Source organism: Lissotriton vulgaris, chromosome 6, assembly GCF_964263255.1.
Source record: "Lissotriton vulgaris chromosome 6, aLisVul1.2, whole genome shotgun sequence".
NCBI classification, from domain to species: domain Eukaryota; kingdom Metazoa; phylum Chordata; class Amphibia; order Caudata; family Salamandridae; genus Lissotriton; species Lissotriton vulgaris.
The window spans coordinates 654,535,597-654,679,775 of NC_141694.1; the positions used below are offsets into that span (position 1 = coordinate 654,535,597).

At 46.8% G+C, this 144,179-nt stretch overlaps 1 protein-coding gene across 1 annotated transcript; it reads left to right on the top strand.

The window, feature by feature from the left end:
• Positions 1-7,416: 7,416 nt before the first annotated feature.
• SRSF12 (serine and arginine rich splicing factor 12) lies at positions 7,417-102,228 on the top strand. The gene is made up of 5 exons (XM_086926661.1): positions 7,417-7,644; positions 28,011-28,115; positions 41,273-41,376; positions 41,756-41,888; positions 101,030-102,228. Exons 1-5 carry the CDS (start codon positions 7,580-7,582, stop codon positions 101,316-101,318), a joined length of 696 nt encoding a protein of 231 aa, XP_086782787.1. The 5' UTR covers positions 7,417-7,579; the 3' UTR covers positions 101,319-102,228.
• The last annotated feature ends 41,951 nt before the right edge of the window (positions 102,229-144,179 follow it).

Genomic DNA, 144,179 nt, shown 5'->3' on the forward strand with positions numbered 1-144,179 from the left:
CACGCATCCTGGGTATTTTAGGCAAGGCAGCTTCAGGCCCAGTGAGGGACACACTTGGTTACAGCCAGCATGGCCGGCAGCCTTGAGCCAGTGGGCAATTATGTGGAAGATGAATATCATGTTTAGTGGCATTACTAAGGCAGTGTCAAGTGAGCGTTTAGTCCAGCATAGAGAAATCCTGTTAAATCAGCCGGCCTGAGAAAAGTATTGTGCCATGCATGTTTTGTGTGTGTATGTGTGTGTGTGTCACTGACTAGTCGCTATGTCATAATGTGCAAGTTTGTTTGTGGCTGCAAGTGTGTGTGACTCATGTGTGGGTGGAACTTGGAATAGGTCAGAAGGCAAGCTGGGAGCACAGAGCAATTGAAACTTTATGACCAGCAAATACTCCTATTTTACGCCCCTCTCTAACATCAGCGATAGGCACACGCTTACTTGAAATTAAATTGTAGCTCGAGAGCTGCTGCATTCATGTGACACTATCTCCGTGGTGACCGGCCGCCTGCATCAGGCTCTCTACGCCAGCTCAGCTGCTCAGTGAAGGATCCCGGCAATCACACTCAGTCCCTGTGCGTTCTGAGAGATTGTACGGCTGTCCGAGCGGTGTTGGGCCCGGCTGGGCCTGTCGCTTGCCAGCCAGGGTATTTATTATTGTGCTGGAAGCGGAGCTCATCAACAGCATTGCGGCCCTTTACTAAATTCTATTACAGGACAGGAGGCTTCAGATTATGCTTCTCTTTCATTTACTGTAAACTCACAGCAGCCAATAAACATACAGTTTATTAAAGTTAAACTGCATTAACCATGATGCTTGGCCCAAGCCACGCCTCCTTAGCCCTACAAGAGCCCTGGTAACAGTCCCAGCATCCTCTTTCTTTGCTGCTCACAGCAAGAGATAAGTGCTATGCTCCTATTACTTAGATATTGCTATTACTGCTTGACAAAACGTTTATTTATATATCGTTCATGATTGCTTTGATTTTACCTTACATGGTGCTCTCTACACGGCTTTGCTGTTGATTTGCCGATATTTTCATTATATTTGCCAGGACTTGCTTTCTTCATTGCTGCGCGTGTTTTGCGCTCTGGGACCCATCTCCGGGTCGGCGGCGGCAGCCGCGTTAGGAGCGCTGCAGCGCTCGTGCTTGGAGCCTCGCTCCGCTTTCCTCGCGCTTTGCGCACATTGTACCGGCCCGCCCTGCGGGTTCTCACTCCTCTGCCGGCTCCTCCGGTGACTGTAGGAAGGCGCAGGGCTCTCCCTAATCGCCCGAACGCCCAAGTAGAGCCGCAAACCACACGGCGAACGCTTGCAGCCCAAACCACGTCCATTGGGCTATTCCTAGTAGGATTTGGACTCGGTTGGGCTGCACACGTTTTAGGCTCGTTTCCACTGATATTTTCACCGCGTTTTGTTTAGAGCTGGTGGAGAGGACGCCTAACTGGCTGTAATTAACAGTTGCCTTGACAAGGAGTGTGCACACGCTCCATATATAGGATGTATTCGGCTCTGACGCCCCTGGGGCTGCAATAATCATTATACAGCTTTGCTGAGGGGGTCTGGTACAGAACATTTGTGTGTATTTTTTGTGTGCAGTGGGGCTGACCCCCCCCCCTTTACTCCCCTTGTGTCTACCTCACTTCTTTTGTTTATCTACCCACTGTGTGTTATAAGATGGAAGACTGGGTGTATTTTGATGAGGAGGCAGGGGAAGAAACCTATGGAGAGCAGCCTGCTGCTGCAGTGGAGGATAAGATTGTGGAGGCCTTGGACGCTTCGGTGCAGGCCTCGGTCAACAAGGCTGTTGAGAGCACAGTGCCTTCTACTGTGCAACAAGCATTGGCAACAGCTCTTAAGCCTATTACGAAACAATTAGAGAACTTTGCAAAGCGACATGGCTTCACTAAAGATAGGTCCACAAAGAAAGCTCCACCAGCTACGCAGGCAGGCAGCAGTGACCAATGGCCACATTCGGACGCTTTACAATCCTTACCAGCATCAGGGCAGGATCATGGCTATTCTACAGTGGCCAAGGCCAAGAGCAAACAAAACTATGTGGACACTGACACTACTACCACAACTGGTACAGACACCACAGATACGGACGAAGAGCCTCCACCAAAGAAAAAGGCAAAAAAGGTTGCCACTTCGGCATCAGCCCCCGTTCTTAATACCCCCTTTACGTTCAACCCTACGGAAATAGTCCATCCCAGGACGTCTGATTGGGTCCCGGCCACAGCCGTGGCGGAATATCTGCAGGAAAACCTCAGGAAAGGGTTTGACAAGGAGGTGCGTAATTGCCTACGCTCGGAGTGCCCTCGTCCCGACCTTGCCCACAAGGTGGCGGAGACTCCGGAAATTGGCGTTAGCCTTCTAACCTTTTTGAAAAAGTTCGCAAAGGACCCTAAGAAGGGCATCGACCGCGCCTGGCGCGGCTGCCAGGATAAAATGCTGGACGTCGTAGGCCCTTTGGCGAAGATCCTCGAAATGGCCCTTCAGGCCAAGAAATCAAGCGTACCCGTGGACCCAGATATCCTGGCTGGATGGACCCAGCGGGCCATCTGTTTGTTAGGGAATGCCAATTGCGCGCTATCCACCGAGCGACGCAAATCGTTACTTATGAGAATGGACTCTAACCTGACTGAATTGGCATCGGCGGAACCAGGTCCCTTAGCTGAGGGTAACTTGTTTGGAGATCGCTTTGTGAAGGACGTCTCCAAATACGTGGGGACCTTCACCTCACTAGACAAAGCTCAAACAGGAATCAAGCGGGTGTTCCACCAGCAGGTTTTCAACAGGGCCGGACGAGGTCGGGGACGCTCGCCAGGCCGCTTCGCCAACCAAGGTCCCCCCAGAGGCGATTTCGGTAGAGGTCGAGGTGACCTTCTACCCCACAAGAGGCAGATTCAACAGAGGCAGATTCCGGGGAGGTGGCAAAAGAGCAGGCTTCCACGCCCAGAACTCCGCAGGTGAGCGCAATCGATTATTTTCCCTTTCCACTGGGGGGTCGCACGAGACACTTCATTCACAATTGGGCTCTTCTGACCCAGGATGCGTGGGTCTTACAAACTGTATGGGGTTTTCGACTAGAGTTCTACCAGACTCCCACACAGATGACAGGTCGGAGAACTCTCCTTTTTTCCCAACAAGAGAGAGCCTTTATAGACAACGAGATAGAAGAATTGCTTCACAAACATGCTATAGCGGTGTGCAATCACGATCCACACGGGTTTTGCAGCAATATCTTCCTAGTTCAGAAGAAGGGAGTAGGTCACAGACTTGTGTTAAATTTAAGGGAATTCAATTACTTCCTAGTGTACATTCATTTCAAGATGGAGGGCATCCATCTGTTGGCAGATCTACTCTGGCAGGGCGATTGGATGGTCCGTTTGGATCTCAAGGACGCCTACCTATCTATTCCCATCTATCCACCTCATCGCCGATTCCTACAATTTCAGTGGAACGGACGGTGGTTCGAATACTCGGCCCTTCCTTTCGGGCTTTCCTCGGCTCCTTGGTGCTTCACCAAGGTGATGAAGCCGGTGGTCTACCAACTCCGAGAACAGGGCATACGGTTGATAATCTACCTGGACGACATCCTGATCATGGCTCAAAGCCCGGATCTAGTGTCGCAGCATCTGCAGATAACGATTTCATTGCTCCAGAATCTGGGGTTTGTTATAAACCAAACAAAATCCGCTCTGATTCCATCACAAATGGCGGACTTTCTAGGGTTTGTGATCAGCTCGCAGACAGCTCAGTTGAGCCTTCCGAAATCGAACCTGAAGGATATAAGGAAGGAGATCAGATCTCTTCTCAACAATCAGATGGTCTCTCTCAGGACGGTCGCCAGGATAGTAGGCCTTTTGGCATCGTCAGTACAGGCGATATTTCCGGGACCTCTTCACTACAGGGCCCTGCAGAGACTGAAGATACAGCACCTCCAAAGAGGGCTGGCCTTTTCAGACCTAGTGCTGTGGTCACAAGAGGTAAGGGACGAAATGCAATGGTGGTTGCACCATGTAGAAGCTTGGAACGGCAGAGCCATTTTCGGTTCTCTTCCCGAAGTAGTCATAGAATCCGACGCCAGCCGTTGGGGCTGGGGAGCGCGCTGTGGCGCTGTTTCAACAGGAGGACGATGGTCTCCTCAAGAGCTAGAGTTGCACATAAATTGCTTGGAACTTCTAGCAGGATCCTTCCCTATCAAAACCCTCTCACCGCATCAGACGTCGTGCTGCATTCTTCTCAGAATGGACAACGTCTCGGCGGTTCGATATATAAACAAGTTGGGAGGGACGAGATTGTTCATGCTAGTGCAGGTAGCCAAGGAATTTTGGCAATACTGCCTCAACCGTCAGATCACAGTTATTGCAGAATACATACCGGGACAGTCCAATGTGGTAGCGGACTGGAACTCGAGACACCTGAGAAATTACAGCGATTGGCAGCTGCTTCCCGAGATGTTTCACTGGCTGCAGGACCTCTGGGGTCCTTGCCAGATCGACTTGTTTGCATCCAGGCTCAACAGCCAGCTGCCCAGATTCTTCAGCTGGAGGCCGGACCCAGCGGCGGCAGCAACGGATGCCTTTCTACAGGACTGGACGGGGGCAGTGAACTATGCGTTTCCCCCTTTCTTCTCATCCCACGAGTGGCGTCCTACATTCTCAAACAGAAAGCGGAGGTGATCCTGGTGACACCTCTGTGGAAGTCGCAACCTTGGTTCCCGACCTTGTTGGGGATGTGCTGCGACCTTCCCAGGATGTTGCCCTGGTCAGAGTCCCTTCTCCTGGGACCTCTACGGGAACAACATCCATTGATCCTGTCACAGCGTCTAATGTTGATGGCATGGAGGCTTTCAGGCAACAGTGGAGCTTGCATGGAGTTTCAGGAACAGCTAATGAGTTCATCAAGCAGGCTTGGGCCCCTTCCACGAGAAAAAGGTATTCTTCAGCCTGGAAGGGATGGTTATGTTGGTGCGTGGAACGGGACCTGGATCCCGTGGGGGCAGGCCTTTCACATGTTGTGAATTTTTTGTCTGAAAAGGCAGCCAGCGGTTTAGCCTATAGATCGGTGAACAACTTCCGGTCTGCTATATCCGCGTGTCACTCCCACATTGATGGGAAGCCTGTGTGAGTTCACCCCTTTGTTGTGCAAACTCCTCAAAGGGATTCGTGTTGCGAACCCTCCCACGCCCAAGTATTCGGGGCTGTGGGATGTTTCTCTGGTCATCAAACTTCTTGATAGTTGGCCTTCTAATGACTTGCTTTCTAGGAAGCAGTTGTCAGCCAAGTTCGCTATGCTTTTATGTTTGTCGTCATGCAGGAGATCTTCGGATGTGCGGGCACTGGATCTTGCAGGTAGAGTATTCACTCCGGAGGGAGTTTCCTTTACTATTACAGGCCGCACAAAAACTATGTCTAGAATGATTGAATATAATGCCTTTCATAGTAATGCTATACTTTGTGTAGTCCAATGCTTGAAAGCATACGAGGAGTGTACTCGTTCCTTGAGACCGACTGGGGTTACGCAACTTTTAATTGCAGTACAGAAACCATTTAAACCGGTGTCCTCTGCCACTATTGCCAGATGGCTTAAATTTATCATGAAAGAGTCGGGTGTTGATGTTCAACTGTTTGGGGCGCACTCTGTGAGGGGTGCTATGGCTTCCAAGTCATATTTGTTAGGAGCGAATATTCAGGATATTATGCATTGTGCTGATTGGTCCTCTGAGTCGACATTCAAACAAGTCTACTATAAGCCGGTGGGAGATATTACTTCTGTTGTATTTGATTCAGCGTTAAACTAGCATAATCTGAAGCCTCCGGTCCTGTAATAGAATCAAAAATTAGCTAGCATTCGCGCCAAGAATTTTCAATTCTATTAAGGACACGGAGGCGAGGATTATCCCACCCGGCTATGTCATGTTATGATCATGCTTTCCCACCCGTTGTTATGATTTATTCTGTTTATACAGGCATTACGGGTTCTTTATCTTTGTTCTAGGTTCTGACAAGAAAAAGGAGTGACGTCTCTTCTATTGAAGATTGTAGTTGGAACGCTGTTCCCCACTATCTCATGTTGGAGATATTCTGCAGTTGGAAGTGATTCCGTGTTATTCCATGTTGGAGTTTCTATAAGACTTTATATCGAACTTATGCTGCATGTTCGTGCAAAGAAAGAGGATGCTGGGACTGTTACCAGGGCTCTTGTAGGGCTAAGGAGGCGTGGCTTGGGCCAAGCATCATGGTTAATGTAGTTTAACTTTAACAAACTGTATGTTTATTGGCTGCTGTGAGTTTACAGTAAATGAAAGAGAAGCATAATCCTTGCCTCCGTGTCCTTAATAGAATTGAAAATTCTTGGCGCGAATGCTAGCTAATTTTTGATTTTTCAGCTGCTGCCCGCTCGCGCCACGGGAGGCAGCCTCGATCCTGATGAGTTGCAAAAGTGAAAGTTTGGCGCCTTGCGGCGTGCTGATTCTCAAGCCAATCACAACAGTGTTGCAAGCAGTCAGTTCAGAGCCCAGCCCCCAAGAAGTCTGCCAAGCAGCGCAAGCTGCCTTTTATCCGTGCCACTAACACTAGTGTTATTCCAATAGTGACACCACTCGGGCAACAGTGCTTGATAGTCATAGGCGCTTATATGCGTGACTTCGCATTTCAGTGCGGTGATGCGGACCACCGCACTGAAATGTGTTAGTCTAACGCCTGATTTGTGATACTTGGCAGGGCGGCAACAATACAGAAGTGGAAGGCAACATTAATGTGGGTCATTGGGCACTGAAGAGAATAGATCGCCTGGAGTGGAGGAGCTAGGCCTATTGCAGACAATGGTTCAATAATTTGAGAGACCAGCCGTGAAATGTGCACAGACCATCACGTTGGTGTCTCATCTGGAGAAACGCAGCAGTGCTCCAGACGATTAGGCTAGGGAAGCTACTGAGTACAACAGAGTATCAAATGGGTTTCTGTTTGGAGAACTAACATTTCACATGTGTAAACTTCCTCCCTTCATTCATGTAAGCTGAATCTGCAACTTGTATATATGTAACCAATAGTATCTGTAGTAAACTTTGGTACTTACTACCATTCTTATGTGAATTTAGAGTTTTTCTATTCAAATCTTTTATGTAACTCACTTACTCCGAAGTCCTTATCTAATGTAACTGGCCCTTTTGTTAAGCGCTCTGACACCTTCCGGTAAAGTTCGCGCTATATAAAATCGCATTAAATAATATAATAAAAAAATTAAAAAATACCAAAGTCGTCTGGGGGTGTGTAACGGTTGTAGGTCACGTGAAGTAAGGTGAGCCTCTCTAACACACTCCTTGCAGTCTCTATTAGCACAAGTCTATCGTCTGTTTTTAGCTCCCGTTAGCTCGACGATTGGGCGGTAGCTGCGTCTACGTCAGCGCGTCACGCAGCGTCAATGTCCGAACTGCCGCGTTCACGTTCTGCGCTCATCTACTGCTGTTAGCGGCGAGGTTTCCGGCGGTTTGAATCCGGTCGGCGCTACTGAAGCTCGAGCCGAGCGGCTGCAAGCTTTAGGCCTTTGAGAGCCCGCGTCTCTGCAGCCACCGATATGTCCCGCTATACCCGCCCCCCCAACACCTCGCTCTTCGTGCGCAACGTAGAGGACGGTACCAGGTGAGGAAGAGTTAAGGGCTGGGGGGTGGGGCGGGAGGGATGGTAGGCCTCGCAGAGGTAGACTGTCGGTCCTACGCGCGCTGGAAAATGGCGAGTCTGCGACTCCGCCCCTCTGTGGAAAGGCGGAGCATAGGTTGTTATAGCGTCTTTGGCGGCACAATGGTTTGTCAAAGATGCTCAATGTGCTAATAAATAGTTTGTTGCTAAGGCGATTTTTGAACGTACGGTTGTCTGCCTATGCCTAGCATATTCGTGTCGTGATAAGGGTTTCGCCAAATAGGTCTGCATTTTGAACTAGTGAATTTTGAGTCGGCCGTTCGGATATTTTTGTTTCACTGGAAATACTTCGTATAGCGGCCTTCGAGGCACTACCCACATTGTATGTAATGGCTGGTGTTTCCCTGGTTACTTATCGGTGCTCTTCATTATCCCTAGTCCAGTATTCCTTGTCCTATGATGTATATTTGAAATGAACTCGCTACAGGCGGGGAGGGGGTGGAAGGTAGTGAAGTTGTAAATCTACCCACCCTTTGGGAGCTATAGGTATTAACTTATCCAGTGAGCTTGCTGACCAGCCGCGGTTCGTGGTCTTCCCTCGTGGTCGTATGTCGTCGAGCCATTAGACACATCCAGCTCCTTGTCTTCCCTTACCCTCCTCCTCAGGTATATTAATTTATGCCCGGGTTTTGGGAAGTGTGATTAGGAAAGGATTCCCTGAGGTTTTGCGATTATGAAGAGCAGGAGTTAATAATTTTCAAGGATGGGAACACGTATGCAAACACTCCCAGAATTGGCGAAGTTGTAGAAGAGGAGTTGCTATTTTCTTTAAAAAATGAAAAGCAATATTTTTCAGCGAAGAGCACAACAAGTCTAGAGTTCTGGAAAGGCATCATAACATGTACGCATGTGTGATAGGTACTGAAGAACATGCTGAATCCCTTGGCGTACACACAAGAATTCATTCATCTTTTCCAGGAGCACTCTTAGGCCCTTTTTTGAATTCCTAAATTTGTGTTCCTGCAATGTGGTAAACTTGAAAATATAGATCCGCAGATGCTTTGAGAACTAGTCTTGTTTCTATAACTGTTCTTATTTTTTTAAATCGTCCAAAAGTTACCAGTACTACATAAATGACCCGAAGGCGGTTAACTTTGAATGTCAATGTATTTTAAAATAGCGTCCTCATATCCTAGACCTAGAGCCTGTTGGACACAAGCCTAGTAGATCCCTCTGCAGGGGGTGACTATTGCCCACATACTGTTTTCAGTTTTCCTGAGTCTGCTTGCCAAAACCTTCCTCTGTATCCAGTGATCTGTCCTTGCAGCACACGCCCTTGGTGCCACAGGACACTGACTTTATCCTGCAGCCTAGTCTTGCTCTGTGGACTCTGTTATTGACCTTTAGCAGCATTTTGCTGCCATCCCCTTATACCACAGGGTATGTTATTGAGCACCAAAGGGTAAATCTTTTTCTTGTGGCTTTTAAGTGTTTACAAAGCTTTTGCCACTGTTTTGTAAGTGTTTACCTGTGTTATAGTAAAATGGCAGCATTACATTTATTACATAGGCTTTTTGATACTACCATTGTTTAGTGTGAGCATGACCACGTGGATGTCTGTTTTGAGATGCCTTTGGGTAAGGTCACAGCATTATACTGGCCTTTAAGTGTTAATGATTATTCTCTGGTATCTTGTTTTGATGCTTCATAAGTGATATTTCCTGGTGCTAAAATGCAGGTATCGCCATAATTAAAAACACACTTTACACTCCTTAGTTGCTCAGGCTTCTCCGAGTAGCTTGATAGTTACTGCTATGATTAATTTCAGTAATCCCCATTACTCTTAGTCCTACTCGTCCTCGACCCAGTCATCACTCATGAGGTATCCCACAAGACAGGAAACAGTTTTAGGCTCCACCCCCTCCTGCCAGGTGCTATATCACTCCTAACCACCAGAAGCACATCCTGACACACCAAGCAACAAAGGCCTGGACAGGGGGGGGAGGGTGGGAAGTATGACTGGGTCGAGGACGAGTAGGACTGGGAGTAATGGGATTACCGAAAGTAATCATAGCATTACCTCTACGTCCCTCGTCCTTAACCCAGTCATCACTCATGAGGCATACCAAAGCAACGCCCAACAAGGCCTTTGGCACACCCAACGCAGCAAACACAGACCAGACACAAAGGAGTGCAGCAAGTGAAAGTGAGTATCTCCGTAAAGAATCCAACTTGCTACACTTTCAGAAATTACTTAAAACTCTCCTGTTTAAAGAAGCATTAAACATAGGCTAACTCCTTGATGATCCGTGCTGTCCATCTACTCAGCTAGTTGTTTCCTCTCCCCTGGTTCCAAGCGCTAAGGGACCTGTTGGCGATTTGGCGCTACATAAATCCCAGTTAACATAACCTAACATAAAACACACAGACTCAGAGCGGGGGGGGGCAACCCCCACAGCTTGCAACACCCCACGACCAAAATTGGTCCGGTCAGAAAGGGCACAATTCAACCGGTAGTGTCTCACAAAAGTGGACTCGGAGGCCCAAGTCCCCGCCCGACAGATTTCATCAAGAGAAACACCAAAGCAGCCCACGAGGCAGACACGCCCGAGTGGAACGCGCCGGAACCCCAGCCGGACAAGGCAAACCAGCACAAAGATAAGCCAGAGTGATGACCGCCTTAATCCAGCGACCCAAAGTAAGCTGGGAGGCAGCTTTACACCTACCAGCTACCAGCTAAACCAACAAGCCATCCGAAGCTTGAAAAGAATCTGGATCCCGGAAGGCACGGATAGCAGACCATTGACCCCGCAAGGTAGACAAAGCAAAGCGCTTCTGAAAGCCATCCAGAAAAAAACTGAAGAACAGAAGACGCAGGGCAAGAGGTAGGAGACAGATCAAAGGAGCAACACCACCCAGAAAAAGACCAGTGCTTCGAATAAGAAGCCACGGTAGACTGCCTACGAGAGGCCTGCATCACAGAAATAATGTGGTCGGGCAGACCACAGACCCCAAGAGACAACCGTTCAACCTCCAGACCGCCAAGGAGAGAGGAACCAGAACTGAGGGAGACGGGGATCTCCGAGGCGAGGGGTAGTGGAGTCTAAGGAGGACCCACCGCTAGACCCAGCAACCGAGGAAACAAAGACCTCCTCGGCCAGTGAAGAACAGCCAGCATCCGAGCCCCCTCCCGCTGAACCTTCAGCAAGAAGGCAGTGTTAGACCTGTCTGGCTTTTTGCGTAGTCCCTCCAATTTATTTATTTTGTCCCCTTTTTGCCCCTCATACCCTTAATAATTTTTGTCCACTGACTTTTTCTAGGTGTTGGCCATGTGGATAGGTGTTCTTTTTCCCCTCATAGTTTTTCGCCTCAGGCCTAGAGGCCTGTTCTGTCAGGAAACTGCTGTAATTCACAAAATGGAGGGCCCTAACTGTTTCCAACTGCCACATCTTAGACTGCCCCATAGGATAACCTTAGGCTTTCCAGAACCTTCTGGACCCTACTGGACTCTGTGGGGGTTGTCTATAAAAGGGCAGGGGTTGGTCAGCCATTTTGTCTTGCAGTGAGCCTGGACAGGAGCAAGGTGACTAGTGAGAAGGAGCGCGTGCTGGAGTAGGGAGAGACTGGTCAAAAGGGCAGCTTTCCCCTGCAGATCGACGGGCCCTCTTGCTGGCCTTCCTAGCCCTGTACCTATAGAGGAAGCGCTTGACCAAAGGACTGAATCCTGATTGCTTGAAGTCCTCAACACAGTGAGAAAAGGGGTGCTGAATTGGTCTCTGGCGTGTCACCGCCTTCGTGAGGAAGCAGATTCCCCCTCCCTGTGAAGAGGAACTCTCCATCTGGGTGCCGAATTGGACCCCCCCCCCCTCCTCACAGCAGCGTGGCGCTAACTCTAACTGTTAGCAAGGTGGGAGAGAGCTTACTTCGCGATTCGGAGCGCCCGTCAGGAAGGCTGCCGTGACGCGTGGAGAGAATTGCAGCGCTGGGGAAGTCCTGACATCGGAAGATCAGCTGCTGGCTGGGAGCTGGAGAATACCCCGGAAGAGGTCGGCAGGAGGCGGGGCCCAGTAGCGAAGCTCGGTGGAAGGCGGCCCCATGGGGGAGGAGCTGCTGAGAGTCGCCGAGGGACGTGAGGAGGTTTGCCGGCACCAGAGTGCGCCGTGAGGTAACGGTACCTCGCCCCTTTGTGACGAAGCGCCAGGGGCGGCCGAGCGCGCCAGCAGCGCGCCTGCTTTCCCAGACAGCGTGGGAAGAGTGGGGAATCTTCGCGAGAGCTGCCGGCCTAGTGGCTTCACAACCGGAAGGTCGGGAAGGAGTCTGACTCAGACGTCTGACTGAATTAAGTAAGCCGGGTAGGTGGGGAAGGCGGGGAATTAGTCCGGTGAGGCGGACTTCACTGATTGTGGAGGTAGAACAACATCCAACTTGGAAAAGAGACCACACCTTCATCGGGTTCAGTACAAGACTATAAAACCTACAGATAAAAGGGTTGGGTACCATATTGTGTTTTAGTTTCTCCATTGACCCCCTCACGCCCTGGGAGTAACGGGAAGAGTCCTGTGGGGATTCAACAGAAACGAGTGATCCTGGACAAGTGTGTGAGCTCAAGCTAATGTAAAGGAGGGGCTCGGGATAGTAATACTGTTTATGTTCACGTGCTCTGCACCAGGCTTAGTTGGAGTGAGACCTTCTGTCCTTGCAAACTGAGTAAGGGTTTAACGCCTGGTGGGACCAGTTAGGAGATTGCAACCCTAAGCCTCTTGTAAGTTAATGGTGCCCTCCGCTGTACTGTAATTGAAACGTATGGTATTATAAACTTAACCTGTAGCAACAGAATAATTCCTGTGAAGGGAGTGAAGGAATCTTTGAGAAGCGGAATTGTTGCACTTTATCAATTGAAAGACAAAAAGGAGTTACTTGCTAAATGTGATAAAGTAATAAGATTAAGAGTGCTGAAATGTATTGAACTGTAATTTTTTAAGACAAAAGTGCAAAGATATATTTTTATAAAGCAGTGCTTTTTTTCCACATTTTGGTGTAGCGTTATTTTTGTGTGCTATTGCGTGGTTTTACTATTGGGTGGTTTGCAACCTTCACACTTGTGCCTCTGAAATGCATGTCTTGCCCTAGGCCAGGCTACCCTAGGTGACCTGGCATTCCAGGTTCTAACAGATTGGTGCCTAGCGGTGGAATACTGACTTGGTTGCAGCTACTCAATAGTAATTCAACGTAATACACTAAACCTACACCAGGAGTTTTCTCCTTGCGGCCCTCCTAATTTGTCTTTTTATTTTTCCAAATTTGTTCCTGGTGGTGGGTGGAGGTAGCTTTAGGTTGCCCTTGCAACTCTACAATTTCTGGTGGGTGTAGTCTAGGTTTGCCTATCTCAAAATGGAGTTTGCCTTGGAAAACCTAGAGGTCTATTCTGTGGCTCAGCTGAAAGTGTTCTGCCAGCAAATGGGGGTATTTTTCAAGCCTGGTGCCAGGAAGGGGGAGCTCCAGACCAGTCTTAGGGCTTGGGTGGAGGCACACCAAGAAAGGAAGGAGGAGGATGAAGGGGTAGACCAGGACACGGTGGGGGAGATAGATGGGTTATTTCACTCTGAGGGGGAAAACTTACTCCCAGGACCAGTGTCCTACTCCAGAAGAGGCAGTAGCGCCTCTGGGGGAAGCTTAACTGAAGCCGAGCTCACTGATAGGAGCGAGAAAAGACAGTTGAGATGGGAGTTGGCTAAGTTGGAGCAGGAGAAGGAGGAGAGGAGGATGGCCCATGAGTTCAGGCTGAAGGAATTAGAACTTAGAAGCCTGCAACGGGGGTCCTCTCCTGAAATGAATGGTGGCAGCGAGACAAAGGAGACAACCAGGGAGTCCAGACCCTATTTGCCGAAAGACCTTATAGCTAGCTTCAGTCAGGGGGATGACATAGCTAAGTGGCTGGTTGCTTATGAGGTCTCCCTAAGAGCCCATGGGGTGCAGGAAAAGCACTGGGGGGGTGGTTTGTATAAATACATGCCTCCTGCTGGTCGGGACACCTTGCTGGCCCTGGAACCAGAGGAACAAACCAACTACCCCACCATGAAGCTGGCGTTGTTAAGAAAGTTTGGGCTTACCCCAGAAAGGTACCGTCAGAAATTCAGGGGGAGCCACAAATTAAGCACCCAGAACTGGGTGGACTTCCTTGACTACGCCAGAAAGGCCTTAGAGGGTTGGGTCAAGGGCAGTGAGGTGAAAGATTATGAGGGGCTGTACGACCTATTTTTGAAAGAACGCCTCCTCGAGAAATATTTTCCCGAGCTGCGCCAACACCTGGTGGATTGCAAGCTGACCAATCCCCGGAAGCTTGCAGAGGAGGCGGACATCTGGGCAAGTACTCGGGTGTCCTCAAAGGGGACTGGAGGGGATTCTCAAAAAGCCGGACAGGGCGCCCCCCAGAAGAAGGAGGGGGGAGAGAAAAAGGAGTTCTCTAAAGGTCCCCAGATAATTTCCAAGGAAAGGGAGCAGGTTTCACCCCTAGGGCAAACCCGCCCAGAAACCCTAATCCTGGCCAAAGCCAGCAGCCAAGGGTTCTCCACTGTTTTGAATGTGGTGGTGTTGGACATTATAAGGGGGGATGTCAGATGCCCAAAGAGACCACCCCCTCCCACCGGAGGAAAGTCACCAGGAGTAGCTAGTGTAGCACTCGGGGAGGAGTTGCCCTTAGATAAGGGGGGTGAGTGGGCGGGTGTCACCTTAGTGTCCCTGGGAGAGCGGGAGATGGTTCCAAAGATCCAGGTGCCCCCAAATACTACAAAGTATGGGCAATGGGTCACCATCAATGGCCAGAGAGGGGAGGCTCTGAGAGATACAGGAGCCAGTATGACTATGGTGAGAAGTCAACTGGTGTCTCCAGAGCAGGTTGTTCCTAATGTACTCCACCCCGCCGCGATGGCTGACGGCAGAATGGGCCACTATCCAGTGGCTGAGGTTCCCTTTGAGTGGGAGGGGGTTGCAGGTTCACTTCGAGTTGCCGTAAGCCCTGCCGTGCCAGACGATTGTCTGTTGGGGAATGACATGGAACACAATACTTGGAGAGAGGTGGAATACCGGACGCATTCTGCGATGCTGGGTACACCTGACTGGGCCTGTGCAAGCACACAGTCTGCGACTGCCCGGAGAGGGAGTTCGCCTGGGTTGGAGCCTGGAGCAATGGCCCAACCCGCTGCTAAAAAGGGACAGACCCGGAGACAGGGAGAGCCTGCTCCGGCTTCCACACCCCATGTGACAGATCGGCCACCTGCGGTGGTGGACCAGGAGTCCGTGGAGGGGGAAGTAGACTCCCTGGAGGATTTACCCATCCCTGCTGAGTGGCATGTGGAGGGAGGTCCTACCAGAGAGGAATTCTGTAAGGGGCAGAGGGAGTGCCCCACCCTTGAGGGACTGAGGCGACAGGCTGAAGCCCAAGCAGCAGGTGATGTTACAGGACACTACCATATTTACTGGGAGGATGGACTCCTCTACAGTGAACCCAAGGTACCCTTGCCTGGTTCATCAAGGGCCTTGGTAGTCCCGCAACAATACCGAGCCTTTCTTTTGGAACTGGCTCATGCCATACCCCTGGCAGGACACTTAGGCCAGGACAAGACCTTTGCACAGCTTGCCCTCCACTTTTACTGGCCTCAGATGAAAGTGGCGTCCAACACTTACTGTCGGACATGTGTAACCTGCCAGGCCAGTGGGAAAACAGGGGTGAAGCTAAAGGCTCCCCTGGAACCACTTCCAGTCGTTAGCACACCCTTTGAGAGGGTGGGCATCGACATTGTAGGGCCTTTAGATCCACCAACAACAGCTGGTCACAGGTTTATCCTGGTTCTGGTGGATCATGCCACACGGTACCCAGAGGCAATTCCTCTGAGGACAGTCACTGCACCTGTAGTGGCGAGAGCCCTAATGGGGATCTTTACCCGAGTGGGATTTCCCAAGGAAGTTGTGTCCGACAGGGGGACCAACTTCATGTCAGCTTACATGCGGGCAATGTGGAAGGAGTTTGGAGTGACCTACCGGTTCACCACTCCTTATTACCCCCAGTCGAATGGACTGGTTGAGAGGTTTAATAAGACCTTGAAGGGCATGATCAGAAGTCTGCCCGAAAGCCTGCGGAGGAAATGGGACGTCCTCCTACCCTGTTTGCTCTTTTCCTACAGGGAAGTGCCACAGAAGGGAGTGGGCTTCAGCCCCTTTGAACTTCTGTATGGGCACCCTGTACGCGGTCCTCTCAGCCTGGTGAAGGATGGTTGGGAGAAGTCTTCCAGGAAACCCCCCCAGGATGTGGTGAGCTATATGCTGGCCTTCAGGAGCCAAATGGCGAAGTTGTGGAAGCAAGCTTCTGACAACTTGGAGGCCAGCCAGGCAGTCATGAAGGAGTGGTATGACCACAATGCTCACCAGGTGGAATTGGAGCCTGGCCAGAAAGTGTGGGTGATGGAGCCTGGAGAGCTTAGTGCCTTCCAGGATCGCTGGACAGGCCCCTTTGAAGTGTTGGAGAAGAAGGGTAAGGCCACATACCTGGTGGACCTTAAGACCCCTCGACAGCCCCTACGGGTGCTGCATGCCAACCGTCTCAAGCCCCACCATGAGAGGCCCGATGTCATGTTGATGATGGTGACTGACGGGGAAGAGGAAGCGGAAAGCGAACCTCTCCCAGATCTATTTTCATCTCAAGAGAAGGATGGGTCAGTGGAGGGAGTGATTCTCTCTCCCACTCTAACTCCTGAGCAACGGGAGGACTGCCGCCAGATCCTGGAACAGTACTCTACGTTGTTCTCCCTTGTCCCGGGAAGGACTCACCTGTGTACCCATGATGTGGACACAGGGGACAGCCCACCAGTGAAGTCGAAGACATACCGGCTGTCCGACAAGGTGAAGGCTAGCATCCATGGAGAGGTTGCCACGGTGCTAGAGCTGGGAGTTATTGAACCTTCCAACAGCCCTTGGTCCAGTCCGGTGGTGCTCGTGCCAAAAGCCGCGCCACCAGGCACCACACCTGAACTGAGGTTCTGTGTGGATTATCAAGGACTGAACTCAGTGACAAAGACTGATGCACATCCGATCCCTAGGGCGGATGAATTAATTGACCGGCTAGGAGCTGCCCAATATCTGAGTACCTTTGACCTCACTTCAGGGTACTGGCAGATCTCCTTGACAGATGGAGCAAGGGAAAGGTCAGCCTTCTCCACGCCTGAGGGACACTTCCAGTTCTGTGTGATGCCCTTTGGGCTCAAGAACGCCCCTGCCACATTTCAGCGGCTGGTGAACCAGGTCCTCTCTGGAATGGAGAGTTTCTCTGCTGCTTACTTGGATGACATTGCCGTCTTCAGTAGCAGTTGGGAGGACCATTTGCAGCATTTGCAAGCAGTTCTCCAGGCCCTGAAACAAGCTGGATTGACAATCAAGGCCAGCAAATGCCCGATTGGACAGGGGTCGGTTGTGTACCTTGGACACTTGGTGGGTAGGGGGACTGTGCAGCCCCTGCAGGCGAAGATTGAGGCAATCATGGCCTGGGAACCCCCCAAGACACAGAATGAGGTCCGAGCTTTCCTGTGCCTCACAGGCTACTACCGTCGCTTTGTGAAGGGGTATGGCACTATTGTAGCGCCCCTCACAGAGCTCACCTCAAAGAAACAACCTCGACGGGTAGTTTGGACGGGAGCTTGTCAGCAAGCTTTTGAGAAATTGAAGCAGGCGATGTGTGCGGCACCGGTCCTGAAGGCCCCAGACTTCTCCAAGGAGTTCATTGTCCAAACAGATGCATCAGAACATGGCATTGGGGCAGTTTTATCGCAACTAAATGAAGAGGGCCTGGATCAGCCTGTAGTCTTCTTATCCAGGAGACTGCTTCCCCGGGAACAGAAGTGGAGTGCAATTGAGAGGTAAGCTTTTGCGGTGGTGTGGGCTCTGAAGAAGCTGCGGCCATACCTCTTTGGCTCGCACTTCCTGGTTCAGACTGACCACCGACCCCTTCGTTGGCTGATGCAAATGAAGGGGGAAAATCCCAAGCTGTTGAGGTGGTCCATCTCCCTACAGGGAATGGACTTCCGGGTGGAACATCGGCCTGGAGTGGACCACGCCAATGCAGACGGTCTCTCCAGATATTTCCGCCTTAGTGATGAGGACTCCCAAGGGGTTGGGTAGTTCTCCCCACTTTCAGCTGGGGGGGACGCCTGTTAGACCTGTCTGGCTTTTTGCGTAGTCCCTCCAATTTATTATTTATTTTGTCCCCTTTTTGCCCCTCATACCCTTAATAATTTTTGTCCACTGACTTTTTCTAGGTGTTGGCCATGGGGATAGGTGTTCTTTTTCACCTCAGGCCTAGAGGCCTGTTCTGTCAGGAAACTGCTGTAATTCACAAAATGGAGGGCCCTAACTGTTTCCAACTGCCACATCTTAGACTGCCCCATAGGATAACCTTAGGCTTTCCAGAACCTTCTGGACCCTACTGGACTCTGTGGGGGTTGTCTATAAAAGGGCAGGGGTTGGTCAGCCATTTTGTCTTGCAGTGAGCCTGGACAGGAGCAAGGTGACTAGTGAGAAGGAGCGCGTGCTGGAGTAGGGAGAGACTGGTCAAAAGGGCAGCTTTCCCCTGCAGATCGACGGGCCCTCTTGCTGGCCTTCCTAGCCCTGTACCTATAGTGGAAGCGCTTGACCAAAGGACTGAATCCTGATTGCTTGATGTCCTCAACACAGTGAGAAAAGGGGTGCTGAATTGGGCTCTGGCGTGTCACCGCCTTCGTGAGGAAGCAGCTTCCCCCTTCCTGTGAAGAGGAACTCTCCATCTGGGTGCCGAATTGGACCCCCGCCCCCTCCCCCCCCCTCACAGCAGCGTGGCGCTAATTCTAACGGTTAGCAAGGTGGGAGAGAGCTTACTTCGCGATTCGGAGCGCCAGTCAGGAAGGCTAATTGCAGCGCTGGGGAAGTCCTGACATCGGAAGATCAGCTGCCGGCTGGGAGCTGGAGAATACCCCGGAAGAGGTCGGCAGGAGGCGGGGCCCAGTAGCGAAGCTCGGCGGAAGGCGGCCCCCTGGGGGAGGAGCCGCTGAGAGAGTCGCTGAGGGACGTGGGGAGGTTTGCCGGCACCAGAGTGCGCCGTGAGGTAACGGTACCTCGCCCCTTTGGTGACGAAGCGCATGGGGCGGCCGAGCGAGCCAGCAGCGCGCCTGCTTTCCCAGACAGCGTGGGAAGAGTGGGGAATCTTCGCGAGAGCTGCCGGCCTAGTGGCTTCACAACCGGAAGGTCGGGAAGGAGTCTGACTCCGACGTCTGACTGAATTAAGTAAGCCGGGTAGGTGGGGAAGGCGGGGAATTAGTCCGGTGAGGCGGACTTCACTGATTGTGGAGGTAGAACAACATCCAACTTGGAAAAGAGACCACACCTTCATCGGGTTCAGTACAAGACTATAAAACCTACAGATAAAAGGGTTGGGTACCATATTGTGTTTTAGTTTCTCCATTGACCCTCTCACGCCCTGGGAGTAACGGGAAGAGTCCTGTGGGGATTCAACAGAAACGAGTGATCCTGGACAAGTGTGTGAGCTCAAGCTAATGTAAAGGAGGGGCTCGGGATAGTAATACTGTTTATGTTCACGTGCTCTGCACCAGGCTTAGTTGGAGTGAGACCTTCTGTCCTTGCAAACTGAGTAAGGGTTTAACCCCTGGTGGGACCAGTTAGGAGATTGCAACCCTAAGCCTCTTGTAAGTTAATGGTACCCTCCGCTGTACTGTAATTGAAACGTATGGTATTATAAACTTAACCTGTAGCAACAGAATAATTCCTGTGAAGGGAGTGAAGGAATCTTTGAGAAGCTGAATTGTTGCACTTTATCAATTGAAAGACAAAAAGGAGTTACTTGCTAAATGTGATAAAGTAATAAGATTAAGAGTGCTGAAATGTATTGAACTGTAATTTTTTAAGACAAAAGTGCAAAGATATATTTTTATAAAGCAGTGCTTATTTTTCCACATTTTGGTGTAGCGTTATTTTTGTGTGCTATTGCGTGGTTTTACTATTGGGTGGTTTGCAACCTTCACACTTGTGCCTCTGAAATGCATGTCTTGCCCTAGGCCAGGCTACCCTAGGTGACCTGGCATTCCAGGTTCTAACAGGCAGGAATCGGAGGAAAGGCATAAAGAAGCCAAGGAGGCCACTGGAGAGAAAGTCCGCAGGGAGCCAGACACAGGGATAGAGACAAAGGGAACCTCTGGCTCAATGAATCCGCCACCACGTTGTCCACACCCCGAATGTGCTGAGCAGAGAGGGCCAGAAGATCTCGCTCCACCCAATCCGAAATGGAGCAGGCCACCAGATTCAGGGAAGAACTGCGGGTCCCGCCCTGGTGATTGATGTAGGCCACTGTGTTGTCCGACCTCACCAGGACATGGCAACCCCTCAGATGAAGATGGAAGAAGTGAAGCGCCCTCTTCACAGCAGACAACTCCCTCCAGTTGGACGACCTGCGCGACTCCGACGGGAGCCAACAGGCCCGCACCGCCCAATGATCCAAAGTCTCACCCCAAGCGGACGCGCTGGCATCCGTGGTCCAATCCATAAGGGGGAGGCAGATGGATACACATCCCCTTGGAAAGGTGGGACGGATCCAGCCACCACTGGAGAGCAGCTACAATGTCCAGAGGCACAGGAACAGCATAGTCCAAGACAAGGAAGGGGACCCATCTCTGAACATGCCACAGCAGAGGACGCAGATGAACCCTGGCCCAGGGAACGGTGAAAACAGACGCAGCCATGTGACCCTTAACCTCCAGCCACTGCAGGAGGGGAGCTGCAGCTTGGGACAACAACTTCCTCAACAATGACTGAAGACGAAGACTCCGGGAGTCTGGCTGGAACACCTTGTCCAGCACTGAGTCGAACACGGCCCTGATGAAGGTCCTCCGGGTGGCAGGCACAAGGTGGCGCGTCGGCAAGTTGATCAAGAACCCATGATCCCTGAGCGTAGACATGGTCAAGAGAAGGTGGTGAGACATGATCTCCAGAGAAGGGGCCTGGACCATCCAGTCGTCCAGATAAGGGAACACTGACACCCCCAGGAGATGGAGCTGTGCCACAAAGGGAGCCACCACCTTTGTGAACACCCGGGGGCGGACCGAAGACCTAAAAGAAGGACCCAAAACTGCCAGTGCTGACCCTCCAGGCAGAAGTGCAGGAAACGCTGATCTCCCCCCCCCCCCCCCCCCCTTACCTCCCACCCCCCACCCTCCCACAGCCACGCGGACATGAAGATAAGCGTCCTGGAGATCGAGAGTGGAGAACACCCACCCATACTGGATCAGCGGAATCACCTTCTGTAGAGTCTCCATCTTGAACGGGATCTTCTTCACAAACCAGTTCAGACCCCGAAGGTTGATGACCGCCCGGAAACCCCCTGTGATCTTCGGCACCACAAAGATGGAGTAGACACCCATTCCCAGTTCCAACTCCGGAACAAGGACAACCGCAAGCTTGCTGACCAAAAGATGAACCCCTTCCAGCAAGGTCAGACTGTGGGAGGCATCCAGAGGAGTCTGGGTCACCACCACCCCGGTTGGGGGGGGGGGGGGGGGGGGGGCAGGAACTCTATCCGGTAACCCAGAGACAAAACATCCAGGACCCATTTGTCGGAGGTCGTCAAACGCCAAGGACGAAGAATTAGGCGAAGTCTCCCACCAACCACAGGTGGACCACCAGCGAGAACGACCCTCACGGACGGCATAGTCAGGAACGCTGCGGGCCAGATCCAGCACCCTGCTGGGACTTCTTCTGAAACTTCAGTGGAAAGAACCGGCCAGTGCCACGCTGACTCCTGAAGGAATGACCTTGCAGCGGAGAAGGAGGAACCCCCCACGGGACGGAAGCTCACGAAAAGAAATGGAGTGCTTGCGCTCCTTAAAGACCATATGCAGCTTCTCCTCAAGAGTCACCAAACAGATGGGTACCAGTGAAAGGCAGCCTCAAAGCCATTGAACGTTGAGCCGTGTCAGTCTTCCAATCCTGCAGCAACAGGTTCCGATGGGCAGCAATAGAGGAACCACAGGACATAGCAGAAGCTCTCGCTGAATCAAAGGCGATGTCCGAAAGGAATTCCGCTTGGCGCTCCATGGACTCCAGCAAGTCCGGACAGCGGCCACCCTCCTGCTTTGCAGAAAACAGGGACTTGAAATCAGACAGCAAAGACTGTGCAACATAGGCCCCATAAACACCAGATCGAATAGCAAGGTAAGAGGCAGCATAACACTTCTTTAAATCTGAATCGATCTTCTTATCCACGCCGTCCCTCAGAATGTAATCATCCGCTATGGAAGGACGCCCCACAAGACTGGCCACAACGGAGTCCACCGGGACAGAATCAGGCAAGGAGTCCACCATATCCAGCAATGGATAAAGCTTGGACATAAACCTGGGCATTGAGATGTGATCCGGGTCCTTCCATTCCTTCAGCAGGACATCCGACACAAAAGGGTGCACCGGCAGAGAAGAGGCAACAGGTTTCCTAAACTGCGGCAAGAGCGAATCTTGAGAAGTGCTGGGTGCAGAATAATCTGGAAAGCCCGTATTCACCTGAACATGGGAAAGGAGATCAGGCAAAAGATCTCTGGAAATGTATTTGCCCTGAAGCTCAACAACAGCGAGAGAAGACTCATCAGAATCATCAGAGGAGGAAATGTCCGAGTAAAAGGCAGCAGCACCAGAATGACCACCAACATCCTTCTTGCTCGCCTTCATAGCAGACAGCCTCTCCAGGATAAGGCGCTTAATCCTATCATCATCCACCTTGGCACGTTTAACAGGAGAAGCAGAGTCCCCACTGGTCTCAGGGGAAGAGGAAGGCACAGGTGAAGAATGCTTCCTCTTGTGATGTTTGCCCATAACAAACAAAGAACAGCAGCAGTAGAACAAACCAGCAGTAACAGAAAAACTCCCGCCCAGAACAGTCAAATAGCGAAGGAACCGAAGAGCACGAAAGAAATTCAAAAATGACCAATCCCTATGCCTGAAACTCTCCAGTGGCCAACCAACCAGCTGCTGAGAGTAAATTGAGCCGCCGGCCAATGACCACGGAGGCCGCAGCGAAGTGAAGCGAGAGGAAGGGGCATAACCAACAGGAAAACCCCACGGACAAACTCCAACGCATGTCGGCTGAAAAGGGCGCCGCCGCATGAATACAGCGCCCAATGCAACTACAGGCGTGCCCAGAGCCCACCCAGGCGTCCAGCGAAGGAGACCGCCGGCATCCGAGGGAAGAATACCGCCTGGGGAGAAAAACTGACAAAAGCGTGCCCAAAAACGGCCAAGCACTAAGCCATCAACAGCCAACTCCCCCCAGCACTTGCAGCAGGGCAAGAATGCATCCACATCTGCACACTCAACAGCACAACCGGCATCCACGAGACAGGAACAGAGAGACCAGCGGAGCCACGCAACACAGGTCTCTCGAGCCCAGGAGGAGACAGGGAAGCCCAGCAGCCGAACTCCACAGAATCCCACGACGGTCCACGGGAGCCCCCAAAGCCCAGCACAGGAGGAAGCCACAGGACAAAAACTAAGTGGGTAAGTGCCCAGCACTCACCCAAGCGTCACCCATCAAGTAAACCACCGACAGGATGTGCTTGTGGTGGTTAGGAGTGATATAGCACCTGGCAGGAGGGGGGTGGAGCCTAAAAGCGTTTCCTGTTTTGTTTCCTGTCTTGTGGGATACCTCATGAGTGATGACTGGGTCGAGGACGAGGGACCTATAGGTAATGGTAGCTCTCCAGCTACCATCAGTAGCTCGCCTGCGTTCATCCCAACCTTTTTAAATTTGAACTTTTTTGCTTAGTTAAAGAGATGAATCAAGAGCGAAAACTCAGTATTAATACTTTTGTGCCAGTGGCACTGGAGCTGTGGCTGGCATGTATTACTAACTTATAGGCATTCCAAACTGACAAAGCCTTTTTATTTAAATTGCTGTTGGCAACCCTCCTGATGCACTGAGGAGATCACTGCTGGTAATCTTGGGCATGGTCACACGTGTAATCTTGTATGATGTGGTCACTATTACAAAACGAATAATAGTAGTTTACAATGATATTTAACATAAGGTGCTCTTATTACACTAAAGGTTGGAGACCCTAACCGTTTTGAAGGAAGCACAGATAGTTGCTGCCTTACGCACTTCATATTGATGGAGCGTAAAGCTGCTTGAATTTTATTGCAAACTTCAGTGTTACATTTACCATACCATGAAGGTCAGGTGAGTTATTGGATACTGAAGTTTAACCTCATGCGCGCTAGCGGAATTCCGCTCCTGCGCTGAGATTTTTTAAAACGCATGTTACGTGACGAGCTGGGCTCGTCATCAGCGTGCAAGGAGGCTACGCCATGACGAGCCCAGCTCGTCATCAGCGTGGAAGGGGTTAACAGACTCTTGTTTTGAGTTTCCTGCAATTTGCCAGTGTGTGTGTATTCTGCGGGGTACTCGTACATCACGCACCAGCGACCACCACCACCTTGTTTCTGGAATTAATGGAGGAGGCCTCTTGGACACCCTTAAAGAATGTGGGGGGGGGGCACACAGACTCATGCACTTGCTTGCTGAAAGCAGAGCAAGTGTCTATTTCACTGTCCGTTCTGAAGCGAGCAGGGACACATAATGAATACTATCCTGCCTGGGGGCTACATCGATAGGAGGAAGAAAAACTTGTTTTTAAATTGCGCTAAAAAGAGTCGCACGTGAGCAAAACAGAGACTGCGTTTACTGTACGTGCAGAAATTATGAATACAGGTAATTAATTGCAATTTACACGGAGGCTGGCATTATGCATTATTCCTATAAGGCAGTCCAAGCAGCCGCCTAATTATTCCATTAGGAATAATGCATAATACAGCCTACGTTCTTGTAATTAAATCACATGAAATCCATTTATAGATCACGATAATTCAACAAAGGGCGAATACATTCTTATTTTTATTATGAGTATCAAAACTGTCGGAACTAAATACTCTATAATCAACATAAATAAAGCAGTTGATGAAAATGGCAAGACACGAAAATATATGAATCTATCTGATCCTACACTTCATACATACCGCATTCGTACCACAAACAGTTTACACATTCTAAAAACCGTAATAAAGAAATCTGTCAGGACCGTCCCACTGACCTATTTAAGGATTAATCCAGAAAAGGTGGTCTTATACAAAGATAAATCAGTGTCTTTGAGTAGTGTTTATCAAAGGGAATTTTTTTGTCACAATATCCTACTTAGAACCCCTCCAGGTATATCCTGTAAATCCTACCCAGCGGGATTCCTGAGAGCTGGTCGGATGCCAAGCCCCCTTTCTCCTCCACTCTGCAAACGCGACTACTAGTTCGGCTGGGTTTGATGCATACACAACCAGAGAAATTCATCCGTTGTAGTAGGTGAGCTAACTATAACTGGCTCCCCCGCAATGCACTGCTTATGACCCCTCCTATTACATCAGTCATGTATAGAATTTTTTTTTTTTTTTTTAAATCGTTATTGAGATTGTTTTATTTTTTGGGGTGTGTCTTTAAAAAAAAGTTTTTGAGTGCTGCCATATACTTATGCCCATCATCAAATGTGCTACAAACCTTGAAAGTGTATTTAGTACCAGTAAAGGCAGATTGTTTTGTGACATAACCATGAATAATCCGCAACATGCATTTTCAGCAGAGCCTGCATCTCATCCCTTACAGCATAAGCTTGAGTGAAGGCTTATATTCAGCTATTTCTGTACAAGAGTGAGTTGTCTACACCATCAACACAGTAAGTGAATAGTTAGCCTTTGTGTCTTTTCAGTTTCTAAGATTTCGGTTTTGCTACCCTACCCATCTCTGCTTCCTTGTAAACTAGTTGCACAAGGCAAGTCACAGGGATTCAAAGACATTAGGTTATCTATATTTGTATTTAGCTGACGAAATGATTTATATACTTTTCCTAGTGCATTTTTCGTTGTACAGCAAGAGAATAGGAGCTGTCTGGCGGACACAATCCAATATTCTCGACTGTCTCTAAAGAACCCCCACAGCCTCAATCCATCTTGATATATTCTTCAAAATAGGGGCACCTTAAGAGTAGAGCTGGCTCTGCATGTTTTCTTATTGCACTTCAGTTGACTTCAGCATTCCCAGATTAATATTAACGCCAAAATCAGTCTGGATATGAAAAAACTAAAAAGGCATTGTTCAAGTGTTTCCAAATAGAATTCTTTTTTTGAGTTTAAAAAGCTTTATTAAACAATATAGGCATAATAAAACATCATTACAGCAATCCTATAGTAATTGAAATACATGTAAATAATATTAAAATAAACATGTATGCAAATCAATCCCAAAAAGGGATATAGAAACTATACCAAGGAAAAAAATCCTTTAAAGGTATTTTGTTTTATGGGAAGAAAGAGAGAGAAAAAAGAGATAAGAAGAGCAGGGCAATTTGAAAAACCAATGAGTATACTAGGAACAAATAGAAGTGAAGCACTAATAATAAAGGCATAAGATATTGAAAAGGGGAGAAGGGAAAAATCAAGGAACATACCTAGAAAAAAAATGTTTGTTAAAGGTATCCATAACAAGTTATTTTTAAGTAATAACGGCACTGTGGTGGCAAAGGCACGATCGAGCCTATGATGGTGACATAAGTTCCACCAGGCATTGTATGAAATTTTTGAAGTATCCTTCCATCCAAATAGAATTCTTGATTGTGGATTTCCTAGGGCCCTGGCACACTTAATCAGCACTATTTCAACCCTTAGTATCCTATATGGCATTCCAAAAATCTGCTTGACCAATCACAATTGCCAACTCCACTGCTTCCAGAAAAGTCATCTTAAAATTCAAAGTTCAGGTTCTGATGCATAAAGCCATGAATAGTGAAGAATCTAAATAGTCAGCTCATCATCCCCTGCAAGAGAGCCGGGCACTTACTTTCCTCAGCCATCAGTCGGCTAGTCTTAAGCTCTTTCTGTTCTCACACCACTGTAGCGCGCTGGTTGACAGTCAAAAGTACCTCTCTTGCCCTCATTTCCACCACTTTGCTCCAACATGAAAATCATTTTCAAAAGTCCATAACTCATCTCAAATTGCAGGGACTATTGTAATAAATTAATAAGGCTGTCCTTGTGAATATTAGCTTCCCTTCTCTTTGACTATCTCTAAAGTTCGCTCCTAACAGCTAGGTTATCACAACTATTAAAAAAAAATCCTATGTAGCTGATTTATATCTTGGGGCCTGGTTAAGACTACGGTGCAGCAGTGCCGACTCCACTGGGCCAAAGCCGCGCAGGACCGCTGGCCATATTACGAGGTGAAAGTGTGCAACTCGTAATAAGGTCGGCGGTCCTTTGGCTGCTCCCATGGCAGTGCCTTGAAAACAGGCACCGTTATGGGAACAGACAAAAAGTTCCAGCACCACACGGGACACTGACGTCCCCTCCCCCACCCCAGTAGGGCCCACTTTGTTCATGCACCGCCAGCTTTTTCGTGGCGGAGCTCTGCCATGAAAAGTTTGGTGGCGTAAGAACTTTAAATATCTGAGCAGGACTGTCCCTGTACAGCATGGTGCGTTTTGGTCCTCATGTGCCACCACCAGGGAAAAACTGTTCTCTGGTGCAGCGGGCATTCCACCTCTGATATGACTTGTTAGTCGTAATCGGCAAAACGGTGGACTGCCACTCCTGTGCCACCGAGAGTCTGGCTGTCGCAAGATCGCCAGACTCTTATTCAGGCCATTAGATAGCTCAAACAATTCTCCACAAAACGGCATACACCTTCCCATCTGACATGTAATTTCCTCCTAGATGAGTGGGATGATATGTTTCCTGGTAACATCTACAATGTTGTTGAATACCTTTATCCGGTAAGTAGTGTGCTTTTTCTTTCTGTAACTTGCCATGTTCCTTTCATGAAGTGAAAGGAAGTTTTTTTTACTGTTCCATGTTGCTAAATTCCAAGTGATTGTGTTTTTTTTTGTCATTATGCATATTGCTGAAGCTTCAAGGGTTACTTTCCATTTTTCAGTGAGTGCAGCAATAGTTTAAAAACAAGTAACTTCTTTTGTAGAATTTCAATTCATGCTGTTAAATTTGGAGATGAAAGTATATTGTAACTGGTAAAATGTAAATAACCATCTTTTGGAATGTATATGTAGTGAGCTGAACTTCAGATTGAGCACAAAAATTTGTACAAGCAACTGAGGCAGTTTGCAAAACGTATTAATCAAGAACAGGCTAGATGAAATCAAGCCATGTTTTATTTTTGTTTTGTAATATTTAGAGATATTAGAGCAGATTGACATGGAATAGCGCTGTTTATACTTCTTTACCTTATTTCTGGAATGATTCAGGCCTGAGGATTTGCGCCGTGAGTTTGGTCGATATGGCCCAATAGTAGACGTATACGTTCCACTTGACTTCTACACTCGCCGCCCCAGAGGATTTGCTTATATCCAATATCCTTTATTTCTGTTTGTTATGTTTGCAAACATGTTGAAACTTCGTTTGTTCTAATTGAATGTATTTATTTCTTTGTCTCAGAAAATGTAAAGCAGCCCACAGTAGCTGGCAAGAGCCCCAAAGTTTGAATGAACCTGTTAGATAGAATCCAAGCATAAAGCAAGCAAGCAGGCAAGCCAAAAGACACCTTTAAAGTTCCAAGCTTCAAGGAACAAAGAGGGAGGGTGGCAAGAGATAAAAACACAAAGCTGGAAGAGGGGAAGCCAAAGACAAAGCCATCACCAGGTTGAGGCTTCGGCTTTCCGAAACTTACTCAGTTACAAAGTCAAAGCCAAGTCTGATTTGGTTGGTCTACGGCTCTTGTCCAGTCCATCTTGCAAGCCCTAAAGAGTAAAGGTCAAGCTTCCAAGATCAAGCCAAATTGAGGTAACTTGCAAGTCTGCTTTTTGTATCCTATTCAGTCTTATTTTATTGAGTTTAAATGTTGTGTAATAGATTTTCTTTAGTTGGGGTGGGGGGGGTGTTTTGTGTTTGTTCAGAAATGCAATAATCCTTAATAATGGTTAATGATGTCGGTTATATTGAAATATCAGTTCAGCAATGCCAGTTACGAACGTTTCTCCTTTCACCTTGGACCTACATGCCATGTTCTTCCCAGAAAAGTTATTTGTATGTAACCTGCATGCGTTTGGAATATGGTTTGAATTCGGAAATCAATACCCCTTTCCCTTTCGCAAGACTTCACTTTCTTAAAGTAATGAGTTTGCTCTTAAATTATCAGAACAGTCAATTTCAAGGCCCTAGAAAGAACAGCATGACATGTTGGAACAAACGTGTCTCACATAGAGTGCAGTAGTAGCATCTATGGTGCTTCTAGAATCCTCGTGCGCACATAAACTATACTTCTGATGTATGCTGTTACCTTAAGTTTTTCCTCAACTGTCAAGATCTGAATGAGGCTTTTTGTGGGCACATTTAGTGGGCTTGTATTCGGATTTAAACTTTTACTGATACGTCCTTTCTCTGTGGCATGCCCTCCTGCCAAGAGACCGAATGTGACTGCAATAGCAATGATGCAATCTGAAAACGCATATTCTACCCTGCCCTCTTTCTCTCTAATGGCCAGTCCGTATTTGTCCAATTGCCCGTTCCCAAATAGGTATAATCTTCCTACGGCCCTCTTTTTCTTCTTTGAAGGGATATGACACCTCGATTCCTGTAGAGAATCCAGAACAAGCAGACACATTTCTTTTATTTTTGCTTGTTGTATGCCACAGCCCTCAGTGTACATGCAGTATCTAATGTCAGCTGGATGGTACTTCACGGCCACTTTATTGAATAGCACAATTTCATTTAGGTGTGTGCTGTTCGTGGTTCTAGGTTTTGTCAGTAAATAAAAGTAGCCCTTGTGAAGGAAAACTCTTCTTTCATTTATATGGGTCTCTAAGCTAGTTTCACATATCAACCTCTGTCTTGTACCAGAGATACTTTTCGAACAATTTTGCTTAAGGAAAGAACCTTGCCACGGGGATCTTTGAATCAATGCTTCCATAAAGACATCAGAGGTGAATGAAGCACGCATCGACTTCAACCCCCACTGTATAGCTCTTTCCCCGGGCTGAAAGCGAGCTCCCAGAATGGGCTGTCAGACCTCAGCTGTACAACAGACACGGGCAAGGGTTCCACAGGTTGCAATAGCATTAATTCCTTTGCCCATTCCCATTCTTCCTGAAAGCATATCTTGTGAACACATCAGCATCCAGACAGTTGTTTCTTCCCAGGAAAAGTGTATTTCAGTACTTGTCTGGGTAGTTGGCACCTGCAGACTCCAGATTTCTTCTTTCACATTCCCATAGAGAAAGCATTGACCTTTGTCGCCGGACATCATATAGTTCACTGTTAATTCAGATTCCTTCCATTCTGGCTAAACACTATTCTTAAGCTATCTGGAAAGGTCCTCTCTGATTCCCATTTTTAACTCAAGGGAGTTCACTTGTTGCTCTTAACGCGATGACTTGCAGGTAAGAAAGTCATCTTTGGAAAAATATCTGAAAACATAAGTTCTGCGACGTACATGAGCACTTATGTTTCTTTATAAAGATCAGTAAGTCCCCTGCCAAAGATTTCAGGGCGTACGTATTCTCCAACACTTCTCAAACAGCGTATCCTTCTTCCAAGACAGTATATGCACTGTGATGTATATGACTCACTGAGACTTCCGATGCTGGCGTGGCAGCTTCAGAGACTTTGGACCTTCTGCAATAGAGGCCAACATAAATAGTGACGACAAAGATCCCACAAGTAGGGACTTCCTATTGGGACCTAAACACATGCTGATTTTTGTAGGTCCCAGTCCTGATCTCCTTGAAAAGAAACGTCGTTTTTTTCTCTTTCTGGCACTGAAGCAGATAAATCCTGGTTATCGTCGATAACACAGTAGCCATGTTTTAATCTGAAAAAAAAATTCAACGCAGTGCCAACTAATTATTCAGCTATGCAGTTGGTAATTCTGAAGACATTTCCTATTGCCTTTCATTTGTAAGGAGGAAATTAATATCCACGCTGATACTGTAAGAATGTTGTTCCATGCTCCTGGTGTAGAACAGATGAAAGTTCGGTTTATCAATCACATCTTCTCAAATGGTTTCTTCAAATTGAATGTTTTTGCAAAAAGATTGCCAATATTCTAAATTCACTTCTTGAATGGTAGTGAACCAGTCAAATCAAGATATGAAAGTCAAGATAATACCCTGGTTCCTGGTAAATTAACATAAAAAACACACATGGCTCTTGAAGAAGACTCCTTTTGGTATCGTGTATGAAGAAATAACTTTGTTTTAGTGTCTAGGCTCTTGAATATTTAAGTGGCCTTAATCGTAGGTCTCTTTTTGTATTAATGTTTATTATATGGCTAGCGTTTTTTAAAAATCGTGATTCCTGCACATCTAGGAGGGCATTGACCTTTCCAGCCTGCTTCCTGCAAAATCTTACACATGAAATTATACTGTTGTTCCTTACTGTCTTGAACTTCCAACGCCACATGCAAGGTACTTCAAGAATTGACTGTTCGCAATTGCTCTTTTAATTATCACAAATGCCAATGTTCATGCTTGACACTGACAGGCTTGGCTAGGTAGTGTTTCGGGGATCTTCAGAATGTGCCTCATTGTGACGAGTTGAACACTGGATGCAGGGAAATGTGCTTGTATTGAACATAGTTATCTGTCTTTTTGATCCTGTTTTATGTTTTGACCAGAGTTACTTGGCCCTTGTTCACCTTATGTTGTGCAAGTTCACAACCTGGGGTACTTGATCTCTTGTCCCCATGCCCCAAAGTAACTGATATTTTCAAATCCTCTTTCCCCAGTTAACATCTTCTGTACAAGCGCTATGCATGGCCGCTCGCTGGGTTAGCTTGCTACGCTGTTTGTTTCATATTACCCACCTTGAATTCTAAGGTCTGCAAAACTGAGACTATTCATTTAGCCGACCTGATGGAAGAAATGTAGTGGGCGTTCTCTCCACATGCAGGACTTACTTTGTATGTTACCTTAATGTCCAAGGTCAGACTTTAAAACGATTTTCCTATAAATTGCTTCTTCACCCAGGTTTGTTGTCAAGACTTAGGCCCTCATTACTAGTTAGCCATACTTTGCAACGTAGATGTCAAAGGGAAGAGAGAAAAAAGGGGGGAAGCTGAATTAAATGTAACGGCTGTTTCGAGTGCAAAGACCGACCGCTACAGGTTCCTGCTAAATGGTCAATAACTGCTTGCACCTATATTTACTAGGTGGTTTATCATGCAGCCTTTAAGTTTTGGGGGGGTGGGGGAGGGGACACCACCTGTTCTGAGCAGGTGAAAAGCATATGCGGGACTGACTGTGGATAGTAGGATTTGGAGTTGGAAGAGTGGGGCACAGTGGTTAAAAGGCACGGTTCTGTCTATTTGGAAGCATGAATACACGATTTCCTAATAAGATTCGCATGCTGTGCATATTCCACCATCTAGTGGTTGGAGTTGGATAGTTCTACTTGTTTTAGAGTAAGAACAGTATTGCGTTAACTATTTTAACTAACATTGGGCATTAGCAACTGTTTAATTATATACTGGAGTCATAAGTTAAGAGGGCATACCCAACTTTAAATATGGGTGAAGGTAATTTTTTGACAAGATTGCTTTACTGTAGACCATTCCAGTTTATAAATAAATAGGATGTGGTTTTAAAAAAAGTACTGTATTGTATTCCGTATGCAGTGACTTAAAAAAGGACGGGGAAAGTATGCTTTGCCTCAATGGAAAACTCTTGTCAAACACATAATCACCCCCCTTCCCCCGTGCATTTTACTTAATGGACATAACATGTAAATCCTGTTTCTCACACCACAATTCTTAAAACATAAAATTATTGAATGTGGATACATAACAAGGCGTGCTCACATCATTATGTATTTATAATGGTATTTAAAGGCAAAATCAGGTAAACTGGTTTCAAATAATTTCTGGTAAGCGGTGTTAAGGACACCTCTATAAAATAAATACAAAGTTAACATGTTGTGCTTAGGTAATCGACCATTGGCCAATTTGGGTAGTCAGAAATTCATACATTATCAGCATGTCACAATTGTAATATCCCAAATTAAGGATAATGTCCTTCTTTACTAAACATCCTCAGATAATTTCACTAGAGATCTGATTGCCAGACAGGGCCCTTACAATTCTTATCCACACAGATTTTTACATTGCTTTTCAACAAAACTGAATGAATGGCACACTTTTTTTCAAATACAAATTCAATTAAACTTTTGCATATAATTTTGCAAGAGGTGTTGACGTTAGGGCACCCTGTCTCCTGCCATTAGTGCCCTAGGGTAAAGACCAAACTCCCAGCCATGGAAATATATACTATTAACACTGTTTTATTCTCATTTTTGCTGGTACACAGCGGGGTGACAGTTTATTCCAGACACTACAGCACAGCAGAAAGGTCTTAGTGCCAGATATATCAAACAGTTTTACCCATTCTATGTCTCTGGGAAAATGTGTTCATACATCTGGCCCTTTGAGATTGCATACTTAAATTGCACACTCAAAGGCTTAAGGTTACTTAAGCTATTTATAACAAAGGGAACCACGTGTTTGAATATACCCATAATGCACAGTATTGCACCTCACCCGAGCAAAGTTGTGATGTTGAAAAAATAAACAAATAAACTGTTAACAGCTTGACTTATTAAACGAACTCCAGGCAAACCAAGGAGGCCTTTGCTTGTCTCACTGAAAGTTAGGGCTGGGTCGCACACCCATTATTAAGGTTATAATGTTTTAACATATTTTAGCCATTTTTTGCTCATTTTGTAGATATTTTGTACCACTGCATATTTTTAATATTTCTAACATTTTTCTGATTCATTTAAGATGAACAGTGTTTACTTGCTTGTTTTGTATTCTAATTGTCATGATTTTAAATAATTGAACAATAAATAAACAAATTAAACATTCAACAAAGGAGGCCCTGGGTCAAATAACCCGCACTGCATATTTTTAAAGGCCAATGTTGAAATCTCAGGAAAACGTTACTAAAAAGCTTTGGATAGGGACCCCCAGGTACCGGGTCTCACAGACTCATTTCCTTGCTGAATATATATATATATATATATATATATATATATATATATATATATATATATATATATATATATATATATACACACACAAAAAGATGTTGCTCGATATTGAACATGCGTTCTACTCGGTAGGGTGGGTGTATCGGTGGGAGGTCCTTCGTGTAATGGGAGTGGGTTCACAATTCCTGAAATTGGTGCAGTTATTATACGCGGAACACTGTGCCAGAATTAGTGGGGAAATTGGTATTGAAGACCTTTAGACAGCAATGCGGCACAAGACAAGGATGCCCATTGTCGCCACTTATATTAGCCATTGCAATGGAGCCTCTAGTATCTGGCCTCAGGAAGGACATGGAGACCTTTTGGATCCCACTGGGTGAGACTAATCATGTGGTGTCTGTGTACACGGATGACACCCTGGTGTACCTCCATAACCCTGCCCAGGCACTAACAACACTATTTGAGGTCCTTGAACAGTTTTGACACATATCTGGGCTGCAGATAAATTCAGGGAAGTACAAATTAGTTGCAGTGGGAAGACTGGCTTTGCTTCCGGACGAGAGATTGTCTGAGGTGGGGCTCACGTGGGTGAGGAATGCTCCTAGGTACGTGGGTATCAGACCTGCGGAACAGTACTTGATACTTAATATTGGGAGAATTTTTGAGGCATTGCGTGTTTTGATCTGCTTCTGGCGAGAGCTGCCTCTCTTTGATGGGGAGGATTGCCATAGCTAAAATGGTGGTATTACCAAGATGCCTCTATAAAATGCAACATTACCTTTTTAGAATCCTTTGTAACGTTTGACAGGCTTCTACTAGAGTTGCTGTGGGGGGCTAAGCGTAAAAGAGTAAGCCTGACCACACTACAAAGAACCTGGCCGGGGGGGGGGGGGGGGGGTTCTCGAGGTGCCTTGTCTGAAATTTTATTATATGGCCTCACAGCTCATTGGTTAGATGATGATGGGAATTGGGAGAAGGCCCTGCTGGCGGCGTCTTACAGGAACAGAACGCTCCCGAGCAATTAATTCTGGGCGCCCAGATACCTCAGACAAGCCAATATATTGTGTAGCATGTAGCGGAAATATGGGAACCCTTAGTCCAAAGATTGCTGCAAAGGGCCCCATATGCCCTGTACATGCACTTGTGGGTTGTTCGGCCCTTTCAACAGATCTCCGCGTCTGTCGGTGCATAAGTGGTGGGAGGGGGATGCCTGAACATGGGGGACCTGTAGAACAACAAACTGTAGCTCACACAAGAGCAAGCGACAACCGCCTTCGTGTTTGGGCCAGGGAAGTTTCTCTAGTATGGGAAAATAGCTCGGGTAGTGAGGGAACTGTGGCCTATGTTTCGAAAGAGCCTGCCGTCTCCCAGATACTACAGACTCTATCAATGGCTATGGGACGTGGGTTGGTGTTGCACCTCTACCGGGCGATTTGGGCAGACCAGGAGACCCGGGCACTGCCGGTCCAGATGAACTGGGAGACGTTGCTAGGGAACCCCATAACGGAGGGACTGGATCAAGATCCATGAAGGAGTTAAACAAGTAAGCTCGAATGCACTATTCAAACTAATAGTTTAATTTTGTACACCAAACATACCTTGCACCCAAAAGGTTGCAAAAGATCTGGACCTGCCCAGAGCTCCAATTGTACTGGACTGGCATCTTAGACGCGTTGCAGGAGGCGTCTGGATGGATAATATTAAAGGAAGTGCAGGTAATGTTGCTTCGCTTGTTGCCCCGACCCAAAAACAAGAACCTTAGTTGGAGGTTCGTCCTTTAAGGACTAAATTAGCGAAACGCCAGATAGCTATTACGTGGCTGAACTGCAACCCACCCAAAATGCTGCAATTGGTGCTGGATATGAAAGAGTGGGCGACAGCTGAGGTGTTGCGCATGCAGCGGACTAGACCTGATAAAAAGCTGGAGGATGACTTGAGGGCATGGAGGGCAATGTTAAAGGACCTGAAAAGTGAGGGAACAGACGCTAAACCACAAGATAAAACCACAGAGCATGCATTGGTGGGAGGTAACCCGGAGGGTCTGTAAGAAGGGAGAGAGCACACCCATCATAGGAATATTGGACAGCGTGTTATGACGAACGGAAGGTAGAGGAGCTGGCCTATAATACAGGGAAACCCTCCAGACATGGAGGGGGTATGTTTTAGTTGAAGGGGGAGGGGTTGGGCGTTGGGTTTATGCGATACAGGACAGTGTTTGGATATTGTGAATACATGGACTGAGGCAATAATCCTTCTGGGAATGAGATCTGAAATGCAAATTCATGCACCGGGATATTGGCTCCCACGGCGTGATCTTTTATATATGCTTAGAATGTACCTGCCCCACTCAACTTGATATCCATGAATGTCTGATGTGTCTTCATGTACAATTTTGTAATAGTCCATGCTGGTCCGGATATGTTTGTCTCAAAAGCAAATAAAAATAAATTTTAAAAAAACTGTGGGCCACCACTCAACTTTAAAAGTTGAACAGGTGCATGTGAAACAATGTTAAGTACTTGTATTATCGACTTGTATTAACAGTGGCCATAGAGGGCAGCTACTGGGTAGTTATAGTTGGGACCATGATTTCATAGGAAGTAGATTTAAATCTTCACAAGACTTAAAAAAAATAAAATGATCTCCTCCATCCAGCTCTGCTCCATCCTAGAAAATTTCTGGGTGACCTATCGAGTGGGGGCCCAAAAAAATGGGGGGCTGAAAATCGAACAGCAATACAGAAAAAAACGGCTGAACGGAATTACACCAAATTTTGCAGAAAGCTGGATGTTTACTCGGGAAACATATATAGCGTGTTGCCAGTGACACGCGAGGATGGCCCTCCTGAAAGAGTCCTGTGGACCAATGGCATTTCCCCGGACCGCCTACCACTACAAAGGGAACAGATGACATGCTGGCGAATGGCAGTCCATACCTTGATGGAGAGACGTCCTTACTGTATCGGCGCCTCCGGTCACCGATGGAACTGCGAGGCTGGGAGTGAGGGATGTGGAGATCATTAAGCCCAGCACGGTGCCACAACTTCAACCTGGCAACGCTGCAAGTCGATTTTCGAATTGGGAACATAAAGAAAATATCGACAAGTGGAATCACTTACCAGCACGATGAACAAACTGCATGCTGGTCATTGCAGTCCGGAAAGATGTTGCTCCTGTGATTCCGTGCAACGTTACCCAGGTGCGCTCGCAACTACTTCAACAAATGGGGCCATGCCAAAGACTTACTTGGGAGCGGTCAGCAACAGAAGCATTTTTAAACTAAATGGCATTTGAGAGGATAAACTCCAAAACGCGTCATGCCTGCTTAATAAATAAAATTCTCAAGCCTGCTGTGTCTCCTTATCGTCTTCAATGGAAGATGGTGTTTTTGTGTGATATATACACTCACCCCCATACCCTTCCATGGCGGAAGATCCACAAACCCGGCAGATCAAAAGTTTAGATCTAATTGGCTGCCTCAAATTCAACAAAGATGTTGCAGCAGCCATTTTAGGGCCCTGGTCCCCTGCCCCGAAAACCCCAACCCCCCAAATTCTTGAACACCCAATTCGTTTTTAAATTTGTAGAGGGATTTCATGCGGCCCTAACGGAATGGGTCTGCTTACAGGGAGGCAGCAGGGGCCCTGGGACTCCCTTGTGGCCTCCGAGACTGCATTTCATGTTGTCCCTAGTGGGACTAATAAATAGTCAGCCAGAGCTGCTAATAAATAGCCAACTGCTCATGTCAAGGAGCGCCCCATAATGCTCTTACTGGGCTAATTTACCTATATTTATCTGTATGGTGATGCCCCATAGTGGGCATGGCATCACTGGCATATTTTTCAAGTGTTAGGGAGTGGAGCAGCCCCGCAGAAATACTTTACAACAATTAACCCTCTGTTTCCTGGAGTCTACAGAACATGACCCCAGGAAAAGTTTGCAATGGTTTCAAGCATTTACAGAGCTAGAGCTTTTGCTCTTCAAATCAGAACCCCTTATGGTTGGACTTACAGCTGCATTATGTGGCCTGAAGAGTACAAAAGAGACTGACACACTTGATGTTCTTAATACAAATTATTTAAATGCTAGTGATTAGCACTGCAATGCTTGTTTTATTGAATAATATCTTTAAATGTGGTATTAGAATGTGTTGGTTTTAATAATAATTCTTAAATTATTAGTCATTTTGCTTATCTTGTATATTCACATAATCACCCCTGCACGAAGCCAGTAGGCCTTCATTTATATACTTTAGCAAAAAAGGGGCACCCTGTCTTCCAAGAGCAATGGTAATAACGTATTTATTAGTAAATGTTCTCTTAGAAATGTTTCATAACCAATACTTTTAAAATGGGTCAATCCTAACAAAAAAGGAAAAACTTACAAAAATGATGAGCAATTTAAATTCAATCCAAAATGGGTGTTAGTAGACTGATCATCCAACATGATCCGAAGTAGGTGCTCCAAGTGGCGTTGCAGTGCAAGTAAGATACAGTGTACCAGATAACCAAGAAAACATGAATTGAGTATTTACAGTATGTACATTGGGTCGCCTATAGGACACATGAATACATTTATTACAAACTCGATGGTATGGGCATTTGGGATTGAAAATCCAGCAAAAAGTTGAGTACCCATCGGATCCTGAAAATTCCACAATTATTTCATGTCTTGTTTAGACACACTTAGTCCTTCAGGAAGTCTGATTCTTCTGGAAGAACTACACCAGAACAGATAGTTGTGATCCCGGCACAAGCAGTCTGGGCAGTATGGCTGCCGAACATGCTGCCCAATTGTATCCTCTATTCCTCATATAGCAAATGTGTCTGGCAGTAGAACATATGCCCCTGATTGCTCCCCAACCCACCCCCCGCTTACTGCTGCTGCATTTCAGCCAGACATGTTGCCGGTCATAAACAAGATCTATACCACTTAGTTCTTTTTCACAGAATCTCCCCTGTCTTATAAGAATACTCCCATTGGCTACCGTTTGAAAGCCATGCTATAGACTATATTGAACCTAGGTACCACATTGCAATCCTCTTCTTCCTTCATGGTGAAAATCTTTTCATGACCGAAACCTTGCTCTCAGATGAAAATGCTACTTGTATAGATTACCTCATCCCTGCAAATTTCGGGATTTGTAAAAAGGACACCATTGAAAGAGTATGGGGCAAGATGGCAATTGCTTGTGAATCAATGACCATCTGAATCGTCCACCCTCAATATGATACAGAATAGAAAGCTATCCATCTCCCTTGCTATGAAAATCTCAGCACTAAACCTCATTTTGTATTCAGAGCCCTGAATCTGTCCGTGGTGAAACCTAAATTCTGGCAATCGATAAAGAGAATCTTGTCCTCCTTGGTGACCTAAATTAATGCCTGGAGACCTCTACGGGCTCTTTATAAGTGAATTAGCTGTTTGGGTCTGGAACTGATTAACCCTGAGCCCATCTCCGAAAGCTGAACATTTGCTCTGTCCTATTTTCTCATGCAGCTGATTACTGTGGATAAACCACTTCCTTAAATCTGAACTAATCCGTGAGGTTGTGTTTCTGTTCACAATTCCAAACCATCCTTACAGTCTCAGACTCCATATATCTTCCAGCAGGCACGAAAGGCTCTTTTTGACCGATGCTCCTCGTGCGGAGGTTAGACATTTTGGATGAATACATTTGTGGCATCTGCCTCCTGGATTCTTGCTTCATCCCAAGATGCCTTAAAGGCTCCCTGGGATAAGGATGATGCAGGGAGAAGTTGGCGGCTCGTGTCGTGGTCTACCAGCTGTAGTGACTAGGGTGTTTTCTACCTTCCCTTCAGCGCATAGTGTGACAAGGTCTGATTCTCTTTCTGCACAGTCCAGCCACTCATCCAGTTCCAAGTCGACGTCTAGACCTGTGATGCAGAGATTGGTGACACTAGGAATTTCTGGAGATTCCGGGTCTGTGTCTGGTGGTACTCTTCTGTAAGATCTGTCTGTGTAAGGGGCCCGGAGTACTGCAAGGGATCCTCCCATCCTGACGCTGATATCCAGTTAGATGGTGAGAATCCTGTAAGTGCATATTCTGTACTGTCATCTTCAAAGCCACAACCTTCAGCAGCCCCTCCATTCTTCTCAGTTCCATTGGTGAAGGATTACACTGCTACCTAGAGGTCCAGCAGATCATTCTGCACCTTCGTCTCTGCCCCTTACAGGTAACAATCCTGTGCCATCTCCCTCTGTTCACTACAAAAAGGGAATGGACACCACCGTCTGAGTATGTGATCAGCCAGTAAAGAAAAAGTAAGGTTTGCCACCCTAGGCACTTCGGAGACAGAAGCCTCAATAGGTCTTGCAGACCTCAATTTCTATCCACCGTGAAGCGTCTTATTCTCTTCCAAGTTAGCTATGTGTGGACTGTAGTAGGTCCTGAAACTCACTGTCAGTATCTTTGGTGGATGATAGATCTTTTTATTAGGTAACTAACTGGCAAATCAAACTGAGTAGTGAAGCTTCTGTTACTGTTTGCACTCATTGCCAGTATTCAAGTAAAAATATACAGCCCTTCAGAATCAGGTCCTCTCTTCTTGAGGGAAACACCATCTGAATAATTGATTTTGTCTGCTGTCGGGAAACGCATCAGTATCTCCAGTATCCCCTCCACTTGAAAGGGAAAGTAACTGAATGGACTCTGTTGAAAAGATAGTCTGAACAGCTTCATCCACAATCTTCTAAGTTCCTAGTGTATCGCGCTGCTAGGCCAATACACTAGGGAGCTGTGGAAATCTATGGTTAATTTTCTAGATCATGTTCCTGAAGATCACCCGGAGGATTTCAAAGATTTCCAATATTTAAACTGTACAAAACAAATACTTTGCACAAAGTTCTTTTGCTTGGAAGTGGCCAAATTGAACACAAAACTATGTAAGAACCTCCAACTTCATTCACCAATGTGCAATATGCCAACGTTGGATATAAGGTGTGCTTTTCACAAGCGATATTAAAATGTTAAATTGCTGTTTTCTCATGTTTGTCATGTACATTTGTAATGTCACATACTTTTTGTATTCATTTTTTCAATGTTGAATCAAGTCTTGTTTTTTAGTTAATTTTCTACTTAAAACTGTACTATGCGATTTGATTTTAATATTTTCATGTTTCTACAGTGGCTCTCTTTATTATGGTTTTGACACCTGCATACAAGCAGATTCTCTCACCTTTCCTTTATTTAACACCCTTGCATAAATTAGCACCTTAAACTAAGACATGTTGACTTTGCCAGTGCTTGTTTTATGCTGATTCTGTTCAGCATAGGCAACAAGCACAAGATCAATAATCTGCGAACGCCCTTCACATTTGAGACTTATTGGCTTTGCCAGTCTTGTTAAAATGGGGAATGGATAGCATGTGGCTGAAAATGTTTGTCATTGGTTTTTTCTTTATTTTCTTGTTGCCAATATGAATATTTTTCTTAGTTGGGTTTTATTTGCATTAAAAATATATGCTTTTGTACTGCAAGTTTCAAAGTCTCCTTAACAGCTAGCCATATTTGAGGATGTTCGCGATGCCGAAGATGCCCTTTATAACCTCAATAGAAAGTGGGTGTGTGGCCGTCAGATTGAAATACAGTTTGCACAAGGTGACCGAAAAAGTAAGTGGACGTCCGTAAGAAGTGTGTTGCTGGAAATGGTAATGCCTTAGTTGGATTTCCACTGGCAGCATGATGCTTCTGCAAGCATACACTTTTATTACCATTAAGGTGTGTAATATTGGTGGAATCCTGCAAACAATTTAAGTTTTCAGACCATTACTCCCATTGTAGTTCATTATTTTCAAACAATTGAAAATTCCTCTTAATAATCCTAATAAGCTACTTCCTCTATCCACAACAGTAGTTTGAAATACAGTATTCCAAATTAAGTTGCCTTGTAAAATACAACTTTAATTTCCTTTGTTGATGGCATTCTCAGATTCCCATGAATGTACAGTTTTTCTGTAGTATCATATTGTAACCATTATTTTTATTCTAGCACCAGGTCAAATGAAATCAAAGGAGAGTAGTTCCCCAGATTCCCACAGGCGGTCCAGAAGTCATAGTCGGAGGACACGCAGCCGGAGTTACTCATGGGACCGAAGCCGTAGAAGATCACGTAGCCCAAGAGAGTGAGTCCTTGAAATGAATATTCTGAAAAGACAAGTATAGTCCATAGTTCCACAGGGCATTCTTCTGGTATATTGTAACTGTTAGGTCTGTGGTAGGATTTATAACCCCTTCCATGCTTATGACGGAACCGTTCCGTCATGGTTCCATAGGCCCAATGGAACGTTCAGCAACGCAGCAAAATTCACAGAGCACAGAAGGGGTTAACCAGATGACCAGTTTGTACAGTGTAGCTTGGTCAGTAGTTTCTGCATGACACATGACTTGTTTTCGGGAGAGTGGGCGGGAGTTGTTTGTTTGGTTTCTTTCCTTTTCAAATCTGGGTGAAATGTGCTGTTTGTTGCACACCTTTTTGTCTTTGCTGCCTTATGTACCTTTGTGTACAGAGTACTACCTCTGAAGTAAGTTTTGGTTACTCTTTGATGTCCCTTCACTTGGCTTTTCTGTACGTTTTCTTCACTGTAACTTCATACCATAAGCAGCTATCAATTAAGTGAAGTTGAAGTAGCTACCAGTGACCTCCATTGAAAAATGAAGCCCACAAATCCATGCTAATCTTTGTTGATATAATAACCGAGACAGTGGCAGCTAAGATAATGGCGAGACTTTCCTTTGGTTTGTAAGACTGCCAAAATACAATATATTTTCGAACTGATCTAGTGCAAAGTTTTTCTGACCGAAGAAATCTTTGTGATCAAGTGTTGTGTGCTTGTTTTATTTCCTCAAATCAGAGGAGACTGGGGTGTAGGTCTAATTTCATCACAAAATAATGCTATTGGTACCAAAATGAAGCTGTTGGCTAAATCTAAAACTCCTAAGATGAGAACTTTTAGTTGCTTTGATTGCTGGTCATTGTCAAACACACCGAGCAAGGCTTGTGCCCCAGCTGTCACAGTGAAAATGACATATTACCGTAAGATTAATCATTTCCTCTTTTTAGGTCTCGCCTAGGCAGCGCGCGTGCACTGCTCTAGGAGATGACCTTTAGATACCGGTCCGCTCTTTTCAAACACTCGTGCTTGTGGTGGCATCCACCTTGCAGGGGAGTGCAGGGGCCATCTGTTTGCAATTAGTGTGGCCGCCCGCGCGTCTGCACTTTTCAAGCACTCGTGCTTCTGTTGTGATTCTTCCTGTGTCTGTTGTGATTCTTCCTGTGTCTGGCAAGCACCAAGACCACTTCACTCCTTTTTTTTACAAGTTTAACATCCTCTGCAACATGCCATCCTTCCCATTTACCTTATTTCACATGTTCCGAAAAGAAAGGCGCGTGGCCGCTTTATTTGCAATGCACCAACTGGGCTTTTTTAGGACGTGGCCCTGCACACAGATAACCTGAAAGCCAGGCAAAGATAAGTTACCAAGAAGGTATGATGGGTATCACAGGCTGAAACTTCAAACTATGCTATTTCTGCAAAGCCTCCCTCCTCCACCAACAAACAGCCATCCAGCCTTTGCATCGTTGAAAATGTTGCTTCCTGAGGTTCCCTCCACATGTCAGTCTCTAACTGGAACCTCACGAAAGCGACTAGATATGTCATCTTGCGCGGCTTCGGCCATTGTGTTACGCCGTCAGTGTTGCTACCAGTCTATTAACCCAGCCTTCAAAAAGTCCGGTATGAAGCCTTCCTCCTTACCCCTCAATAACCTAGGTCGCCCGCAGTACAATTGTTCATTGGTTAGCCACCTCTCGTTCATCAAAACCACCTCTACAATGCTGCTATCTTTTTTTTTTTCTGCTTTTTTTCTTTTTTTCTTTTTCTAGGTCCGCCATTGCAATAGGAGGAACAGGGATCCAGCTGGAATGAGGCAGGCACGTTTGTGGGCTGTGGCACTGTTGGAATTAGGTAGCCTGACCTAGGGCAAGACTAGCATAACAGAGGCACAGTGTAAAGGTTGCAGACCACCCAAAAGTAACTCCACGCAATAGCACTCAAAAGAAAACACTACACCAAAAATATGTGAAAATACGTGCTGCTTTATAAAAATAATATGCTCTTTAGTTTCAAATTATACAGTGTAATACATTTCAGTTCTTCTCAGGAATAGCGATCATACCTTTGATTTAGAGAAGTAAATAACACTCTCCTTGCTGTGGAAAAAATTACAGTTCAAAACATTCAGTTTTCATGGGTACAGAAATGCTTACTTCTGGGATTGAAACTATCTCATTAGGAGTACACTAAGCAGTAACACTTTGCATAATAATCAATGACATCAATGTATCCCAACACTTCACCCTGCCAAATAGCTGACTGCACCTCTTCTGCAGTGATAAGATCTCCCTCCCCCTATCTGCACATTAACTTAGTGCTAGATTGCACACACAGAGTGATCTGCAGGAATTCCACTGGTTTTTACCGCTCTTCCCAACAATGGCTAGGAGTTTCTGAAGGAAGCTCCCTTGTTAACAAGAACTGTCAGCGCTCTCCTGATGATAGTTTAAGCTCCCCGCTAATTTCTAGCTTAATAGCCACTTGTCAGAAGCCTGTAGAAGTGAGGTTGGGATTATGTGACTCTTCTTCCCCCTCGCCTACTCTGACACAGCTTAGATCTTAACGTTGACCGGATAACAGGACACCCTGATTTGTGATTCTAGCGCTACACCAAGGAGGGCGTAGCCCTTTTCCTTCCTCACCCCCTCTCTCTCCTTACTGTTATTCTCCTGTCCTGCTTCAGTCCACAGGAGTAGGGCCTTTCAGACGACTCCACTGTAACCACACCGGCAGCAATAGCGGTCGCCTATCCCCGCCCAGCCAGCCTCTTGATCTAGCGCTGGAATGGGGAAGATTGATGCCAGCAGCCCTTTGCTTTTTCACGCGCAGCCTCAGGCTGTTACCGGTCACGCTGTCGGCAGGCTGGTTGTGGCCCAGGGTTCCCGCCTCACTGGAAAGGCAGGGCGCTCCTCCGCCTCAGTCCTCACCAGCCGGGTTCGCCGTGGAAGCCGGAAACGCGTCGCTGCTCGGTGCTCCCTCGCTTCTCCCTGACGCAGGTCTCTGCTGCGCAGACGCGGGGAACCAGTGGCTCGGTCGGCACCGCCTCCTTCAGCCGGGAAGCACACGCCTCTGCTCTTGCGCAGGAGAACAGCGTCTCTCCTCAAAGTCCGCTACCGGCGTGTATCAGGTAGACGTGCCACTCTCCCGCCGGCTGCACTCCTTCACAGCGCCTCGCGCCTTCCCGACAGAGACACCTCGGCCACCCACGATGCCAGAACGCACCGGGTACTGCTCTTCTGATCCGGTAGGCCTGACGTTTAGCAGGAAGGTGGGGGAGCTAATTATTAGACCAATGGGGGGTCTTGAAGGTGAATGTGGGACACGGCCCAAGACCGGGAAAGTGTCCAAAGTTCCTGGATTCTTGACTGGACCAGATCGATTTTAGCCCAATGAAAGGGTTCGGTCAGCAGCACAAGGGGGAACGTCCTCTGAAAGATGTTGTCAGTTTATGAAACCAATTAGCCTCTTCTAGCGCGTCCTCCTCCTCACACTGCAGCCTCTCTCCTCTCGCACTGGACTACACAAAATGGCCTCCTGACCCCTGCCCTTTTATAGACTACCCTCACAGAGTCCAGTAGGGTCCAGAAGGTTCTGGAAGACCTAATGTTATCCTATGGGGCTGACTATGGTGTGGCAGTTGGTGACAGTTAGGGCCCTCCATTTTGTGATAACATGAGTTTTTCCTGACAGAGCAGGCTTCTGGGCCTGAGGTAAAAGATTACAAGGAGGGGAAAGAACACCTATCCCCCTGGCCAACACCTACAAAAAGTCAGTAGACACAAAAATTAACAAGGGTATGAGGGGCAAAAAGGGGACAAAATAAATAAAAATTAGGAGGGACTTCGCCAAAAAGCCAGACAGGTCTAACAGGCACTAAATGTGATTTATAAAATCCTGAATGGTCCAACCTGCAATAGGTTTGTTGTGTGTGCGCTGAGGGTGAGGGAGGGGCGAGAATGCTGGTTTGTTTTGCATTTCTCATGAGGTGTGTGGGTGTATTGCACGTCTCTATCCCCCGTTGCCGCAATTCCTCGGATGGTATGTGTTAATGCTAGGCACTATTCGGCACATATTATTATAGCACTCAGATGGGTAGTATCCAAGCACTGTTACTAGCAACTTGTGCGATTGCTCATTTGGTTTATGCGCCTGCTACAAAACTCTTACATTGCAATACAGTGACATTAATAGGAACACATTTTTTTTTTACTTTTATTTTACTCTGCGATTAATACAACTCTTTTACAGTTTCTAAGATCTGTAAATAATAGCTAGTAAAATATCTCGCGTGTAGCATGCTGAGAGCGCTGCGTGGGTTCTTGCCATTGACCTCGTTGCTTGAAGGCCTGCTCATCAAGCAGTGCATTACACACTTTGTTCTCAGAGCGAATGGAAGCCCCGCCCGCCCTTTAACGCTCCCACTCTCTACACTACCTGCTGGGAGCACGGAGCTGCCACATGCTTGGTAAGGCAATCTGTACGTCTTACAACAGTTGGATTTGTCTTGCACTTGATGAACAAACCACTCCCTAATGAGCAAAGTAGTTGAATAAGTCGCTGCAGCCTTTCACCAGCTCAGGGTTGATCAACATGTCCATGAAGTCTGCCAGCACTGCTGTTCTGTTACAAACTTTCCAGCACTGTTGGAAGAGCCAGACTAGTCAAGAAGTGCTTACAGAGTTGTTAGTGAAGCCATCACACTTGGTTGCTGGGGCAGTGTGTGCAGTGCAGGCAGGGGAAGTAGTTCATGGCAAAAAAGCGCGGCTGCCCTGCAGCCGTGGGGGGTGATTCACACCATTGAATTTTTATTTTTGTGTACAAATTTGCAGTTTATGCAGAAAATGATGGATTATGTGGCAACATACATAATTATGTGGAAAGTGCCACAGAATAAGAGTTCGCTGTTTATGCTCTGTAACGTAGCTTTAAAAAAATAGCTCTAGCTAAACACTTGTAAGGATCCAAAGGCGAGACCTATTGGCTATGCCAATGCTTGATTGAAGTAGAAACCATAACTCGCCAGACACTGCCATGTCTTTTTGTAGAAACAAAAACTTAAAATTATATGAAAGAGAATAGCTGCATTGCTGTTCACTTCGACCATTCCATCCATGCCACATGTTGACACGTATAACCTATTTTGTTCCCTACTCCAATAGTCTTTTTAGGTAATTAGCGATTATTTGCTATTTGCTGATCCACTGACATATTCACATTAAAAAGATGAGTGACATTTTTGAATGCTTATCAATTTTTAACCTTCTATTCTGAGCTCTGCTGCACTTTAATACTACCCTCAAAAGTATGAAAGACTGTTCTCCAGCTATACCACTTTTCTGCTTCAGTGACAGTTGGTGGGATGCAGTGCTGAAATGTTACTGCCCGTAGAATCAGCCAGGCATACCACTGCTATAACTCATGGAAATTGCTAGTTGCGGCACTGCAAAATGCATAATTCAGGCAATGTTGTTGAGAAGACCTATATGTTGACCCAGTCATCTCCATTATAAGCGAACTGATGGCAAATTCAAATAGTGCAATGCTCTGTGATAGGTGAAATCCAAACGACTACTGAGAAATGTCTTAGCTGTTCGTGGTTTCATTTCTTCAAGAAGCCATATAAATAATGAAATTCCATTATTTAATGAATTATTCAGTGCCTCTTCTCAGGAAGGCAGAGAGTCTTCTAACCAGGTCATATATAGTTGTCGTAAAGACTGAACAAACGCTTCCAAAATGGGGAGAAAATAAATGCCTAGTGATTCTCTTTCACTTGAGAATGCTGGCTTAGTACAGACTGTTCCACATCTGTGTAGACATTAACCTCTATCTGCGAATTAGCCAGAAAATCGTTTTGATCCTTCTTCTGAGCCTTTAGCCCAAATACATAGGCCATATTAATTTGCCGGTCTTCTAGAAAGTGTAATGACTGGTAGTGAGAGAACCTGTTTATTAATTGCATTTGAATATGCAACTGAGGCGAACAAGTGTACTCTAAATAAAATATAACACAATTTGCATGTCAAAAGATGCATTAGGTTTTGTCCTTTAACATTAATCTGTAATTGTGTGTGTTTTTGGAATACCAGTTAATCCTGTCCATTTCATGAGAACATTTCCTAGTTGAAGGCTTTATTGCTTTTCTTAGTTCATTCATTCACTTTTTAGGTATTTGTAGATGTTGGAGATCTAACAACTCATGAGCTGTGCATCTAATCTTGCTTTGGATTTGGTTGGTATATCTAAACTCTTCACCCATTGAGATGGTGTTAGGACGAAAAATTCCTCTGCATGGTTAAAGATGTGTACCTCTGCGAGGAGTGTCCAGCTGTACTGTTTGGATCCCGAATGCTGATCTTTGTCATGTGATGCACCTGCATGATCCATGTTTACCTGACATAGGCCTGACTCATGGATTGTGTATTGTTGTGTGTGGGGGTGCGGGGGGGTTTCACTCAAAGCTTTACCCTCATAGTGGAGTTAAGCAGTACAAGAGTGATGGCAGAAGCATGCCGTGTAGTGATCAGTAGCTCTGCAAGACTGCTGTAGTAGAGTATGGGAGATAAGCTGCGCCCACTTAACCCATATTTTTCATTGGCTTGTGTAATTGTCTTTCGTAAATGCTCCCTTCGGATTCGTTAATACTTGTTAGTCCCTCCTTAGTACGACCTTGTCTTCATTTGTACCATCCCATGGTGACTGGCCCTTTTTACTTCAGATGTTTGTTACATGTGAAGGCAGTGGCCCGCTTATGGTCACCCGGGTCACTCACGACCACCTCTCAGCCTTCCATACCAATTGAAGAGTCGGTCAGACAGAGAATACAAACCAATATATGTTTATTCAGATACATTCGAGCGGAGCCCGGTCTGCCAAGTCTCTTAGAAATGCTGCAGAGGGACTGACCTCAGCAAACATGGAGATACATTATGTACAATTCAGAATCCATAAAGGTACCATCATAATCGAATTTTCCAGGCAGATGCAGCTAAACAAAGAAGTACAGTAGGATAGGTTGACTCTGAGGCCGGGCACACACGCACTCCTACCCAAGGTCACTGTCTGTGCCCGCCACTAGACAAGTGGGAGAAGGCCTCTATCTAGTGGGAAAGCTATTCACATAAAAAACAGTGTATTAATAAGCAGAGCAAGGCCTGGCCTTCGGGAAACAAACTTACCACAGTCCATTTCATGAAAAATAAAGAATTAGTTATGATCATGGTTCAAAATGGCGGCCAAACAAAATGGTGCAGCGAATGCTAATTTACATAGACTAATGCACAAGCAAAGATAGCAACCCTTTTCATTCCAACACACAGGACTTCTTATTTAGTATGTGAGCACTATTTACTTTGAGTTTCTCATCCAGGGGATACTCCTCAATAGTCATGATCTATGAATAATCCCCGCCCATGTGCGGGATCCCAGAGCATATAGAAAATACATATATATGAAGCCCTGGAATAATTAGCGTGTCTGCTGGCACGCGAGGACGGCCCTTCTACAAGCGTTACGGGAGTCATTAGTGATGGAGACTCCCCGACCGCCTCACACAAAGCCCGACATGGAGTTAGCTGCTAATCTGCAGTCCATACCTGATGGAGAAATGCCCTTACTTCACGGACATCTCCGACTCCACGGCGAGCAAAACTGTGAGGCTTGAAGTACGGGACTCGGAAATGGGAGAACACCATCAAGCACAGCCCAGAACAGATGCTGGAGTCCTCACCAACAAAACGTGGCCGGTTAGCTACTCACTAGAGAAAAAGACACGCTCACAAACTGAACGATCGCCAGCAAGCAAGCAACACTGCATGCTGGTTAATGCAGGCCAACTGTGAAAGCAGAGACAATTCCGTGCCAGGTTTTGAAGGAAGCTTACACTACTTCAGTGATCAAGCAATAAATAAAGGACTAAATGTAAGGACTACGAGCAACAGTGGCACTTTTGAAATAGAGGGGCATTTGAGAAAGGAACCCTCAAACGCGTCATGCCTTATGTTTTTTTAATAAAGACTGGTGTACCCCGAGCCCCGTGGTGCCGCCTCTTTCTTCGTCTGTGGAGGAGAAAAGCCCTGGAATATATGTATGTATGTGTGTGTATAGACCATATATAGTTAGGAATTAGCATTTTCAAAACCTTAATTTACTCTCACAAAACCATAGAAATTCGCATATATAGTTAGTTGCAATAACTATATATCGCGCACCCGCAACCCACCGCTGATGTCACATATTACATCATTCATGACATGGTCAGTGACATCACTGATGACAACATCCAGTGACTGTATGTTTCTGTAAAGTTAAAATATGTCTTACATATTGGAGAATGAGTGGATGTATAAGTGTTTGGTTGAAGGATTTAGTAGGTGCATGACTGATTGTATGAGGGAATGATTAAATGTCTCACTGAGTGCATGGGTTAGTGACTAAACTGTCTTAATTTGTGCATCATTATTTCTGTAGTTCTGTAAACTGCTGCATGTGTTGATCAGTAGCTATATGAGTAACTATATGGGTTATTGATTGGTTGCCCAAATATTTGTATGTGAGAGTGTGTGTGTGGGGGTGGCTGGGAGGTGTGTGACTCTGTGCATAGATATGTGAGCAGTTGATTCACTAGATGTATGGGTTCAAAAGTGCATGTGGAAACAGCTGTATGGGCGGTTGACTATCTGCATGAGTGTATTGGTGAGTGATTGGATTTCTCAGTGCTACATGTCAAAGTAAGTACATATGTAAAACCCAGTACATGTAAGAGTTGACATATATAAATAACTGTGCATAAGAGCCAGTGAATGTGTGAGTGGATCTATGGATCATTGTGAACTTGTATCAGTGATTGTATAAGAGAGTAAATATGTGTTAGTATATGTTTGATTAAGTAAGGTGTGTATAACTGTATAGTTGAGGAAATGGAGGTGTGATTGATTCTTTGCATGACTGACTAGGTGTGTGAGTAACTCCATGGTGAGTGACAGTCTGTGAGTGTCTGTTTACACTGATTGTATCTAAGGTTATATTAGTCTGAAGAGGTTCATCGTATTATCACATGAATGATATCATCAGTGATGTGAGCAGTAATGTCATTTGAGATGTCATCAGTGATGTCATTTGAGATGTCATCAGTGATGTCACTGACCATGTCATGAATGATGTAATATGTGACATCATCAGCAGTGGGTTGCGGGTGCGCGATATATAGTTATTGCAACTAACTATATATGAGAATTTCTATGGTTTTGTGCGAGTAAATTAAGGTTTTGAAAATGCTAATTCCTAACTATATATGGTCTATAACCTATGGTTTTTTCAGTGAATTTCAATGGTTTTTTAATAGCAAATATCAAAAGCTGTCAAATGTCAAGTACGTGATAGGTAAAAACATTTTCGTGTTTATGCACGCTGATGTGCTTTGAACACTGCCGTCCCCCCCCCCCTCTTTTCTCTTAGGAGTACTCTCTCTTTGCAGATAGTGAAGGGTAGTTAACGCAGGCCTTTGCCCCCGTTGTAATCCGTCGTGCCTGCTTCTCTCTCCATTTGATTAATTGTTATCCAAGCATTTACTGTTTTAGAATTGGTTCTCTTTGGTTCATTCTCTATTTACAAACAAGCACAGAGTCGCAATACTCTGTTTAGTCTTTGCAGATAGTGAAAAAACGTTTAAAAAAAGAAAAGGAATCGAGCAAAATCAGTAGGCCACTAATGGGATCTCTTTTTGACCTCGCTAAAATAGAAACATTAAGAACAACCCCTCATGAGAAATACAAAACTAGTGAGAGGAACTGAGCTCCACACGATGATGGCTGCAAGACAGCTCGGCTCCGCCACCCACCCCACCCAAAATAACGATAAACCCTATGCAAATATTATAAATATATACAACACACCAGCAAAGTAACAAGGTAAAACATTTTATTAAATAACTATTTACATAACTATTTTATACTTTTTGTTGCCCGATCCGGCTAGCTCAATGTTATGTTATGTTGTTTGTTCTTTTGTATAGCGCACGGCTACTCAAAAAGAGTGTCCCGGCGCTTTTTTGGAAAAGAAAGGCTGCAACACAACATAACACCATTAAAAAAATGAGAAAGGCAGAACGAGCAAATAGACAAAAGAAACGGGCTACTGGGTAAACAGCCAGGTTTTAAGGCCTTTTCTAAAGGCAAGTAGACTAGTAGCTCCCCGCAAAGTGAGCGGCAGAGAATTCCACAGCTGTGGCGCCAGTAGTCCAAAAGAGCGGCCTCCCAGGCGAGCTCTCTTCACACGTGGGACAGCCGCCAAGAGCAGGGATTCCGACCTCAGACAGCGAGTCGGATGATAGAAGGCCAGTCTCTTTTGAAGGGATTTTGCTCCCACAGCGTGGAGGGCCTTATAGGCCAGAATCAGAGCCTTCAAGGCAATCCGCTTCCTGATTGGGAGCCAATGCAGGGTTTTCAACAGTCCAGACGCACTGGCCCGTCTATTTAAACCAAAAATTGCTCTCGCGGCAGTGTTCTGCACCACTTGGAGCCGCTGCAGCAGATACTCTGGCAGGCCCAGGTAAAGAATGTTAGAATAATCTAACCTGGACCCGATGAGAGCCTGCACTGTCGGTTTCCTATGCTCCTCCGATAGCAGGGGCAGGAACCTCTGCAGCATCCTAAGGATGCCGAAACAAGTGCCCGACACCCCAAGGATCTGGGATTTCATCGTTAATCCCTTATCCATCTTGACCCCCAGGTTCTTGGCAATTTGGGAGGAGCAAGACGGAGGAAACCTATTAATGGGCCACCAGGTCTGCCAATCTGGCTCTGTGTCACACCCAAAGAAGAGTACCTCGGATTTGTCGGAATTGCACTTGAGGCTGTTCAGTTGGAACCATTGGAAAACAGCCCCAAGGCAATCCCGGATACTCTCCCCGTCAAAGTCTCCTCCTCTCTTACACGAGAAGAGGAGCTGGGTGTCGTCGGCATAGGATACGATCTGGGCCCCATACGACTCCGCCAACACCGCCAACGGGGTCATAAAGATGTTAAAAAGTGTCGGGCTCAGAATCGAGCCCTGTGGGACCCCGACTCCCAAAGGCGGCATAACAGCGGAATCTGGCGAGGCCCAGACCGTTTGCCGGCGGCTGGCTAGAAAGGAAGAAAACCAGTCGAGCACCGTCCCCCGTAGACCTATCTCATAAAGTCTTACGAGAAGACCCTCATGGGGGACGGTGTCGAAAGCCGCCGACAAGTCCAGCATCACCAGCATGGCTTTGCCCCCAGAGTCCAGAACCCCTTTAATGGTTTCTGAGACCTCGAGGCGCAGTCTCCGTGCTGAGATGGGGACGAAAACCCGACTGGGTGGCATGCAGGATCTCATTGGTCTCAAGAAAATTGGAAAGCACCACTTGAACGTGCTTTTCCACAATCTTTGTGAGAGCCGGCAACAGAGATGGGCCTATAGTTGACCGAGGCCTTTGGATCAAGGCCTCGCTTCTTAAGCAATGGGATCACCATCGCCTGCTTCCAGGCTTGCGGGACCACTCCCTGGCTCAGCGAAAGATTCAATAGCGGGTTTGCCAGCGGATTGATCACCTCCGCAACTTTCGCCAGAAATTTAGCGGGGCATGGGTCGAGAGGCGAGCCCGACTTGAGATTACCCATTAGAGCCAGAGAGTCAGGGGTAGAGATCGGGGGAAACACACCCAGCGTCACACCTAACGGAGCCCGCGGGGACAAGATGGCCTCAGGATTAATCAGGCCCGTAGACACAGGCGATGGAAAAGATTCCTGTATCAGTTGGATTTTGCTCGTAAAGAAATCAGCAAGGTCCGAAGCCCAGGAGTCAGATGGCTTTTCATCCGAGGTGTTCGACCGTGGGGAAATATATTCCCTCACAATGGAGAAAATCTCCTTACAAGAGTTAGAAGCAGCTTCTATTCTCCCGGCCAAATAAGCTTTCTTTTCCAGGCGAATGTCCCGGTGATAGGCCTTGACCGCCGCCTTATAGGTCAGCTTGGCTACAGTATCGTATTGTGCCCGCCACGCTCTCTCGGCCACCTTACACTGCTGCCGCGTAGCCGACAGTGCTGCGGTAAACCAAGGCGCAGAGACCCGTTTCGGTGTCAGGCGGGGGGGGGGGCATTTCCGGGGCAAGATCATTTAGCCTGTCTAAGAGCCATGCTTGCAAGGTCTCCAGATCCCTATCCAGATCGCCTGAGAGGGAGCATGGATGTTCCACAGCAGCCTGGGCCAGCATCTCGGGGGTCACTCGATGATATGCCCTATGGACCCGACCCTGCTGCTGTGCCAAAGCAGCAACCGGTTTAACTATGCCTTTGATCGTAAATTTGGCTAGTAAGTGGTCAGACCATAGTACCGGGATAATCTCAATCCCCTCCAGAGGGGACGACGAGAATACCTGGTCAAGAGTATGCCCCTTCTCGTGCGTAGGCCCCTGCAGATGAGGGGTCAATCCCAGCGGGGCCATAGCCTCAAAGTTTAATGGCAGCTGGGTCAGACGGATCGTCCATCCGAAAGTTGAAATCCCCAGCAATGATACAGTGTTCCGCTTTCAGGGCCAGCCCCAGCACCACCGAGTCCAGATCTTCAAAGAACGTTCCGGGCGGACCAGGTGGTCTATATACAAGTAATCCCTTGACAGATTGATGCTGAGACAAAGTCATAGAAAAGGCAAGGGTTTCCGAGCCTCGGATGTCCTCCACTGACAAGATCACGCACGGCGTGCCTTTCTTAACCACCAATGCCACTCCACCACCCCTTCCCTTAGCTCTATCCTTCCTGAAGATGTTATAATCAGGGGGGTTTGCTATGGCGACATCAGGGTTGGAAAATTCACCCCACCACATCTCAGTAAGCATAAGACATAGTGGCTTTGCTGTATCTAGAAGCTCAAATATGTCCTGTGCAAGTCTGCACGCCGATCTGGTGTTTAATAGCATGCAGAGACTATCCACACCAACGATGTTACTGCAGGAGGGTGATAAATGAGCGCGGTTGGGGCGCCAGCCACAACCAGGGCAGCAGGACTTACCTCGATGACGTCCGGGAAAGACAGTGCGGCAGCCAGTGGCTGGATTGGCCAAAGAGCGAATCTCCCCAGGGGAATATTGCAGCAATGAGGACCCGGAAGGGCACATACCTGATGATAGAGCCCCACCCGCCGCACCGATCGAGCATGAGACTCATGCACTCTAATCTCCTTGGCTCAGTCAAGCATCAATAGTAAGATTTTCATACATGAGTGTACGTTCTTGTTTTTGGTCCCTGAGTTGCTTCGATGTCACTGCCTTGCACAAATGGCATAAATCCTGGATGTTGGGTGCCATAGTTCAGAGTTCTGAGCAGCGCTTGTAACACTGTCTGAAGCTTATTTGCACCTGCTGCAGCTTCACTATTCTCAAAGTAAGTGGGGGCCGTTTGTGGACCTGACTGCATTTGAAAACAATGTGATACGGTGCCTCCTTAAACCGCTTGACGGAGACCCCCGAGGGGCGATGTGATGGCGCGGACTCGGAGGGGGCGTTTGGCTCCGACCCCCTCCCCAAGTCTTGTTGCCCTGGTGTGGCCTGAGATCGCCCCCGACATAGGCGGCCGGCTCCCGGGGTCAAGCGGAACTTTTTGCCTTTTGGTGACTCTTCCATTCTGAACATTGTCCCACAATCCGTTTGACCTGAAACCATTACACAAATGAAACATTTGTGAGTTTTAAATTTCCGGAGAAGTATAATTCACCAATAGCTTTCTCTGTAGATCTTTTTCCATTAACAATTCCAGTTCCATCACCCGCCCAGGATATCACTACTGTTAGTTGTCATTGTTGCTTCTGTTTTAATAAAAAATGTTTTAAGGTGTTTACTGTTTTTGTTGCGATGTATATATTTATAAGTTATTAAAGTGTTATAATCCTACTAATTTTTTTATCGATTATTGCTCTTTGAGATATTCCCTGTCTACAAACAGAGAAGAATAGGAATATTCTGTCTCCCTTTGCAGATAGTGAAGGATGGGTAATGCGGACTTTTGTCTCCCGTTGTAATCCGTCATGCCTGTTTTTCTCCCCACTGATTGATTGGTTGGCTGGACATTTATTGTTCAAGGAATAGTTCTTTCGAGGTATTCTCTGTTTGCAAATAATGTGGAATAGAAATATTCTGTCTAGTCTTTGCAAGTAGTGAAGGGTGGGTAATGCGGACCTTTGTCCCCCGTTGTAATCTGTGATGGCCATCTACTCCCCACTGATTGATAAACTAGTTCCACCCGGACCATTTATTAGAGGTACATCATCTGGCTCAACCGGAGGGTACCCCTAATAAAGAAGACATATGTAAAATACGAAGTAATCACTGTATCCTATTAAACAAACTTTAGCATGAAACACACTTCAAAGGGAAGGGAAAGAAATCGAACATAATCAGTAGGCCACTGAGTTTTTGACTTCGCTAGAAATAAGAAACATGAAAGTGGTGAGAGAAGCCAAGCTTAACGTTACGGCAGCCACGAGGTAGCTAGGCTCCGCCACCCCCCCCCCCACTGCTCCAAGCATGTCTGTCCCACCGCCCGCCACGCCCAATAACGGTAACATGAAATAGATACAAATCAGCAGATACCTACCCCCATTCCGGAAACTCCCGAAGTGCAACAGGTTCGCGGCTACGCCCATCCGGAAGACGAGGCCTTCGGCGCGTGTAGGGCGAGTCCTGCTGGCAGCCGTCGGCCGGGGAGGTCTTCGCGTAAGGTGGGCCAGGGGCCAGGAGAGGAGCCGAGGCCGACGGGATCCCTTGTCCCATCCTTTTCTTTTTTCAATAATGGCTGCGACAACGGGGGGGGGGGGGGATGTTTTGCACATGCCACCGTCAGCTGCACCCCTAACGCTCCACTCACCCAACAAAAGGTCTCGTCCACTATTGCGAGGCAATGATGCTCCGCTCACCCAGCGGGGGTCTCGTCCACTGTTGCGGTGCAACGACGCTTCTAGTTTCCTGCGTCCAGAAACGTTCTCCTCAACTTTGAAGATTCTATAAGCCACGGGGCCCCCGACCCCCGATGGGGAATGACTGCCATGATCACCCACGGAACGACCACGACGTAGCCGAGGGACGTTGACGCGCTCATCTCAGTCTTGAAATGATCAAAATCCTGCAAGACTACCAACTTGATCAATTCCGGTGGGACACCAGTATGACCCGGTAGGAGAGATTGTTGCCTCACACCCCACTTTGACTGATGGTTCATGTCGCCAGTCCCCTCTGCTACCCTTCAACGAAAACTTTTGGACTGCCGAAAGAGGTCCCGGTCCAACCACGAGTTGGTGGAGACATTTTGAGTATAGTTGGACCTTCCTGACCTCACCCAAAATGGCGCCGGTACAAATGAAACTCAACTCCTTGTTGTGCCCCGATTGCTCAGCCTTGATATAATGAGATATGCATGCAGTTTTAAGCACATGAATTGATATGGGATAAGACTGATTATATGTTCGGACAATTAATTGATCCGGGATGGGTATTGATTATACGTTCGAACAATGGATTGACATGGGACGGGTACTGATTACACGTTCGAACAATGAATTGATATTAAGTTCTAATGCATCATTGATTACTGTATTTATTATTGAAGGTTCGAATTGTCGACACTTTTGGTACTTGCTCACAATGAATTATCGATATGATTTTGTTGCACTTGTCGCACTTTTTACTATGAAATCAACGACCACTGACTCTGTTATGTTTACCACAAATAACCCCCCCCCCCCCCCCCCCCCCAATTTACAGTTCCAGACTGCTCCGTGGCCGGCCCACGGGGTTGTAGGCCCGTATTTGGGCTGGGCACCAACATTTTTAATAAAAGTTTTTGAAAAAGCAAACGTAGTTGTAACGCGTAGATTGGTAAGTTTCGAATAAATGGCCACTGTTTCCTTTTTTTTTTTTTTTTTTTTTTAAAAAGCAGGTGAAATGAAGCAGCTCAATTAGTTAAGGGTTAAAAAGTATAGTACGCAGAAACATTGAAAATATGAATGGTCCAGGTTTGCTGTATGTGTTTTTCATTTTTGTACAGCATAAAGCAATCGATAAAGATCCTGGTATTTAGCCTCTACTTTATATGCTACCTGTATCAGGGAAGTTGTTTTAAATGCCCCTAAGCCACCCCGAAGGAATTTCACCTGGCCCCCCTAGTACGAACGAAAACGACCCCGTACCACTGTAGGTTATCTCTCTTCCTCAAAAATGACAAAAATTACTTTCTAGGACGTTTTGGACATTGATCATTTTCATATGATCTATTTATTAAAGTAATACTCATCTCTCCGCATGAAATTAATTTTCCACATGCTACACAAGTCAATCTCATCTGCCCAAAGTTCTTTTGCTGATTTGGGACCGTTTCCCTTGCCTCTGACTCACTTATTGCTAAGTCATTGGTGGATGTTTTTGCCAGTCGGGGGTTATCCACCAAATCTCGAAGTTGTGCTTTAGAATAATTAAGAGGGTGCCACCTCTCCATGTGCCGATGCATGGTATGATTACAATAGCTATATTTTTTTTCAGTCCCTCTCGAGAGTTTTTTTTTTTTTTTTGCAGATGAGACAGGTAACGAACCTGGCATTAACTTTCTTTTCATGAGAAGGAAAAGAAAAAAATTGCCAGATAAAATTCACTTTCACATGGGACGTTCTTGGCATTTCTTTCAAACTTTTACATCACTGTGTCATTTCTTTGTCTATCCTGGTTAAAGCAATGTCATGTTTAATATTAAGCACTTCCACATAGGATTGGGTGCATTGTTATAAGGCATGCTTTAAAAGTGATTTAATGAAATGAGCGACATTTCACTGAGTAAGTTCAGCAACACTGATATATGAAAACATTGGTGGTAAATGATATTAAATGTTACATGGTGTTCTTTGCAGGAGTTTAAGTCCTTTATGGCAGTGGCAATTCTGCCTCAGGATTAGGGGGCCGGGGGGCTGAGTGGTACTTGTATGATATGTAGAGTGAAATGACAGGCTCTCCTCGTGAGAAATAAAACTCTGTTCTTGTGTTCCTGCTTCCAGCGCCCGTCTCTTTATTTGGTAACCGTTCAAGATGGGAACTAAGTGGCGTCTTGTGCCAGCAGCCTGGGCATCGGTTGTAATCTGGGCTGAATTTTCCTCAGCACGGGGTGTGATTCTCAGGGAAGAGCAGCGCATATGGGAGGAGGTTTATGCCCCATACATGAGAGAGAGAGAGCGTGGGTGACCAGTGCATGGGGGAGATGCTTGCGAGGGTGGGGAGCCATGCTGAGGATCGGCGGCGTGCAGAGTGGGTCTGGTCAAGGCATCTAAAATGGCTGCCGTGCACGACAAAAGTGTGGCATTGGAAAAAAAGCAAGATGGCGCAGACAATGTTTATCAATACGGATTAATTTATAACAATTATTTTTAACAATATATTTACTCGCAGTGTCAAAATGGCGGTCAACACTTCCTGATATCCTTCGAATCAAACGTTAACAGAAGTCACGCAGCAAAAGGAAAAAAAACGCTCACGCGCAACCACTGGAAGACGAGTATCAACATATATGAGCCTCCTCAACCACCCTCAGAAAACATAGGGGGTCAGGATACGTCTCCCATACCCCCTTATACCCAATACTCACATTGCTTTTCCTCCATCTTGTAATTTAATTAAATCGAAACACAAAATGGCGAATTCCCGTTTCGCTACCAGTTTGCGACCCGGTTCACGAACCGAGAAGCGCTTCTACCGCGAAAAATCTAATTTTTTTTTATTTGCCCCACGGGACCCTTTAATAACCCCAACATCATTCCTAGGGGGTCAAGAGGAGTCTACCTTGCCCCCTTTCATTAAATTCCCCCTTCGTTTTTCTCCTCCTCTTGTCTCTCGATCCTACCGAGAGACAAGATGGCGGCCGCACCGGACTGTTTAGAATGTTGACAAACACCGGAGAGCCAATCAGCTTCGCTTCGCAAAGCTCCGTTACGCGAAAAGTACGCGATCTGGAGCGCTATCCGGGACGCTGTCACATATCTGTTTTTTTTTAACCGTTAATTTCTCAAAATCCACTGGAGCACATATATTGAGACCCAGCAAAGGCACATCGGGCTAACAGTCCCTACAATTTTGCCAAGTTTCGTGTAAATCCATTCAGCCGTTCGAGCTAAAAGTGAGGCCAACCGCCCTATGGAAAAATGAATGGGAAAAACGCGTTTTGGGACCACCCTTTTTTCTCCACCCGCCCCCCCCCCCCCCCCCAATTTTCAGGGGCTGCTCAGAAACAAAATGTGCCATTTTCCTGAATTTCAGCCGATTCCGTCCACAAACGCCAAAGTTATTAGACATAGGATTTTTTCTCTATGGAACTTTTGAAAATTCTAACTATATATACCTACTGGCGCCCGCCAGTAGGTAATATATATATATATGGGGGCGGGAGCATACTTACCTTCCAATGAGGGTGGTACAGGACACTACAAAGGTGCAGGCGGGGTCAGCACGTGACAGCAACAGCAACTGAAGAAGGCTATTCGCCGAAATGCATTTTGCCTTGTCCACGATTAAACAGCTCCTGAAAAGTTCCCTGTTGTGGCCTCTTCTCCTTTCCATTCCGCGAGGAGTCTGCTTGCTTATCTATTTTCGCGCACATGCCAGGGTGCGCTGGAGGCTCCGGTTCTACAAGCGGCAGGAACGCTGGCAATTGCTGTCAAAGCCTGTTTGTTTCTCCGTTTCCTGGATGGTTTCCTGCCCGCCTCAAGTGCTTTGCCTGCCACAGCCTACTGCCAGCGGCAGCTCGTTACCAAACGAGGAGTCGAGTTCATTGAACATTCGGCTTTACACCTGGCTCATTGTTTGGCTGCATCACACCCGAGGTTTGAACTGTTTGGGACTGAAGGGAGTGCGTGTGACTTTTACTAGACGTACTGACCTCCTTCCATCACTGCATCTTTGCCCTGAACGCTGCCTGCCGTCCCCACGCTATGCTCACCAGAAGAGATGCTTTCTGGGAGTTGGAGTCCCATTTGTGCCACCATGGTCGAATACACATGTGACTTGGGGGCGGGAGCATACTTACCTTCCAATGAGGGTGGTACAGGACACTACAAAGGTGCAGGCGGGGTCAGCACGTGACAGCAACAGCAACTGAAGAAGGCTATTCGCCGAAATGCATTTTGCCTTGTTGTCCACGATTAAACGGCTCCTGAAAAGTTCCCTGTTGTGGCCTCTTCTCCTTTCCATTCCGCGAGGAGTCTGCTTGCTTATCTATTTTCGCGCACATGCCAGGGTGCGCTGGAGGCTCCGGTTCTACAAGCGGCAGGAACGCTGGCAATTGCTGTCAAAGCCTGTTTGTTTCTCCGTTTCCTGGATGGTTTCCTGCCCGCCTCAAGTGCTTTGCCTGCCACAGCCTACTGCCAGCGGCAGCTCGTTACCAAACGAGGAGTCGAGTTCATTGAACATTCGGCTTTACACCTGGCTCATTGTTTGGCTGCATCACACCCGAGGTTTGAACTGTTTGGGACTGAAGGGAGTGCGTGTGACTTTTACTAGACGTACTGACCTCCTTCCATCACTGCATCTTTGCCCTGAACGCTGCCTGCCGTCCCCACGCTATGCTCACCAGAAGAGATGCTTTCTGGGAGTTGGAGTCCCATTTGTGCCACCATGGTCGAATACACATGTGACTTGGGGGCGGGAGCATACTTACCTTCCAATGAGGGTGGTACAGGACACTACAAAGGTGCAGGCGGGGTCAGCACGTGACAGCAACTGAAGAAGGCTATTCGCCGAAATGCATTTTGCCTTGTTGTCCACGATTAAACGGCTCCTGAAAAGTTCCCTGTTGTGGCCTCTTCTCCTTTCCATTCCGCGAGGAGTCTGCTTGCTTATCTATTTTCGCGCACATGCCAGGGTGCGCTGGAGGCTCCGGTTCTACAAGCGGCAGGAACGCTGGCAATTGCTGTCAAAGCCTGTTTGTTTCTCCGTTTCCTGGATGGTTTCCTGCCCGCCTCAAGTGCTTTGCCTGCCACAGCCTACTGCCAGCGGCAGCTCGTTACCAAACGAGGAGTCGAGTTCATTGAACATTCGGCTTTACACCTGGCTCATTGTTTGGCTGCATCACACCCGAGGTTTGAACTGTTTGGGACTGAAGGGAGTGCGTGTGACTTTTACTAGACGTACTGACCTCCTTCCATCACTGCATCTTTGCCCTGAACGCTGCCTGCCGTCCCCACGCTATGCTCACCAGAAGAGATGCTTTCTGGGAGTTGGAGTCCCATTTGTGCCACCATGGTCGAATACACATGTGACTTGGGGGCGGGAGCATACTTACCTTCCAATGAGGGTGGTACAGGACACTACAAAGGTGCAGGCGGGGTCAGCACGTGACAGCAACAGCAACTGAAGAAGGCTATTCGCCGAAATGCATTTTGCCTTGTTGTCCACGATTAAACGGCTCCTGAAAAGTTCCCTGTTGTGGCCTCTTCTCCTTTCCATTCCGCGAGGAGTCTGCTTGCTTATATATATATATATATATATATATATGTGTGTATATATGTATATGTATGTGTGTATGTATATGTGTATATATGTCGCTCACTAGTAATAGTAGGGGCACTGTACGAGGCCAGCGCTGCAGCCGAGACATCCATCCCTCCCATGCCTTCCATAAGGCAGAGCCCGCCCTGCACCAAGAAGTTAAGCCAGGGCCCTACTACAGGTGGAGTTTTTTTATTTTATTAGGCCAGAGATAGCAATGGCATCACGCAAATGCCACACTGCACACTCAAATCAGAGAGGGCAGGAAATAGCCTCCCCCTCCCACTCTTATCTCCTGAGACGTGACAGTGTAATCAGAGCAAAAGATTTTGGAGCGCTTTTAGTATTTATAGTTCGGATCATATGTAACTCTCACTTCACACTTTGTGTCTGTAATTTACAACACGTACACCTGCTTCACTGCACTATTTATTGCTACTTTGAAGACATCGCAGACAGGTCTCTTCCTCTGATATTTACAACTTGACAAGCTGTCGAAGGCCCTTTTTTGCAATGCAGTAGGTCTCGCATTTGCAAGAGTTTAAGCCATTAGTATTGTAAATGACTGCCTTTTTTTGTTTTTAAACCCAAAACCTAAATAAAAGGCATTGTCATTTACAATTTCAAATGCTCAAACTCGCATGAATGCAAGACTTGTGCATTGCAAATGCTTGTTACCCAGTGTCACTGGTGTGATTCCTACCCTACTTCAGGTAGGGTTGGAGTGCTATGCAGCGCAAGAGTAGTGACTGCACTGGATGTATGTGTGCCTGCAAAGGGTACAGTACAGGGATAGAGCAGTCCTGTGTATTACATGTGGGATTAGTGCATGTGTTGAATATGTATTGTATTGCATTTGTATAGCGGTTACTACCCCATACGAGGCGTCGAAGCGCTTGTTCGGCAATAGCGCGCTACTCCGGTGCCCATAGAGGATTAGTGTTTAATTAGTATAGTGAAACATGGAAGTACATTTTAAGTGGTGGATATGTTAGTCAGTTATTTGGATTCGGAAATATAGCAGAAAGATAGAAGAGGGAAAAAAGTTTGGATTTATATAGCGCTTTTTACCCCTAATGGGGTGTTAAAGCCCGCTACTCCAGAAACCTATAAATAATTAGTGGTGAATTAGTATGGTGAAATATGAAAGTAATTTGAGTGGTGGATATGTTAGTTATTTGGATTGAGACGGTTTGGGGTGGGGTAGAAAAGGGAAAAAGGTTTGCATTTATATAGCTCTTGTAACACTGATGGGTTGTTGAAATGCTTAATTGGCGAGTAGCACGCTACTCTGGAATCCATAAAGGATTAGTGGTGTGTTAGAATAGTGGAATATGGAGATTGAGATGTGAACATGTTAGTCTGTTTTGGTTGAAAGGGATAGAGTGGGAGAGAGTCTAGAGTCTAAAAAGAGTTAAGGGGGTCATACTAGTGGTATGGGGTTTTAGATAAATGAGTGGATGTAGAGGATATCATTATAGATGTATAGGGTAGTGCATTGGAAAGAGTAGTAGAAAGAAGTTTGAGATGAGTCATGTATGCATACATGACATGAAAGATGCAGTGCATGCCTAATGAAAGCATGTGCTGGGTTTGTGTGCTTGCATGAAGCACAAATACAGGGTGTAATGTTGTGCAGCGCACATGGTGAGCGTGTGTCCTGGCAGTGTGTTTGCAAATAGCGCACCCTAGTACAAAACTGAGAAGCTACAGTACTGAGCAGTGCAAGCAGACTGAATGTGTGTGTCTGTAATGGCACAATGCATGAAGGTAATAATACTGGACAAGAAGTGTACACTGAGTGCAATTGTGCCTGCAGTGGTACATTACATGAAGGACCTTGGGATCCTTTTCGGTACGCCCAGGTGAAGATGTGTATTGCTGCATTCCTGTGAGCTGGGTTGGACACAGTGGAGGATGGGACTCTCCCATTACACGTCAAGTTTACTCTTTGTTTCAGTGATAGATCAAAAGGAAGGGGACTGGACACATCTCAGGAAAGGGGCTGATACGGGTTGGGCTGGGAGCCTAGGATCAACCTTTTGATGCACAGATCACTGTCTGACATCCAGTTGTGAACCTTGGTCACTCCAATAAACTGTGTTGAAAGGGCAATCCACTTCGGAGTTCTGCCTACTGTGACACACAGCCTTTCATTACTAAAGAAGAAAGGGAAATTAGTCTATCCGCCCTGGAGCACCAGTCTGCTTGCCAAGACCAGGGTTCCCTGGGAGGAAGAGGAGAATGTTGGCAGGAGTGCAGTCCAATGGACAGCTCTACCGTGCGGACTCCCTGTGCGAAGTATGGGCAGTCGGCTGTGCACCGATCTGGTCATAGTACGTATGCAGGATTGTTTTCAGTGACCATCAGTATGCTAGGAGAGGGCTGCTGTAGACTGAGCCAACCACTTGGTGGAAGGCGGCAGTCCTTCACTGCCTCATTGCGGTGACCGAGTATGCAAATGGGACCACCATTGAAGTAATTGTGTGCCCAGCGTGGCAGGACTCGAGAATATTTTAGCAGTGGTCATGCATGTTAAGAGGCTGCAATGTTTGGCCAATTGCACCGGAGAGATCTTAATCATCCAGCGGGATCGTGACCACCCCCATATGGTAAGAGAGGATGCCAGGGAGAAATCGCCAAAGACATTGGGCCGTCGTCCATGATTATCGGGAGGCTGTGACCTAGACTGGTCCCAGAATTCCCCCACCCCACTGGGGAGAAAGTGACTTGCTGCTTCTTCAAAGCTACTCCAATCACTGAGGAGAGCCGTACACGCTGCCTAGGGGAGTGAACCTGCTCCTGCTGGGTGCTGCTGCGCATACAACAAGCAACCATACTTCTCCAAGAAAAATCAAGTGCGCTCAAGTCACCTGCTGCAACGTTGACCGTTTTCGTACTGCAGGAGTGGGTAAGACTTCAACTGGGCCTTTGGGGGTCTCGGGAAATTTCAATGCTGAATGTGCTGCACCATCACCACTTTTAATTCCAAAGAGTCTAAGGGGAACTCTTGAGTACGGCCTACTAGTAGGCATTCTCTTTATGCGGCCACCAGGGAGTGGGAATTAACTCCGACCACATTATAAGGAGGGCAGCAGGACAGCGATTTGCCTGATGGCTATCAGAGCCCCGTCCTCAAGGGGATTGTGTAACAGCTCATGAATGTCGTTATTCCTTTGAATGAGTTGTGGTAAAATAAGACTACTTTTTCTTATAAAAGCAAGTATTGGACCAGACATAGATTTATTGTTCGTACTGTGTGCTTTGTGTTAAGTCCTGTTCAGCTACCTGTACCTGCAATCCCCTACCCCACCACCTGCCCAGCGAGTCACATGCAGAAAGGGTACTTGACCCAGTTGCTCAGAATCCATAGTAGGTCGGGCCTGGGACATCAGGAGTAAAAGGCCTCGACCACCACGGTTGTGCCAAGTAGTCCATGCTTGCCATGTGGCACTCTGAAAGGGGGTCTGAAAGATAGTTACTGGTAGCTTTATTACCTCCCTCTTGGATGGAGCTTTCAAGCTAGAACCATCACCATTCCTATTTGATTTTGTAATTTAAGATTGCTAGAATGAGAGGCATTCAGTGGCAGCGTATGTAGACATTCCGTACCAACTTAATAGTGCATTTCCTAATGATTTTTGACGTTGTTCCTGGATGCTAATGTTTGTGGCTTGTGTGGCAGCAGATGCACATGCTATGCTGCGCATACTTTTGCCATCTAGTGTTGGGCTTGGATGTGTACAAACTGTTTTTTTTTCAAAGTCTTTTCGAGTCACGGGACCTAGTGACACCACCGATTAGTAATGTACATGGGCACACCTCCATTGTCCGCTTTATCTCCACCGTCTAGTTCAGACTTGTCTGTGCGCTTCAGTTCAACGCAGTGTGGTGTTCTCACTAGGCAATCATATCCGTTGCTCGTTGGCTGTGATTGAAAACAATGGACACTTTGTTGTCTGTCTCCACCATAGCATAATCTTCAATTAATTCCTGGTAGACTAACTCTTGAAAACCATCTTCGAGGCCAAGTTTGTCCCTGTGTTGAAAAGGACTCCATTTCAGTTCAGTCTTACTTGCCAAACCGAGTCTCTTGTCCGGTGCGTCCCATGTCCTGGAATAAAGACATCTCAGAACAGATGCGCTCACAACATTGTCTGCTTCCATGTCTCACAGAAGAAAGGTGTACGGCATCCCGGACCTCTTTGGAGAGAGGAGTCTGATGTCTTAACAGTTGGACACTCCAGATGTCGAAATAGAGGCAACTTTGTCACCGGAAAGTGTTGATGAAGACTGCAATGAGTAAAATTCACCAAAGAGGCACCAGCCTTGACCGGGGCTACCTCGGAGACTTTCAGTGCACCAATGCCTTCCGGCCATGATCAACACTTATATTCTGTAGTAGGGGATCTCTGTGTATAGTCATAATCATGTGAATAGTCCCGCCCATGTGCATGGACCCTGGAGCACTTTAATAGATATAGTCTCTTGAGTTGTCTTCTGCAGTCCTGCATAGACACTTAAGTGATAATAAAAAACAATAATGCAGCCTGAAAACACTAGGCTACTCTGGCCAGTTCGAAGCATGTGGGCTGCTGAATTCATATCTGTGCATAGATCGCCGCCTAGTGTTTGGTCCGGATGATTGCACGTTGTTGTCCTGGAAGAGTCTTCGAAGTATCACGAGATAGGTGGCTCCTCCCTCTGACTACAGTGCGCATGGGCATACTCTCCATTCCCCAGATTGGTTTTTTCCGCCATTGGGTTCGGATGCATTTTCCTGTACTCAAAGTTCGGAATCTAAATAAACTTCTCTAATAGGCCAAAAGGCCTTCGGATTCGTCGGTTTTATTTTCGATCGGTACCGAATAGCGTTCTTCACAATTTACGTGCACTCCGGTCGTCGAATCTGACCCTTGGGCCTTCTCGACACCACGTGGACCGACGGTCGATAGAACAAAGTCCATTCAAATATTGCCCGCATACAGATAAGCATCCTGTATGCAACAAATGTTTATCACCAGATCATAATGAAGACGATTGCCTAGCTTGTGCCCAGTTCCGGTCCAAAAAGACGATCCGGAATCGGCCGGCGGCGAGGCAGGAGATGCAGAGGTCGGCACCGGAGCCCGAGAATATCTTAGACTAAGAACTAGTAGACGTGGAAGACTCGGATCAAGACTCCGAGCACGACTCTGAATATTATATCGACGAGGAAGAACACATTGTCGAGGTCGAATACGACCAAGATATCGTAGCTGTCGAAGACTACTCCGATGACAGCGAGGGGCGATCCGTGAGTACTACGCCCCACACACACTACACCTATATATCAGAGACTCAGGTCGAGGCATCGCCAACAGGCCTTAGCCAAGATCTAAACACTGATTCTATAGCCCCGCAATACAGCTCGGCTAAGAATATACAAAAAGCGCCTTCTGAAACACGTAATCCAAGACCAGTTCAATCGAAACCGAACGTCGTTGAACCGAAGGAGATAAACACAAAGGGCGCCGAGCCAAAGGCCAGCGTTCCATATAAACCTTCGAAACAAACCAAGTGCCGTCGACTCTAACCAATCCAGTTCGACAGCCGAAAAAGGGCAAAAGTTGGTCTACGAAAGCAAAGGGGCTACGCCCAAGCCGGTAGACGAGACCAACCAAGAACGGTTGAGCCGAAGCAGATCGATCCGAAGAAGGGCATCGAGCCGAAGCCACAGGCTCCAAGAACACCTGTACAGCCGAACAAGCCAGGACTCCCGATAAAGGTTGTCAAACAAATAAAACCAATCAGTCCAAAAAAGGTGGTGCAACCGGTAAAAGACGTCGCACCGACAAAACCTGTGGGACAGACACTGCCCATAAAACCTCAAAGGCAGATCCCGGCACCAAAAACGGTCGAACCGAAAAATAGCTTCGAACCGAAAAAGGTCAAACCTAAATCATTGGCACCTAGGCAAAAGACTGTAGAAGAGGAGATCATCCATCCAGACCCCTCTACAGAAGATCAGTCTAAACTATATATTGACCCAAATACTGGTAAAGTGACTGTTTTCAAAAGGAAGAAAAGACCAGTGCCTGCTGAAGACTTTTCTACTATTCCACTCAAAAAGAAAAGAGACTGTGCAACCTCTCCTATTCTTTTCGAGCCTATCTCCAGCTATGCCTACTACTCCATATGCACCATACTCACCTACACGCTCTGACTACAACCCAGATGTAGATCATGACACAGATGTTGGTTTTGGATATCCACAAAACCCAAATGTAGACCCCAATTCACAACCATGGGGGGGTGACCCAGACCCTGATGAGGCTCAACTCATTATAGACGCACCTGCATACCCAGCTAAGCCATCACCTACAGAAGACACAGTGGCATTCAACTCATTAATAGAGCCGCTCTCTACCATAATGTAGAAATGCATGCAGATCCTATAGAGGAAGATTTTCTGTTTGATACCCTTGCAACATCAGAAAAGACTGTCCAAACACTTCCCATGTTAAAAGGGGTCCTAAAGCACGCAAATGACCTATTCAAAGACACTGCTAGGGCACGTGTCATCAACCCTAGAATTGAAAAAAAGTATAGGGCTGCACCATTAGACCCAACTTGCATCAGGGGACAACTGCCTCTGGACTCACTGGTGGTCTCCAACGCACAAAAGCGTGCAAATTCTCAAACTACTGGAGAGGCTCCTCCTCCTGACAAGGAGTCAAAGATTTTAGAGGCATCAGGCAAGAGAGTAGCTGCTCAAGCAGCAAACTCATGGAGAATTGCCAATACTCGAGCCTTGTTGGCTAGATATGATAGGGCGCACTTTGACAGTTTAGAACCACTTCTCCAACACTTACCTGAGCCTTTTAAAGAGCAGGACAATGAACTTGTACAGGAGGGAAAGTTCATTACCAATGCCTCCATTAAGTGTGCTCTAGACGCGGCAGACACAGCTGCCAAATCTATCAACTCAAGCGTACTGCTTGGGAGATACGCATGGCTTCGCATATCTGGATTTAAGACCGAGGTCCAGAACACAATTCGTAACCAGCCAATCAATCCAGATTTTTTGTTAGGTCCAGCAGTTGACTCCATTCTGAACAAAATGAAAAAGGACCCAGAGACCGCTAAGTCAATGGGGGCTCATCAGTCCCAACAACACAGAGGTTCCTTTCGTCGCTCCAACTACAGAGGAGGAGCGCGAGGTAACACATCGCAGCAATCCTCCACATACAAGAGTAATACGCAATCCACATACAATAAAACACATCATGGTGGATACCGAGTGAATAATAACGAGGGCAGAGGTCGTGGAGGCAATGCCAATAGATCCTCCACTAATACCAAACAGTGACTTCCTGGCACTACCCCCAGACCATACAACACCGGTCGGGGGAAGGCTACAACAGTTCCTACCAGTCTGGCTAAACATAACTACAGACAAGTGGGTCAGGCAAATTATCCAACATGGCTATTGCCTACAACTCACGTCCACACCACCCAACATACCACCCGTACACCGTCCAATGTCAAAGGAACATATAACATTTTTGCAGCAAGAGGTCATCAATATGCTGCAAAAGGGGGCCATAGAACCAGTCCCATTAGAACATCAAGGAACAGGAGTATATTCACTATACTTCCTCATTCTCAAAAAGGACGGGTCTCTCAGACCAATATTGGACCTCAGGCACCTCAACCAGTACATTTTATCAGAACATTTTCACATGCTCACTCTGCAACAAGTCTTACCACTTCTGCGGCAGGGAGACTTCCTAGCAACTCTAGACCTCAAAGACTCATACTTTCATATACCAATACACCCTGCTCACAGAAAGTAGCTCAGGTTTACAATTCAAGGACAACACTACCAGTTCAAAGTCCTACCATTCGGGGTAACAACAGCTCCACAGGTGTTCACAAAATGCCTAGCAACAGTGGCGGCGCATCTCAGGAGGCAACACATTCATGTGTACCCATATCTGGACGATTGGTTAATACAAGCGCCATCAACCCAGCAATGTGCCAGCCACATGTCAAAGACCATGTATCTCCTGCACAGTCTAGGTTTCTCGCTGAACTACCCAAAGTCACACCTACAACCCTCCAACGTACAACAGTACCTGGGAGCTACAATAGATACACTAGCAGCAAAGGCATATCCAAACACAGCACGGATCAGCGGAATGCAAACGTTAATACAAAGGTTCAAAGGTTCAAACCACAACACTCATTGCCAGCTCGAGTGTTTTTGCAGCTAATAGGCATGATGGCCTCATGCATATTCATAGTCCCTCATGCCAGACTACACATGCGTCCGCTACAGGAGTGTCTAGCAAGGCAGTGGAACCAGGCTCCGGGACAATTAAAAGACCTATTGTTGGTGACCAGTCAGGTATACAACTCTCTGCATTGGTGGAATCCACAAAACCTTTGCAAAGGACGACGGTTCCAGGAGCCTGTCCCTCAAATAGTGATAACGGCGGACGCATCCCTAACAGAAAAAGATGCACATCAACCTACTAGAGTTGACGGCGGTCTTTCTAGTACTAAAAGCGTTCAAGGAACACTTATGCAACAAGACTGTTGATCCGGACGGACAACATGACAGCTATGTATTTTTATATTAAAAAACAGGGAGGAACACATTCCCCACAACTATCGGATCTAGCTCAGTGTGTGGAAATGGGCCATTCAAAGGAACAGGTTTCTCATGGCAGAACACCTCCCAGGCAAGCACAATCAAATAGCCGACCTGCTCAGCAGGCACAGTCAACAGATGCACGAATGGGAGATTCACCCCAATGTGCTCCAACCATTCTTCCGGCAGTGGGGACAACCGGAGATAGATCTGTTCACCACAGGCGAAAACGCAAAATGCCAGTACTTTGCCGCCAGGTTCCCACATCTGCAGTCGCAGGGCAATGCGATATGGATGAACTGGTCATGAAATTTGCATACGCTTTTCCCCCAGCTCCATTAAGTTTCAAGTTTAAGTTTATTATGTTTTGGCTCTCAATGAGGGCCACATAAAATACACTTACAATTATACGATAATAATTACAAAAGGAAAACACAGGTTACAGAACTAAAGGAACACGACATATTCTCTGAGCAATCATCTAGCACTTCTCTATGTAACATTTAATAAATATCTAAAAACCCTTTAAAAAAATTAAAAATTCTAAAATAGAACATTTCATTTGGCGGACAGTAAAGTGCATGGAAAAAGGTTTTGACATTTAAAAATCCCAGTTGTAAACAAATTGGTTTTAACCACTTAAGACGCAAAGGGCGTAATACGGGACAGATAAACAAGACATGATTACGATCCTGTATAGCATTATTACAAAGGTTGCATGTAGAGGAAACACCATACCATTTCGCAATGAGGTAGTTAAGAGGGAGCAAATCATTTCTTAAAAGGTACCATAATCTACGAACTCTATGGGGAATATTCCAAGTAAGGTATTGTTGGGCCAGTTTTGGTGTGTATGTACTTAACAGTGATTGCCTTTCTTTATTCCCTTGTTTAGCAATCATATCCATTTTAAAACTGAGTTCCCACGATGCACATTTTAATTTGGACTTTAGTTCTATAGGAGTAAGTAAAAACAGTGTGCTTTCATCCAACTCTAAAAGAGATACTGCTTTTCTAAAGTTCTTAACCAGCGTAGAGAACTCATTAAGATGGCCCAAGAGTTCTTTTTTAATGGCTTCCCGTAAGGTACCTGGTTTACCTCTCGCTAAACAGGCCACCCACTTTACGAGGGCAATCAACCCCTGTACCCAACAACTTCGGAGTCCGAATTCTAGCCTGCATGAAGAAACAGAGCAAGCTGTATTTAAAGAAGAAATTCTTCTTAGCACCTTTCCTTCTATTTTTGCAAGAATCCCCAATGATTTAGCTCCACTAGTTCTAATCCATACAGTAGTGTAGCGGGGATCTTTGCTCTGAATACCTCCAGGAACAGTGTGAAGTGTCTCTTCCCAGTAGCATTATACAGGGAACTTAACCCCATACCATGAGCCGATGCTTTATGTGCATTGTGCTCAGTGTGGGGTTTCTCACTTAGGTTTGCTGAAATGATTTTACCTAAGAAGGTATAAGATTTAACCACCGAGTTTCTGCCTACCTATGGCCCAACAATAATTTTCAGATCTACATTTTTTCTTTCCAAAGATGCACATTATTTTGCTTTTCAACACGTTTATCTTCATATAATGTGCTTCTGAAAATAGATTTAATGCCTAGACGGTTAGACAAGCCCTTTGGTGTTAGATCTAAAACAAGGATGTCATCAGCATACATTAAAACCGATATAGAAGATCCTCCAATTTTCGGGGCTTGCCCCTCACTAGCAGAGACAGTTAGGGAGGTCTGCCGTATATAGAGAAAATAATATAGGGGCCAATATACACCCCTGTTTCAAACCATTTGGGGAGGGTATGGATTGAGAGAGACCCTTCTCTCCACCATATAACACCTTGCACCATGTGTTCGAGTGAAGGGATTTCACAATAGTCAAGTAACTGTGTTGGCATACCTAAAGCTGCTAGCTTTCTCCTCAGCGTTGGACGATCCACTTTGTCAAACGCTGTGGAGAAGTCTATAAATGCCACATATATTCCACCTCCTCGAACACGTACATATTTGTCAATGATCACCTGCAATGCTGTTAAGTTATCTAGTGTTCCATGTTCTTTACGAAATCCGGTTTGTTCCAAAGGTAAAATACAATTAGATTCTATCCATTCATTGATCAATGTGAAAAGATATTTAGCGAAAACTTTTCTTATTGCATCCAATAGAGCTATTAAACGATAGTGCGCTGGATTCTCCCGCTCTCCCTTTTTAAATAGGGGAATTAATGTGCTACCCCTCCATGAGTCAGGAACAGATCTTGAAAGGAGGCATGCATGAAATATTGGGAGAAGGATCTTACTCCAAGATGTGGCATCTTGCTTCATTAGGGACATGGGTAATTCATCCGGGCCCATAGCTCTGGAAGAGCGCATACTCTTTATCACAGAGACTATGGTCTTCTCGGTTGGAAGCTCTATATTGTGTTTGCTATTCTGAACTAAATCCCCATTGTCACCCTCTGTACCATTAGATGCGTACAGACTAGATATGAATAATATCCAAGTGTCTTCTGCGATGGCAATAGGAGTAGGGGTAGTTCTAACACCACATCCCTTCCCTATTATAGACCAGAATTCTCTGGAATTATTAGAGGCCGATGCTTCTCTTAACCTGATCCAAAGGGAATCTTCTTTTTCTCTTTTTAGTTTTATTTTCAGTCTCACCCTCCTTCTTCGTAGTAAGGCTAATTTCTGCGTGTTTTCCCTGGTTCTACTAAGGTACTGTTGCCTCACAAGTTTATTTATCTCCTTATTTAAGGGTAATAATATGCTAGGAGGGGAATACGACTTCTTAGAGTTTTTTGTTTTCTTAGCTACCATGGTAACCTTTTTCTTGAAGTTTTCAAAGCGTAAGAATTCCCTACCCTGCCATTCTTCTAATTCCAGAATAGTTTGTGCACGAATATTTTGAACTTCCTTCATACTAGTAAGGTCCCAGAAACACCTTCCAGATTTAGAATGCATTGAGACTCCTTTATTGGCTGTTTCTGGAGGTTGTAACGAGACAGTTATGTTAATCACATTATGATCGCTTAAGGAAGACTGAGAGATCATTGTCTTGAATGAAGGAAAACGTATCATAGTCCGTGATCACATAATCCAGAATGGATTCACCCCTAAATGACCTATGTGTAAACTTAGCAGGAGTGTCAGAAGGCATCCTACCATTTGCAATTAGACCCTCAAAATAGCTAAGTTCTTCAAGTAGTATTTTTCCTCTTTTATTGGTTATTATTTTACTAGGAAAAGTTGCTTGAGGTATATTATATGCTTCTTCCTTGTAATTGTTTCTAAACAAAACTATACTTGTATTAGAAACTTTGCTATTTAAGTCACCCATTAGTAAAATATAAGGGGGCTGATCAAGTTCTAATAATTGTTTTACATAGGAAAACATTCGCTTCAGAACAACGTTAAAAGTATCTTCAGGCGGAATATATGCATTTAAAATTACAAGAGAAGAACGATTTTCTACTGTCCCTATATTAATAGTTATAGACTGAAAAAGATTACTACTGTCTATGTAGTGGGAATATTGCCATTGTAACGAATTTAATAAAAAACAGGCAATTCCACCTTTCGCATGGCCTTTTTTTGAAGGTGTAGCAGCGGCCTCAAGGACAAAGTAGTCTTTCCCTCCATATATGCTGTTTTTACACCATGTTTCCTGAATACATAACACATCAGCATGCAAAGACAATAAAAAGTCTTAATTTCTCAGAACAATTATGTAAACCTGCAGCATTCCAAGATACTATTTTTAATTGACTGTTAAAGATGCTGAAATAGTCTTGGGTTATTCGATGTGTTATTGGATAAAACTCCTGGTAGCCAGTTCCATAACTGATTATCTTCTGTTGAAGGCATATCCGGGTTCACAGAAAGGGGGAGTACCTCAGAAACCGTACGTTTACCTCTGGATACCCACATTTTTAAATCTTTACTATAAGGATGCTGATCTTCCTTCCCAAGACCCATTTTAGGAGCTCCTTCTCTGGAGGCGATGCGCTTTCCATTATTAATAAAGGGTAACACGTCAATTCCTCTGCATTGAAATGCTTCCGCTTGTTGGAGGACTAAATTAGCAATTATTTTAGAGCAAAATTTTACTCGTGCTCGTTGCTCACTTCCAACCCTTATTACAGAGACCAAGTCAATGTCACTAGATAGAATAAGTTTCAAACTTTCAATATCCTTAAAAGAATTAATCAACCATGATCTGTTCAAGTTTAGATCAGAGTCGAATAAAGGAAGAAAGTCCAATGTCAAGCTATCGATGCAAGGATTAGAGATTTTTAAAGGGGCAGAAGTGAGGTTCGTAGGCTCCTCAGCAGTGGGGCAAAAATTAGGAGCGAATGGATTAAGAACCCTTTTTCCAATATTAGGATTATTTCTTATGGCTTCCTCTACGGATTCCATAGGGATTATCTCAACGACTTTAGAGTTTAATGGTCCTTCATTCATAATACTAGCAGCAAGTGGGCCTTCTTCAACAAAGTTAATAACAGAAGCAATAGCCTCATTAGAGGAAGTGTCCAATAGTGATCTGTCTACAGTTTCTATTACATCACAGCCTTCTGTGTCTATGTGCTTTTGAAAAATGATTTGTCTGTTTTCTCTTCTTATGCTTGCGAGTAGGTTTCCTATTTTTTCCCTTGTACTTTCTGCTTTTTTCTTTTACCAGCCCCTTGGGCTTTGCAGTTCCTTCAGAGTCTTTTTTTATCCTGATTAAAAATGGGAAAAAGATCTTTCACGGCGGATTGGTTAACCTCTGCCAAGCTTTCTTCCTTCAGAGATGGTTCGGGTTCTTTTCTCCGTTGTAAGGGAAGTGAGGGGGAAGTCGCAAAGGGCTCATGGATGTCTACCTTTAGCAGCTTCCCCTTTTGTGCATTTTTACTCGATGAAAAATTATTGGCCAAGTCCTTCTGGCCTACAGTTTCAGTGGGGAAGGTAACCCCAGTCTCAATATTTTGAGCAAGCAATACTTTCAATATCTTTGTAACCGAGTGCAAAATGCAGTCAGAACTCCCATCAAATTTACCTAAAAGGAGTATAGAAGCAAGTAAATGTTCAAGAGCTATCAGAGAATCCGAAATAGGCTTATCATTTCTTGGATGTCCAGATGCAGTAAGAGAACAAATCCCAGATAAATTAGGCTGCGGAGAGTTCAAATTGCTCAGCAATGAAGGAATGTCATTTGATGTCATGGAAGGAGTGCTACTATATAGTAGTAAACCCGATGGTGTTGCTCCATTTGGAGTTTTACAGGGTTGGGACTGTTTCAGTATTTTTTCGTCCATATAGCGACCGCAAAGTTCGAGATCGATACTGGACGGGATGGAAAGATCATTTATATTCATTCCCTCATTTTCTGTATCTTTGGAAGTGTTGGGCTGAAGAGCTTCTGAGTGCGCTTTAGCAGGGTCGGAATGAGTTCCTTTAGATGACCGTAATAAAGGGGTTGAATTAGAATTTAAAAGTGGGATAGACATGTTTTTGTCTATAGTTAGCTCAGGTTTGGTAACATTCCCTACTTTAATCTGTGATTCAACCGTAGATAACAAGTCATCATTGTTGATAATTGGCGCTTCCATGGGTTTGTTCACTGGTTTTTCCCAAATTTTCAACAGCTGCATCTGACCCTTCAGTAAAACACTATTTTCATATTTGTTCCTTAAGGGGTTTGATCTAGTTTTTATACAAGACCTCCCACCTAGGACTCTTCCGGAGCATAGTTTCTTTGCTGTCATAGTGTAAAGATAGATGGCCAGTCAGTAATACAATATGCACACCTTCAAAACACTTAACAGTCTATTTTGTGCGAAATCAAAATAACTGGGCCCAGCCCAGCCTACCTCAGCCACTGAGGGCCACAGAGGGCCCGCCCTTTGCCCGGGCTTAGCCCGGCGCCGCCTGCGCGCGTCCCGCGATGCGCGTTCCTGCTGCACAATTCAAGCCAGGTGAGGGGGGCGTGGCGGGGAGGTGCTGCAATCCCAGATGGCTTGTGGGATTTGCAGTTTCCAGGTCACTCTGTCCGCCCACCGGCTCAGAAACACGAGTGTTTCCCGCGAAGCGGGAAACGCGAGCAGTGAAATACAAGCGCTGCCCAATAGCGCTTTCAGGTGGATGGCGCTTCCAAATGCCAGCAGCGTCCTCAGAGCGGCGAGGGTTCTCCTTACGCCAAAGACAAACAGCAGTTGAGTTCAAGCACTGCCCAATATCGCTTTTAGATGAATAGCGCCTCCAAATGCCAGCAGCGTCCTCGCAACGGCGAGGGGTTCTCCTTACACCAACGTCAAACAACAGCACCGGCTTAGCAGCGGTGCTCCATTAATACCGCTAGTGGCACGCAAAATGCGCCAACATTCACTGATGCTAATCTCCAGGTACACAACGTTCCTAGAACTGTCAGTGGTGCCTCATCAGACTGCGACTCACTCCCACTCTTCTAACTCAGTCATGGAGAAATCCAACACCCAGATCCACAACAGCTGAACCTGGCGATCTGGCTCCTGAAATCCTAAAATTTGGATACCTCAACTTGCCTCCAGACTGTATGAATATTATCAAAGAGTCAAGAAAACCCACTACCAGGGCATGTTATGCAGCAAAGTGGAAACGTTTCGTCATTTACTGCAGTAACAATATAAACCCATTAGATGCTTCTACACAAAACATCATTTGCTATCTCTTGCACCTACAACGTTGCAATTTAGCCTACTCATCCATCAGGATACATTTAGCTGCGTTAGCAGCATATCTCCAAAACAGGCAACATCTTTCACTGTTTAGAGTGCCAGCAATTAAAGCATTTATGGAGGGACTTAAACGAGTAATTCCCCCAAGGCACCCACCTTCACCAGTCTGGAATCTAAACATCGTTTTAACCAGACTTATGGGACCACCTTTTGAACCACTACACTCATGCGAACTACAATTTCTTACTTGGAAGGTGGCTTTCCTTATTGCCATTACTTCACTTAGAAGAGTTAGTGAGCTGCAAGCCCTAACTATTCAAGAGCCATTCATTCAAGTACATGCAAATAGAGTAGTTCTCAGAACAAACCCTAAATTCATGCCAAAAGTGGTATCCCATTTTCATATAAATCAAACAATAGACCTGCCAGTGTTCTTTCAAAATCCACAGGCAGTTGCTGAAGGGGCCTTGCATACTCTAGATGTCAAAAGAGCTCTGCTATACTATATAGATAGAACTAAGGCATTTTGAAAGACAAAACAGTTGTTCATTGCTTTCTCACCACAACACAAAGGCAACCCTATTTCTAAATCGGGTATAGCCAGATGGATCGTTAAGTGTATTCAGATATGTTAAAGGCAAAACTCACCTTAACAGTTCCCCCTAGGGCGCATTCTACACGCAAGCTAGGGGCATCCACGGCTTTCCTAGGAAATATTCCTTTACACGAAATTTGTAGAGCAGCCACATGGTCAACCATACATACATTTACCAAACACTATTGTGTAGATGTACATTCCAAACAGCAAGCTGCAGTAGGACATGCTGTTCTCAACTCTTTTTCAGACTGCTGCAGCTGGCACGGGCAACCACAGCTAAGGGAGACACTGCTATACATTCTATGCACAGATATGAATTCAGCAGCCCACATGCCTCGAACGGAATATGCTACTTACCAGTATGCATCTGTTCTTGGCATGTAGGACTGCTGACATTTATATCGCCCACCCGCCTCCCCGGTGCCTGTCTCAGGTGTAGCATTCACTCTCTGCATGGCCATCTCTTACTATACTATACTCCATCTCTGCCACAATGGCGAAAAACAATCTGGGGATGGAGAGGATGCCCATGCGCGCTGTAGTCCGAGGGAGGAGCCACCTATCTCGTGATACTTCGAAGACTCTTCCAGGACAACAATGTGCAATCATCCGGACCCAACACTAGGCGGCGATCTATGCACAGATATGAATGTCAGCAGCCCTACATGCCAAGAACAGATGCATACTGGTAAGTAGGATATTCCTTACTTCATCCTGAAGTGAAAAAGATAGCCAGATAAGTTAAATGTAACAATGTTTCACACATAGAGAAACTCCCCTTCACAAAAATCCCTTTTTTCATGATAGAGATGAAGGGTTGGACAGACAAGCCCCATAGGTTGCCATTATGTCTGTAAATGGATACTGTGCCTTTAAGAATCCTTCCAGAGACGCTCTGAATCACATGATGCACAGCCAAAGGCCAGTTACTTTCAGGTTTTTTTCCGGCTCCTGCTAGCAGGACCCTGGAGAATTTAGCTCTTCCTTTTTTTGTATTTCATTCACTTTTAGTGATAACTTCTCAAGGAGTGTCGACATCCTGGAGGGTCATGCCATGCTGTTACTCTAGGGTGACATGCTTGGATTCTTCTGACGCCTGCGGCACAGCAGTGTATTTCCAATCTCCCGTTCTCTGGTGCAACCTCTGGCTCCCATGTGGATGGCGAGGTAGCCTGCATAAAGACCGAAGTGGAGACTTTGAAGGCTGTAGGTTTGGAGAAACCTAGAGCAGCTTAAGACCTTCCGCCCTTTACAGTGGCGTTATTCCTCCTCGATTTTTCGGTGGTCTCGGGCCTCCATTCCGAACAGAGAAGAATCTAACCAGCAGCCTGGACAAGGGACCAAGGCTTCTGCTGGTTCCTCCAATCCCTGAAGGGTTTCTTTCCCCTCGTCCGTTATCCACTCCAGTGGGGGGGCTATGTCCGAGAACATTTGGAGAGTGGTAAAATAATTCAGGACATTGGGTGCTGAATATTGTGCGCAGTGGATACTTGCTATGTTTTTACAGGTTCTCCTCCTCAATCCCTCCAACTTGATCACGTTACATACACGAGTTGTAGAGGGAGGCCAACATCCTCTTACAGAAAAGGGTGTTAGAACTGGTTCCTCTGGGGCAGAATGGAACAGGACTGTATTCACTGTTCCTTCTAGTGTGCAAGACAGACATGAACGAGTTTGGACCCGTTCTCGACTTGACAAGCTGACACAGGGGTTCTCAGAGTAAAAATTTAGGTTGTTGTCCCTGCATCAGATTTCCCTTCACTAAATCGGGGAGACTGGCTATGCGAAATAGATCTGCAGGATGCAGATTTTCACGTACCCATAGCGGGGGAAGTGTCGCAAGTTCCAGCGTTTCACAGGGGGCAACAACCATTATCAATACTTTGTGCTGACATTCCAAATCCACTCCCAACAGGCCGATAGAAATGCAATATTTTATTTATTGACAATTATTTAAGGATGAATAAGGAAACACTTTTATTCCACTGGTGCTTCGACGTCATGAAAAGATGTCAACACCTCGGACATTTTCCAAATGAAAGGCCGTAGTGGCTGCGCGTCTGGGAAGGTACAGAGTGTTCTACCTTGATCTGGACGACTGGTTGATCAAGGCAGCTACTTTCAGGAAGCGCACTTCTGATCTCTTTCTTCGTTTGGGACTCCACATCACCCTCACGAAGTCTATCTCTGCTCCTGTACCCTGTCTACAGCTCCTCGGAGCTACTATCGACACGCACAGCAAATGTGTGTCCTTCGGAAGAGGGGCGCTTATCGATACTTCGGAAGGCTCAAGCTCTCATGACTAAGCCCTCCCTGACAGTGAGGACGGTATCGTCTCTCCTGGAGATCCAGATCTCGAGTGGACAATCTGGCTTTGGCTGTTAGCCAGGAACCTGACCAGCGTGGGAACTCACCTTCCCAGTGTTCAGAATGCTCAGGCAGACGCTCTCAGCAGACTCAGTCACGTAAACCACACATGGGTCTTGAACGACGAAATGGTGCAAGACATTCGAAAGTTGGGGTTCTACGGAAGTCTGTCGCTTCTCTACCGCAGAAAACAGCAGATGACGCGACAGCCCCCATATGTGCAAGTTGATCAAAGCCACATTTACATCCCCATCTATGATAACGATCTTTAAAAGGAAGACTCTTTTCTTTTTACTGTGCCACTCCAGACTCCCATTCAAATCCATTTACAAACTATTGGAAGCTTCACCCCACTCAAGACTTGTTGGCTTCAGTTGGTTGTCTTTTAGAAGCAAGGTGTTAATGCATTTCAACACATGTGGGGGGGGCGTGCTATACACGCTGCCCACACACATCTTGATTTTTGTTTTTTTTTGCAATGTAGAGGTACCCTAAATACAAAACAAAACTGTGCTTTACTGGTAACCTACGTGGACATACCTAGGAAGGTGCTGTTTACTAACAGTTACTAAAAAGTTACCATAACTTACGCTGCAGAGTGGCGCGCTGAGCTCTCCAACATAGCTTAAAACATTGCAAAAGCCAATTGCTGTGGCCAAAAACTGAATAACCTGAATACTTCATTGGAGAGGTAGGTCCTCTCTACATACCTTCTATGGGACTCTGCAATTACTTCATTTTGGTGTAGACACATAGGCTTGGCCCTTACAAATGCCTAAGATCATTTGGCTGACTATAGGCAGAAATATGTTGGCATGAGAATATTACCAATTTAGAGACTCATAGGTTGTCATACCCATATTTGCCTCCTGAGTGTACCAGTTGGTGTTTTTAAACAAGCCTAGGATACCACCTGAATAAAGGATACTTTGTGGCTTATCCTAAGGCGCTTTTCAACCTTGAAAATGGATCCAAATATTTTATCCAGAAAAATCTATTTCTAAGAAATCCCTCAGGCCAGCCACCCCCCTTCCCTCCCTTGAGGTAGACTCCACCATGGTGGTAATATCTTACCGGGAGGAGGTGGCAAAAAGCATGTCACATTACATGAGTGAGCCAACCTTGTTCAATTCTTGGAATTGCCCTCGCCCAGTGAGTTAAAATTTTAGTAGGTAGCTACAAAGACATAAGGTTTTTTTTTTTGCTCATTACCAATGAGGTTTGGAGAAAACCCAGGGTGTAGTATCAATTATTGGTGTTGTGATTCTATGAGCAAGAGCAGGCATAAGCCCACTATTGCTCTTTTTCTCTCCTTTTGTGTGTTGTAGTCACTACCAAGCTTGTCTCAATAGTCCCACATGCAGTCGTAGACTGATCTCTGCTCATGAGGTCCCCAACAAACCTGCACCCTCCAGCTCAACACCACTTTAACTCAGACCCAGGGCTTGCAAGCCACAGCCACCCTCGTCCAGCACAGACTGATCCAGCATCTACAGAGTAAATGGATTGATGGGCTAGTAAATAAGTAGGGAGATGGAATGATCACTTTGTAAATCTAGCCAGTGGTAAATTGTACCCTCCGGTGCTGCATTTTGAGTGGTGGTTCTTATCCTCTACTCTTCTGTTTTCTGTTTAAGGGAGGCCTTTTACATAACCCTCAGCCCTCTGGCATATTGATGGAATTGAAGGACACCATCATTCTGAGGCACACTTGTACCTTAAGGACCAAGAATCTCGGGAGAAACTGCATCTATGGAATTTCTAGTTGGATTTTGTCAAATTTGGTTAACCAAGAGCATATTGTGTTTTCCCCAGTAGTTTCAGGGATTAAACTACTAGCAGTATAGCTGTGATGGCAGCTTTATCAGGAGTCCTGAGATATATAAAGTAGTCTCATTGAATTTTATAGTCAGACATTCTGCAGGTATTACTCTTAAATTGTGACTGTTGTGATAACTCAGGATTGGAAAAGTACCTCTGACTTTTTTTTTAAAATATATTTTTAATTTCCTTTTTGCACACATTGTACATTGTATCATTTTACATAGTACGTCAAGCATAAACGTTATACATATACAGTACAAATTCATAACATCATATTCATTACAATGTATTATAGCGCCCGAACCTTCTGGGCCTATAAAACAGCAAAACCGATAACCACCACAACCAAAAAATAGAGTATGACAATGCAAACGTGTGGTGATTTAGCTAGCTCAATGTAGACCCAGTCCCTCCTTCCAGCTAGTTACGGGCTCCCATATTCTCAGACCTAACATACTCCCTCTCCTGCCTTTCCGTGCATATGTTTTTCTCTAAATTATAGGCTGCCAACAGATCAGCCAACCATATTTGCATTGCCGGAGGATTTTTATCCAGCCAAGCCCTAGCTATGGTTAACCTATACACTGCCATTGCGATAAACATAAATTCCCTCTGCGTGTTATCAACTTATGGACAGATCCCCAGCAGAATCCAGGTGGGAGTGAGTGTTTGTATACCCAATGATCTACCCAGAAAGCCCTCTATATCTCTGATCAGCGTATGTAATTGGGGACAGGTAGCAAAAATATGAACGCTATCTGCTTCAAGAGAATTGCAACGAGGACAGGAGATACCCGTAGTGCCACCCCACATTGCTATCCTAGCTGGGGTAAAGTACAGTGAATATAGGGTTTTATAGTGTTGAGACTGTAGGGGGGATGATCAAAGGATTGTACGGCCCAGATCCAATGATTCTCGAAACCAATCTGGTTCACCGCCCAATTTCTCAGCCCATTTGTTACAGTATTTTTCCATGTCATCAGATTTCCCTTTTACCAAATTTGCATAGAAGGATCGGATCGTGCGATCCCCAGAAAGCTTCATTTCCTCCAGAATCTTATTCCTACCAAATCCGGCTGGCCCACCCTGCTTATTACTTAAACTCCTGAGCTGGAGGTATTTAAAGAAACCCCTTCTGTCAATGCCATATTTATTAGTTAATTCTACAAACTGTACCACCCCCTCTGAGTCTATCAAATCACCAATCTGTACAATGCCCTTGTCTGCCCACCCTGCCATTGTTGAATCTGCAAAAACTACCAGAGGGAATGACCTGTTCTTATACAACCTAGTGTATCTGTTGTATCTCCCTAATCCTAATTTTTTTAAAAAGGCATTCCACATCTTGACGGCTGCGCTGACAGTCTTGAACCTTGTCCTCTTGAAGTATCCAAAATCAATGCAATTTAAAAAAAACAATTTTCTGCTTCTGCCCTCAAGACTGCTGTATAGACTTCCGTGGAGAAGCTTGTAACTTTTTGATCAAGACCACCTCCAATCAGTCCCTGCATATACTGTATGGCTGCTGCCCAATAATAAAGTCTAAAATCAGGGGCACCCCACCCTCCCCTCTCTCTCGGGAGGGAGATAAACCTATAGGCCCTTCGTGTCTTACCATGCGCCCAAATTTATTGAAAATTACCTCCAATGCGTTGAACCATCTAGCTTCAAAATATAAAGGGATGGACCTAAAAAAATAAAGACACTGCAGCATGATGAACATCTTTATAACATTAGTGCAGCCCACAAGCGATAGATGCAAATTATTCATCCTCTCCAGGTCTGTTTTTACCCTGGACATTAGTGGGGCCGTATTATTTTCGGCCATATTATTTTCTACCATAATATCAAGATTTTCCGAGATTGCCACTCCCAGATATACTGCCGAACCAACAACCCTTGTATCGTTGCACCTTGAATATCTATTTTCCACTATCTGTGTCTTAGATCTATTCAGACTGTATCCAGAGACCTGCCCAAACAGCGTCGGTTTCCACCTCCCTAATAGCCTGTGTCTGGTTGGGTGTCAAAATGGCCACATCATCGGCGTAAGCCAAAGATTTTACCATGCAGCCATTTACCCTCATTGACGGGATCTCTGGATTCCTTTCTAACCTACGCAGGAGTGGATCCAGATAAAGCAAAAACAGCAGGGTGGATGAAGGGCAACCTTGCCTAGTTCCCCTACTGATCTTAACTGCTGCAGAATGCCCCCTATTGACCCTGATCTTAGCTGTTGGTTCTTTATATAAAGTCTGTATAGCCTTTATATAGCCTTCACCTATGCCACTCCACCTCATAGCTAGCCATAAGTAGTACCAGGAGACCCTGTCGAACGCCTTCTCCGCGTCTAGGAACAACGCTGCCATAGGGTACCCTTGTTGTGAGGGGCTTACCAAACACTCAATGACCCCCGATAGTCTCTTTGCCAACATATTTTAATATATTTTTGCATCGGCATTCATTAATGTGATCGGCCTGTACGAGCCTGGTGCCGTCGGACGTTTCTCTTTTTTTGCTATCATATCTGCCCCTCCCTCCCCCCCCCCCCCCCCCCCCCCCTATGACTAAGGAATCGATTCCCCCCTCTGTGCCTGTAACATAATGTTAAGCATATCCACTAGGAGCACTGCTTGAAATACTTAAAAAAAAAAACTCCACCGGAATCTGATCCGGACCTGCTGCCTTACCCGAGGGGAGGCTACCCAGAGCTGAAATAAGTTCCTCTAATTGGAATATAGCGTCTAGCCCCTCCTTATCTTCCTAGGGCATGAAGGGGGGGGGGGGGGGAAGTAGTAGTGTCAGATGCATATAAATCTGTATAAAATTGCCTGAAGACTTCCCTCACGAGGTCTGCATCAGTGTCAGAATTACCCTGGGCGTCTATGATCTCCTTGATGTCAGATGTAACTACTCTCTGCCTAGTTCGTATAGCTAAAATATGGCCCACTCTCTCACTTAGCTCATATGCATTCTCCTTTTTAACCAGATAGTACTCTGCTGTTTTCTTGGCGATTCCTTCTAAGGTTTCTGTTCTGAGCGCTATAACTTTAAGCAAGTGTTGATCCAGCGGGGAATGCTGCTGTATAGCTACCCCCCTGACCCCAGCCTTAAAGGCGTCCCATACCACCCCTGGTGATGCTGTCCCTCTATTGATGTCTCAGAAGCACTTAATCAATGCTTCCATATATACCCGGTGTGCCTGATCCTGCAATAATGCTCGTTCGAAAGACCACTGTGCATCTCTTCTTTGGACCTGGCCCTAATTTATTGTCGGTACTAATGGGCTATGATCTGATATAATCCGGGGTTGCCTCTCAATTTTTGAGCCAGGAATCCGAATTGGAAATCAAAAAATAATCCAGCCTAACCATAACTTTGTGGGGGGCCGCGAAAAAAGTGCTGCCATCTAGATACGGATGCAACTTAACCCAGGGATCCCCCATAGAATTGTGTAATACCATATCTGAGAGTGCTCTGTATGTCTTCTTTTTCCTCCCTAGGTAGTCTCCCTGGTTGCGCCAATGAACTAACTGGGTCATGTAAATTAAATTACCGCAACAAACAGGCCACTGCGCCAACTCAGCGTCCAAAAACTGAAAAACATCTGGGTCATCCTCCGTGGATCCATAAATTGTGACCAGCGTTCTAATCCCTCCTTTGAAATCTAGTTCCAGTAACACCCACCTCCCCCATTGATCCTTTCTTCCTTTTCACAATCACATCTCTGCTTCTCCCCAGGACTGCCACCCCCTTTGTTTTGGTCCCCTGCTTGGAGTTTGCTAATACTGCAAACCCCAATTGCTCCATAAGATATGCCTTTACTCCCTCTATGTGGGTTTCCTGGAGGCAAACCAGATACAAGCGTAATGTTTTAAGTAATGCAGCCACTCTAAGTCTTTTATTCACTTCGTTAAGCCTACAGACATTTATCGAGGCAATTCTACAGGCCATTAGAATACATCAACTACCCTGCCAGTAGAAATACCGGTTCATTAAACGTATACTGCAACTGCCCATTGCTATCTTTTATGTACTGTGTAACCTGTGCACTAATCCGTACAAAAATGTGCAGAACCAACCAAAATACACCATAAATTTGAGTACCTTTTACCCCCCCATGCCACCCGTAACCCCCCTACCCTTCCCACCCCTCCTGCACCCCCCCACCCCCTCCCCCTTACGGGCAAATAGGTCAAGTGACCTATGTGTGGCCGCTTTGGACTGCTACAATAGCATCCCTCTCCCTCCTACCCCACTGCTGTGCTGTGCTGTCCCCTAAGTTCCCACTACCTGACCGACCCCCCCCCCCCCCCCCCCCCCCCCCCCCAAGGCATTATACCCACATTCTTAACCACCCTTTATTCCTACAACCAACAAAACGTCAAGAGCGGCCTTATACACATACATGATTACATCATATTAACCACCCTTTTGACTTTTGAGCTCTTCCAAGAATTGCTGAGCTTCAATTTCCGAGGAGAACATCCTTACTCTCCCCTTTACGATTACCTTGAGCCTGGCAGGGAATCGGAGGTACGCTTCTGAACCTAGAGCCTGAAAAGGTGCAATCATCTAGCTGAGCTTCCATCTCCTTTCTACTGTGATGTGACAAAAATCTGGCCTAGAAAAGAAGGTGGTGCCCTCAAATGACCGCCTGCTGTCTGGTCTCGCCTTGTCCATAATTTCCTGTTTCAACAAAAAGTTCCCTATATTCACTATAATTGCCCTGGGCAAGGTCTCCTGGCTTCCCCCCCCCCCCCCCCCCCCCCCGCCTCCTTCCTTCAGCGTGAATGAGAACCTATGTGCCCTCTGTACCTCCTTCTGCCACTCAAATTCCGGAAATGCCCCCTTTAGCAAATTCACCACAAATTACCTGGTGTCCTGCCCTTCTGTCCCTTCTGCCACACCCAAAAGTCTAACATTGTTCCGCCTCTGGCGATTTTCGAAATCTTCCATTTTCCACCACATATCCTCTGCCAATTTCTCCTGCTCTGATTTGAACGACTGCCAGCTCCCAACATCGTCCTCCAACTTGCCAGTTCGCTCCTCAACCTCCGTTACTCTATCAGCTATTTCATCATAGAGCTTGTTCATTTTCCTCAGTGTGTTCTGGATTGTCTTTGAAGCCTGTCTTGCTCTCCGACTTTCCGACCTTGCCTCTCCTTGCATCTGCTTAAGGGTGTGAAATAACAGCTCAAAAGAATCGCGTTGGGGTGAGGTCTCATGGGGGGGCTTCCACAGCGTTGTCATCATCCTGATAAACCTGAGAGGTTGCAGAGTAATCCCAGACTAGTCGTTTTTCAAGGCCCGCGGGAGACCCAGAGGCGTGCCTCCTTGGTTTGGATGCCCTTTTCCTCTGTGTAGACTCTACCTGAGGTGCTAGACCCGGAGTCTAATTCCTCCTCTGAGCTCCCTTCGCTGGTTTGGACTGATTCTGAGTCCTCGTTAAGGGGAAAAAACCACTCCCCCTCTACTGAGCCACCATTGCACCTTTCCGACACCTCTCGAACAATGTTATTTGGAGTATTACCTTTATTGGCCAGGCTAACACTGCTGCCCCAAGTGCTAACAGATTGCCTCAGGGATTTCATTTCCGCCTTCATCAACATTAAGGCCCCCAACATGTCGGCGTTCCCCAGCTCAGTCAAGCTCAACCCCCCTCCGTTTTCTACGCCTACCATGCCAGGAGCGGGCTCTTTTCCACCGAGAGTCAGTCCTGCCGTGTGAGCCTCCGCCAACGATACGGCTTCTAAGCCTGAGCCGAGGCCAGGCCGTTGCCTAGCAACCATGCTCTGTGCGTCCACGGCTTCCTCTGACGTTCTTTCCAGCTTTCCCTCCGATCCATCGCTTTGTCCCGGCGTCTTCGGGTTGAATACTTCCGTTAAGGTGGGTTGCCGCATGCCAGCTTCTTTACCCTTTAATTTATCGCTTACTTTTCCTGCCTTGTCAGCGATCACACTCCGAGTCTCCGACGTGCTGTCCTGCACACCACTCGCACTTGCCTTGCCCCGCACCTCCACTTTCTTTTTTGTGAGGGGAGCTAAAGTTTTGCGGATTGTACCGAGGGAACGTGCCGACGCACTCCCAGTTGCTGCCTCCTCGCCCGTTACAGCTACCACACTGGACTTTGTCGTAGATAGATCCGACTGATCCTTTGGCTTCTCTTGCCCCTTCTCCTGCCTTACCGGCTGTGAAGGCATCTTAATCACTTGCTGCTGTTTCTTCTTCGCTCCAACCGCACTCATCAGCCTGGCAAACTTTTCCTTTGACCAGACCCAGCTCGGTCCATACGGGCAGAATTTCTTCCTGACAGCGTTACACTCCTTCAGTCCCGCATACCACCAGTGTTCAAGGCCATCAGGGGCGCACAGCATCCTGCTAGATTCTCACTCCATAGAACGTACTAGGTGGGAGAGGGAATAGGTACGACTGCTCACCACAACCCTACAGCGGCCATCTTGCCCTGCTCTCCCCGCTGCAGTACCTCTGACTTTTTGTTTAAAAAAATATATCCATGTATTTAAATTAGTGAACATCTTAAAGTTATTCTCCCTTATTGACTACCTTTTGGTACTGCATTCAGAACTTGTCAAAGAATTCATCCTGTACTAAACGGAGAAAGGAATTTGACACATGCACATATTCAGATTTAAAAGCGATCTATCCAGACTCCCTGCTTGTCAGAATTTATATTTTTCAAATGTGCAGATCCAAAAGTTAATGCCATGTGTAATGGTGTTTGGGTGGGGTGGTGATATTGGTATTCCGAAAGGTCTAATAGTGCTCTGGGATGCTCCTTAGTGGTGGGGAATCAAATCATTAGGAAATATTACTGGGATGTGCTTCTCCCAGCATGATAGGAGTGACCTCCATATCCCCAAGGTGGTTTCAGGGAGAGAGGGGCGATCCTATTGGAGGCCCAAATAATGACATGAGGTAATAAGCAATATAGGCATGGGCTGGAAACAGACTGTCAATATGGACTGGAGGGTGCGTACGCTAGCACTTCGAGAAGGGCTGGGCCGTGGAAATTGGCAATCATGGTATTTGGACTCCAGTACATTGAGCATACTTAACAGCTGACGTACTGTCCAGGGTAGTCACTGGGGCAGTACGGAAGGCTACTACTACCACCCGCGATTGCCGCTTACCTCCTTTAAAAAAAAAAAAAATCTCTACTCTGTTCTTTTGCCTATTTTAGCCCACTTCCTTCCATCTCTCTAAATTTGGATCTGTACTGTTTCGAAGTGCCATGCTGGACAGATAGGAGGAGGGAATGGAAAGATAATTCATGTAATCTCAATTAGTGGGAACAATCCTTTGAAATTCTTTTTGATTGTCACCGGTTTATTGCTTCCGTGTAGGACTGCATCCGACCTTTCGCTGCGTACATGTATGGATGAACAGTGCTCATCTTGTACATTGACCTCAATAAAATCAATGGAGAAATGTTAAAAATATATGTTCGAGGCATATGAGCTGTGGATGATATGCTTTAGCATAGATCGCCATCTGGTGTTGAGTCCGGATTTTTGCACTTTGTTTTTGTTTGAAGAAGTCTTGTAGTCACGAGGTAGGTGAATCCTCCTTTTGGTGATAGTGTGCTTGGGCATCGACTCCATCCTTAGATTGTTTTTTTCCGCCATTTGGTTTGGATGTGTATTACTGCGATCCGGTTCAATGTCGTTTTCGGACCCCTTTGACACACAATCCACTACCCTCAATGGTACTGTTATAGATCGCGGTTTCTCACTTCGGAAAACTTTCCGTCGGAAAACTCAAGGCAGGCCATCAGGCATACCCGTGCCGACCCTGCTATCAGTCAATGGAATGGACTCCATTTAAGCTATGTCCTGGGTGTCATGCTAAATTTCCATGCACCTACTTGTACAAAGTGTACAGCCTCTGCTTGTCACCATAACACAACGAGAGGGACTGCAAAACGTGTCAATCATTTCAATCGAAAAAGACAATTCGTGATAGTCTGGCTCGACACAACGAGATGAAACATCAGAGCGATGCTGTTCCGGACATCTTCAACCAGCCATGCCGAGACGCTGAAACCGAACGTCTGCTAATACAGCACCGCAACTACCTTGAACGAATACGGCCAGGGACGGGTAAACAGTGGATTACCGGAACCGTTTTGTGGACAAGATATACAAAGTCCATGAAAACGTGAAAAGATAAGGGAAGAGAGATACTGCAATATTTTTAAGAACTATGTCGGAGTGAACAAATGAATAGCAAAAAACTAGCGTGATTATAGAGGGAACCCCTGAACGCAACACACCAAAAAGATTTGCAGCGCCCTGAAGAAACTCCTTGGTAGGGAGTGAAACGCGTTGGCTGAACTCGTTACATATTTTACTGATGACGTGTATTTTAGTTGGATAAAGATAAAGAACATTTTTCTACTTATTTCTTCTTGGACTTCTATTTTGGTGCGCCCCCATGAGCATTTAAAAACTGATTCTACTCCGATGTTGACAAATCCTTGTCTTGACTTTTTGCCTTGTTTGACCCACATATACAAGTTTACAAGGGCAGTGGATCAGGTAAATTACATCACTACTGTTGCAATTGGTGAAATGTTTACATTCAATGGTGACTTCATCAAACACAAAAGATTTACCTTCAATGGTGAATTCAGACATTATATGAACCACATTTAACATGCCCTACTAGCGGTATTTGGTTCCATAGGGAGTCTATTGTGCTTAAATTTGGTGGGTTAGGAAGAGCAGCACGAACCAAATGATCTTTCAAATTAGAACTTTTTTTGTAGGCAAATAGAGGGCGGTCATAATGCAGAGTACCTGCATTGAGAGTAGGCCAGTGTCTCAGTATACTTTTTTTCAGTTGATTGGATACAGGAGAGAAAGTGGTTACACACGCCAATCTTGTGGTGGACTCTTTTTCTTTAGGACAGAGGAGCGCTTCCCTAGGGCAATACCAGGCACGTTTGACTGCTGTTCTTACCAGTCTATTTGGGTAGCCCCTGTGCTTGAGTTTGGCTGATAGGACAGCGACCTCTTTAAAATAGTCTTCCTTGGCATAGCAATTCCTTCTTAAGCGGAGGAACTGTGAATAGGGTAGCGAGTCTCTAAGAGCTCTGGGGTGATTACTGTTATAAGATAAGTGTGTTCCTCTCTGTAGGTTTGCGGTGCAGTCTAGTGTGTAAATGGCCATCAAGATGATATATATTGAGGTCCAGAAAGGGGATGGATTCGGTATCAATGGCACTAGTGAATGTGAGCCCACAACAGTTGTTGTTTAGCCAGTGAATGAATTGATTCAAGTTGCCGGCATCACTGTTCCAGATTAAAAAAATATCATCGATATACTGCTTCCAAATCACGATATTTGATGAAAATGGATTAGAAGCTGTTAGGATGGAGTTGGTCTCTATTTGGTCCATGAACAATATTGCCAGATTGGGGGCAAAAACAGCCCCCATGGAAGTTCCCTTAATCTGTTGGTAGTATTGCTGGTCAAAGGTGAAGAAATTTCTGGTTAGGCAGATTTCCAACAGTTGCAGTATAAAGACAGTAGGGACACAGTGTGGTCTAGGCCTGGTGTCAAGGATATCACGTATGACCAACAGGGCAGCAGTCTGGGGGATATTTGTGTACAAGGACTCCACGTCCATTGTACACAGCAGCTGGTTGCCTGCACTAAAGGGTAAATCCTCAATGAAATTGACCATGGCCATGCTGCCCTTAACATAGCATTGGGTGTCAAGTACGAAGTCCTTGATAAAATAGTTCACAAATTTGCCCAGAGGCTCAAGGATCGAGCCACAACCGGATACGATTGGGCGTCCTGGCGGTGCACTGATGTTTTTATGTATTTTAGGCAAAGTGTAAATTACAGGCATTCGAGGTGATTTAATGTTAAGGAATTGGTGTTCTTTTTGGTTAATGATCCCTAAATCAAGAGCCTCTGTGGTCGCTTTCAGAATGGTTGTCTGTAATTCCTTTGTAGGTTTGGTGGGGAGTCTCATATAATGGTCCGTATTGGCTAGCTGTCTCAAAATTTCAGCAGTGTATTCATCCCTGTTCTGTAAAACAATACCTCCGCCCTTATCTGCACTTTTAATGACAAGGCTTCCTAGGTTTTTAAGCGAGTTAATAGCTTTCTTCTCTGCCAGTGGTAGATTATAGGGAATACATTTTTTCTGATCTTTCAGATTGCTAAGGTCATTAGTAACTAATTTTTCAAAAGTAATCACCTCTGGGGGCACCATGGATGCTGTAGGAAGAAAGGTAGAAGGGGGTCTAAATGGAGTGTCAGACACAGCCATTGGTGTAGGATTCAATTGGAAAAAGGCATCCAAACGCACCTTTCTATAAAATCTGAGAAGTTCAGTTTGGAGCTCTAAAAAATCAGTGCGGATAGTAGGTACGAATGAGGCCTTTGCTGAGCAGTGAAGATTCAACAATGGAGAGATTGTGTGCAGACAGATTAAATATGGGGATAGATTGGGAATCATTCATTGTGGAATCTACCATTTGTAGAATTTCTGTCTTGTCTGTCGTTCGCCCGGAGGGTTGTGCCAACGAGGAACCCTTTTCCCTTTCCCCCTGGCCGGAGTATTGGATTGTCCTCTGTCTAAAAAATTATTCCTGTTTTGGGCAGGGTTTCTATTGAGGGGCCAGAGTTGTCACTAGAGTCTGAATTCTCAGATAGGTCAGCCGAGGAATCAGAGAAACCAACCAATGTTTGGCGTTGATTGAACCTACCCCAAGGTCTTGAGTTGCGGGGGTTAGAGTAAGAACGGTCCAAGTAAAAATCTTTCTGAAGATATGGGTACGCGGACTCAGTGTGAAAGGACTTGATGTCTTTTTTTACTTTGTTAGTCTTTTTATTCTGCTCGATTCTTTGAAACTCATCAAATGTATCCAGCTCTGTTATCAGAAAGCGAATAAGACCTAAGGGGGTAAGCCTAAGGCTCATTCTACCAGGGGCAAGGCAGCTACAACAGCTTTGCTTCGGAATGTTCCCATTGCAGAGATCTGCAGGGTGGCCACTTAAAAGTCGGTCCACACCATTGCTAAGCATTACTGTCTGGACTCTGATGCCAGGGCAGATGCTCAGGTTGGGCAGGCTTCGCTGCGGAATTTGTTCGCACAATAGTGGTGTCTATTTTTCTCCACCGCCGGGTTGTTTTTGGATGGGCTTGCCATTCTATTCACTAGATTATGACTATGCACAGAGATCCCGTACTACAGAAGGAGTAGTTTCTTACCTGTAACTCCGGTTCTATAGTAGGGGTATCTCTGTTACAGTCATAAGCGCCCGCCCTCCTCCCCGGTGGAGAAAATGGTACTGTAATGTATGCTACAGGCCTTGCTTTATGCACCGTCAAAAAGAACAAAGTAAAGGAAGGGGCTGTGCATGCTGGGATACCGAGGGTCTCTAGAGTTCCTTAAAGGCACGGTATCTCTTTTCCAGACACATAATGGCAGACTATGGAGGCTTGTCTGTCAATCCCTTCCTCTCTATCATTCCAAGGATTTGGTGAGGGAAGGAAAGTTTCTCTGAGTGAAACTTGACAAATTGTATTAAATGTGTTGTTGGCGTTATATCCCTGGCATTTCTAGCTGAAGTACTGGACAGTGTAGCCTTGTAGGTACAGGCTGCATTATTGTCTTTAATTTTCTCTTAAGTGTCTATGCAGGACTGTAATGAAGACAGCTTAAGAGATTATTTTTGATTGCTCCAGGGTCCGCGCACATGGGCGGGACTATTCACTAGATTATGACTATAACAGATACCCCTACTACAAAACTGTTACAGGTAAGAAACTACTCCTTCAAATGTGTCCCCCACAGGAATGCTTTGCACGTCAGTGGAACCAGGCTCAAGGTCCATTATCAGATCTGGTGGTGTTAGATGGCCGTATTCCTCGCTCACTGATTGGGGAGCTCCTCTCCAAAAACATACCATTCAGGGCGTGTGGACTTCACAACAAAAACTACACATAAACCATCTTGAACTGCGAGTATTTTTTTCTAGCATTGAAAGCCTTTCAACTTCATCTAGTAGGCAAAGCTCTCCTGGTTCGCACCGACATGACTGGGTTGTACGACATACAAAAGCAAGGGGGACGCGCTCTCACAGCTAGCACACCCCATCTGGAGATGGGCCATACCTCAAAAATAACCAATTTTCAGATCTGCTCAGTCAACAACGGTAAGGTATAACACAATGGGGTAACCCAGTGTCCCTCCGAGCCTGAGTGAATATATAACAAGATATTCTAAGTTAAACAAAGTAATTGTTGCTCCCCTACAGAGCCATTTTAGCTTGTTATACAGTTGTCAACGACAGCAGATAAACGAATGGGAACTTGCCCCTCAAGTTCTTCTCCCATTCTTCCAAATGTGGGGCTTCCCAGAATGCCTAAACTTTGTGTCCAGGCATTCACACCCATTGTCCTAAGGCAATAACTATTGATGAATTGGTCAGGGATATTTGCTTACGCTTTTCATCCTCTCACACTCATTCCGTTACTGGTTCAGAAACTCAAACAGCACTCCCTGAAGCTCATCATAGTTGCTCCCCCAGGGGCCCGACAACCCTGGTTCACGATCCTGTTGGAGCGATCAGTAGTTCCTCACCAAAAACGACACCTACCCCCCCCCCCCCCCCCCCCCGGTTTCTTACTCGGAACGATGGAGAGAGAGAGAAGACATCCAGATCACAATCCGCTCAACCTTGCGATCTGGCACCTGAAATCCTAGAGTTTGGCTACCTTAATCTTCCACCAGTCTGAATGTTATCGAAGAGGCTAGTCGCCCTACCACAAGAGCATGCTACTCAGCAAAGTGGAAGAGGTTTGATGTTTACTGTAACAATCAGACTGATCCACTAGATGCTTCGATCCAAGACGTCATTTAGCTATTACATCTACAATATTCTAATTTAGCGTACACATCTATACGCTTGCGTCTCGCTGCAATAGCTGCATATCTGCAAAATAATTAGCACTTGTCTCTTTTTTAGAGTATCCGCTATTAAACCTTTTATGGAAGGACTTGAAAGAATCATTTCCCCCCCCCCCCCCACCCAATTACTTGTGATCACCTGAGGCGGAAGCCGGGGGCATTTTCTCTTGCTAAAGCTATTCTTAACCTATCTTGCGTGAGAGTGTGTGAAATTTAGCTTTTAACTGTTTGTGTGGTGATTTACGACCTCCTGCAGTCACGCTGACCGGCATATTTTAAAAGTGTATATATCTTAATTGTTTGCTTTTAATTACCGGACACTGACCTCCTGCATGTTTTGACGAGATCTAGTCGTCACAGGGGTCCCGGTCTTCAGTCCTTTACCGGTGCAGCCGAGCACAGCGCTCTCGCCGGCTGGGTAATACGGAACCGCCATCTTGGGGGGAGGCAGGGTAGCGTTCCAGCTCCTGGACGCCTCCCGCCCTCCCTCACTACATAAGGTGTGCTGGTGACACTTCATTGAGATTACTTGTTTTCCCCTGAGGCGGAAGCCGGGGGCATTTTCTCTTGCTAAAGCTATTCTTAACCTATCTTGCGTGAGTGTGTGAAATTTAGCTTTTAACTGTTTGTGTGGTGATTTACGACCTCCTGCAGTCACGCTGACCGGCATATTTTAAAAGTGTATATATCTTAATTGTTTGCTTTTAATTACCGGACACTGACCTCCTGCATGTTTTGACGAGATCTAGTCGTCACAGGGGTCCCGGTCTTCAGTCCTTTACCGGTGCAGCCGAGCACAGCGCTCTCGCCGGCTGGGTAATACGGAACCGCCATCTTGGGGGGAGGCAGGGTAGCGTTCCAACTCCTGGACGCCTTCCACCCTCCTCCCACCCCCTCAGCTGGATATCGATATAAGGAAGGGACTTTCCCGTCCGCGCAGCGGGCGGGCGCGCCTAAGGCAAGCCCGTCTGCGCCCGTCCGCGCCCAGCGCCAGAACCCCTGCTCCACTTGCCTCAAAAATTCGTTGGTCATCACAACAATTGCTTCACCTCCGTCATGCTACCTGTGTTCCCATCACCTGCTGTAACACCTCCAACCTAGAAAATACTGCATACTTCTGCCCTCAGTGCAACTTCTCCCTTCCTTTAGTACCTAAAGCTTCGCTACTACACTCAACTATCAATGTTCAGCCACCCACCATTTTAAAGGCCGCATTACTTAATTGCAGATCCCTCCCAGCCCACGCCCATGACATCTGGCTATCTCTTGATACCCACAATTGGGATTTGTTTCTTACCGAAACGTGGATAAAAGACTCCTCCAAACCGGATATCACCTTAGCTACTCCCCCTGGCTATTGTTTCACTGGCATCAATCGAGACAATTCTAAGACTGGAGGGGGTCTTGCGATTATCGCTAAATCCCATCTCAAATTTAATCTCACAAAAATCCCCAACTTGGGCCTCATGGAAGCCGCTTACTTTACAATAATGGACCCCGCTGGTACCATCTGCGCGGGCATACTAGTCTATAACCCCCCTGCTGTTACTTCCTCCTCCCTTACTACTTTGATGCATTCTATCGCTGATTTCTCGCTCAAGCACCCTCATTTTACTGTATTAGGAGACTTTAATGTTCACATCGACAATCCTTCCTGCACACTTGCATCCTCTGTTAGATACCTTACAAGGACTCACCCTGCCCCAATTAGTAATAGGCCCGACTCATATAGCAGGCCATACACTTGACCTCATCTTTTCTAACCTTCCTTCCCTCTTTACCCTTCCCCCCACTCCTTTGACTTGGACCGATCACTTCCTTTTTCTTTTTCGGCCCCCTCCCCTTCTCCCCCTATTCCCCTTAATCGAGGTATAGGGCGTAAATGGACTAAAGTTACTTGTGACTCCTTGGAGGGTCATTTTCATTTCCACCTAAATCAACAAAATGACCTCAATTCAGAAATTTTGAGACTGAACTCTTCTCTCTCCGATGCACTTGACTTGGTTTCCCCTCTTGCCCCTGTCACTTCCTCCAGATCCCGTCCCTCTGCCCCCTGGTTTTCTCCTCTGCTTCGCGCGGAGAAGAGCAAGTGTAAGCGGTTGGAACGTAAATGGAGACTCAACTATGATCCTTCAGCTAAATCTGCTTACAAATCTGCCCTGAATACATTCCACAAACTTAAACGCTCCTCTATGAGAGCCTACTTTTCCAATCTTATTCAGCAGGCGCAGAATTCCTCTAAAACTCTTTTTTCCATTGTAAAAGACTTAGTTCACCCCTCTGCTTCAAAATCCCTTTGTACTCCTTCACAAGATCATTGTAACGGATTGTCTGATTTCTTTCAAGAGAAGATAGTTAAACTCTCCTCTTCCTTTGCAGCGACGATTCCGGATCACCCAGACGATTACCTATTTCCCCCCTCCTGCTCTTTTAATTCTTTGAGCGAGCTAACTCCAGACCTTGCGTTAGCTTTGCTATACAATGTCAAGTCTGGTTCCCCCCTGGACCCTGTCTCGGCCAAAGTCATGGGCACTCTTGCCCCTATCCTAGTGAACCCGTTTCTTTCCATCTGGAATGCCTCTCTGTCACTTGGCCATTTCCCCTCAGTTTGGAAACAGGCCAGGCTGGTTCCCATTCTGAAAAAACCTGGTGCTGACCCTTTACTTTTTAGCAACTACCGACCCATCTCGCTCTTGCCTAAACCTGCTAAGATCCTGGAGAAGGTGGTACAGAAACAAGTGGCACTGTACCTAGAGTCAAACCAGTTGCTACATGATTCTCAGTCCGGCTTTAGGTCCGGCTATAGTACTGAGACTGCACTGCTTGAAGTCGCTGAAATCATCAGGGAATCAGTGGATAGAGGCGAGGAGGCCATGCTGGTCCTCCTCGACCTATCTGCTGCTTTTGATACTGTCTCCCATAAAATTCTTACCACCCGCCTACAACAGCTAGGGGTTGGTGGGACAGTGTTGGCCTGGATCACCTCTTTCTTGTCTAGTCGTTCTCAAAGGGTTATGATTCACCCTTTTGAATCCGAGGACAAACCCCTCCTATGCGGAGTGCCCCAGGGCTCCGCATTGAGCCCACTATTGTTTAATGCTTATGTGGCTCCTCTGGCCAAGGTAGTTGAGTCTTGGGGGGTCAGGGTGGTCTCTTATGCTGACGATACTCAGCTTATTTTCTCATTTCGAGACCACTCTGACTCCCTCTTCTCCAATTTTAGAAACTGCCTTGGTAACATCTGTACCTGGATGTCAGCTAATCATCTTGCTCTTAATACCGATAAAACGGAGGTTCTTTTCTTCAGTAAGAAATCTCCCCCTCCTGCAATCCTTTGGTGGCCTTCCATCCTGAGTCCCCCTCCTACTCCTGTGCAGGCAGCACGTAATCTCGGCTTCATTTTTGACAATTCCTTGTCGGGAAGAGCTCAAGTCAATAAAGTGGTAGGGTCCTGTTTCTCCAAATTACGTATGATCAGAAAAATCGTCCCCTTCCTCCCTCAATCTTCACGTAAAACTGTGGTTCAGGCTCTTATCACCACCCATCTAGACTATGCCAACAGTCTATATGCAGGTGTCCCCCTCTACCTCATTGATCGCCTGCAAATAGTCCAAAATGCGGCGGCCCGGCTTATCGGTAACATCCCTGCCCGTACTTCAGTCAGAGCCTACTGTGAAGAGCTTCACTGGCTCCCCATTTTACGACGCATTGATTTTTAAAATTCTGATCCTGACATTTCGGGCTATACATGGAATTGGCCCGTTATACCTGAGAAAGCGTCTCAAAATTTCTGTCTCAGCTAGACATCTTAGATCCAACAATCTGCGTCTGCTGATGGTTCCTAGATTTAAGCTTGCTCGGACTGGCGGCAGATCTTTCACCGTCACTGCCGCCAAGCTCTGGAACAGTCTCCCCCTTGACCTCAGGTTCTGCGAATCCGAGCCAATCTTCCGTAGCAAACTTAAGACCTGGCTGTTCACTAAGCGGTAGGATCGGGCTCGATCAAATCAAATTATCGCTTTTTCAGTCCCTCTGTGTGATATGATTCTGGCTTCTCTCTATGGGGACAATCATGTAATTTTAGCACCGGGACACCTCCGACGGAGGTAGCTGTGCGCTCTATAAACTTCATAAATAAATCCCCCGGACTTACACCTTCTCCAGTGTGGAATCTTAACATAGTCCTTACAAGACTCATGGGTCCATCCTTTGAGCCATTGCACAAATGTGAAATACAATTTCTTATCTGGAAGGTGGCTTTACTTATAGCCATCATTTCTCTAAGAAGAGTCTGAGCTTCAGGCACTAACCATAGAGGACCATTTTTGCAAATACACCAAAACAGTGGTTCTTAGGACTAACTCCAAATTTTTGCCTTAGGTCATCTCTGCCTTTCGTATCAACCAGTCTTTTGAGTTGCCTGGGTTCTTCCCTCACCCATATTCAGTGGCAGAATGTGCCCTTCACACATTAGATTTCAAGAGAGCATTACTATACTACATAGAAAGAACAAAACCTTTTTAAGAAAACCAAATAACTTTTTGTTGCTTTTGCTCCACCATATAAAGGCAATCCCATATCAAAGCAGGCATTGCAAGGTGGATAGTAAAGTGCATTCAAATATGCTACATTAAAGCTAAACGCACATTAACCGTTCCCCCCCCCCTCCCTTATCGAGCACACTACTCTCAAACTAGGGGCTTCTATGGCATTCTTAAGAAATATACCCATAGATGACATCTGCAAAGCTGCAACATGGTCTACACCACACATTTTCACAAAACATTATTGTGTGAATGTGTTGGCTAAACAAGCTAGTGTGGGCCAGGCAGTTTTACGAACTCTATTTCAAATTACTGCAACAGCTACAGGTTAGCCACCGCTTCAGAAATAACAGCTTTATAGTCTGTGCTAAAGCATATGCGCTACAGCTCATATGCCTCGAACGGAAAACGCTACTTACCCAGTATGCATCTGTTCTTGGCATATAGGGCAGTTGTCATATGCGCCCACCTGCCTCCCAGGTACCTCTTTACCTGTTGCAGTGATATCTTACTTAGATACAATTTACATGGACATCTACATTTACTACTTTACTAACTCCATCACCCTTTATGGCAAAACAATCTAAGGATGGAGGTGATGCCCGTGTGCAGTAACACCGAAAGGAGTTACCTACCTCGTTACTAAATGACTTCTTGGAACAAAAACAAAGTGCAAACATCTGGATCCAACACCAGATGGCGATCTATGCCTCTACAGCTCTGTATGCCAATAACCAATGCATACTTGGTAAGTAGCATTTTCCATAGCTATTACTGTTTGAGAACTATGGTTACGATTAAAATAGCTTTTCTAAATTTGTGATACTTTGTGGTGGTGAAAAGTAAAAACCAGTCTTAAACCTATATTCTTTCTGATTCAAAGATACTTGCATCTTAAATCAGCATTTTGATTTAGCATATATATATTGATTTACTTAAAATCCTTTTTGCATTCTTTTAAATTCTATAACGATCTGAAATCATTCACAGGTCAAGGCGCAGAAGGTATTCTTGCAGCCAGTCCAGATCCCGCTCAAGGGGACGATCAAGAACGCCTAAAAGAAGCTCGTGGTCTAAAGGTCATTCCAAGTCCAGGTCAAGATCTCGGTCACAACCGCGAAAATCCTCCTCCGGAACAAAGTCACGATCACATCGAAGGCATTCAGATTCCGCAAGATCTCACTCTAAATCTCCACACGAGAATTTCAATTCAGATCACAAGTCTCATAACAAGAAAAATGCGAGACACTCCAGTTCCCGATCAAGATCACGGAGCTAAGGCACAAAGCTTGTCGTCAGGCAGTGTCTCAAGATTGATAGACTGATTCCATTAAAGTTTTAATGGTGTGTGCTTTGAATATAGTCTTGGGACAAATGTGTCAAAAACAAATCCTTCAAGGTTTTCTGCATATGTTTTTGCCTGGAGTATCTGAGTACAACTGAAATGTAATCCACTGTCCTCCCTATCAGGTACACTGTAAAATTCAGTAAAACTTTTGTTAAAAAGAAAGCAATAGAAATTTTGCTCCACTTTCCGAGATGTTTGAAAGTATCCAGCGAGGCATGCTGTCTAGGTCATTGTCTTATGATATATATATTAAAGCAAAGTGCACTGTACTTTTCCAATTTAGGAGGCAAATAATTATTTGATTACAGATTGCTTATTTTGCATTTAGATAAATCACCAACTTTTAAGTGCTTCACCTCTGTACTATGTATGTAAAGCATTATCTATTCTCCATTGTGGTTGCAATCTTAAACATCATAGTAACCCTTGGCTACCATATTTTTGTTTTGAAAAACGGTCATGTCTTTTAGAATTTGCTATCGAAGCACTGCAGCTATTAATTTCGGGATATTGCCTGACAATAAATGTAAAAGTGGAAGAATAAAACACGGCATTATATATTTTTCTCCTTAGTAGCTGTAGATTTGAAACTGCTTTTTCCTCAGAGGGGTTTTATTTTTTAGTGATGAGTAATGTCTGAGGAAAACATTTGTCAGTGCATGCAAATATTCTTTTTTTTAATTCCTGCATGTTTTTGTTCTTTCCCTCCACAAGTTGAGCATACTTTATTCCCTAGCTCTTAAGCAGGGAATACTTTTCATAGGAAATTGAGGTGGAAGGGTTGACACAACAGTAGTATTTGTGTGTACATAATAAAAATAAAACGTGCATTTTAATATGACTGATTTTTCTATTTACTTCCAGTTTTTCTATTATCCTATTTGAATGATGTCCTTTTCCAGTGGTAGGGTGCCTGATTCATTGTGGGGGTGAATTAGTTCATTTTCATACTGTGATACAGATGTATGCAGAAGTAAAAAGACAAATGGGACGGGCAAGCTGTAACAAAATAATTTGTCATTGGCCTCCACTATTTATGGTGGGGCAATATTTGATCATTTATGAAAACCCTTAGTAGTTCTGATTTCTAACCTGGGTTGTTCATTGACAGTCGTAACCCTGCATTGTGCTGGGGTCCTGGTATACGTTTGACAAATAGCTCTTCTGGGAGAAAACAAAACTGTTCTATCTCTGCATAAGTCTATCAAAAGTAGAAATTAACAGAATTTGGTTTCTTTTCCATATGAAGTTGTTTGTAACAAGAAGACTCCATTATAGGGAATCATTTACGGGTGCGCACCAAGTAATTTCATTGCATAGAAAGAAATCGATCATGCTGTTCTCAATTATTTTTTTTATCCGGATTTTGACAAATCTGCAGTTTGAAATAGTATTGCTTTTTTATTGTAATCAGAATTCCTAAGCCACTCTAACGCTTTCACTCAATCTATAGTTTTTTCAAGGCTGAATTTGCAGTAATTAATTCGGCTGTAAATAGTGTCGGCAGTCAATAGAATATTGCCTCTAGTAACTTTTATGACTGATGGGCCTGTAAACATTCAGCTTGTAAGAGAGGAGAAGAATGGGTAAAGATGCCAAAGTGTTTGACTAAGCTTGTGTGCCCTCCTACTTGATGCAAAGAAAAGAAGTCTGAATGATGACACTTTAATTTTGGATCTGGCGATGGATAGTGAAAAGCTGGTCGGCTAGCATTTTTGGAATTTGTCATAATAAAGAGCAGCATTATTATAAAAATGGATGTTTGTAATTTCTTTATTAAAAAAGGACTGTTAAATGTTTCCTCTAGTTTTGCAAACACCCGGATCAGTTATTCTCAAATTAGATAGTCAGCCTTTTCACTTTTAAATCATTTCCTGCCATCTTATATGTGATGGAGCATAACAAGCAGTATGAAGCACCTTGGATCTTCCCAGGTGAACTGCTTACATGCCTTGTGCTGAATCCGTTTTCACATCCATGAAAACCCTTTAAAAATAAAATGAAGGAAATGTCTATTTAGACCAAAAATTGACCAAGCTGAAAAAACCCTGACTGTTGCGCTCTGACAGATAATTGCATTGATCATGCTCTCAAGTGTTTCTGACAGTGCTAGCCAGAGCACATTGGATGTCTTGTCTAGAGTGGTAAAACGATGACAAAAGCTAGTTTATTTTAAATCTGTATCGGTCTCCAGATGCCAGACGGACCCAGAAACTTAAAACCTCTCATGTTGCCGGTAAGAGGTGCTGGCTTCGTATTGACCCTGGAATAGGCTTCAGATGTGGATCAGAACATCCGTCTACAGAGTTGAGTTATCCTCATAAACTATTCTGTGCCAGATGTCCCTTCCTAAACATTCGGGCGTTAAGTCCTGTAGGGACAGTGAGGGCTAGAGGTTTATCATTAACACACACTTGGTCAGCCTTTGGTGGCTTGGCTCACACATGACTCCTGATCATGCGAATCCTGTCTTGGCATGCATCCAAAGGCCATCCAAGAACGGGAAGTTAAGCTTTTTATGGCCCTGGCCAGAGACTACAAAGGTACTCCAGGACATGTTCTAAATCACCCTTGACACATTTTTCTGGTTGTAGGCGAAGAAAACAAACCCAAACACTCCAAAGTTAAGTCACCCAAACAATCTGACCCCAGTAGGATCTTTGTCCTCTTGAGTTGCAGCTGGTTCCTATGGAGCCGGCTTACCCCTCTCTGAGAGGCTCTGATCCACACCCTGCCTTGTAGCCACTCCAATTTCCTCAACCCACCTTGGAGTTAACTGCTCCAGAGTTCCCAGCCATTGACTCCGATCCAGCGTCATCTCTTATTCCACTTTTTCTTGTTTGCCAGAAAATAGCCTTCACTCGCACACCTTCGGACCCTATGGTGTCATACGGTTTTCGGTGTTCAATGCAATGGACTGATGCCACTCAGCTGCATCCCACCAGGAGCAACACCAGATCGCCCTTCTTTTGACTCAGCACTTCGATATGACCTGTCGCATCTACTCTTGCCTGCACAGATGAATCTTTGGTGCCGGGCTCGGGCCATCGGTACCAGTCCACAAAGCTGCCCCATAACAAAGATTGAGAGGAGAGGGACACCAGTTACAAATAGAGGAATGCATGCAAAGGAGTCATGTCATTTTTGGATCTGACTGATCCTCTGACGTTACAGGTCTTGGGTGATAACAAAGCCAGCATACTGGGCCAAGAATTTCTCGTCCTCTTCAAGTGGGCTTGATGCTTTTTTGGAAATTAACTTTCTAGCAGAACCTCCCACCCTAGAGGTGTGGTTAAAAAGGCGTCAGAAGTACTGGAATTGCAGCTTACAACAGTGCAGATTTCAATCTGACATGCTTATAGAAGTACTTCTGGCAGTTTCTAGTACCAGAACAAAGCCCACCATTTGCAATCATTTCAAATGATTGATATGGAACAATCCAACCAAGCTATCCTTTCTTGCAAGTCAGGATCTCCTTTTAATCCCTGCCCACCAAAGGTACTTCACGCCATCATTTACACTGTCAATCCATTTAATAATGGCATAATTAACTCGTCACTTTCAGAAGTACTGACTGATTGGAGAATCGAAGCAGTGAAGCTACTTCAGAAAAAATAATTATCTGACCCCTCTATTCTGTCCAGACTTCAGCCTGCTTCCCTATGACACACCGCCTCAGTAAAATTACTCAAAAAAATAGTCAATAGTCCACTAACGACATTCCTAGAAAACACCAATAGGCTGTATCAGACTCAGTTTTTAGGCCTCTAAACTCTACAGGATCAGCACTTTTATGTACCTCGGAGACCCTCAGACTTGCCCTGGATTAAGGGGAAAATGCAGTGCTGATTCGGTTAGATCTATCAGCTGCTTTTGACACCATTTCTCATGAGCTACTTTTATATCGCCTCAAAGCCTGCAGTATTTCCCATCTGGTCCTGGTCTGGCTCAAATCATTTGCCAGGTCGTCCTCAAATAGTCATGCGTACAGGTGTCCCGCAGGGCTCTATATTAAGTCCAGGGCTCTAATATTAAGTCCAGAGTTGTTTAACATCTACATGTCCCCCCTCCTAGAACTGATATCATTTATTTATGAAACCATCACATATGCTGATGACACTCTTCATTTTAGCATTGAAGTAACACTCTGCCAATGCAGGAGAGCATTTCCAACACTGTCTCACGGAGGTCATACACCGGAGGATGAAACTGAACCACTTGTGTAATACGCAAAAGACAGAAAATATGCTCCTAGGCAAATCTAATACTTTCACCCCCAGTTGCTGGTGGCCACCGAACACCCTGGCAACCGCCACCACCTAACACAGTGGAGGTAGTCCACAACCTTTGGGTGACATTTTATTCTTCTCTATATCAGTGGCAGGAAGTGTTTTCAGATGATAATCCTTTAAAAAGTTTATTGACCTTTTTCCAGTCACAGCGAGAAAAACCGTAACAGCAGCCCTGATCACCTCTAGATTAGACTATTGCAATAGGCTAATAAGGGTGCCAACAAGGCAATCCTCAAAAAGCTCCAGACTGTTCAACATGCAGCAGCCCTTCTGGTGCTCAAATTGCCACGTCGCTCTTCAGCTTCTACTGCCTTAAAATCACTGCATTGGCAACCTATCCATATGAGTTATTTAAGATATTGGTCAGTGCTTTTAGTGCATCAGGACCTAAATATTTAATCCCAGTATGCAGCAAATGCAGTGGAGATTCTCTTCCTTTCTCCAGCTGGCCCTGAACTTTGCTAGCCGAAGGAATCAAAAGCAAGTTGAATCATTTGCATATGGACTATTGCCTTGAGATGTTGAAGATATGACAGTGGTGCCAGGCTAGGGAAGACGTTGGCCAACTCCTCCTCGTCCCTTAAGTTTGAAAAAAGCAAACTGTTTCTTAAAGGTTAAGACCTTTTTCCTTTGGCTTTCATTTTAAAAGCTATTTAAGCAAAATGTATAGATTATTCTTCGTTAATTTCAAAATCTGGGAAAATTCTATCCATGTAGTGAGCCAAGATAAAAGTATTGGTGATCTTGGGTTGTTGAGTTCTGAGAGAACAACGTAGTTGTTCACAAGTACTTAGATGACTGGTTAATGAAAGCAGTCAACGAAATGCAGCTCAAGATTTTCAATCATGGCAAATCTACTGAAAAGTTTAGGTCTTAATATCAACCTTGTAAAGTCAACCCAGGTGCCAATCAAATGTCTTGCATAATTAGAGGAAAAAATAGACCCAGAAATAGAAATGTGCATCCAAGGAGTGTCTCCTGTATCCAAAGGAATAGGATTTGAAGGAGAATGCTAATTTCACAGCTCACCAAGTTGCTTCCCTCTGAGGATCCATGGCATCTTGCATCTACATGTTATGTTACAGGTTTTGTATAGCGCACAGCTGCCCCAGCAAAGGGGCGTCCCAGCACTAACTTGCAGAAATTGGGGGCTACTAAAAGAAAGCAGGGACTAGCAGTGGGAAAAGGTGTGTATCTGAAAGAAACACGTTAGTGTTAGATTCCTTACCTTAGAATATCCCCAGGCGTCAGTCTGGATCCGGAAACTTTTGCGTAGCAGTACCCCTGCGCGTCGGTAGGCGTCGTCTGCAGGCGTCCCCTGCGGCTCCGCGTCCGTCGTCGGCGTCGTGTGCCGTGATGACGTCGCTGGAGTATATAGACGCCGCCTACGCGCGCTGACATCAGTTCTTTTTTCCGCGCCAGCAAGCGCAGATCCGAAGAGCAGTACTCCGGTCTTTTGACCAACTTTGTTCAACTCTATAACTCTTTTTGTGCCTGGTAGGATGCCCGGTTTCAAGAATTGTGACGGGTGTGACCGCACGATGTCGGTCACGGACCATCACCGACTCTGTCTCCGGTGCCTGGGCCCCGACCACGACGTGGACGCCTGCGTCGACTGCCGGGCCCTCACTAACAAGGCTAGACGGGAGCGGTCCCGCAAGCTGCTTGAGCTCCGGGTGTCGGCCCCGCGTCAGGAGAGGTCTCGGTCCGGCCGGAGGTCCAGGGAGCGTTCGAGGGAGCGGTCGCGGAGCCGCGCCGAGCGCTCCGGAAGTCGTCACCATTCGTCGGGCTCATCAGGTAAGAAACACAAGAAGTCGGGGCGTCGTCATCGTACCCCCGACTCCCCCCGACGCTCGCGACGCGGCCGGGGGTTCGGGTGACCCCAACTCCGCGGCTCCGCGTGAGTCGCCGGCGCGGCCTGCCCCATACCCTCCGGTCCCTGGGCACGGTGCGACGCCTGAGGAGATTGAGGCGTTCCTCATGGCCATGAGGGCGCTCAGTTCTCCGACTGGGCCTACGGCGCCTTCGGGCCCAGTGCTGCCGTCCGGAGGCCCAGGCGGGTCGGGTGTCCCTGGCTCGACGCCATCGGGTGCTCCGGGCCCGGTGCCGCTGACGGCTCCGACCCTGGCGCCGCAAGGGCCTTCGGGGTCGACGCCGGCTGGCCTGCCGGCTGGTTCGGCGCCGATTCCATCGGGGTTGCCCCCGACGCCGCCCCCGCGCGGCGCCGGTTCTCCTGTGCCGGCTTCGGCCGGCGCAGGGGGTCCGGCGCTGGCTCCGTCCCCATGCCCTCCCCGAATCCGGACGCGGAGTTGGACCGGCGTCGATCGATGCCGATGGGGCCTGTGAACCCCGAGGAGCCAGTCTACATCGTTGACTCAGAGTATGGAGAAGATGAAGAATACGGGGAAGGTTGGGAGGGATCTGAGGACCCTCTGTCACGCGAGTGCTAGTATGACCCGGACTGGACAGGTGATTTGGGGGATGCCAGTGGTCTGGACGATTCTCCTAACCCTGGTTTTGACTCTCCTCCTTCTGTGGAGTCGGTGGAGGGAGCTGCATACTCAGTGGTGCTGATGAGGGCTGCCAAGGCCTTACACCTTGAGCTCCCCGTCGCGGCCGTGAGGCCTAACATCCTCACTGAGGTCTTCAAACCGCAGTCATGCCCACAGGAGCCTCTGCTGCCATTTAACGAAGCCTTGTCAGACGTTCTGTTGGGCACGTGGTCCAGGCCCGCTTCAGGTTCGCCTGTTGATCGGAACGTGGCCAGACGCCACCGTCCATGTCCGGACGACCCCAAATTCCTGTCCGCCCATCCCACTCCCGAGAGTCTGGTGATCCAGGCCTCTACCTCCCAGTCCGCATTCCCGTCGGCCCCGCCCGATCGGGAATCCAAGAGGTATGACCAATATGGCAAGAAGGTCTTCTCGTCCCTGAGTCTGGGACTGCGGTCTTGCAACACCGCATGCCTCTTGGGCCGCTACACCCACTCTGTGTGGGACACGGTCGCGGAAGTGCTGCCAGAATGCCCCATGGAGGTGCGGGCGAAGCTCGGCAAGGCTGTGGCTGTGGCTGTGGCTGAGGGCCGAGATGCAGCTAAATATTCAATACGGTGTGGTCTTGATACGACCGACTTGCTGGGCAGAGCTATGTCAACGACGGTGGCGATTCGTCGCCACGCCTGCTGACATCCGCCAACTTTTCGGCCGATGTCCAAAATGCCTTGATGGACATGCCGTTCGATGGCTGTCGCCTCTTTGGTGACAAGGCGGACCACGCGCTGGAACGCTTCAAGGACTCCAGGGTCACGGCCAAGTCCTTGGGTCTTTCGACCCAGCGCCAGCAAACGGGTTCGTTTCGCTCCTTTCGTGGCCAAGGAAGGGGTGTCCCCACACGTGCTGCCAGCCACGCACCGCAACAATCCTTTCAACGCGGTGGCGGCCGTGGAAACCGCCGTGGCGGTGGTCGGGGTCAACGGCGGGGTCAGACCACACCTCCCCCCGCAGCATCTGCCTCCAAATCCTCCTAGTCCGTGCTTTCGGCCCCATGTGACGCCAGTGGGTGGCAGGGTTCGCCATCACCACGCTCACTGGCGCACAATCACGTCGGACAGGTGGGTGCTGCAACTCGTCCGAAGGGGCTACTCCCTCCCCTTCGAGACCACTCCTCCAGCCATGCCACCGCAGAACCACCGTGTGTCGGGGGACCACTTGACACTTCTGCAGGAGGAAGTTACGGCCCTCTTGGCCAAGGGGGCCATCGAGCGCGTTCCTGGGCCAGAAGTAGGGCGTGGTTGCTATTCCCACTACTTTCTGGTACCCAAGAAGGACAAGGGGGGCCTACGTCCTATCTTGGATCTAAGAAACGTCAACGGCTTCCTCCGGAAGGTGAAGTTCAAGATGTTGACGTTAGCTCAGGTCTTGGCTGCTCTAGACCCACAAGACTGGATGGTAGCGTTGGACTTGCAGGATGCCTATTTTCACATCCCCGTCCTGCCGGCCCACCGGCGTTACCTGCGGTTCACGGTAGGCCAGGAGCACTTTCAGTTTATCGTGCTTCCCTTCGGCCTTACCAGCGCCCCACGGGTGTTCACAAAGGTGATGGCGGTGGTCGCAGCCCATCTGCGCAGGTTGGGGGTTGCAGTCTTCCCCTACCTAGACGACTGGTTGTTGACGGCGGGCTCGCCCCAGACAGTCGTCCACCACCTTCAGATGACGGCAGACCTCTTGCACGACCTGGGGTTCTCCATCAATGTGCCCGAAATCACACCTGTGTCCCTCCCAAAAGCTCCTTTTCATCGGAGCGGTTCTGGACTCGGCGCAGTTTCGGGTTTATCCTCCGGAACGGCGGGTCCGGGATATACAGGCTTTGATTCCCATCTTTCAGCCGCTATCCCGGGTTTCGGTCAGGTTGACGCTGCGGCTGCTGGGACTGATGGCTTCCTGCATCCTTCTGGTGCATCACGCCCGGTGGCGGATGCGGGCTCTGCAGTGGGACCTGAAGTTTCAGTGGGCCCAGCATCAGGGCAACTTGTCCGACCACGTCTTGATCTCGGAGGGCACTGCGAGACAACTGCAGTGGTGGCTTACGGACAGCGATTGGGTCAGGGGCAGATCCCTCTCCCTTCCCCAACCGGAGCACGTTGTCGTGACGGACGCGTCCCTCCAGGGCTGGGGTGGCCACTTGGGAGAGGCAGAGATCAGAGGCTTCTGGTCTCCGGCGGAGTCCCGGCTCCATATCAACCTGTTGGAGCTGCGGGCGATTCGTCTAGCACTGAAGGCATTCCTCCCCTTTGTCAACGGGAGTGTAGTGCAGGTGTTCACCGACAACACCACCGCCATGTGGTACTGCAACAAACAGGGCGGAGTGGGGTCGTGGACCCTTTGCCAGGAGGCTCTGCGCCTCTGGCAGTGGCTGGAACGTCAGGGCGTGACCTTGACGGTTCAACACCTGGCAGGCTCTCTGAACGCCAGGGCGGACGAACTCAGCCGTCGGTGCTCGATGGATCACGAATGGCGTCTGAACTCGGACGTGGCGCAAGGCATCTTTCTGCAATGGGGAGAGCCTTGGTTAGATCTATTCGCCACAGAAGAGAACGCGCAATGTCATCAGTTCTGCGCGTTGGAGTTTCCAAGACGGCACTCGCACGGCGACGCCTTTCGGCGCGAGGGGAGTTGCGGTCTGTTATACGCCTTTCCGCCTATACCACTTCTGCCCAGAGTGCTGAAGAAGATCAGGCGCGACCGGGCCCAAGTTATCCTTGTGGCTCCGGACTGGGCTCGAAGGTACTGGTATCCCGAGCTACTCAGCATGTCAGTCGGTCCCCCGATCCGCCTGCCCCTTCAGGAGGACCTTCTGTCGCAGCAGCAGGGGACGGTCCTCCACCCGAACCTGTCCAGTCTCCACCTCCATGCTTGGAGATTGAGCGGCGGCAGTTGACGCCATTTGACTTGCCTCCTGAAGTCTGTGATGTAAATCTGGCAGCCAGGCGTCCCTCCACAAAGTCGGTATACGCCTGTCGGTGGAACAGATTTGTGGCATGGTGCACAGCAAAGGCTGTGGATCCTCTTTCTGCCCCTCTTTCAGAGGTTCTTCTGTTTCTTCTTACTCTTGCCCAGCAGGGCTCTGCTCTGGGCACTATCAAGGGCTACCTTTCTGCCCTTTCAGCCTTTCTGAGGCTTCCTGATCAGCCTTCTTTGTTCAAGTCCCCGATTGTAACGAGATTCTTGAAGGGCATCACACACATGTATCCACCTGTTCCGTTTGTGATGCCTCAGTGGGACTTGAACCTGGTTCTTATCTTTCTGATGTGTGCTCCCTTTGAGCCCCTTCATTCTTGCCCTCTTCGTCTCCTGACTTTGAAGACGGCTTTCCTGGTTGCCATCACCTCTGCCAGGAGAGTGAGTGAGCTCCAGGCTCTTTCTGTCCAACCTCCTTTCCTGTCCATTCATCCTGACAAGGTGGTTCTGAGGACTAGACCTTCTTTCCTGCCCAAAGTAGTTTCTGCTTTTCACATCGGGCAGTCCATCACCCTCCGCATCCTTCAAAGGATGAAGAGCGGCTCCATCGTCTGGACCCAAAACGTGCGCTTTTTTTTTTATATGGATCGCACACGCCAGTTCCGGGTGGATGACCAACTGTTTGTTGGCTACGTGGGTGCGAAGAAGGGACGGGCGGTGTGTAAACGAACCATCTCTCGGTGGGTCGTTCTGTGCATCAAAGCGTGCTACTCTTTGGCTCGGAAGGAGCCTCCTGTTGGGCTGAGGGCCCATTCCACTCGGGCCACGGCGGCTACTACTGCCCTGGGCCGGGGAGTCCCTTTGCAGGACATTTGCCAGGCGGCTACGTGGGCCTCGCTGCACACGTTTGCGAGGCACTACTGCCTGGACAGTCAAGTCCGGAGGGATGGCTTCTTTGGCCGTTCTGTCCTCCAGGACTTTCTGGTGTAGGAATGTATTGGTTCGCAGACCCACCACCGGGGTTGGTATTGCTGGGGTATCTATTCTAAGGTAAGGAATCTAACACTAACGTGTTTCTTTCAGATGAACAAGTTACTTACCTTCGGTAACGATATATCTGTAAGAAACATTAGTTAGTGTTAGATTCCTTACCGAACCCACCCCTCCTCCCCGTTCTGCGAACTGATACCTAGGGTTAAGGACATCCCTTTCAGGGCCCTAGTTTCAAATGGCACCAGTGTTTGTTCTCTCATGGCTCTGCGTTTTCTGGCGCGGAAAAGCTGTGTACAAAGAACTGACGTCAGCGCGCGGAGGCGGCGTCTATATACTCCAGCGACGTCATCATGACGCTGACGACGGACGCGGAGCCGCAGGGGACGCCTGCAGACAACGCCTACCGACGCGCAGGGGTACTGCTACGCAAAAGTTTCCGGATCCAGACTGACGCCTGGGGATATTCTAAGGTAAGGAATCTAACACTAACTAATGTTTCTTACAGATATATCGTTACCGAAGGTAAGTAACTTGTTCTTTATTGGCCTTGTGGAATGCCAGGTAGTTGTTAGTGCTACGGATGTACGTAGGAAGAGAATTCCAAAGTTTTGCAGCCAGGGCACTTAAGGAGCATCCTCCTGCTTGCACTTTCCTCACCAGAGGGACAACTGCCAAATGCTGGACCATAGATTGTAGTTGGCGAGTAGGTCTATAGGGTGAAAGCAGGTTCGCCAGGATATCTGGCGAGGAGAGATTCATGATTTTATAGGCAATGCAGGGGGCCTTGAACTCAATCCGCCTCACCACTGGTAGCCAATGTAGACGGCGGATGACTTTGGTCGTAGGGCAAGTTCTAGGGAGGCCAAGAAGGGTTCTAGCAGCCGCATTTTTAACCCTTTGCAGACGTAGGATTTCAGCCTTGTTGACCCCAGGTAAAGGGAACTGGCATAATCCAACCTAGACCTAATGGAGACCTGGATGATGATTTGATGGACGGTGGGATCAAAAATAACCATCAGCAGTTTGAGCCCTCGCAGGAGTCCAAAGCAGATCCCAGCAACTTTTTGGGTTAATACCTGGAATCTGAGGGCTGAGTCGACACATACACCCAGTTTTTTGACCACCTGTCTGGGGGCGGGTGCGCAACCTAAGGTCGCAGACCACCAGCTCTCACTCCATAACTCAGTATTTCTCCCTACTAGCAGAATCTCAGATTTGCTAGTATTAAGCTGGAGACAGTTGGCAGTCATCCACTCTGCAATGGCTGCAAGATCGCTCCTGAACTTAAGAGCATCCTGCGTGGAGTAATCGGCGAGTGCTACTACCAACTGAGGATCATCAGTGTATTATACCACTGTTAGTCCTCTACTCCTGGCCACTGCTGCTAGAGGTTGGACATATAGATTTATTGGTGTAGGGCTTAACGCTGAACCTTGTGCAACCCCTTGTTTGATGGTGTATATCTGGAGGTGAAAGGGGGGGGAGGGGGTTGCACCACCTGGAAGGTTCTCTCAGAAAATGCTAAACCATCCCAGGTGCTTGATGCCAGCCTCCTCCAACAGGATCAGATCAGATACGGTGTCGAACGCGGCGGTGAGATCTAACAGTATCAGTGCGGAGGTATGTCCGGCATCCAGGGCCTCCCTCAGGTGTAGAGTCATAGCTAGGAGAGCAGTCTCCGTGCTGTCACCCGGGTGAAAGCCATTCTCAGAGGTGTCAAGCATGCTGTTTGCCAGGAATCCTGTTTGAATGGATTTAATGTAAGCCTCTGCAATCTTGGGCACCCACAGCAGGAGAGCGATAGGGCGAAAGTTCTCCAGTTTGGCAGTGTCCAATGTAGGTTTCTTTACCAGAAGGACCACCATGGCTTGTTTCTGTGCCCTGGGGACAACCGCCATGGACGGACATATTGATCAGCTGACAAAGCGGTTGAAGGAGCAAAGGCAGAGATTTAAGAAATTGCTTAGGCTTAAGAGGATCTGCAGTAGAACAGGATTTAACCCTACTACATAGCATATGCATCTCATCTTGACAGATAGAAGAGCAGACCGGGTGTGGGGGTGGAGAAGGGTCTGTGAACAGGGCCTGATCTAATCTAGGTAAGGGGGACGGTCCAATAGATGTTATCCACCTTAATAAAGAAGGCGGCAAGAGCCTCACATTGCTGGTCGGATGAAATGAGAGGAGCTGTAGATGACCCTGCCACTTAAAGATCTTTGAGTATTGAAAAAACACTTTTAGCAGGATTACAGCTATTTCTGATTTTGTCAGCCAAGTAGCCTGCCCTTTCCTTCTGGATGGCCCTGTGATAAAATCTTGAAAGATGCCTGATAATGCCCCTTCAGAACCGGGTCATAATCCTGTTTCCATACCCGTTCCAACCTTTTGCATGCTTTCTGGATAGTGGCAAGCTTACTATTATACAATGGGCTGGATTTACTATTGCAACTCTTAGACCGCTTAACAGGGATGAGTGTATCAAGAGGCCGCTTTATCCATTCAGAGCTTTATCAGCTGCATCACGGTCATCCAGCATGCTAGGGGTGCACGTAGAGAGGAGGGCATGAAATTGATCGATGTCCAGTTTGTGCCAGGGATGTTTAAGGATTGACTTCTGGACCACCCTCTGAAAGGGCTCTACCCCTACATTGTTTCAGATGCATGAATATTTATGAGACCTCTCCCACAGTGCTTTGAGGCTCGGTGCTTTCAGAAGAGAGACAAATGGAAAGCACCATTTATCCTCAATGATCCAGGCTATTTGATCGCTGACTTGGTGGTGCAGCGATTAGAATCTCCTAAAAGGAGTATCTTTCTGAAAGAAAATACCATCACTGCCAGGATGGTGAGTGGACCTTGAAATACCAAACAATTCAAGGTCTTTAAATCAAAGAAAAGACATCCACAGCAATCTGTTAAAAATAAAGTTGGTTCACTGCACCCTGAAGGCTTTTCTGCCCTCCCTTAGAATTAATAAATGTCATGATTCAAACAGATACCAGCATCACGACGCATTATACTAACAAGCACGGGGCAACAAGATCAAGACAATTATCCATTCAGGCACAAACAATGTGGCATTGGTCAGAGGGATGACAGATGGAAATAAACATCCCAGGAAACCAGAAGCAAGAGGCATATTTTCTAGGGGTCCTAAACGAAGAAGGCTCAAAACCGTGTTTAATTTTTTTTGTCATGGCTAGAAACAAACCAAATGCAGAGACTTTGCGTCCAGGGTACCAGAACAGAACTCAGCCGGGACCGCCCTTTTGATCAACTGGTCAAAACCATTTGTCTATGCTTTTCCACCAGTCCCACTCAAACTACACAAATCCAAACAAAGCTTCATAGCTATTGGCTGAGACTGCGGTGGCACCCAGACCTTTTAGATGTCCTCTATGCCTGAAGAGACTCCCCTGCAAACAATATCTAACGACCGGACTTTAAGGCCAGGTCCAGCGCCCTTGTATGCAGTGCCTAGATTTAGTTTTGCTTCTATCGACCTAAGTTGGCAGGGTATGCCCAGACGTGGGTCCCTTGCTCGCTTTGCCACTGGATTCAAGCTAGCCTGGCTGATTAGCCAGAAACCGGTCCCAGGATGCTGGTTTCCGGTCCAGGGAAGTGATGGCTTGGCAGTTCGGGCTGGACTGTTCCGATGAGGCACAGGGTCAGACTGATTTGCATATGGCCATGTCTGAACTGGGGTGGAGGAGTGAGCTAAAGAATGATGGATTAAACCCAGAACATTTGACTGGGGGTGAGTGCTTGCATTGTTCAACACTCCATCCATCATCCCCTTTGGTATTGCTTTGTTTGCCCTAAGTTGGCAGGGTATTCCCCGACGTGGGTCCCTTGTTCACTTTGCCTCTGGATTTAAGCTAGCCTGGCTGATGACGGCTGATTAGCCAGAAACCGGTCCCAGGATGCTTGTTTCCAGTCCAGGGAAGACATGGCTTGGCAGTTCGGGCTGGACTGTTGTCATGAGGCACCGGATCAGACTGATTTGAATATGGCCATATCTGATAGCGACTACTAGCCGCAGATTTCTTAATGTAGAATTATCCCCAGCCGTGAGACTGGATCCGGAAAACTTTTTGCCACCGCATCCCTGCGCGCTCGGGGGACGGCATTACATGACTCTGACCGGACGTCCATGACGTCAGCGGGGATACACAAGTCCCACCCGGCGCGCCTACGTCCGTTTTTTCTCTTTTCCGCGTGCAACGCGGATCCGGATTGGGTCCTTGCCTGTTTTCGGGCCTTCTATTCTTTTACACGGTTTGGCGTTCAGTGGAACAGTGAGCGAATGCCTTCAGGCTTCAAGACGTGTACCTCCTGTGCACGTCCCATGTCAGCGACGGACCCTCTCCAGTTTGCAAGTGGTGCCTGAGTGAGCACCAGGACTCAGAGCTGCGACGCCTGCCACCATCTTAAGCCCAAGTCACAGCGGGAGCACTGGATGAAGTTGCTGTCAGCGTGCTAGTCCAGGTCGGTGTCATCCCAGCGTTCGTCCCCTACCTCGGAAGCAAGGAACCGCCGGTTTCGTCTGTGACATCGTCTTTTGCCGCGGCCCCAAGGGCATGGCTCACCGGTTGGTAGGTCCTTTAGTTTTCTTCGAGGCCTTGTCCTCTTTTCGTGATGGGCGCCTGCTCCCCCCGCGTCATGCGCCTCCGCCTTCCTACCTTCTGTTTCCTGGCTCAGAGGCGACTAGGGCCCAAATGACAGCCTATGCGGTGGCGCTGCAGGCTTCTTTGGCCCTTCCGCCACCTCCTGACATGTCTGCGGAATCCTTGCATGGGTCGGTAACACCTGGTTTGTCGACGACTTTTGTTGGATTTTTTTCGGGTCGACGAGTGTCTTCGGGTTGACCGGAACTTTCGGTTCGCTGCGTTTTTTGTGCTCCGTAGGCTTCTTTGGATGAGTGTCCTTTTCCGAGTCTATGTTCTTTTTTGGATCGACTGGTGTCTTTGGAGAAGTTACCTTTGGGTCGACAGGTTTTTCCGGCCTTGCTACGGGCTTCGGCACGGTACCGTTTGCCGGGTCGACGGATTTCGGAACAGTAGGCTTGTTCGGGTCGGCGACCTTCTTTGGTTCGGTGCCCTTCGGCTGTGTGCCTTTGTTCGGTTTGACTACTTTTTTGGGGTCGATAGTTTTTGGCTGAACGGCCTTATTGGGGTCGACAGTCTTCTTTGGCTGCACGGCCTTTTTTGGATCGACACTCTTCGAGTCGATTACCTTCTTTGGCTCTGGAACCTTCTTCTGGACAATGGTACTGGGCCCTGGGGTCTCTTAAGGTTTCGATTTCGGAGCCAAGCCGGACAACGGGGCTGGCGAAACTTTTTATGATATTGGCTAAGGCCTTTTGGCGATGCCTCGACCGGAGCCTTTGGTAACGGGCTAATTGGTGTCGGGGGCAGGGTACTCAAGATTTGCCCCAGTGGGATCTCATCGGAGTCAGAGTAGTCCTCGACGGTGACTATTTCTAGGTCCGAGTCTGGAGCTTCCGGTAGATCCTGGTCATCATTGAAGATGTTGTCTGGTTCTGGTGCCTGTCGCTGCATTTCTTGCCTAGCGGCCCGTCTGTTTGGTATAGTTTTCTTCGATCGTAACTGGGTGCAGGCTGGGCAGGTTTCTTCCCTATGGTCTGGGGAAAGGCACTTGTTGCATACTGAGTGGTTATCAGTATGTGGGAACTTGGAGTGGCATTGTGGGCACCTTTTAAACTGGCTTCTTTCCATCGATGGTCAGCTCACGTGTTGTCAAAGGCCCAACGGCCCGCGTAGACGACTGATTCGAGATGGAAGGCTGGATCGAGTAGAGGTACCGAATGAGAACCATACCGTCTAAGTCGAAGGCCTTTTGGCCGTAAGAAAAGTTTTGTTTTCGATTCCCAAGTTGGAGTATAGGAGTTAACATCCGAGCCCAATGGCGGAAAAAAACAATCTGAAGATGGAGAAGATGCCCATGTGCACTGTAGTCCAGGGGAGGAGTCACCTATCTCGTGATACTTTGAAGACTCTTCCAGGACAACAAAGTGCAATCATCCAGGCCCAACACTAGGCGGCGTTCTATGCACAGATATGAATTCAGCCTCGTACATTTAATTTAGCACAAACAAGTTCTTGGATGATAGAATCCGACGGTGAGGTGTAAAATTTGTGCTCTAGGGTTTTCATATTTGCTAGTGTGGCTTTGTGTTGAAGGAAATGTTTCTTTTTTTTTTTGACAGTCTATGATAAAACCTCGAGCTGTAGCTTTAAAAGAATGCCATATTATATGGGGAGGAGTACTGGGATCATTATTCAGTTCAAAAAATTCTTTAGCAAAGGAGATAAATGAAGAAGAGAAAAGAGGGTCTAGTAGAAGGGAATTATTAAAGCACCAGTGGGAAGATATTGGATGCGGAGGGAGTAGGTCAAAATCAACGAGAATCTGAGCGTGATCAGAAATAATAGGTTCGATTGAGGAAGAGAAGATTTTAAGATAAGGATTGTGAAAGAAAGAGATAGTATAATCGAGACAAAGTTATGAGGGAGAGAAAAATGTAAGGTCAATAGTGTCTGGGTGAGAAAGTCTTCAAGCATCAACGAGTTGTGATTGGGAAATAGAACTAAGAAATTGTTTATGGGATTTATGAGGACTGAAGCGTACCTGGGAGTGGCGGTCAACAGGCTGATTGCAACCACCTCCTAGAGTAAAGAGATCTCTATACGGAATACATTTTTGTGTAACATTAGGCCAAAAATGATAGTCCGGTTGTGTAGGGCCATAAAATTAAATACAGTCAAAGAAGTATAATTAATGACCAATTTAGCTAACCGCTATCTCCCCTCCGTATCTATTTCTTGCGATAGAACCTTTCATTTAAAATTTTTATGACACATAATGATAACACCATTTTTTTTTTATAGAGGTGGGGGAGACTAGAACTGTATCAACCCAACCCTTTTTTTTTATTCCTCTGCAATAAACTCTGTCTTTTGGTTGGGTTAATAAAACTTTTCACATTCCAAGAGAACTCTGAGTATAAAATATCAACAATATATAAAGAACAATGCGTTCAACAGTGAAATAATGATGCGAGAGAAGGGAGAGGGAGAGCTAGAGATAGAAACTGCAATGGTGTCAATGAGAAGAAAGGAAATGAAGAGATGAAGGTACCAAAAAGTCATATAAAGGAAAAAGCATAGATGGAAAAGAATGCAATAACGCCAGGAGAATGAAAGGGAGAAAGACATTGAAGAGGAAAACCGAGAGTAAAAAGAGACAGTACATTTGAGGAATGACAACTGTAATACGTACCTTCACGGGGGAACAGCGGTAAGAATGAGAAGCAGCAACGGACAAATGAAAACAACACACCCAACAAAGGGCTACGCACCACACCAGGACGTCAATTAAACATAAAAAGGAGGAAAGAGCAAAACGGGTTCCCAAAGACCTGTAATAGGAGTCAGAATAATTTTGTAAACAGGAGGACAATGGAACTAAATAACATACCTCAATAAAAGTAGATTCAACAATATGAACGCTTCAGAAGAATCATTAAGTCAAGTGTTGAGAGAAGGACCCGCAATCTCCATCGAGGAAGTAGAGTGAGAATGAGTGAATTTTCTGAGGTCCGCAGGATCCTCAAATGGAGAAGTTTTGTTCAAGAAGGTGACCTTAAATAGGCACGGGTGAAATAAGCCATATTGAGCGCCCAAAGATTGAAGAGCAGGCCGAAGATCCAGGGATTCCTTTCGTCGTTTAGCAGTGACTGATAAAACATCTTGAGAAATGAACAGTTTTGTGCCATGCCAAATCAGCGGTTTCTTGGATTTAGCTGCATTTAGAACTTGTTGGAGGTCTGTGAACTGCAGAAATAGATTAATTATTCCACGAGGCTTAGATGGAGCACATGAGAAAGACAAACGAGGACCCAGTCTATGCGCTCGTTGAATATTTAATTTGGTCGTAAAAGGGTGAGCCAAGAGCTGTGGAAGGAAAGTAGTAAAGTACTTAACAGGGTCATCACCCTCAAGGCCTTCAGTAAGAATATACAAGCGAATATTATTGAGACAATTTCTATTTTCTTAGTTGTAGAACCTCTTTCTCCAAAAATGAAATTCTGGAAGAAGAATCTTGTTCATCGCTAATATGGTGTTCCACAACAATATGGCGGGATTGCATAGACAACCATTTGTTATCCATGGTCTGTAGACGAGAGTTTGTTTCCACAATGAATGATCTAGGGCACAAATTTACTCCAAAACAATATCCAAAGAGACCGGAGGAACAGATTTGAGAGGAGGAGGATCTGGCTTAAATCTCTTAACAGTAGATGAAGGTAACTGCGTTAGACGCCATGGTCGGTGAAGCTGTAGGGTGAGAAAACGCTGTTTGCGCAAATTTCTCGGAAGTCTGTGAGTAGTTATTGAAGAATGCAGAGTGGGCAGAGCAAGACACTGGTTCATTGGACATGTCTTTTGGTGGAGTGCAGTAGATATTAGCTCCTGCCCATGAAACAAAACAGCCAGAGGCCAAGAAAAGGCTTATCTAGTAATGCACAAAAAAATACGTAATATTACTTCACAAATTCAAAGAATTTCGTTAAATAATTAGACCTCCTCATACAAAATATTGCTCAGTCAAAGAAAAGGTGAAAAAAGCGCAAAAAATAGCATTCCAGAATGCAATATAATAACATTTTGAGAAGAGATGTAGAATGGAATACAAAATGGCAGCTGAAAATTCACCTGAAGCAAAACGCTATTTATCCAGGAACAGGATGGGCGGCAGAGATATCCTCCAGTAGAGAAGGTGTTCAGAAGAGAGGATGTCTTCACATAATGGTGAAAGGAGAGCTGAAACCACCGAATTTAAAACCGTGACTGGTGTGGCGCAGAGCTCCCAATTAGGTGGCCATCTTGGATCGTGTTGCATGCATCTCCTCCTCTTATACATTTAAAGGTGCTTAGTAAGTTGCTTGTTTCGTTCTCTACCCTGCATTCATACTAAACCACCACGACATAAGGGACCCATACATCTTCACTTCCGATTCGGTCTCTCGGCATGGGAGTCCGAAGAAATGTTTCCAGAGGGGGGCAACATTTTAATGTCGCCATCCTCCGACATGATGTGTGCCAGGTGGGGCAGAAGAAACACTGAGGCGCAGGAGGAGCCATGGGGGCAGGAAGCAGGCCGCAGAAGATCTCATATACCATTAAATAGCACAAGTTACTTTTTTGGTGCAGTTTTCAAAAACGTCAACAGTACCCAAAGGTATTCTTAAGTGCTTTACATAACCACCAGGTACTTTTTAGTAAGGTTGATATAGCGCCGCCTACAACCAACACCACCCAAAGTATTGGAGCGCTTTACATTAGCACTAGTTATTCTTTTTTTTTTGTGCAGTTTAAAAAAACGCCACCACTGCCCAAAGGTTTTGGAGTGCTTTACATAAGCAACTGTTACTTTTTAGTGAAATTTTATATAGGGCCACCAACACCACCCAAAGCTATTGGAGCGCTTTACATTAGCACCAGTTACTTTAAACAAGGGCACATTCATTTTTGTAGGCACAGTGAGATTAAGTGATTTGCCTCATTTTTGGAAGTGCTTTCTCATACTTTTGCCTTTTTAGGTCTCGCAACTTATTAATGCGCGCAAGTGCATTGAGCGGAGCGAGAATTCATGTCCTCAAAACGCTCGTGAAACCAAGGGTTTTATTCGTGCGGTTTTCATTAAGTTCACGTGAATCACGTGACCAAACAAGCAAGCGCATTCACGGCCGCACAGCACATCAAAGGGCTTCGCCCAGCGTGTGCTGTGCGGCTTCTCCTCCCCTAATTACCAGCTTCCCCCATGTCTCCCTTGTGTGCTTCTCTCGTAGGCTCTCCCGCCCCCATCCGGCTTCCCTCCAGCCATTTGCCACACTCCTTGCCTCTGTCTTGCCTCCCCCTCCATTCTCCTCCCCTCGCTCGCATTCCCGCCCCCCACCAGGCTCTCCCGCCCCCATCCGGCTTCCCTCCGGCCACAGTACTGGCACCTTAATTTTAATCTCCAACCCTATCATTTTGCATCAAGTTTCCGGCCTATGGTGTAAGGATTTATTTTTATTAATTTTGCATAACAAGCGTAACCTGAAATTTCGGACATTGCTCGTGGTTATGTTGGCATAATGAAAATGTTGCCCAGGCCTTGTTCCTAGTAGTGTGCTTTTTCTGACATGCACTACGCACAAGGACTTCATCCGTTTATCACAATTTCCTAATAGTCTCTCTTGAAAAAAACACAGGACTTTTACAGGCCGTTTTCCTACACCCTTCTTCAAGAAATTTGCTGCAAGCAGTATTTTCCAGGTGCCTGTTTAAAATCACTTTTATCAATTCTAATAATGAGACGGAAGGAAAACCATGTAGGCTTCCTGCCAGTACGCTTCCCGATGACCGGCAGCGTGCTTATTGTGACTCAAAGAATACTTCCTGTGCACGTCAGTGTACTTCCGGTGGCCTGCAAAACCCTCCCTAAAACGAGCAATACCAATGAAAGGAAACCGGTTACCGGTGACAGACACTGTGTTCCCTCTAACAAAACGTTTTTCAAAAACATTTATTCTTGGCATCTATACACTCAATTATTTAACTGCCCCACGCTAAATGACATACAACTAATAATGTCTTACAGTTACAATGTAAAATGTAACACATCAGTAAAAGATTACCGTGGCGCTTTAAGGGCATTCCTAGATGAAAGGTGGACAAAAAAGATATTCTGTGCTGACTTTTTCCTCACACTTACAAGTGACGTAAAAGACTGCAAGTGGACAATTAATTTGAGAGTTTTTAATGAGGACTACTTAAAAAGAAATGTCCAAAAGTAATGGTCTGCACTGTTTTTACCCCTCTAAATTATGTTTGTAAAATGAAAGCGTTGAGAGAGCAAGGAAAAACGACTATGGAAATTTGGAGCTCAAGAGGGTAACTGGCCTCCAAGACATTTTGACAAATTGCTGCTTTTTACTTTTTAATTTATCTGTTGTCTATTCCCCGAGTCGCAAAAGCGAGATGGGGTGGTAAGGCCTTCTCTTCACTAGCCCCCAGACTTTGGAATGAGCTCCCTCTGGAACTCAGGGGCCAGGATTCCCTGCTGCTCTTCAGAAAGGGCCTTAAAACCTTGCTCTTTACTGAAGCCTACTCTTAGGTCTCCTCTCCCTTTTACTTCATATCAGTACCTGGCTTTTATTCCATCTTTTGCGCCTTGACGACTTTGGGCAAAGTAGCGCTTACACAAATCGCCCTTCAATCAATCAATCAATCAAAAAGCAGAAGGGAGCACAGGCTTTCGTTCTGAGTCAGTTAGCTGTTTAGCTGTTGGACTGAGGGTCTCGAAGTACTGATCAAGAATTTAAACCAGTTATTTTGTGACCAGTGTGGACTAATAGGTCAGTTCACAAAATTCTTGCTCATAATTGGTTGTAATCTCACCGACCTTGCCAGAATCCATGAGGTAGGTCAAAACTTGCAATTCGTGACTGGTGGCCATAACGGGCTTGGTGGTCTACTGGAGGGGGGTGGGGGCGTAAGCATTATGTCTGTGATTACTTTTTTACATATTTTATTTTTGAATACAACCTCTTTTCCTAAAACAAGCACTGGCGTTGCCAATAGGTCTCGCAGTAGGAAAGTTGGAGCTATTGGTTTTGTAAATGATAAAGCCCTTTATGTTTTTAAAATGAAAACAAAAATAAAAGGCATTGTTATTTGCAATTGTAATAGCTCTAACTTTCCTACTGCGAGACCTATTGGCAACGCCAGTGCTTGTTTGAATGTGTTTCCCTTCCTCTCCCCCTGTTTTTCTGACTGCTTACTCCTGCTTTTGGCCCATTTTTTATTGCTTTCTCCTCCCCCCCCCCCCCCACCCCCAATTTTTCTGAGTACTTCCTCGTGTGTTTGCCTTATTTTTACTGCTTTTTCCTTTCCCCCCACTCCCTCTGTTTTTCTGAGTGCATTCTCCTGTATTTGCCATGTTTTTTACAGCGTTTTTCTCAGTCACCCTCATTGTTCTAGTTTTCCTGCTTTTGCCTTGTTTTGTTTTTACTGCTTTTTTCTTACTACCCGCCCCCTTTTCTGACTGCTTCTGCACTGATTTTTACCTTTCTCTCCTGTTTTCGCCCACGTTTGAGCAATTAAATACCAGGCCGCAAACTAAAACATATAACTGACTGCCACTAGCAGTAGTAGGCGTGGGGTGGTTCAGAGGCTGTCAAAAAGCTATAGAACTTGTTCTAATCTGAATACGAAGTCATTGATTTCAAACCCCAGGCCCCCTCTGCAGTGCTGCGCAGGACAAAGAGGCTGCTTCTCAGTCTGAACTCTCTCTCTCTGTCTGATTGGAGAGGAGCCTGCGCAGTGTGCACTTGCTGGAGGCTAGGGCGGGGGCAGGTTGGAGTTGGACCATGATTGGTCCAGCTCTCGATTTTCATATGTTAGGCTATGCGGGAGGCAGCTATCATTTGTAGCGCTCAGCTACCCACTGACAGTGCTGCCTCGCCTGCCTGCAATGACGCCTGAGCTTCAGCGTGGCTGTTGAGGCCTGCGGCCGGGAGCAGTCAGATGTTGGTAGCTGAGCGCTGTGCTCAATTTCATTGGTAGTAGCATAGCGCTCAGCTACCAATGGCATCAGGCACCTGGCACCACCTCTGCAAAATAGCGCCTGCACCGCCTGGCTGTAGCCCATACTAGACTCTCTAGTTCTGGCCCGCGGTTCAACCGGGTGCCATTATTTTTTGTAATATCCCTCGCACTCCAGCATCCCAGTGGGCTTCTGGACTGCCAGCATTACAAAAAAGATTGGCACCAGCAGCACTGCGCTACGGCCCGCACTGGAGGTCCAGGGGAGTCGAGCGCCCCTGCCTGCAGTCGTCTATGTCTCTGGCCCATCGAATGATTCTTGCAGGGGTTCTTATACCCCGCAGCTAGTGACTTCTCATACAGCAGACACCATAATTTAGACTTGACCCCTCACACCAGGACTGGATTGGCAAGGTTGCTGGTCTCCGTCTCTGCCCTATGCTCAGCATGTGTAACCAGTCAGTCCACTACTCTCACATCCAGCAGGGACCAATATACATAACCATCGATGGGCCAGGTGCATCTCAGACACGGTTAAACAGGGCACACATCTCTCTTCGGCTAGCTAGTAATAGTTAAACCACCACCCCCACGCAACTAGATTTCCTTTTATTTTTTTATTTGGCGAGAATATATAAAATAAGAAAATATGTTCATAAATAAAGTCTTTGCTGATATCGGTTTCCAGAATTTCATACAATTTCCACATTTCATATATATACAATACCAAAAGAATCTACAGTCAATCAATACACATAATATGAAAGGAAAAAAAATGATAGAGAAATAAAAAAAATATAAGAGACGAGGAGAACAGAAGAGTACTGGCCAATTCTATGAGTTCTCCAGCCTAAGCCAGCCAATCCCTCCCTGCATTTTGGCTTGTGAACCATTTGTTCATTGGAGCCCCGATTATACTCTCTAGTGCTGCTGAGAGAAATTCCTTCTTTCCCTCTTTTAAAGGTCCTAATTTCTCACACCCAGAAAACATGTCTATTGTGTCCGCTGGACCTTGATCACATTGAGGACACATGTCACCCGTATAAGATTTCCAGTTAATTGTTTTGGCATACTGCAGTTTGCTGTACATGATGTCTTCTTCATTTGTTGATAATATCCCCCACCACTCCCACATTCACCCCACCTGGGCAGACTGGAGCTCCTCACTTCAAGTGGCTTTGGTGACATGGCATCAGCAAGAGGAGGTAGTTCTGGGAAGGTCTCCACTGTGCGAGCTGCACACTGCCACCCCCCCCTCCCCCATACTCATTACGACTCCCCTTATAACATCAGATTCTTCACCCTCAATATACAAGGCATGCACATAGCGAGGAAGAGGTACTCCATCTACTCTTATACCAAGAGGCACCAAGCACACACAATATTCATCCAGGAAACACACACCAATGCAAGGGAATTAGAGCTGCTGCGCAAACAGTGGAGGGGCACGACATGTGCATGAAGAGCCATGGTCTGGATTAGACCGGAAGTCCCCTTTCAGTTACTAAACACCTTAATAGACAAGGAGGTGAGATACGTGCCACTCGTGGGCCGCCTAGATGGATCACCCATTTTCTTAGGCAGTATATATTCCCGAACCCTGATCAGGGAGCCTTCTGGACTGCACTCTCAGGTGCTCTGGCCCATAAGACTCGAATGCCATTGGTGCTGGATGGAGTCTCCAACTGTGTACTTGATCCTCACATAGACAGATTCCACCCTCCCCTCATGTGATCGAAACGTTTCCTGGGTTGGGCCCATCACTGGGTGCTGATAGACGTGTGGAGGGCCTTGCACCCTCACACCAAATAGTACTCCTTTTATTCTGCACCCCACAACCTATATGCACGCCTGGACTGCATCCTTTGCTCTCCTCCATTGCTTTCCTTAGTATGCCACACAGATTATCTCAGCTGTATCATGTCGGACCACGAAGCACATATTATGAACTTGCAATAGACTACCCCCATAACCTACCTGACAGCTCCCTCAGGACTGTCTAGAAGACTCAGCCTTCCGCGACTCAGAACCACATTCAGCAAATTTTTTTTGCTGACAACTACAATACTGCATCCACTAGAACACACGAATGGGATGCCTTTAAGGTGGTCACGAGGGGCACTTGCCTGCAGGAGATAGTGGGAGTCCACAGGGCTCTAGATTGGGAGATCACAGAGATGGAGCAGCTCCTGCACGTTGGAGAAAGAGGCAGACCATGACCCTGCAAAAGGCCAGAAGCTTACAAAATGAAAGACACAATGTGCGGACCTCTTGGAGCACTTATGTAACTTCAACTTCACCATACATGCTGCCAAAGTGCACAGAGAGGGTGACAAATCCGATTGTCTTCTCTCTTGGCTGATACAATAAGACACTCCCATGATTTCTATCCTGGAAATTGTCACACCGTTGCGTACCGTTCTCCGTACACAAGGTGATATTATTCAGGCATTCCTCAGATATTACTAGTCTGTGTACCAGGAGCCCCACAGCATGTATGCAGATAAGGCGACCACTTTTCTGTCGGGCCTCATTCTCCCACGTACCCCCTACACCACCAGAATCTTCTTGGATGCCACGATCGCAGACGTACAGCAGGTAATCTGGATGCTCACTAAAAATAAAAACCTAGGCCTTTATGGGTTGCAAATAGAATACTATAAACACCTCTACTGCTAGCCTGGTGCCTCGCCTGGCAGAAATGTTCTATGAAGCACTGTGTACAGAACTTCCTCAACCCCTCTGGGAATCACTCTTGGTCTCCACTCTCAAGTCCAATACGGACGTCACTGCTCTAGCATCATGCAGACCAGTTCTATCATCTGAGTGAATTACCAGATCTAAAGTAAAATCCTTTCCAGTAGGTTTGCCCAGGTTCTTCCCAAACGTATCCATCCCGGTCAGAATGGATTCTCCATCAGAGGTGCCTATTTCATTTACAAAATTAGTCACAATTGCATTTACAGCAAGCAGCCGGCCTCATACTAGATCTTGAGAATGTGTTTGATTCATGGGACTTTCTCTTCCAGGTCCTCGTCTGAATTGGAGTAGGCAAACGCTTTCTCTCTTATACAAAGCTGCTATACACCAACTTAGGCCGTCTTATTTCGTCCCCTGAGGGTCCAGGGACAAGGCAAGGATGCACACTGTCCCCCTTACTTTGCGCAATGGACCTGGAGCGCCTCAACATCAGACTGTGGGAGTAGGGTCTTAACTAGAGCCTCCCCTTAGCTCATAGGACACATATGGTGTCCCACTAGATCTGTGATTTACTCATATTTACAGGACAGAGGCTGACCTCTCCCTGCTACAGTGAATGACTTTCCCACAGCAGCAGGACTCAGGATAAAGTGGGGAAAATCATCCATCTATCCACTCCAACCTGTGATGGCACCGCAAGAGATACACTGTTGCGATACCCCGCTTAGATGGTGTGATCCGCTTCTATCATACCCCCCTAGATCTTTATGAGGGCAACCGTCTGAAAGCTTTAGTAGCCAAAACATTGCAATTGCTCTTCTGGAAGAATTTGCCCTTGGCCCCTATCAGCAATATAGCAGTGTCTAAAATGGTAATTCTTTCCAGACTCCTTTATTTTAGCAACCTCCCCACAATTTTTTTAGGCAAATTAGACACTGCTATGCAAACTTATCTGGGAAACAAAGACCACCGAAACAGCCTGAAAAAATTGCATCTACCAGTAGGTCAGAGCGGCCTGGTAGCCCCCCTCCTCCCTTTCGCAGCCTATTTCCTGGCGGCACAGTTACAGTGGATTGCACGCAGGAGAGCTGGTAGAAACATGTGAAGAACCTTGCCCTCTGTCCCTGGCCACGATCCGGGGATTCCTCGAATCCATCGCCTCACAGGTCCCACCCTTGCTTACGCTCCAGCATTCCCTCTGGTCGGAATTCCCCACTTTCCTGGCTTCTACGTGACCATGAAGCTACACAATTGGGAGGAGCAATTGCTTGTTACTGTAGGGGATCTCTTCCCAGATGGGCAGCTACTTACCTTCAAATAACTTACCACAGACTGTGGCATCCCATCAGGGTAATTTCTCGCCTATAGACAGCTACAGTCTACCGGTCAGACCCTTTAGTATTCACTTGACACAGGATCCAACACTCATACAGTCACACGGAGTATACTTACCATGAGGGAGGCACGCCACCTGATCATTTGGATATACAAAACTATTCGGGAACTCACTAGGGCTCACCTAGCTGCACTGAGGAGCAAGTGAAAGAATGACTTCAACCATACAGAATGGGAACAGGACCTAGAATTCCCCCAGCTTCGTTCTAGAAACGTCCACTTTAAGAATATACAATTCTCTATACATCACCGAGCTTACCTGACCCCTGCACTAATCGCTACTTCCCCACAGCACATCTCAGCTACCCAAGTTGGCACTTGCCAGATGCAGACCTAAGTCACATGCTATGTCCCTGCCTGACCCTTCAAGGTTACTGGTGAGGGAGGAGCTACGCTAGCAAACAAGATGGGCGAGTAAGCTCCCGGCTCCGCCGACCTCCGACTCCTGCCAGACGATCCTGTCATTTATCCTGATTTTGCGCCCTGCCTCCGTGTGTATGAACCGAAACTACAGCTTAATGGTGCAATCCTGAGATTTCTACTGGTTTGGTGGACGAAGTTACGTCGTGTGGCAGTTTGCGGCCTAGACCAGCTTGGAAGCCGGGGTCTAGAGTACTGGCCCAGCCGGGTCTCAGTTGAACAACATCGGCTGTAGTCGTGGGACAGGGTCCGGTCTACCGAAGTGGAAGTATTTTTGGACCGAAGTTGACGGCGATTGGCCGAGTTGGTAACATCGAAGTGGTGGGCGGGGGTCCCTGGCCCGGTTGCCCGGTCTGGCTCCGCCGGTGTTTGCTGGGTTGAGATCTCCGCCTGCGGTAGCGGAGTCCGGATTGATATTGAACCGATCGATAAGTCCCCCTCTGCCGTTGTCTGTTCCACATCTATCTGTTCCCCCCGGGGAGACCGGGCTCTCTGGGGACGTGAACATGACTGAGACCGACCGAGGAGTGGTGCAACGGACTGAGAGTGACCTGTCACTACGAACTGTGCTGGCAGCCATAGGGTCACTTCATGATCATGTTGAAGCCCGCATTCACAAAATGATGGAGCGTTTGTCTGGAATCGGGCGGAGTGGACCGGACCCTACTCCACTACAAGAAATGAAAGGACTCAAGACCCCCAAGATGGCCACGTCGTTGGAAGAAGCAGGCCCCATACTGTGGAAGGTGTCGGAGCCTCTGACCAATGTTTTGGTTAATGGAAGCGTGCTCGATGCTGTAAATGGATTGTCTGGCCTACGATCGTTGCCGATTAAGGAAGGACTGCTAGGTGCTCCCTTTCCGGAGTCTTTTGACGGGAACTGTTGTTGGCTTGAAACCGCGTCTCTCCCCTGTATATCGGCACCACTAAGATGGCGGACAAAACGAAGCTGGGAGTTCATAATGGTGAGGAGTGTTTTTGGACTTGATGGTGTTCTCAGTGTTTTCATCTCTCTGCTACATCTCGATTTGAACTTTGATCTTTTTCGTGTTCTGATTATCCTGCGGAGGCGACAGTTTGTCCGGAAGGGGCTCGCATGTCTGATCGGACGGGTCAAGGATGAGACTGAGTGACTGGGTTTAGCATCGAGTCTTGCTGGACATGGGGTTTGCTATCCTGATGCGTTCGGTGGGTTGGGCAGTGTTTAAAGTTTCCCCTGTTGCGCTACGTATATGCGGCTTAATAGACCTCTTGACCTTAGTTTGGGAATTCTTGGTTCTGGCGGGGAGGAGGGGGGGACCGGGGGCATGTATGTATATGCCCTCCTCCACTTTCTCTCTTTAGAAGTTAGTTAGTTGGGGCGACAGGCACACTGCTAGTTGGGGTTAGGCAATAGCCATATGCAGGGGTGCAGGGTGGGGGGATGGGTTTTTTATTTTGTCTTTGGTTTTTGTTCTATGGTTTCTTTTTCTTCACTCTCTCTTCACTTTTCTTTATAAGTACAGTTGGTGGAATATCCTGACTTCGACTGTCTTCTAATATATGGTGATCATGCTTCTGTTATTATTCAGATTTTTTTGGGTAGACAGGCTCTGAGGACTGGCGCTTAACGTGGATAGTATATTGTACCATTGCACATCCTGCTTCTAAAACGTAAGCGTCTCGACTATTTTGCATTGCTTGTATATATCCTGTTTTTATGCCTGTTCACCTCATTATTGTATCGGAATGTATGGCACCCGATATGTCTATTTCTTTTTTTTAAATTTAAATATTAAAAAGATTTACACAAAAAAAAAGGTTACTGGTAATTGGTACAAGCCAGATTAGGTGAGGTCACAGAACTTCCCAACATCAACACATGGGTAGCATGCACTTTGGGTATCTTTAAATGTAGGAAACAACATAAAGTAGTGATAAGCTTTGCAGCCCTGGTGCTCCTATTGGCCAAAAGGACGCTCACGCCTTAGTGGAGGGCCACAACGGCATCTGCAGTGGCAGCATGGCATGGAGTGATGCAAAACTGGAAAAGGGCTGAGGAGGATACCAGGAGGTCTGCTACTTTCACAAGCGCTCTACACTTTTATTTAATTTCTTACAGCGTGTGGGTAACAACCTTCCTCAGTGAGCTATACTGGCCCACACCTCCCTATCAAAACCCGAGTGCCTTGACTGTGGGGAAATTACACTTTAATTTCTCGCATATCCAGACCCTTCTCCTTTGTCCCCTTTGTACCGGCCCCCACTCTGACAAAGAACAACACCCATGGATCAGGTACTTCATCCCCTCTACGCCACCGTTACCTCAGTGCCAGCCACTCATCTAAATGCCAGTGCTCTTTCTCCACATGGACCCGACTGCCATTGCCCCACAACCAATCCCCTTCACACCCAAGTTTTAGAGTCCATCCTGTTGGATGGACTGCACACAAGTGCTAGGTATGCCTATTCATACTGCACCACTGGAACTCACAGGATACTTTACTGTTTTCAATACATATTCCTTTTGTCTCTCTACCCTGAAAGGTATGGATCCTCACCCAGTATGCTATACCATTGCGGTACAACTTGCGGTTTGTATTTGCTTTGAAGTACAACACAATAAAAAAAAGAAATAATTTTAAAGAACACTTGCTAAGTATTGTTTTAGGTCTTCACATTTATGCTGTTATAGATATTTTAAGTGTTGGTTCCTCCATCAGAGGCTACTCACCCACTTTAACCCTTTCGATGCTCATGACGAGCTCAGCTCGTCATGATGCACAGTTGAGCTGTGCTGATGACGAGCTGAGCTCGTCATGACACCAGCAAAATGGTAATTTTCAGCACAGGGGGGGGGAAACGCCTAGCAGCCAAGGTGTTAATGGAGTCTGCCTTCTTGAATGTTAGCCATAACATCAGTGCCTTCAAGGAGGTACAGATGAAAGCAGGGGTGAAGTCCAGTATCCCGATGTCCATGTCTCCATTGTCTACAGTGATTATTTTTTTAGGCTATTGTTGAGCCTCCAGACCTCCTCTGCTTCTGGCACGAAGTCTCCTAGAGTTGGCAACGTCATGGTTTTTGGCCCTTGGATTTGTCCAGTATGCTGCAAACATTCCCCCCAAAACAAATACTACAGTTCTCTGGGGCAAGATATTTTTCTTCACACAACCTCAAACAGACTTTGTCAGCATACTGCCTTGATTAGTAGACAGGACATGTGTCTTTGTGAGGGATTTGGAAGTTCAGCAGCTATGGCATCTTGTGGTCCTGGCCAGTAGAACCAGGACAAAGAAATCCAGATTCTCGTTCTTCTGAACCTGTGCGCAGAGGGGACAGAGTCCAAACCACCTGGAGGTACTGGAGCACAATACAAGCCCTCAGCACACAGGAGAGCCAGCAGGAGTCAGTGGAGCCCCCTCTTGGACCCTCTGTCAGCAGGCACAGGAGGTGAAGTCTTGGATATGTGCAGTGCTTGAGGCAGGGGCCACTTCGAGCTTGAGCATCTTCGGTGAGGAGAGCCAACAAGCCTTGTAATGACACACAGATGCAATGCACAGGGAGGCAGTCTACTTTGGCTTAAAAGGAATTAAAAGTCTTCCAACTTGCAGAGAAGACTGGTCAGGCCTCTGGTGGACAAATAAACCACTAGCTGTACTGCAGGGCCAGGCAATGTCTGTGGGACAACAGGATCAGCAAACCAGTTGTCAAGGGAAGGGAAGGCAGGGATGTGACAACTCCACTTCAAGGGAGATTCCTTTAGGCTGGGATGCAGGCTGGGTCCTTGGTGACTCAGATGATGCACAGCCACAGAGTTGCAGATCTTTGGAGAAGCACAGGAACAAAGAGGCAGCAGAATTATTCCTACCAGGAGCAGTCATGTTGTGGGTCCTGGCTTTAAGAATAGCAGAATTCCAAAGTCCACCAATAGAAGAGTCTTTAAATAATCGTTAGATGACAGGGAGTCGGTTCCAGAAGTTGTTGTCGGGACAAATCTAAGGACCCTCCCTCAGAGAAGCTCTTAAGTAACCCTAAAAAGGGGAAGGACCTCTTCTCAGGTGACACACGTATCAGAGGGGGTCAGGGATGCCACTCAGGTGTCCTAGCCAGTCCTTCCTGAAGGCAAAGATTCAACATGGCATAATCAAGTGGCCACCTGGAGGAGCTCAGGGACACCTCCCTAGAAGGAACTGGGCATGGGGTGGTCACTCTCCTGTCCTTTGTGTGGTTTCCTTCTGGAGCGGGAGCCATGGGCTCCTGAACTGGGCCAAAGGTGGGCATCAAATATACTCTTCAATGCAGTCTGGTGGCGCTCTGAAGCGCCCCCACCCTGTTTAATTCTAAAATAGAGGTGGTTACACCTCTACTTCGCAGGAAATCCTTTTGTCAGCTTCCCCTGCCTGAATGAAGCTCGTCAGCAGGGGGCAGAACACTGTCTAAGGTCAGCAGCAGTGTAGGCTGGCAGTCAGACCCTCTAAGGCTACACAGGTAGGTATTGGGGGGAGGTCCTCTAAGGCGCCCCCCAGTACATGATATCAAGCAACTCGCACTAAAATATGTGTTTTTGCATGATTCCAACATGTTTGATACTAAACATGACTAGCTTGGAGACAGCCATTATGTAGTTGGACATCTCGGCTTGCCAGTGTCCACTACATACCCAATAATGATTGTCCCGCACTTACAAAGCCCAGAAAATTGAGTCTGGCATTTGTAGGGGCATCTCTGCTCATGAAGAGGTACCCACAAACGTATAACCATGCACCCTGCCCTAGGACTGAAAGGCCTGCCTTAGGGTGACATAAGTTTTAAGTGCAGTGACCGGGATATAAGGGGAACTGTATATCTGTAGTGAAGGGTGCATGCAATGGCAGTTCCGCAGCCATAGTTTGCATGGGCTCTTATGGGTGGTATAATATGTGCTGCAGCCCATGGGAGACCCCTGGTGTACCAACGCCCTGGGTACCTCAGTGACTTACAATACTACCCCAGTATGCCATTTGTAGGGTGTACAAAGTACTTACCAGGCAAATTTAGAGGAAAGCGCATAGTCACTAGGGTCCTGATTAGCAGGATCCCAGTGAACCGGAGTCAAAACACACTAACAGGCATTAAATGGGGGATATCTATGCCAAAACGATCCTACTTTTCCACATAACCCCCTCCCAAACAAAAGAAGAGAAGACTAATCTTACCAGTTGAGTCTGGTGAAAAGTGGGTGTATCTACGTCAGATGGATTGTACTTTCCTACACGGTCTATGGACATAAGGGCAAGGCATTGGCTGTTTTCCTAGCCACAGAGATTTCAATGACTTGGCCATGGCACTGGACTTGATGTTGAATGTTGTGTGGAGTTATTCTTGTTTTTCTCCACCCTGGGCAAGACTGGTTTTGAGGAGGACGGTTCTTTAAAAAGATTATTTCCCTTGGTCTAGGTAGCATAGGGAAGAGGAGATTTATTTTTGTGCAGGGATTAAGGCCACCAGCAGGGAGCACGACTGTCTGCACCTCTTCTAAATCCACCCCTGTAGCTGTCCTTTTAATTACTGCATGGTAAAGTGAAATGTCATATTATGATGATGGTCTTGAGAGAAGATCTATGCCTTCTTCTGGCAAGTCTGCATCTAAAACTTGCCATCCCTCTTCCACAATTTTTTCCGACTCTAGCATCGGTTTGGACTGTTTCTTTCCCTCTTAGACATGGTATTGCTATTCTTCTTGAGGTTCTGGAGTAGTGGGCAGTTCTAGGCCTGTGTGTTCTTCCTACCCTTTGCCTTCTTGTGTCTTAGCAGGAATCCGGAGCCTTTTAAAGGGATTCAAACTCCTTGTAGTAAAGCCGACATTTTGGCTCGGAGTCAACCTGTCTTCCTTGTAAAGTAAAGTGTGCTTCGCAAATCGAATTAGTTTCCTTTTTCATATAGAGTTGTTTGCCCCTCAACCCCTTATCCTACTCTCCCTATTCCCTTTGTCCCGAGTGCGGTCTCTGTACTTCCACCTGTGGAGCTCAGTTGTCTCTCGTTTCCTTTCAGCTGCCAGTTGTTTTAGTCTCGAGGGTATCTGTGCGGACTTCAAAGTTGAGTATTTTTGGCTCCGTCTCTGAGCGACCCTGGGAGATGGCAGGTATTAGTCTCATAGTGTTCTGTGTACTTCAGTATTTCGTTGCTTGGAAGTATCCAGCTGGATATATAATAATTACTTAAAGCTGAATGGTAAAAAAATAAAACAACGAGGTAATGATCTTGGGCAATCAGCCTAACATTTGGTCCACCCCATGGTAGCCCAATAGGCTTGGTCCCTTACCATCACCAAAACAAAGTTACAATTGGTATCTGGATCGTTGATAAAGCAGTTATTCGACAAACTTTGCAGCACATATGCTATTGAAACTTCCTAAACGTGTTTCGATCTGAACCAGCTCGAGAAAACTGCAGTGGTGCCAGATTAGGTAGAGAATTGCCTTTAAAGTTTTTGGTTACTGTTATAAGGCATTATCTAACGTGGCCCCAATTTATTCACTCACTGCTCAAACTGTATGTTCTGTAGTAGGGGATCTCTGTGTATAGTCATAATCTAGTGAATAGTCCTGCTCATGTGCGGGGACCCCGGAGCAATCAAAAATAATCTCTTACGCTGTCTTTTGTGCAGTCCTGCATAGATACTTGAGAGAGAATAAAAATGCAGCCTATACCTGTCAGGCTACACTGTCCAGTACTTCAACTAGATATTCAACCAATACCATATTCAGCACAGCCTGCCAAGTTTCCTTCATAAAGAAACTTCCCCTTTTACCAAGAAAGCCTCTGGAATGATAGAGAGGAAGGGTTGGACAGACAAGCCACATAGGCTGCCATTATGTGGCTCAAAAAAGGAATACTGTGCCTTTAAGAAAACTTTCTAGAACTCTCAGTATCCCAGAATGCACAGCAAGTCCCCTCCACTTTCAGTTCTTTTTTCCGGCTCCTGCTAGCAGGACCCTGGGGCATTGAGCTCTCCCTTTTTAGGGTTTATTTCAATTTTTTTGTACTTTTAAAGTGTTGGAGTGTGTTCACTCAACATGTTTTTGTGCCTTCTTCAATTACTGGTGTTTTTCTGGTAATTCTGAGCCCTAATTTATAAAATATGCCTGCTTTATTTGATAAATGCCCTGAGTGCTCTAGGAAGAAGGCCAAGTCCGATCCACATGTTGTGTGTATCCTGTGTCTCCCTTCTTCACATGTTCCTGAGTCTTGTGAGATTTGCAAGCTATTCTTCAAGAGGACACTGAAGGAGAGACTGAAGATCAGGCTCCAAGGACTGGAGCTGAGGAAGCAGCAGCGTGAAGGTGGGTCTGGGCGTGATGGGACTTAGTCATCTGCCCATGCTGAGGCCTCTGGGGGGCTCCCCAGCGAGAAGAAGGCCAGAAAACGCCACCAGCCTCCGTCGACAGGCTCGACGTCGGCATAGAAAGGAATGACCACAGCCTGTTCCCCGTCTCCCCAGGGCTCTGGGTCGAAGCGGCGTCGACATTCGACGTCGAGGGGACTGACGTCGAGACCTTGTACAGATTCATAGTCGTCGTCGAGTCATCGACGTCGAGAGAGGTCACGACGGCGCCGGCGCTCGCCGTTGAGGCGACACCGCCGTTCGCCGTCGACTCAGCGTTCGACGTCGAAGAAGAGATCGTCGACATCTAGGAGAACTTCGACGTTGAGACGGCGATCTTAGACGTCGAGAAGGAGGACTCCGCCGTCCAGACATAGATCATCGACGTCGAGACACCGGTCGTCGACGTCGAGACGCCGATCTTCGACGTCGAGGAGGACTCCGACGTCGAGAAGGAGGACTCCGACGTCGAGACATAGATCATCGACGTCGAGACGCCGCTCGTCGGCGTCGAGAAGGCGTTCATCGACGCCGAAGAGGCGCTCTGAGCCTAAGAGGAAGGCATCGTCCTCCAGGAGTCGTTCTGACGCAAGAAGCACCTCCAGATTATGGGGGCATGGTGGCGACGTCATTCACCGACAGGGGGCACGGCCTCTCGGTCTCCCCAGTCAGGTCAGGCGAGGAAGAAGAGGAGAGTGGAGAAGTCTCCGGGCTCTGTGTACTCTGTGGTATACTCGCCCCCTAAACCGAGGTCGCCTTCACCACCGCCTCCGTTGCCAAAGGATCCGCCCCCTCGGATTCCTCCGCCACCTCCACCGCCACATCCTCCTCCTCCTCCGCCACCTCATGGGCTGCCACCGACTACGCCTCCGCCGCCTCATGGGCTGCCACCTGCTCCACCGAGGTCGGTCTCGTTGCTGCACTTTCCGACAGCCTACGGGGCCTCCTCTTCCGAGGCTCCCGGTCAGGCCGCAGCAACTTCCGCTGCTAAGACCTGCGGAACTCCCAAGGACGAGGAGGTCTAGATCTCGCTCCGGACGGAGAGGGAGATCCAGGAGTCGCAGTCGTTCGTCTACAAGATCTAGACGGCGCCACAGAAGGGACAGGTCTAGGTTCCGTACGGATTCGGCCAGCGCCAGGGACTACTCGCCTACCCTGTCAGAATCCCCTCGGACAAGGGTGTCGCCTGTGGACGACATAATCTCCTTCCAGGATGTGCTGCTGAGAGGGGCGAACAAACTGGGCATCACACATTACTGTGCCCACGCCTACGACCTCAGTCATTTTTGAGACCCTTCATAAGAAGCAATTGTCTCGGCCTGTTACCATTAGTGCCGGGATTGGTGGAGCCCACCATGGAGCTGTTCCTCTTTCCTGCGACTACGAAATCAGCCCCCTCCAGGCTACAAAAGAAGTACAGGGCTCCTGACTCGGACCCAGCATTTCTCAGGGTGGATCCAGCACCGGATTCGGTGATCGTGACGGCGGTACGGAAACAACATGCCACCACCCAGTCATCTACAGTGCCTCCAGACAAGGAGAGCCACTGGATGGATTCGGCAGGCAGGAAGGTTTGCGGGACCATCGCCACCTCCATGAAGGCACGAGTGCCTCAGCGTTGTTGGGACGGTACGATCGGGCTCTTTGGGAGTCCCTTCAACAGTTCGCTGACCTCCTTCCCAAGGAGAAAAGGGAGGATTTCATGGAGATGCTGAACGAAGGGCTGCTGGTCTCTAATCAACTGATCAGCGCAGCTGCGGATTCTTCGCTCCTGGCAGCCCACAGGTACTGCCATGGAGTCAATCAGAGACGGCATTCCTGGCTGCGGCTTACGTCATTGAAACCTGAGGCCCAACAGAAGGTGGCCAACTTATCCTTTTCGGGTGAGACCCTCTTTGGGAAGCACGCTGATGATGAGATGGCCCGGATGAAGGCAGAGGCTGAAACCCTGACGGCTGTCGGGTTGGAGAAGCCCAAGGAACACAAGAAGACCTATCGCCCGTTCCAGAGACGGTACGGGACGCAGGGCAGAGGAACGCCAGCAAACTAGACAGCAACAACAACAGCAGTTCCAGAGGAGGCCCTTCCAAAAACGTCAGAGGGGCCGGGGTGGGCAGCAATCTGCCACCGCGACCAAAGGCCCCGCCGGGTCTAGGCCCTGAGCTGTTACTTCCCCGTCATCCGTTACCCACTCCAGTGGGGGGAAGCATCCAATACTACCTGGCAGAGTGGAGTAAACTTACTCAGGAGAAGTGGGTGCTGAATATTGTTTGCAATGGATACAGTCTTCGGTTCATCAGTCCGCCTCCAGCAATTCCACTGGTTTGCTCGCAGTTTCAGCTGCGTGAGCTCTAGGCGGAGGCCGATACCCTGTTGAGAAAAAGGGCGATAGAAGACGTCCCTCTGTCTCAAAGGGGAAGAGGTCTTTACTCACGGTTCTTTCTGGTATGCAAGAAAGACAAGAACGAGTTCAGGCCCATTCTGGATTTGCGACAAGCAAACAAATGGATTCGCAGGGAAAAGTTTTGCATGCTGTCTTTGCACCAGATTTACCCTCAACTGCAATGGGGAGACTGGCTGTGCGCTATAGACCTACAGAATGCATACTTCCATGTGCCCATTGCACAGAAACATTAGAAGTTCCTACGATTCCAAGTCAGCACCAATCACTATCAATACACAGTACTACCGTTCGGGCTGATGTCTGTGCCCAGGACCTTTTCCAAAATGCATGGCAGTGGTAGCGGCACACCTGAGAAAGAACAAGGTGTTTGTCTACCCGTACCTGACGATTGGTTGATCAAGGCATCCTCTTTCTCTGAAGCCCAAGGACACTTACAGAAGACGTCCGTTCTCTTGAACAAGCTGGGGTTGCACATCAACATGTCCAAGTCTGTCCCGACTCCGGTCCAGTGCCTACAGTACTTGGGAGCCTCCATCAATACGCTGTCAGCAAGCGTGTCTCCTTCGGAGGAGAGACAGTTATCACTCCTTCGGAAGGCTCAGGCTCTTATGACTGTTCCATCTACAACAGTGAGGACGGTGTCTTCTCTACTGGGGTCGATGGCCTCTTGTATCTTCCTCACGTCACACGCTTGGCTACACATGAGAACGCTGCAGGAGTGTCTGGAGGATCAGTGGGACCAAAGGCGAGGGAACTGGGACGACCAGATACGACTGTCTCTGCATGCTCTACTGTCTCTGAAATGGTGGTGTTCAGCGGAGAACCTCCTCAAATGGGTTCCCTTCCACAAGGACATTCCCACTCAGACCATTGTGACGGATGCTTCTCTCCAGGGCTGGGGAGCGCATTCCGGAGAGTTACAGATACAAGGACAGTGGTCCCCGACGGAGTCCACGTATCATATCAATTTCCTGGAACTCAGAGGTGTTCACTTGGTGGTGAAGGCCTTTCATCCGTCTTTTCAGACCAACTCTCTGCTTGTACAGACGGAGGATACGACCACGATGTATTAACTCAACAAGCAGGGGGGTTCGAGATCGCGCACACTGTCGCAGGAGGCGCAGGCGATCTGGCACTGGCTGCTAGCCAGAGGACTGACAATAACGGCTACCCATCTGCCAGGTGTGCAGAATGTTCAGGCAGACGCACTGAGCAGACTGATTCCGGAAAACCACGAATGCCGAGACTTCGCATCCAGGTATTACCAGCAGGGGACGCTGGGGAATCCGCTATGGATCAACTAGTCGAACAGCTTTCTGTATGCTTTTCCACCCATTCCCCTGATTCCGGCGGTGCTCATCAAGCTGTCCCAGTCCAGGGCACGGATGATCCTAATTGCCCCGGAATGGCCCAGATAGTGGTGGTTCACGGACCTGCTTCACCGGTCTCTTCTTCCTCACATACGGCTGCCGTGCCGGCCGGACCTTCTCACAAAGTTCGGGGGCAGATGGTACACCCCAACCTCTCGTCTTAGAGTTTGGCGACATGGCTCCTGAGATAGTGCAATATGGCCATTTGAATCTTCCCGCAGATTGTATGGACATACTGAAGGAGGCTAAGAGACCTTCCACTAGGACTTCTTATGCTTACAAGTGGAAGAGAGTCTGCATCTGGTGCAAGTCCAAGAACTATGCTCCGACGACATGTAAGGAAGAGGTCATCCTTCCATATCTTTTGCATTTGGCGCAGTCGGGCCTTAATTTTCAATCCATTAAGGTCCCTCTAGCTGCTCTGACTGCCTACAGGAAATGCCCTTCACAGACTTCCTTTTTCCAGATTCCAGTAATAAAGGATTTTTTGGAAGGCTTGAAGAAAGTGTTTCCTCCTGTTCGTCTTCCTTCGCCTTCATGGGAATTTAATGTGGTGCTGTCCAGAATGAAGGAACCTTTTGAACCTATTCATAAGGCGTCGCTACAGCACCTGTCCTGGAAGGCGGCGTTCCTCGTGGCCATTACATCGGCCCGCAGGGTGAGTGAAATTCAGGCATTGTGTTGCCAGTAACCTTATACTGTATTTTATGCTGCTACGGTTGTGATGCGTACTCACCCTAGATTTCTTCCTAAGGTTATTTCTGATTTCCATGTTAACCAGACTATAACTTGCTTACGTTTTTTCAGAATCCTTCCATTCCAGCGGAAAGATCTCTTCATTCCCTGGATGTCCGAAGGGTGTTGAAATTCTATTTGGATAAAACCAAGGATATTCGTAGGTCAGACCAATTGTTTATCAACTATGGGTCAGTCAGGACTGAGTCTTGCTACCTCTAAATAGTCCATCTCTAGGTGGATTGTGTCCTGTATCCAGTTATGTTACCAAAAGGCTAACAAAACCTTAGGGGGTAAGCCTAAGGCTCATTCCACCAGGGGCAAAGTGGCTACGACAGCTTTGCTCCGTAATGTTCCCATTGCAGAGATCTGCAGTGCTGCCACTTGGAAGTCGGTCCATACCTTTGCTAAGCATTACTGTCTGGACTCTGATGCCAAGGTAGATGCTCAGGTTGGGCAGGCTTCGCTGCGAAATTTGTTCGCACAGTAGTGGTGTTTTTCTTTTTCTCCACCGCCGCTTTGGTGTTGGGGATGGGCTTGCCATTCTTTTCACTAGATTATGACTATACACAGAGATCCCCTAATACAGAAGGAGTAGTTTCTTACCTGTAACTCCAGTTCTGTAGTAGGGGTATCTCGGTTATAGCCATAAGCACCCGCCCTGCTCCCCGGTGGAGAAAGATGTTCATGTACTGAATGCTGCAGGTCTAGCTTTATATGCCTCCAAAAAGAACTGAAAGTGGAGGGGACCTGCTGTGTATTCTGGGATACTGAGAGTTCTGGAAAGTTTTCTTAAAGGCACAGTATTCCTTTTTTGAGCCACATAATGGCAGCCTATTGGGCTTATCTGTCCACCCCTTCCTCTCTATCATTCCAGAGGCTTTCTTGGTAAAAGGGGAAGTTTCTTTATGAAGGAAACTTGGCAGGCTGGGCTGAATATGGTATTGGTGGAATATCTAGTTGAAGTACTGGACAGAGTAGCCTGGCAGGTATAGGCTGCATTATTTGTCTTTAAATTCTCTCTTAAGTGTCTATTCAGGACTGCACAAAAGACAGCTTAAGAGATTATATTTGATTGCTCCGGGGTCCCCGCACATGAGCGGGACTAATCACTAGATTAGGACTATAACAGAGATACCCCTACTACAGAACTGGAGTTACAGGTAGGAAACTACTCCTTCCAACTAGGCACTGAAGATCATCTGATGCCAAACTAGCCTCTGTTCCTAAACTCCAAAAAGTCAGAATCAGTGAAAGCTCATTTAGCTACCTAGCGCCTAAGATCTGGAACTCCCTGCCTCAAACTATCCGACAGGACCCCTCTGATGCCTACATGAGCAGACAGCTAAAAACCTGGCTCTTTACCGCTGGCTGTTACTTTCTCATCATCTCCACTTGCACCTTCTCCACTGGAGCGGAACCTTAGTGCTGGGGCACTTTCATGAAGTAGCCAAGCGCCTCACAAACCTGTCTTTTATTTCAAGGCCGGCATGGTTAGGCGGCTTCTCTCTGTGCCACCTCTGCCACCAGGAGTATCCCTCTGTTGCTTAAAACGTCTATCCTCTTATGGGAGTACTCTTTGATCTGTGCTTGCCTCACCTTAAGGGTCCTCAGGACCAATTTATCACAAGCCTTACACACCTCAAACTTATAGACCTTGGGTAGACAAAAGTTACACATTGTGCTTGAGGGCAAGTTTGTGGTGGCAGCTTGGCCACAATCTGAACAGGGTGTTTTCCAAGTCAAAAAACACCAGCAACTGTGACTGTACATTCCCTTACCTAAGTGGTGAAAGCCCCAGTGCAAAACTTGTGTTACAGCTGTTTTTTCAGTGTTCTTCGGCGAACGCTGTCGTTTTCGGTAAAGGGTCTTTTCTTTCTCACAGTTTGAACTCCTCCTCCATCTTCTCAGTGTTCTCTACCGAGTACTGTGCCCTCCTTCTAAACCCAACAGCAGAAGAAAAAAAAAAAGAATACAACAATGACAACTTCGCAAACGGGCTTCGCAGGCATGCGTGTGACATCATTAGGAAGCACAAGCCCCAAATGGCCAGCAACAGCTGGGGTTGGGAGAGACACTGCCAGACCTAACCAGCAGATGGCAGAATAATACAAAACATGTGAATCCCGAAAAGATTCACCCCCCTAAACAAGAACACTGTTTGATAAACTGATGGGTAGGGAACCGACCTCCATTCAGGAAGCAGCAGCACACATACAGCTCATGTATTGCAACTGAAGGCTGCATTTGTGCCCATCCAAAGACTGTATGAGCTGGTTAAGACGCATGTGGAGGGGGAAAAACATAAAACTCACGCCAAAGGATCGAATCAGTGTAGTTATGTGGGCTCCGCATAAATATTCAACAAGGTGGTTAAGCCAAGCATTGGGCACCTCACAAATGATAGGTTTAAAAATAGACTGAAACGTGCCAAGCATACCAGCAGTCATTTCCTAAACTGGTGAGCCAGTCAATGGCATGTTTCTCCACCCCGATCACAGACCTCTCCAGTAGAGAGGAGTGAGTCTCAAAAGCAGGAGAAAACCCCAATAAAACATTATGAAGAAACCAGACTTCTCCAAACTGCAGCTGCAAAAACATCTTCAGCTTTCAGCCATCTCTTAAAACTGTTAGTACTACAAACTGTGATCAGGTTATACCCATTCTGTTGCAATGGGGCCATATTCGAGCTTCTGCCTAACTCCTATTCTGCATCAAACATGTACGAAACATTGCTGACAGGCTCCTGAAATCACATTTAACAGTGCACTTCATATCACTCTGCAACTGCCAAAGGGCTTTCCATGGGCTTAGTGTTCCGCCACCTGTATCCAACTGTACAAGCCAACTTTCTGCAAAAACGAATACAGGTGGAGGGGGATTAGTCACTTATCCAGTATTTGGGTGTCTTTCATAGATTCACATGCCTGAATCATTCCCCGTCGTCGAGACGGGAGCCTCCGGTATATAAAAAAGTAATGTCCTATAGACATACATAGAGAAAAATAGGCCTAAGTATCCCACCTTAGTGGCCTATCCACGTCCTTTTGTAAAAAGGACCAAACTAGAG

Excerpts from the sequence above, each read along its gene's own strand:
- SRSF12 (XM_086926661.1), top strand. The coding sequence starts at position 7,580 with ATGTCCCGCTATACCCGCCCCCCCAACACCTCGCTCTTCGTGCGCAAC. Across the intron at positions 7,645-28,010 it reads AACGTAGAGGACGGTACCAG|GCCTGAGGATTTGCGCCGTG; the intron begins GTGAGGAAGAGT and ends GGAATGATTCAG. Across the intron at positions 28,116-41,272 it reads AGAGGATTTGCTTATATCCA|ATTTGAGGATGTTCGCGATG; the intron begins ATATCCTTTATT and ends ACAGCTAGCCAT.